The 144179-nt window shown below is 42.1% G+C and overlaps 10 protein-coding genes and 1 pseudogene across 10 annotated transcripts; all 11 read left to right on the plus strand.

Annotated features, from left to right (window-relative positions):
• Nucleotides 1-3431: 3431 nt before the first annotated feature.
• LOC120379874 (olfactory receptor 10A7-like) lies at nucleotides 3432-20148 on the plus strand. The gene is made up of 2 exons (XM_039497391.1): nucleotides 3432-3487; nucleotides 19176-20148. Exon 2 carries the CDS (start codon nucleotides 19213-19215, stop codon nucleotides 20146-20148), a length of 936 nt encoding a protein of 311 aa, XP_039353325.1. The 5' UTR covers nucleotides 3432-3487; nucleotides 19176-19212.
• On the plus strand, nucleotides 8633-9601 carry LOC120379873 (olfactory receptor 6C4-like). Its single transcript, XM_039497390.1, has one exon. The coding sequence runs from the start codon at nucleotides 8633-8635 to the stop codon at nucleotides 9599-9601; it is 969 nt and encodes a 322-aa protein (XP_039353324.1).
• Nucleotides 20149-25061: 4913 nt separating the features above from the next.
• LOC120379875 lies at nucleotides 25062-26392 on the plus strand (annotated as a pseudogene).
• A 27946-nt stretch (nucleotides 26393-54338) lies between these two features.
• On the plus strand, nucleotides 54339-55274 carry LOC120379876 (olfactory receptor 10C1-like). Its single transcript, XM_039497392.1, has one exon. The coding sequence runs from the start codon at nucleotides 54339-54341 to the stop codon at nucleotides 55272-55274; it is 936 nt and encodes a 311-aa protein (XP_039353326.1).
• Nucleotides 55275-58097: 2823 nt separating this feature from the next.
• LOC120379878 (olfactory receptor 10C1-like) lies at nucleotides 58098-64757 on the plus strand. The gene is made up of 2 exons (XM_039497393.1): nucleotides 58098-58216; nucleotides 63836-64757. Exons 1-2 carry the CDS (start codon nucleotides 58098-58100, stop codon nucleotides 64755-64757), a joined length of 1041 nt encoding a protein of 346 aa, XP_039353327.1.
• A 6932-nt stretch (nucleotides 64758-71689) lies between these two features.
• Nucleotides 71690-78465, plus strand: LOC120380980 (olfactory receptor 10C1-like). The gene is made up of 3 exons (XM_039498945.1): nucleotides 71690-71730; nucleotides 72586-72711; nucleotides 77386-78465. Exon 3 carries the CDS (start codon nucleotides 77408-77410, stop codon nucleotides 78341-78343), a length of 936 nt encoding a protein of 311 aa, XP_039354879.1. The 5' UTR covers nucleotides 71690-71730; nucleotides 72586-72711; nucleotides 77386-77407; the 3' UTR covers nucleotides 78344-78465.
• A 16078-nt stretch (nucleotides 78466-94543) lies between these two features.
• Nucleotides 94544-95479, plus strand: LOC120381107 (olfactory receptor 10C1-like). Its single transcript, XM_039499198.1, has one exon. It carries the CDS (start codon nucleotides 94544-94546, stop codon nucleotides 95477-95479), a length of 936 nt encoding a protein of 311 aa, XP_039355132.1.
• Nucleotides 95480-108537: 13058 nt separating this feature from the next.
• On the plus strand, nucleotides 108538-109365 carry LOC120380957 (olfactory receptor 10C1-like). Its single transcript, XM_039498901.1, has one exon. It carries the CDS (start codon nucleotides 108538-108540, stop codon nucleotides 109363-109365), a length of 828 nt encoding a protein of 275 aa, XP_039354835.1.
• An 8440-nt stretch (nucleotides 109366-117805) lies between these two features.
• On the plus strand, nucleotides 117806-118741 carry LOC120379879 (olfactory receptor 10C1-like). The gene has a single exon (XM_039497394.1). The coding sequence runs from the start codon at nucleotides 117806-117808 to the stop codon at nucleotides 118739-118741; it is 936 nt and encodes a 311-aa protein (XP_039353328.1).
• An 11664-nt stretch (nucleotides 118742-130405) lies between these two features.
• On the plus strand, nucleotides 130406-131341 carry LOC120380970 (olfactory receptor 10C1-like). The gene has a single exon (XM_039498923.1). The coding sequence runs from the start codon at nucleotides 130406-130408 to the stop codon at nucleotides 131339-131341; it is 936 nt and encodes a 311-aa protein (XP_039354857.1).
• Nucleotides 131342-143014: 11673 nt separating this feature from the next.
• Nucleotides 143015-144008, plus strand: LOC120379880 (olfactory receptor 10C1-like). Its single transcript, XM_039497395.1, has one exon. It carries the CDS (start codon nucleotides 143015-143017, stop codon nucleotides 143945-143947), a length of 933 nt encoding a protein of 310 aa, XP_039353329.1. The 3' UTR covers nucleotides 143948-144008.
• Nucleotides 144009-144179: the final 171 nt, after the last annotated feature.

Below are 144179 nucleotides of genomic sequence, written 5' to 3' on the forward strand. Positions count from 1 at the left end.
TGACATTCTATACCTTGGGGGAGCATACTGTAACCCCCATATTCCTCATTTTCATATAATCGGGATCTCACATATAAAGTATGTCTTGTAAGATATCAGGGCAAAGGTTATGATCTGATTAAAGTCATTTCTGTATCCATATATGTGTATTATTAATACATATGAAATTATGAGAATTGCGTTGTATGGTGGTCACTAAAACATGCTGTAAGTTGGGGAATCAGCCAGATATTAGCTCCCCAGAGGCAACAGCAAGGAAAGTAGCCAACAAACCATCAACAGCCATAGTCCAGCAAGGGAGCTACAATGCAATGACTCATCTGCATGAGGCCACACCAGGGGAATTGCTCAACCTTGCTTGGAGAGACTCAGCAATGCCCCCCAGACATGCCTGGACTTGTGCTTCCCAAACACATGAACTGAGGGTATAAAACAGACAGAGTGCACACATACGGGGCCCTTCTCCTGCCCTCACCTTTGATGCAAGCAACTAAGACACTGAGAAGAAGACAAGACTCCATCAGAGGAGATTGGCCCAGATTTAAGGAACAAACCTGTATATTAAAGACTGCAATATCCAGTGGGGTGAGAAAAACTGCTTAATATAGTTGCTGCCCAGTCTAATAGGGCTGAGAGTTTAGACTGCGTGCTTATATTTTATTTCTTTTGGTAACTAACTCTGTCTTTTTGCCTATCACTTAATATCACTTAAAATCTATCATTGTAGTTAATAAATTTGTTTATTTATTCTATCTGAAGCAGTGTTTGGTTTGAAGTGTGTCAGAGGCTCCCCTTGGGATAACAAGCCTGTTACATATCAATGTCTTTGTTAAATTGATGAACTCATACAAGGTTGCAGCATCCAACGGGCATAACTGGCCACTGCAAGATGGAGATTCCTAAGGGTTGTGTCTGGGACTGGAAATATTGCCTAGCGCCATTCAATTGCACAATCCAAGGAACAGCTTACATGCCAGAGGCTGTGCGTGAACAGCCCAGGAATGGGAGCTCTAACTGCAGAGCAGGGTAAGGCTGGCTCCCAGAGTCAAGGATTGGAGTGACCTAGCAGATCACTGGTCCAGATAACACCAGGGGAACATCACAGGAAGTATGGGGCAAGGGCTCCTTTTAGCCCTACATTTCTATGATTACATGGGTGTATGTATATATAACAGTATAAATATAGGACCATGGCACCACACATGTGCATTATGTATTTGTTGTTTGCAGTGTTGCTGTAGCTGTGTTGGACCCAGGATTTCAGAGATACAAGTTGGATGAGGTAGTATCTTTGACTGGACCATAGTCTGTTGGTGAAAGAGACAAGCTTTCGAGCCACTGTGTAAGAAGACTGGAAGGTACTATTGGAAGATGCTCATGTATTACAGTGATGAGCACAGTATAAAAACTATCTATCTATCTATCTATCTATCTATCTATCTATCTATCTATCTATCTATCTATCTATCTATCTATCTATCTATCTATCTATTTCATGTTGTAGGCACCAAAGGGATTTGGATTCTCAATTATCCCCCAGCCTTCCTCTCTAATATTTTTAACATTGGCCATTATTTTCCACCTCCCCTCCCCATTAATTATAGGGTTGTTTGGATTCAAAGACGCTTCCTTTAAAAAAGAGTCCCATGAGAAAATATATGTTTGTCTGGTGGAAATTTTCCCATGATGCTGGCAGAGGGGATGAATTTAATAACTTCAGTAAGTTCTCATTCATTTGAATCTGCAGCAAAATTGCTGAGAGACAAGGTCAGTGCTGGCATCAGGTGTTACTGGAAAAATATGTTTAAATGAGGACATAAACCAATAGACTTAAGTTTAGTAGACAGTGAAGAGGAAGAATGAGAAATAGAGGGGATAAAGAGATCAGTGGGGAGAGGGGAGGACTAATAAGAGATTAAAATAGGTCTGGTTTTAGAGAGAAGGAGGTGTTCAGAGAAAATGTTAGATAGATAGATAGATAGATAGATATTCAGTGTTGTTGTAGCTGGGCTGGTTCTAGGATATTAGAGAGACAAGGTGGGTGAGGTAATATCTCTAATTGAAACAACTACCGTTGGTGAGACAGATAAGATTTTGAGTTTACACACATCTCTTCTTCAGGTCTGGGAAAGGTATTCAGATTGTCACAGCTAAGATGGAACACATTGTTTATCATAAGTAGTTATCATATATTTCCAGGGAGCATTCGAAGTGAAATGGCTAGTTAACATCTCTTGAGTCATGGCGGGGTGGGGGGGAAGAGAGGGGGAAAAAAGCTGGGGTAATGTAAACTTTTCAGTCCATGATTTTTACTGGCTAGCAAAGTTATGAATTTAATCTACCATGCTCATCTTTTGAAGGCGTTGTCCAGCTTTCCTTTGAAGGCAAGCACTGAGAAGTAAGCTATAGAGTATTCATTCTGTGAAAAGTGTTCGCTCCTGGGTGCTATGGCGTTTTTGTCTTTTATCATTTTTCTCTGTGTGTTCATTTGAGAGCACAGTGATTCTCAGGTTTCACCCACTTAGCTGTTATTGGTGCATTTAGTGCACTGGATGAAGTTCACTACATGTTGTGATAGGCATGTGTAGGAGCTATGGATATCAAAAGATGTTTTGTGAGAGGTGTTGATCATTGAAGCAGTGGAGATATGTCTTCAGGTTTTGCATCTGTTCTGGCAGGCTTTGGGATGCTTTGAGTTGATGGGTATTCGTCTGTGGTGAGCTTTGTGTTGGTGGGTCCCGGTCTGTGTGGAGTTTGTTTCTGATGATAATCTTGGAGAGTTTGGGAGCTTGTGTGAAGGCCACAAGAGGGGGTTCAGGAAAGAATTTTTTCAGGACATGGCTGGAGGAGGTTTTATTTCTGTATTGAAGCAGATTCACTCTGGGTATTTGGGTGAACCATTTCATGGTGTTTATCTACTTCTCTGGTAAAGTGTCCTTCTTTGCTGTGTGGAAGTAGAGAAAAGGATAAAGGGAATTTGAACACAGATATCTTGGTTTCTAGGAATAGAGCAAGAGTCAGGCTAACAAAGACAGGCTGACACTGACTCTAATAATGAGAGACTTGAAGGCAGGGCCTAGGCAGGTGGAAAGCAAGAAAGCGAATAGGAAAAGACTGCAAGAGATACTGTTTTGACCTTGTGTTAGATAAGAATGGAATGTAGACTGTGGAAGAATTAATGAGAAAAGTGAGATATCAGGAAGAAAATGTATAACAAAATGCAGCTGTTGCTCATGCTTGTATGTAAAGAAAGGTTTAAAAGCTTGCCTAATTGTTTATCTAAAGGAGATCTGCCCATGTGTACTCTCCCGTGCATATTGCCATTGCTTGAAATAAAGTTGCCTCTGGCTTGTTGCTCCAAACTCAGAGTGAGGACTTTGTTTTCCTCCACAATTTGATGCCATGACTTGGATGGCAACACTCGGCTGAGACAGCAACAAACTACTCTGGACTGTTCCCCGGCAAACCCCAGGGTGCCATAATAGAGGTAAGAGAGCTTTTGAAATCTTGACTGGGGTGATGCAGGAGGACTGCCCGTGGGGCCGTCTGTCCCTTTGGGCCTTACGCCATCTATACTTATTGATTTTGCAACAAAATCAGATGCAGAGGGGTTCTGAGGAATTTGTTGCTTCCCTCAAGTAAGGTTAGTCATTGCAATTCTGAGAAATAGTTTTTGTCGCCCTCAAGCAGGCTAGTTATTGTGGTTCTGAGGTTCTGAATAATTTAATGCACAGGTGCTGAGGGGTTTTTACCACCTCAAATAAGGGAAAAGTTGTATTGAGCCCGGACATAATGAATTAAGGTTATTGTTAAATGAGATATGGGGAATGAATGTGTGTGTATGAATGAATGAAGGAGGAGTATGAGCCACTGACCAGGTCTAATACTAAGCTGACTCCAGGCACCCCAGGGCTACCCCATGTGGGAGTTTTGAAAGCAAAGGGGGTTAGCTGAACCTTGTGACCCTGCGGAGAGTTTTCCCTTACTTATGAGCTGCTGACCAGGTCCAGACTTAAGCTGCTAGTCGGTGGAACCCATGGCCCAGTGGACTCTTCCCCAGGGATACGGGAGAGTGAGAATTTTCTCTAGTTTTTGAGCTGCTGACCTAGTGGACAGGGTGCCCTCCCTGTGTGTGTGTGTGTGTGTGTGTGTGTGTGTGTGTGTGTGTGTGTGTGTGTGTGTGTGTGTGTGTGTGTAACTCTTCCCTAGTTCGTGAGCCACTAGCAGACAGGGCATTCTCCTGGTGTCTGGAAAATGGGGGTGGAACAGTCTAAGAATTCCCCCATACCATCAAATGGCACCTTGCATATTACATGTATGTGCACTATGGCCCAAGGACCCGGAGGTATTTAGAGAATTGGAATTTTTACACACGTGATAATCCATCCAAACAATTCCCACTAGAAGGTACCTTCGATCTAGATAAAATCATATACCTCAGAGAAACCCTTACATCACCAAAAGCCTCTGACAAACAGTGGGAGCAATTTGTCTAATTTGGTGGGAGGAAGCTACAAAGAAACTCCATGAGTCTTGAGTGCGGAGTCTGAAGGACTCCCAGAAAAAATTAAAGACTCAAGTGCAGGATTTAAAAACAAAATGTAAAACATCCGGATGCCTCCCGACACAAACCACTTCATCAACCCCCTTGGCTCCTTTATATCCCCAATTAGTTAAGGCTGAAGGAAAAGGAACGGGTTAATTTGAAAATTCAGCTTGGCCTAGAGATAAAGAGAAAGCTGCTCTGCCTTCAAGGTCAAGAATCAACACCATCTACCTTGCTCTGCATGCCAAGCTCCAAAAAAACCCAGCTGGCTGTGAAAAATATAAACAGAGGCGAAACAAAGGCAACACCAAGTTACAGGACTGAGATTACATTTGCAAAGTTTAGCTGTCCAGTGAGACCCAACAGTCTGCCTTTGCGACCCTGGAGCCAGTGTGGTGTGGGGATGCTGAAGAAGCCACAGGTGACCGGCCTGGACTGGAGTACTGAGCAAAGGTCTCTGAAAGGGATGCCCCAAGAGACCCCAGGGTGGAAAAACAAAACAAATGCAGAAGCAAGTTGGAGATTTTTTGCAGCGTACCTCTGTACAACCTATGCATAGGATAATCTCCTGCCCGCCCCCTCTCTCTCACTCTCTCTCTCTCTCTCTCCTACCCCCGGGCCTGGCCAGCCTGGGCAGTATGTTTGTGAGTAAAAAATAAAAGAAAGGTTGAGGTGGGTCTACCCCGAGTCGTAGCAGGACCGGGCAATAAGAGGAGTTGGGGAAAAGGGAAGAGATGTGTACCTGACAGCTAGAAAAAAAATTGAACAGTTAAAATGCCAATTGGCCATGCATTCTGTCCAGGTGGTAAGCCTCACAGGGGAGGACTCAGGTAGCCTTGTGAGTGAGAATGTTTAAGAACAGGATCAGGAGGGGTGGGGGTTAGTTGAGAAGATCACCCTCTTTGCTAAATTGGTAGTGGAACAAAGCCTGTGCCCATGGAAGGGATAGTGCAGCAAAGAAAAAAGGATTGGGCCCAGACAGGCAGGCAGAGAAGGAAAAAAATGGAAAATCGGTTGGAAGCCCTGAGGGCATGGTGGCAGGACTAAGGGAGAGCAGTAAATATAGGCCTGGGGAATTTAAACCCCTGGAACAATAATTTGAATGGTAAAATCTGAGTTGATTGGGGTGTCGTTTTGGAAAAATAAGCAAGTGATTTAAGGAAAAAAGTAAGAAGTTAACTAGGTAGTTGCTGGAGGGAATTATCAGTTGGATTTTGTAAAAAAAAATAATAACATGCCATGGAGACATACTTGGAGATTTTCAGGGTGGATGTGCAGATGCTCACAGTGCTCTTTCCAAGTATACAGACTGATTGGAGGGGTGTGGGCTCCCACATACTGAATCGTGCCGGGTCAGTGGGGAGGATGCATGTGGGACTGGATAATTCACTGAGACATTTGGAAAATTAAACCACCTGGTCTGCCTAGTCGATTTATAGTCAGTGCTCCTGGAATAACACCCGACATTTGGACAATGATAGGGAGTGAATGGACACATGGCCGTGAGAACCCCCACAGCTTCAGTGTGTACATAAACTGAAGCCCGGAGAAGTTGTCACTGTTTATGACAACATCCGTTGGGAGGGTATGGGACAAGGAACTACCCTGACAGGACACCTGCTTTTCCAAGCTAATGATAGCTGTGTGTATGTTAAGACCACCACTTTTCAGGACATACATTTTAATCTCACCACTGCTGCAGGCAATAATATCATTTGTTGGCCTGTGGATAGAATTTTACAATCAGCCCCTTAGGTTCCAGATACCCTTTAATTGAACTGCCTTAGTACCTGATTGGTTCCAAAATTTGCTTTTACTCCTACCAGAGGTCCAGAAAATCTCTGAATTACAAGGGCAATTCATATGTTCCAAAATATATATCAAATTGAAAAGTATGCTTTTAATACAGCCTATAGAGTGTCTACTTCATGTACTAATTATGATGTGTTGTGTTTTGTGACTAAGGTTATATAACAACCCCATCATATTATTATAATAGGAATGTTAATGCTTTTATTGTTGTTGTTTAGTTTAGGGTTAGGTTATTGTTGTTGTAAAGGATGTAATAATAATAATACCTTTTATGGTCATACTAACCATGCATTGTTATTGCATCCAACCAAAACCCATGAGGCTGAAATATTTGATCTAGAATCAGAAATACAAGGTTTGATGAACATGGAGGTTTAAGATTGATAGTTGTGCTGGAAGCACACAAGGGGGCAGTGTGGAAGTAGAGAAAAGGATAAAGGGCATTTAAATGCAGATATCTTAGTTTCCAGGAATAGAACAAGAGTCAGGCTAACAAAGTCAGGCTGACACTGACTCTAATAATGAGAGACTTGAAGGCAGGGCCTAGGTGGGTGGAAAGCGAGAAAGTGAATGGGAACAGACTGCAAGAGATACTGTTTTGACCTTGTGTTAGATAAGAATGGAATATAGACTGTGGCAGAAATTAATGAGAAAAGTGAGATATCAGGAAGAAAATGTATAACAAAATGCAGCTGTTGCTCATGATTGTATGTAATGAAAGGTTTAAAAGCTTGCCTAATTGTTTATCTAAAGGAGATCTGCCCATATGTACTCTCCAGTGCATATTGCAATTGCTCGAAATAAAGTTGCCTCTGGCTTGTTGCTCCAAACTCAGAGTGAGGACTTTGTTTTCCTCCACACATGAATGCAGTTTAATGTGCTAAGATTCACTCTCTCCTTGGAGTATATTCTGAGGTGTTTGGGTGCCTGTCTGTAGACAACAGATTTCTTGGTGTGTTTCAGGTATGTTCACAGATCCAGATCCAGATCCACTCCAAGCCCCCAGTAGCAGGTGTACTGCTGTAGCGTTTTAAGTGTAGTTGTACCCTCAGATACTACCATGATGGAGGCTATTCAAGTATCACTGTAGACTATTTAAGGAAATGTATGCACTGTGATTCTTCACAGTGATTTACAAATGACACTTAAATCAACCTCACATTATTTGGGCTATAAGACAAGTAAGTCAATGTTCTTATACTCAATTTTTTGGTAGCCAGAACTTCCAGTGAGGACCCTTGCTTTTGAGTATCTCAATTTCTGCATCACCAATTTGAGCCATCTTGGCTGATTTCAAAAGATCTTAGTCTTGAGATGACTTTGCTTATATGCTCAAGTGACTTTCTCTGTGTGACAGAAAATAAAGTATCTCCAAATATTGCTCCAGTCTCCAAAATCTTTCTGAGCAAGTGGCAAGCTGGCTCTTTGCTTTTATTTATCACAGAAAAGTGAAATCATTTGAACTGCTCCCCAGCTAACAGTGTGAATCAACGCAGCTAATGGAGTCAATGTACCATCTCCTTACTTGGTGTAAATAGGTGTAGCTCCATTGAAGTCAACATGACCTAGTGTATATCAGCCATAGCTCCAATGGAGTCAGTGGTCAGATCCCTGGCTGGTATATAATGACAAGGCTCCACTTATGTCAGTGTAACACTGTTTGATGATTTATCCCATTTTTTTAAATTATGGTTTTAGTTCAGAAGCAAAATTTTCCTTTGTATTACACAAGCATAGCTGAGAAACCATTTTTTTAAAGCAATGCGGACTGGAAGCAAGAGACTATAAAATATCCTATGTTCTAAAACTGAGTCTCTCTGTATCTCCGGTGATGAGATTTTTTAATCTATATTGGCCCATTGACTTCAGGAGAGTTTTGTGCAGATCTTTTACTGGTTATAAAGTATTTAATAAAGCATTAAGTGTTAGAATCTGCCATATTCTCTCCCCAGATCCATGTCAATGGATTGCTGTGGTACAATGACTGGGTAAGAAATTTTCATTATGCACTCAGTAGATACCAGCTTATAAATTAAGTGAGTTGAATTAAAAAGTTGCAAAGTGTTTCAGAAAATAAAAATTGCTGAGCTCTATAAAGTAACTGTCCATCCCCCTACCTCACCATTTGAACATTTCATCAACTGGTTGTGGAAAGGTTTTGCCTGTTGATTTAATTATCAATAGCCAGGATTAGACGTTTATAAGCTCTTTATGTGTGTGTGTATATTTGCAAAAGATTGAGAATTATTCCTCTTTTGGTTTCCAAGGGCATCAATGAGAAACCAAACCCAGGTGCCAGAGTTCGTTCTGTGGGGACTCACCAGAATCCCTGAGCTGCAACAACTCCTCTTCTGGGTGCTTTTCTTAGCCTACATGTTGACTTTAATGGGGAACATCCTCATCATCATCATCACCTGCACTGACTACCACCTCCACAGCCCTATGTACTTCTTCCTCCGGAACTTGTCCTTCTCAGAGATCTGCTTAACCACAGTTGTCGTCCCCAGGTTGCTGACAGACCTTAGGACAGAGAGGAGAACAATATCTTTTGCTGCTTGCCTCTCACAGTATTTTTTCCACTTCTTATTTGGGGGTACAGAAATTTTCCTGCTGACAGCCATGTCATTTGACCGCTATGTGGCCATATGCTGCCCCCTTCTGTATACGTCCATCATGAGCCAAAGGCTGTGCTTCCTGCTGGTTATTTTCTCCTGGCTGGGAGGTCTTCTCCTCATCCTTACACCTATTTTCCTGACCAGCCAGCTCTCATTCTGCAAATCCAACGTAATCAATCACTTCTTCTGTGACTATACCTCCCTGATGCAGATCTCCTGCGGGGACAAGAATCTCCTGGAGCTTATCCATTTCCTGCTGGCTTTCTTCATCCTGTTCAGCACCTTATTGCTAATATTAGTGTCCTATGCCTACATCCTCATCACCATTATGCAGATCCCCTCTGCCAAAGGGCGCCAACGGGCTTTCTCCACCTGCTCCTCCCATCTCATTGTCATCTCCATCTGCTTTGGCAGCTGCATTCTCATGTATGTCAGGCCCATTCAGGACGAAGACCTGGACCTGAACAAAGGCCTCGCCATCATCAACACTGTGCTTGTCCCCTTGCTGAACCCTTTTATTTACACACTACGGAACCAGCAGGTGAAGGAAGCGCTGAGAGAAGTGGCAAGAAAGACATTTTCTCCCAAGGATGTGAGAGTGTCCATGCAGTGCAGAAATAACAATTAATTAAAAGAAGCAGTGAAATGAAAATGGTCCAATTCTTTATTTTCTATCCACTGTGGTTATTCTGTCAGGAGGTGATCCAGTGTCCTTGTAGGAGACACTATGTAGCACAGCTGTCATGGCCTCTTGGAAGGGGATTTTTACCCTTGTACGTAGGGAGGGGAGGGCCAGTGGGATAATCCACTCCTGGAACTGGTGGGAAATGATTTTTTTCTGACATGAATAATTTTGATTCAAATATTCTCTGCACATGTTTGAAGGTTTTTCAGGTATCCATTGAAAAACTGAAACATGAAAGTTTGGCAGGGAGAAGAGGTTTGTTTGTTTTCAGCAGGTAAGCAAGTGAAAGAGAAATTTATTTTAACAAGTCAAAATGTAAACTGGTTTTCAGTTTGCGGCAGCCAAGAATTGGGTGTTCTTTCACAACATTTTGATGGAAATTTTTCTCCAGGCTTATTTTCTCCTCAGTCCTTCCCCTCTGACACTTCAGAGAGCTGACAGATTGTTCTTCTGCAGGAATACCCCATGTGGGGTAACTCTGTAACCAATCTGCACCCTAGAGATGAAGTTAGGGAATGAGGGGTAGCTCAGTTGTTTGAGCATTGGTCTGCTAAACCCAGGGTGGGGAGTTCAAACCTGGATTAGTACTTAGGGAGCTGGGGCAAAAACAGTACTTGGTCCTGGTAGTGAAGGCAGTGGGCTGGACTTGATGACCTTTCAGGGTCCCTTCCAGCTCTGTGAGATGGGTTAAAATCTCCATGTTCTTCCATTCCCCTCCACATTTTTCCAAAAGCTCTGCTGTAGAAATTATTTGGGGGAAGTTCTCTGGCCTGTGTTATACAGGAGGTCAGACTAGATGATCACAATGGTGTAGGCCTGTCTTGACATTGGTAACTTGCCTCATTTCTAAGTGGGTATGATTGGAGTCAGGATGTCATGCTAGCTAAGATAAGCTGCAACACCCTGATGCTAACAGACAAGACAAGACAAACCGGGAGTGTAAAGATCAGGTTCCACATGAAGAGCACATGGACAGAGCATCTTAGGGCAGGTCTACACTACGGGGGAAAATCGATATAAGATACGCAACTTCAGCTACGTGAATAATGTAGCTGAAGTCGAAATATCTTATATTGAATTACTTACCATCCTCACGGCACGGGATTGACGTCCGCGGCTCCCCATGTCGACTCCGCTACCACCGTTCGCGTTGGTGGAGTTACGGAGTCGACATGAGCGTGTTCGGGGATCGATATATCGCATCTAGATGAGACGCGATATATCGATCCCCGAGAAATCGATTGCTACCCGCCGATACGGCGGGTAGTGAAGACGTACCCTTATACAGTGAATGGTTCCAGCAAAGTAGCCAAACTGAACCAGAAATGTGTGGTGTAATGTACAGCAAATTGAATGAAACGTGTAAATTAATGTAAAGGAAGAGGTTTTCTGTGTAACTTTGGATGTGTGGTACGCCCAATACTCATCCCTACACTTGATTTTGATCACCTCAGAGTAGCTTTGCTGTATGCCAGATAAAGGAACCTGAGTGATGAAATCTGGAGTTGAACCGAGTGTTTTGGATCCCAGAGAACTGGATGAAGTGTTCTCCCAGAAGTGGACAAGGTGTTCTGGATAGGCTAAGTGGAAAAGGTCCCAGAGGGAATCCCACAAAAAGGTCCCTTTTGACTTGGAATCTATGAGTTCTTGCCTAATCAAGTTACTTAGGCTGGGTTCAAGGGGAACATGTGATGATTAAGGAGGAGATTGTCAAAGCTGAATAATTGCAGTGTTGCTGTAGCAGTGCTGAACCCCGAATATGAGAGAGACAGGGTGGGTGAGGTAATATCTTTTACTGGTGTTAATTGCCCATGTGACTTTAAGTTTCCTCCTGCAACATGAATTTACTCCTTACTGTCCCACTGTGTATTTAGCTGTAACACTGTGAGAAATTTCCCCATACCGGAAGAAGAGCTCTGTGAAGTGTGAAAGCTTGTCCCTTCTACCAACAGAAGTTGGTCCAATGAAAGATATAACCTCACCCAACTTGTCCCTCTCAAAGCGGGATAAGGTATTTGGGGAATGTGGCAGCCCATAGGTGGTTTTAAAAATCTGAGTGTGGAGGAGCAAAAGAAGTTCACATCTCCAAACTGTTTCCTGGGTAAACACCAGAGGTGGTGAAAAGTGGGTATTTTCCATGAAAAATGATGATTGGAATTAAAAAAACAAAACAAAACATTTTTTTCTAACCAAAAAACCCCAAATGCATTGTGGATTTTTTCTAATTTTGCAATGAAAAACAAAAACTAGAAAATATTTTGCTTTTTGTTTAAAAAACCCTGCACAAAACACAGCTACAAGAGGAGGTGCTGCTGCCCCACTCTACCAACCCAATCCAGTGCTTACAGCCCTCACCAAGGGTGTGTGAGACCCAAGTTTGAATCCCCACTCTTCTGGGAATTGAATCTAGATCTCCTGTCTCAGAATCCCAATCACTAAGCTATTGGGGATTCTAAGGCAGACTTTTCTCACTCTCTCCTGTCAGAGCTGTTTCATGTTGTCTAACATACTTAAACAATCATTGGAGCAGGAACTTGAGTCTTTTACACCCCAGCTGAGTGCGTGAAACACCAGGCTATATAGCCCAGCCTCACAGAGACAAATGACGCTGGCCTAGGCAGCACCAAAAGATTCTGTGGGACTTGGAGTGAGTCACCTCCCTTTCTTTGGCCAGTTTGGGACTGCGATGAGGTAATGCTCACATGACTCTGAAGTGGGGGGGGCAAAGCCAGAGGGGAAGAAGGGACATGATAAAAGGGAAGACATTTGCCCTGCTCTTCCTCTCTCTTCCACCTACATCTACAGACACCACACCAAGAGACTGCAGTGCTGATCAAAGAGGAGAGCCTGGTTGAAGGGATACCAGCCAGCCTGTGGTGAGAAGCATCTAAGTTTGTAAGGACATTGATAAGATCATCTTAGAATGTGTTTTGCTTTTATTTCATTTGAGCAAATCTGACTTGTTATGCTTTGACTTATAATTTATTAAAATGTATCTTTGTAGGTAATAAATCTGTTTGTTTATTCTACCTGAAGCAGCACATTTGATTTGAAGTGTGTCAGAGACTCCCTCTGGGATAACAAGCCTGGTACATGTCAATTTCTTTGCTAAATTGATTAACTCATATAAGCTTGCAGTGTCCAAAGGGCATAACTGGACACTGAAAGACGGAGGTTCCTAGGGTTGTGTCTGGGACCGGACATATTGGCTAGTGTAATTCAGTTGCACAATCCAAGGAGCAGTTTACATGCCAGAGGCTGTGCGTGAACAGCCCAGGGGTGAGGGTTCTCACAGCAGAGCAGAGTAAGTCTGACTCCCAGAATCAAGGATTGGAGTGACCTAGCAGATCACTGGTCCAGATAACACCAGAGGGGAACATCAGAGAGAGAGAGAGAGAGAGAGAGAGAGGAATCAGCCCCATTGATTCCAATGGAGTTTCTCCTGATTTACATCAGGGTGAAAGAGAGGGGAATCAGCTTACTTCTGATTTGCACCAGTGCAAGTGAGAACAAAGTTAAACAAATGCCATTGTATTTAATTTCTATTTTGGATCAGTCTGATTTCTTACTTTGTTTTCCAGATGAGATTCAGAAGCAACTAACCTGGAGCTTGCCAGCAGAGAAGGACTTCAGAGTCACCCCTGACATGCATTAAAATAGGCCAGACTTTAGCTGGTCCTTCTGCTGATTTTAATGGAGTTATGCCAATTTACACCAGCTAAATATGTGGTTTGTTTCTGTGACCATTGCAAATCTTAAGGATGAACCTGACTGAACTGGGTATCATCTTGTAGGAATCTTTAGCAGAGTCTGCAAACAATGAAGGAGTTTTATTCACTAGGTTTTCAAACATATCATATGCACCACACTCAGTTTCATCATTTTCGGTTCCATGAATGAGGGATTATGAAGATCAGAATTCACTCATGAGGGGTAGGAGAATTTCCATCATTTTCTGTTAATGCCATGAGCTGTTAAGCTTCCATTCCTGCATCAGTACATAATACTCATGAGGAGCTCCAGCTGGCAGCCAGATGATTATTTATAGATTCATAGATTCATATATTCTAAGGCCAGAAGGACAATTGTGATCACCTAGTCTGACCTCCTATATAACACAGGCCAGAGAACTGCCCCAAATTAATTCTTAGAGCAGATCTTTTAGTAAAAAACATCCAATCTTAATTTAAAAATTACCAGTGATGGGGAATCTGCTATGAACTTTTGTAAATTGTTCCAATGATTAAGAACATAAGAACAGCCAGATTGGGTCAGAACAATGGTCAGTAGTAATGGCCTCGATAGCATTCATCACCAGGCATTTTTGACAGGTTTCCATGCCCCTTTTAGGGCTTATGTCCCACCTTCCCATTTCTATTCACTTTTTTTTTACCCTGTTCTTACCAAACAGGCTCTACCTTAGTAAATTCCCTTTTTAAACCTAGTTTTTAATGCTTTAAAATGATTTTTTTCTTAACCTAAATTGGTATTGAATAGTTTCAATGCTTTTTTATCCTGTGCTTACCAAAAAGGTTTTGCCTTAGTAAATTCCCTTTTTAAACCTAGTTTTCAATATTATTTAACTTTTTTCTTAACCCACCCTGATATTTAATACACCTTTTACATTTATCTCAAAAATTTCTTTTCTTTAATTGCCTACCAAACTAAGCCTTTACCGTCATCTCTCCTTACTCAAACTCACTAAAAATCTCTCTTCTTTCAAACTAACTAACCAACCCTTTAAAAACAAAAATCTTTCTATTCTTTCATAAGTTGCCTTTACCAGCCTCTTTTATTCAATAACTTACCTCTCTTCTTTCAAATTTCCTTTTCTGTAAACCTTACTCAAACTTTCTTTTTTCATCTTTAAACTCTCTCGCACTCTTCTTTCAACCTTTTTCTCTCCATGTACCCAAGCACAAATATACACAACACTTCCCCTAGTCAAACACATACACACACATATTTTTTCAAAATGGCTGATGGCGCCACACTTCGGCGCCAACGGAAATGGGGTGGGAAGGCGGGACATAAGCCCTAAAACAGGTGTGGAAACCTGTCAAAAATGCATGGTGAGGAATGCTATTGAGGCCATTACTACTATGGTCCATCTACCCCAGTAACCTGGCTTCCAACAGTGGCCAGTGGCAGGTGCTTCTGAGAGAATGAACAGAACGAGTAATCATCAAGTGATTCTATCCTTTAATGGTTAATTATTCTCACCATTAAAAAAGATCCAGAGAACTCTGAATCAGTGCCTTATCCACTTCATTATTTACTAACAAAAATAAATATCACCTAAACATATCTGAAATACACCACTATTTTTAGATTTCTGTTGTCTGTGGCCACCATATGGGCAAACAGATGTAGGCCTCAGGCCTGACAAATGCAAATCAGATAGCCAAACCCCTCTCCCTTCAGTCCCTTTCCTTCTGCATAAAAAAAGGTAATAGTCCAAATTCAGCACGGTTGAATGGATACAATACCAGATAGTTCAATTTAGCCTAGTGATTATGATATTAAAAGTTTTACAACTTTTATAAGTCTTGTGTTTTTATGTTTGCTCAATCAGACACAATCTGCAGCTTGGAGAACAGCAACACAAGTGGCACAAGGCTTCACTGCTGTTGTGTCACTGTAGCGTGATCTTGCAATCGTAAACCAGATACTTTTCTCACTTCCCAGGATGAAAAATTCACGGAGCTCTGTTAGCTGGGGTCTGTTGGTATTACTGAGAGCAGATTGGAGGCCTTTCATCACAAGGCTTTCTTGTTTGGTTTTGATATGGTTGAAGAATGCTTGAGGGACTGGTTCCCTTGACTATAACTAACACCATTAAAATACCCCTGCCTGATACCTACAAAGTCCCATGGAGTCAGTGCAGTTTCCCTCATAGAAGCAGGTAAGGAATTACTGTTTTTCACAGGATCCATAGTCAATAAGGTAATTTGCTAAAGAATGGTGCACTATCAGAAACGCTATCCTGGTCATTTGTTGGCCGCCATCTGACTCTGCTGTGTTAGCGGTTCTGATACACTTATTCATGTCGAGTAGCCTCTTTACTCCTCCATCAGCTTCAGTGGAGCTTCTTGTGAAGTAAGGCACTCTTCACGAAGAATAAGGTCCAGTAGGAACAGTTCTGCTTTTCGTTTCACTGGCTTAAACCAGGATCTAACTGAAATGACATCCCCGGAGGATGAAGACACATCTTATGGGCCCATTTATAAATATTAATACATGATTAGATGTTTTAATAAAAAAGTTAATCAATTGTTTTAGATGGCTATAGAGTCCAACAAGTTGCTCAGAAGAATGAGGATAACTAGATAACTAGAGATCAATTCCATTTTGTGAAGACGTTTGAGGTTTCCCCCAAAAAAATTCATTTGGTTTTGGCACAAAACCCAAACTTTTTGAAAGATTTTATTAAACAGAATTTTGTTGAAATATCTCTTTTTGGTTCTTCCTCTCTCTCTCTCTCTGTGACATTTTTCAGTGATAAAAGTGTCATTTAAATCAATAAGTCGCAATGAAACTTTTTGGTTTCCACAAAATCATCAAGAAATGTTTAATCAAAAATGTTCCGAGCAGTGCTACTTATAAATCAGCTGCAACATTTTATTGTGTTTATAGCCACCTGTAACTCACGCTACCTAGCCGGAATATGCTTATGACAGACACCAATCATTCACAAAACCTTTACAAATAATTGCTAAATGGAAAGCTTACTGTACAGTGTAACCAAAAAAGTGTGAGATTCTTGTGCTTGTGTAACACAATATTAGTACTGGATTTAATATACAGTCTTTACAAAGAGGGAAAAGAAGGGATGGAGTGTGTTATCTTTGTCTGAATACTCATCTTGCATAAGTCTCTCTCTCCCTCTCTCCCTCTCTCTCTCTTCTTTCTTTATACTGCACCTCTCTCCATACTATGCAAGTGCTTTATAGAGATGTGTCCTAAATGGCCAAAGAATTGGTTTGCCTTTCCATCTGATGTTGGCTACTGCCACTGGGAGAGAAAAGGGAAGCTTTGTCCAACAATATGATATTATGTCTGGTTCAGCCTTTCCCAATCTGCAGTAAGGTTGCCCAGCATATCTTACTGTACAAGCAGAGAACCATGACTGCAGCCTGAAACTGAGAACAATCACCTCCCAGGAATCATTGACATATGAATCCTGTGCTCTATGATCTGCACCGGCTGCCTATTGGTTTCTAAGTTGATTTTAAAATTTTGGTCTTGACCTATAAAACCCTAAATGGCCTTGGAGCCGCTTGTGTAAGAGATGTCTTTATTCCTATGACATACGTCCAGAGTTGGAGTCATGGAAGGTTCCTGAATGAACATAAGAAAGAGAGAGGGGACGTCTAGTATAGCTGGTTAAAATGTTTTTTTGACAAAATGAAATTTCATCAAAATATGATGTTTTGTCAAAACTGAAATGTTTTACTGGGAAGTATCAGTTTCCACAAAAGGGTTTGTCCACACTGGAGCTGTAATTTCCATCTCGGGTAGACAAACTTGTGCTAGCTCTGATCAGCCTAGCATGCTAAAAATAGAAGTGTAGACACAATGGCATGAGAAAGGTGTACCTGCTTGGGAGTCTAGGTATGTACTCAGATAGCTAGTCCCTCATGCCACCACTTTAGCTTGCTAGCTTGAACAGAGTTAGCATGTGTATGTCTCCTTGAGATGAAAAAAATGCCTTCCAGCACCACTATAGACAAACTCAAAATGTTAATTGGGAAGGTTTTTATGGTCCAGAGGTCTCTGTCCCTTCAAAGAGGGATCCAGATTGATACACTCAGGTTTTCATTCTGAAAATGGACATTCTGACACAATTCTGTTTCCTGAAAACATTTCAGTGTTTTTATTTTCAGCCCAATGCAGAGAGAAAATAAATGTTGAACCCTCAAAAGTTGCCATGAAATGAAATTCTTATCTTCCAGTCTGATCTAATGGCTGGCTTGACATTCTCCATTGGAATCCCTTCCTCCCCTGGTTCATAACAATCCCAATTTATCACCCTTCAAGCCACAGGACACTGTTCACCTTTTGTCTCTTGCCCATAGAGAAATGAATGTTGGATTGGGCTGAGCTGCAGTATTGTGGGACTATGGTGAGGAGGTCTCTCGATTAACTCTTGTTATGTTTATGCTGTTGCTGGGTTGATCGAATTGATCTGGGAGACCTATTGAGTCTCTGTGTTTATTAGCAGGGCTGGCCTTTATATTTGTAAGTAGGGATTTTCAACAGAAAATCAATTTTTTGATGAATCAATGATTTTCACAGGAAGTGTCAGTTTCCCTCAAACTTTTGCAATTTTTTTTCAGAAAACCCCCAAAAATCAGCCAAAAACTGGAAAAACTGGGGTTTTCAGATGAAAGGATTTTTATTTTGTTTTTTATTTTTGGAAGTTTTCAACTAGAAATGTTTAGTTTTTGACCGTTTTGAGCTGAAAATGTGTGGACTATTATAATAATAAATATAGTGGTAATAATAGTACATAATTCCACTAGAGATGGTTGAAAAATGGAATTTCCATTACATGGGAAATTCCAACATTGCAAAATTTGTTTTCATTCTTAATTGGAATAAAGAGTCAAAATTTCACCATTTTCCATAGAATGGGAAAGTTAAATCAAACATTTTTATTTCATTGAAATGAAAGCTTTAGACATTATTGAAACAAAATCGGAAAGTCAAAATCATTCATTTAGACTTTTTACCATTAAAAACTTGTTAAAATCAATACATTTCTGTGAAATGTTTCCATGCTGATGAAAATATATCTTCCGATGGAGAGCTGCCCTATTGAAAAAAAACTCAGCCAACTAATTTTCACCGTTTAGGACGAAAGCTAAGAAATAAAAGTACATTTGTAATATAATATTGTTTTCCTGCACAAAACTGAAGTAAATGTATCATAATTTGGAGTCTTTGCATTAAAATTGAGAGTTTATCCTAAAGTTCTCCTCCAGCTGACCTGCAACTTGTTGGTGTTGATGCAGGAATCATTGGATGAAATTCTCTGTCCTGTGTTATGATCCCAGTGTTGTTTTCTAACCTTAACGTCTATCATGACGTGAATTTTTGGTAACACTTTTTTAATGTTTTCCAACATTTCTTATTACATAAGACATATGTGAATAAACATCAGGACTGTAGAAGAAATGAAAATAAGAAAAAATAATTTCTTATTTTCATATTAGGATGGAATTTTTCAAAGAAGCATAAGAGAGTCATGCACTTGAAATGCAATGGAAGTCAAGTGCCTAACTCCCTTAGGTTACTTTGAAAATCCCAGGCTTACTAGTTATTTTTATGGATCAGTTTTGTCTTCCTCAATCATCAGGATTTAAGAAGATGACATTACTCAGGCTAGTGAAACCTTTCTCCTTATGTCCTATCAATCAATACTGTAACCATAACACAGCGCCCAATTAGGAGCCCACAGATTCATTGAATTTAATGGGAACTTGAGGTAATGTTGGTTACTATCTTTGTACAGGTACAAAGCTAATGCTGAGGAGACCACAACTTAAAGGATGAGAGGGAATCACACAGATGCCTTCAGGTTCATTCTCCTAGGATTCTCTGACCATCCCCAGCTGCGCCTGCTATTCTTCTCCATGTTCCTCGTGACCTACATGGTGACCCTCACTGGGAACCTTCTTATCTTTACCATCACCATGGCAGATGCTGCTCTTCACACCCCCATGTATTTTTTTCTCAGGGTCCTGTCCGTCCTGGAGATCTGCTACACCTCAGTCACAGTCCCCAAGATGTTGGTGAACCTCCTGTCTGGGGATAAAAGCATCTCCTTCCTTGGCTGTGCCATGCAGATGTATTTCTTTGTGGCCTTAGGGGGTGTGGAATGCTTTCTACTGTCTGTCATGGCTTATGACCGATACGTGGCCATATGCCACCCTCTGCATTATCCGAGCATCATGAACCACACAAAGTGCATGGGGCTGGCCTCTGGCTCATGGCTCAGTGGTCTGGTTGGATCACTGGGCCACGTTATAATCATATTCAACTTGCATTTCTGTATCTCCCATGAAATCAACCACTTCTTCTGTGACATCACCCCAGTGCTGAAGCTGACTTGTGGCATCACCTTCCTGAATAAAGTGATTATCTTCACCATTCTCCTGATTTTCATCCCCTTGCCCTTCATCCTCATCCTGGTCTCCTACCTACTCATCATCTTCACCATCCTGAAGATACCATCAGTTCAGGGCAGGTATAAAGCTTTCTCCACCTGTTCCTCCCATCTCATTGTGGTGACTCTCTTCTATGGAACAGGAATCATTAACTATCTGCACCCTAGTTCTACTTCTGTGTCAGGGATGGGGAAAATACTTTCTCTTTCCTACTCTGTCATCACTCCCATGTTGAACCCCATTACGTATAGCCTGAGGAACAAGGAAGTGAGAGATGCTCTGAAGAGAACAATCACCAGGAAATGTTTTCTTAACTAAAGAAAATTACTTTACTATCAATATTATTCTGGAAAATGAGTAGTGTGTAAAGGGCTCAGGGACTGACCTGGTATTTATATAACAGGCCTAAGGAATTGAATTCCCAACAGAGCCTTACTTTTGTAGCTGTGTTGGGTTGTCCCAGGATATGAGAGAGACAAGGTCAGGAAGAAGGTCTTTTATTGGACCAAACTTTTGTTGGTGGAAGAAAAAAGCTTTTGAGCTTCAGATTTCCTTAGGTATGGAGAAGGTAACGCGAGTGTCCAACCTAAATACATGCTGTAGAAGACCACATAAAATGCAGTGGGCTGCAATTACAGGACAAAGGAGGGTTAGTAGGCAGCAGGGTGTGTGACAAATTGTTGTAATGGGCCATAAAATCAGTCTCTGTGAAGTCCATGTTTTCTAGTGTTCAGCAGACCTATGAATTTAAATTCATCTTGTATTTAGCTTGGACACTTGGGTTACCTTGTCTAGTCCTCAAGAAGAGCTCTGCGTAGCTCAAAAGCTTGTCTCTCTCACGAACAGAAGTTGGTCCAGTAAAAGATATTACCTCACCCATCTTGTCTTTCTGAATGATAATACGACAATAAAGATAACTTTATTATAAACATAATTCTAACAACTCTATATTGATGCAACCACACAAACTTCGGTAGCTTTTGATTTTCAGATAATCCTGTGGGAAGACTGCCACAGAGAGCAGACTGGAGAATGCTATTTATTTTTTAATGAGAAATTAAAAAAAAAGTTCCTTACAATTTACCACATGCCCCCAGCACCCAATTTTTAAGTAAAGCTGAAATTGGGAAAAATGCTTTTGAAAAATATTTTCCTTAAAAAAGTCTTTATATTGTGTTTTCACTAATTATTTTTGTTTTTAAAAATCATTTTCACTTTAAATGATTTTCAGTAAATGTTCCCATTTTTGAAAACCAAAACCTGAACTTTGTTAGTGAAAATGAAAATTTTACTGTTTTTTTTTAATTAAGCTTCCAGTTTTTCTATGGAAAACCAGAACATTTTGATCAAATGAAAATTTTCTGTGAACATTTTTGGTTCCATCAAAAATTTTCATGTGAAAAAAAAGAGCGTGATGAATAAATTTTACCACCTCTACTCCCAACACCTATAAAATGTTGTCTAGATGAAATTACTATAAGGTAGATGTAGTAGGAAGAGAGACTGAGACATAAGCCCTTATATTAGAGGCCTGGAATGAGTCAGGACCTGCTCACAGAATCTGGCAAGAACAGGGCTGATATTGCAGAAATACACATTCCTAAGAAGTGCTAGTTACAGAGTACTTACGTAAACACATCCTGATATTAAGTGGTACCAGAACATCCCGTTATCAAGGAGGGTACAAAAACATTTCCCAAGGATAACAGGAACATATTGTCTCCTTATCCACTTTCTCCACATCACTCATGATTTTATATACCTCTATCATATCCCCCCTTAGTCTCCTTTTTTCCAAGCTGAAGAGTCCTAGCCTCTTTAATCTTTCCTTGTATGAAACCCTCTCCAAACCCCTAATCATTTTAGTTGCCCTTTTCTGAACCTTTTCTAGTGCTAGAATATCTTTTTTGAGGTGAGGAGACCACATCTGTACACAGTATTCAAGATGTGGGCGAACCATGGATTTATATAAGGGCAATACTATATTCTCTGTCTTGTTCTCTATCCCCTTTTTAATGATTCCTAACATCCTGTTTGCTTTTTTGACCACCTCTGCACACTGCGTGGACATCTTCAGAGAACTATCCACAATGATTCCAAGATCTTTTTCCTGACTCGTTGTAGCTAAATTAGCCCCCATCATATTGTATGTATAGTTGGGGTTATTTTTTCCAATGTGCATTACTTTACATTTATCCAAATTAAATTTCATTTGCCATTTTGTTGCCCAGTCTCTTAGTTTTGTGAGATCTTTTTGAAGTTCTTCACAAAGATCTCACAAAACTAAGTGAATGCATCCGATGAAGTGGGTATTCACCCACGAAAGCTCATGCTCCAAAATGTCTGTTAGTCTATAAGATGCCACAGGACTCTGTTGCAGGAGCACACTGACCCTTCCTAAAAGATAACTTCAGTATGACAGTACATAATAAAGATGTTTTGACTGAACCAAGGAGGCAGTAACTAACTATGTTCAAGGGGCAGTACTAACTTGTTTCTTTTGTGATGTAAAAATGTATTTCAAATGTATTGTCTAGCCTAGGGAGGAATAGAAAGTTCCAGTGTTCACTGAGCTGGTCCATTGTTACGGGCACACATGTATTAGTGGTCTGGTAGAGTCTGCAGCATACTAATACCATGCTTCATTGACAATTAACCTGGCCGTGTGCCTTCATCCCTTAAAAGATCATGTGGTCATTGGGTGGTTTGCTCAAGTTCTGCCATGCCATCTGTCTGTGCAGGGCTGGGGTGGCACACAAAGGGAACACACACATGCAGCATAACATCTATCAACGTCTAACCACAGTGGGTACACAAATGATTGACTATACTCAAAGAGTAGTTATCAATGATTCTCTGTCCAACTGGGAGGGTATATCTAGTGGGATATGTAGGGTTCAATCCTTGGTCTGGTATAGTCAATATTTTCATTAGTGACTTGGATAGTGGAGTGGAGACTATGTTTATAAAATTTGCAGATGACATGAAGCTGCAAGGCATTGCAAGGTCTTTGGAAGACAGGATTACAATTCAAAACAACTTTGAAAAATTAAAGGACAGGTTTGAAATCAACAAGATGAAATTCAATAAAGAAAAGTGCAAAGTACTACACTTAGCAAAATGGGGAATAACTGGAGAGGTGGTAGTAGTGCTGACACAGATCTGGAGGTTCCAATGGATCACAAATTGAATATGAGCCAACAATGCAATGTAGTTATGAAAAAGTTAACTATCATTCTGGGGTGCATAATTGACAGGGGTGTACGTAAGATTTGGGAGGTAAACATCCTGCTTTCCTGGACACTGGTGAGATCTCAGCTGGAATACTGTGCCACTTTATGGTCACCACACTTTAGGAAAGATGTGGATGAATTGGAGACAGTTCCAAGGAAAGCAACAAACATGATAAAATGTTTAAAACACTTGTCCTAGGAGGAAAGGTTTAAAAAAATGGACATGTTCCGTCTTGAGAAAAGAAAACAGAGGGGGGACCTGATAACACTCTTCAAATATATTAAGGGCTGTCATAAAGCCAATGGTGATCAATTGCTTTCCGTGTCTACTAAAGGCAGGACAAGAGGTAATGGGCTTAATCTGTAGCAAGGCAGATTGAGGTTAAATATTAGGAAAAGCTTTCTAACTGTAAGGGTAGTTCAGCGCTGGAACAAGTGACCTAGGGAGGCTGTGGAATCCCCATCACTGGAGGTTTTTTCAGCACAGTTTGGACAAACACCTGTCAGGGAGGGTCTAGAGCTACTTGATCCTGTTTGTGGGGGGCGGGGGCTGGACTTGATGATCTTTCTAGGTTTCTTTCAGCCCTATATTGAGACACACAACAAAAAACAAGTGTTCTGTATTTCATCACCGATTTGGATTGCTTGTTTCAATGCTGAAAGGTCAGACCATGGTGAAAAACTCTAAATTTATGAGCTGTGTTGAGTTACTCTCTATTAAGCTGATGTACATGAAAATCATGCCACTTGGTTACATATTTAGAACACGTTTTGTTCCTTTGGTATTGGAGTGTAAAATGATCATGGTGTCATTTCCCAAGGGTACATCTAGCATGATTAAAAGACCTGTGCCTGTACACAGGGACCATGCAAAGTCAGTGAAGATTTTTCTCTGTGATCCAGAGGAAGGTAAGGAATATTGTATTTTGGGGAACCCAAGCAAATGATAGTTATGGGTAACACTTTCAAAAGCACCTGATGTAATTAAGCACCCATTTCCCATTGATTTTCAATGAAAGCCAGTGATTCAGTGATTTACAAACCACAGTCAATTTCAGGAAGACTGTCATTATGTAGATGCCGTTCCATCATCTATGTCTGAATGTCACACATTGTTATAGGGTCGCTGATGCAGAACAATCTTCATTTACTAGTAAAAAGTGAAGGTACTTATATTCTTTCTTTCTTTCTTTCTTTCTTTCTTTCTTTCTTTCTTTCTTTCTTTCTTTCTTATAAAAAAAGGAACTCATCACATAACCCTGGATCTCCTTGACATAAGTGGCTAGCAAATGCAATTTCTGATCTTTCCCCATGCTGAAGCTAGGAGGGACGATAGTTGGAGGAGGATGAAAATGACATGCAGGGAACCATATTGTGTGGAAACTAGGGACGGAACTGACAAATGGACCTGATTCCTGTGCTGAAGCCAGGAGATGGGGGAATTAACAATAGTAACTCTCTGCCTTTATATCTACCTACTCTGACAGAGTATCTCACTATCTTTTACAATATATATTTTTCTATAATATCTAGATGCCTTACAAAGAAATAACTTCCACAGTTGGAAAATGAACTAATTTCATCCCTACTCCCCAGCAGCAATTTAACTAAGAGAAGAATGTTCTTTCCTCTTCAAAAAAAAAAAAAAAACAGGAGTACTTGTGGCACCTTAAAGACTAACAAATTTATTTAAGCATGAGCTTTCGTGAGCTAAAGCTCACTTCTTCAGACAGTTGCTATTGAACAAGGTAAGGTAAGAACTGATCCAAGTAATTTATCAGGCACATTTTGTCTCTTTTTCTTCTTAAGCAGTATCTGTGAGCAGACCATGCTTTCCTGGAGTGGCTTTATGACTTAAATGTGTTAAATGAATGTGTAAATGAATTATTTTATTTGGATGACTCACTCTGACAGGGCCTGATTCCCATTTACACAATAGTTTAATAGATTCAGAGTTTAAGGCCATTATGATCCCCTACAGTTTTTGCAGGTGCCAGTATGGATGATGACTATAAGAAAGATGACCACCATTTTGCATTATTGATAATAGAAGGTAAACTGCCCTGAGTCAAGATGGCTTTAATGATCAAATGTAGCCCAGAAAGGGCACAGGGGAAGATTCAGGCTGAGGGGAGGGGAGACAAGCAAGGGGATGGGGAAAGAAAGGGACAGGATGGAGCTCCCTGCTTGTATAAGTTATCTAAGCAGCTTTGCTGTTTTTCCCTACCTGTCACTACATTCAGAAATCTGTACTATATTGGCTTCTATCTTTCCTCAGGAATAAATACTGTCCCGAGGAACTCAGAGCCCAAATGGCAGGAAGGAATCACACTGTTGTCACTCAGTTCATTCTCCTGGGGCTTTCTGACCTTCCAGAGATACAGGCTTTATTCTTCCTGGTGTTTCTAGCTACCTACGTGATCACTCTGACTGGAAATCTTCTCATATTCACCCTGACATTAGCTGATGCTGCCCTCCACACCCCCATGTATTTCTTCCTCATGAACCTGTCCTTTCTGGAGATCTGCTACACCTCGGTCACCCTGCCCAAGATGCTGGCAAACCTCCTCTTGGAAGATAAAACTATCTCCTTCACTGGCTGTGCTGTGCAGATGTATTTCTTTCTATTTCTAGGGGGCACAGAATGTTTTCTTTTGGGGGCGATGGCTTATGACCGCTATGTTGCGATATGCTACCCCTTACGCTATATGCACATTATGAACAATACCAGATGCTCAGAGATGGCTGCTGTGTCATGGATCAGTGGTCTCCTCACGTCCTTGGGACACACCTCAGTCATATTCAGCTTGCCTTTTTGTGGATCCAATGAAATTAATCATTTCTTCTGTGACATCCCCCCAGTATTGAAGCTGGCCTGTGGGGTCACTTACCTGAATGAAATCGCTGTCTTTATGGTTGCCCTGCTATTCATAACATTTCCCTTTGTGTTGATTCTGGTCTCCTACCTTCTCATCCTCCTGACCATCCTGAAGATGCCCTCGGCTCAGAGTAGGCATAAAGCCTTCTCCACCTGTTCCTCACATCTTCTGGTGGTGACATTGTTCTACGGGACAGGGATTGTCACGTATCTGCGCCCTAATTCTGCATATGCACCAGTTACCAACAAGCTGCTCTCTCTCTTCTACACAGTCATTACCCCCATGTTCAACCCCCTTATCTACAGCCTGAGAAACAAGGAGGTGAAGGAGGCTCTCAGGAGAACAATGGCCAGAAATTGCTTTCTTAAAGGAAACAAATGTATCACAATTATGGGGCCAGGTCCTCAAAGAGTACAAATAGATTTGTGTTTACAACACCTGAGGGTCTGACCCATAATTCAGAAAGGTCAGCAATGATTGAGAAATTTTCAAACGAAGGGGATTACAGAGTGTGCTTGCACAAAGCCTGTAGATGCAATGATGAAGATATAGAGATGAGGGCTATACAGTCGGTATCAGTCCTTTACATGTCTGCTTTGTCCAAGACAGGATTAAGAGACATCCCTCTTGATAAAACCAGTAGAGCTGGGGGTTAACATTTTTCTGCTAAAATGTTTCTCCCCGTGCCAATTGGAAATGGCATTTCTTTTAAAGAGAAATTTTCACTCCCACCCAAAAATATTTTTTTTTGGGGGGGGGCAGTAGGAAGTTGGTGGAAAAGCCTAAAATATGGAAATGTTTCTCTTTCCTGTAACCAAGTTGCAAAATATCAAAATCTACAATAAATAAATATATTTTTCGGTTGCCGAAAGTACAACAACAAAAAATGTATTTTAGAGTTTTCAGTTTCTCAATAAAAAAATTAAAACAATTCTTGAACAAAAAGGTTATTTTTGGTATTTCCCACAGAATCTCTCCCTCCTTCTCTGCAATAAATATATACAATTTGTGACCAACTCTTGAAAGCTGGCAACAGAGATAGGGAGCTAGAAAGCCAGCGAAAACCATAGGATATGTCTGTGTCCCGCAGTCTCAATAAAGAATCTTTTCTACTGTGGAGTTCATTATGGTGGGAGGAAGTTTTGGGCAGAAGAGGGTATGAAGGAGGTGGAAGATGCTTGTAATATGTAATGAATAAAATATGTACATCTCTGCATTAGGTTGTTATTGCATTGTTTGCTAGATAGTTATTAAGGGTTAAATCAGAAACATGCACAAGAAAGGAGGTCACAGCCCAGATAGGAATTGCTCAGCAACACTCTACATTTATTTTCTATGATATGTTATCTCTGCCTAATAGGTTGCGTAAACTGGTTTGACCATGCTAAAGAGGCACAGGGACTACTGAGACAAACCCACTTCCCAGAAGTGGGGGTGTCTGGTTAAGTCAAGTGAAGTCATGATTATTAATAGCCACTCAGCCATAGGCAAATGCACCAATAGCAAAAGATATTAAAATAAGACTTAAAACCTAACTCCAGTATTTTAAAATATTAATATATATCTAAAACCAACATAAACCATTATATTATATATTATCACCATGCTACTTGCTTTTTCTTTATTTTAGTGGCTCACCATGCAAAACAGGCAACCACTTGGATCTCAGATATATTGCCAGTTCCTAGTAAATATTCCATTTTCTGAGCAGTCGAAGAAAAAGGGACAAAAACATGGAAAGCCATTTGATCTCAAGTGGCAATACAAAGTACAATCCAAAAAAAATGCAGTAGGTCTTCCACCTGCCCAGAGCCTAATGGACAGAAGTAGTTACATTTCTCAGTGTCTGTATATCATAAGCTGATCGCATAGATTGAAAACAGAGAGCTGTAACTTGACTTTAACAAAGCTTTTGATATAGTCTCCTGCAGTATTCTTCCCAACAAGTTAAAGAAGCATGGGCTGGATGAATGGACTATAAGATGGATAGAAAGCTGGCTAGATCGTCGGGCTCAAGGGGTAGTGATCAATAGCTCCATGTCTAGCTGGCAGCCGGTATCAAGCGGAGTGCCCCAAGGGTCAGTCCTGGGGCCAGTTTTGTTCAATATCTTCATTAATGATTTGGAGGATGGCATGGATTGCACCCTCAGCAAGTTTGCAGGTGACACTAAACAGGAAAGAGTGTAGATACGCTGGAGGGTAGGGATAGATACAGCGGGACCTAGACAAATTAGAGGATTGGGCCAAAAGAAATCAGATGAGGTTCAACAAGGACAAGTGCAGAATCCTGCACTTAGGACAGAAGAATCCCATGCACTGCTACAGACTAGGGACTGAGTGGCTAGGCAGCAGTTCTGCAGAAAAGGACCTAGGGGTTACAGTGGATGAGAAGCTGCATATGAGTCAGCAGTGTGCCTTGTTGCCAAGAAGGCTAATGGCATTTTGGGCTGTATAAGTAGGAGCAATGCCAGCAGATTGAGGGACATGATCATTCCCCTCTATTTGGCATTGGTGAGGTCTCATCTGGAGTACTGTGTCCCCCACACTACAAGAAGGATGAGGAAAAATTGGAGAGTTCAGCAGAGGGCAACAAAAATGATTAGGGGGCTGGAGCACATGACTTATGAGGAGAGGCTGAGGGAACTAGGGATTGTTTAGTCTGCATAAGAGAAGAATGAGAGGGGATTTGATAGCTGCTTTCAACCACCTGAAAGGCAGTTCCAAAGAGGATGGCTCTAAACTGTTCTCAGTGGTACCAGATGACAGAACAAGGAGTAATGGTCTCAAGTTCCAGTGAAGGAGGTTTAGGTTGTATATTAGGAAAAACTTTTTCATTAGGACAGCAGTAAAGCACTGGAATGGGTTACCTAGGGAGGTGGTGAAATCTCCTTCCTTAGAGGTTTTTAAGGTCAGGCTTGACAAAGCCCTGGCTGGGATGACTTAGTTGAGGATTGTTCCTGCTTTGAGCAGGGGGTTGGACTAGATGACATTCTGTCCCTTTAAACCCTGATATTCAATGTTTCTAAGGGAATGAGGCATCTCTCATTTAATTTCATATAGTTACTGGTTATTGTTATGACTGTGAGAATTAGAAGGAAGAGAAGATGATCGTGCTACATTTTATTTTTTTCTCATCTTCATTTTGTCTCTAATCCTGATATTTATTCCCATATGTTTTGTGCAAATAAGAAATTGCCTCCTACTGGAAGGAATGAGACCTGCTCTGTGTGTGTGTGTGTGTGTGTGTGTGTGTGTGTGTGTGTGTGTGTGTGCACATGCACACACACACTGCCCCCGTCAGGGGAAAGATATTTTCTTGATGTGTCTGGATGTCTCATTTCTGTACCTGTGAGGAGTGGGGAGAGAGGTGGGATTGGGAAATCAGAGAGTTGTAAATAAGCAAAGACTCATAGCCACAAAGGGTTCACATGAGCAATTCCATCAGGGACCATAGGAATAAACACAAGCGTTTACACATGAATGTCCTGAATCTGGCTGGTGCTGGTAGCGCAATGTTCCCATTGTGGTTAGTGGGAGATGAAGGCCCTCCATCCAGCTACTCACAGGATAGGACCTTCTTATCTGTTGGGTTTATTTTTAAAGCTGAAGGATAAATGACAATTTATCTTTATAAGATACCTAATTAAACCCAAAGTATTTAAGGGAACCTGTCTCTGGAGACTCAGAAAACAGCTGAAATACCTGTAATCTACCCAGATCTCCATTCACAGCAGACGCAGGAGTGCTGCCTGGATGTAGAGGTAAATCTGTGGTGGTTTGAATTTCATCTGAGGGTTTGATATTCAGGGATCTGTTCTGCTCTGCTCCTGGTTAGACCGATTCAACCTTGCTAGGGTTGTCCTAGTCACCCGTGTAACTGGGAGGAGAACACGGGACATTTCATTGAGAATGAAACACACTGAAATCAATGACAAAGCCTCAGCCTCTGCTCTTAGTTATTCGAGGGTGTTGCGTGTTCTGAGTCAATGAACTGGGATTATTTAATCAAAGATTTATCAGTCAGAGATTAGTACAGCACAAAACAAAAGGGAAGTTACATTACCACCCTTGATGTAAGATCAAGAGCTGGATCTGTGTCTCTTCTTCACTGTAACTGGAAGGACACCCACATCCCATACCTGTGTCATTATATAGGTCATCCAAACAAAGAAAACCTCTTTGCTGAAAGAAACACACATTCTGATCTCATTTCTATACATTCTAGGTTTACCTGATTTATGTGTGAAGGCATAATTATTTACAGCTCAGAGGACTAACCCTTCTTCAAGATAATATCTTTCAATGGGTCTTTCTTCTCTCATAATCATTCTTCCCTATCTGATGTAATGATATGTTAGCATTTTATCTGTGTGTGTGTGTTTTAAGGGGATGGTTCCCATGAATATCTGGAGGTTTATAGAGATAGAGACACTATGGATTATTATATTCAGTCTAAAGCACAGAATTCCTGAACAGGGTTACATATCAGCCAGGGAGCAGTGTTCTGTGCCTTAGAATTCAACATACTCTTTGTTAATATCCCAAAAATTATAAAGAATACTTAATATACAAATGAATCAATTATAGAGAAAAAACAGGACAAAAAGGGTTAATATTTACTAACAGATACTCACAAGGGTAATCACTGAGTAACTACTCTGAATTGGTGTCAAATATCAGAGGGGTAGCCCTGCTAGCCTAGATCTGTAAAAGCGGCAAAGAGTTCTGTGGCACCTTATACATGCATCCGACGAAGTGGGTATTCACCCACGAAAGCTCATGCTCCAATATGTTTGTTAGTCTATAAGGTGCCACAGAACTCTTTGCCGCTCCCTCTCTCTGAATTGAAATGTCTGATTCCAGATTTACACTGTGGCAATGTGAGTCTCATAGCAGGGTTTGTATTTTTCTTTTAATGGCATGTTGCTAGCTAGCTAGAGGTACACGGGGCTAGCTAGCTAGCTAGCTAGCTTGATGGTGATATACATAGGCACAGCTTTGTTGAAGTCAGTGGGGCTACACCAGTGTATCCCAGTTGATGAAACTAAAAAGACTGAGGGCTAGATTTTTAAAGATATGTAGGTGCGGAGTGGGATTTTCTAAAGTGCCTAGGCACCAAACACTCTTTGATTTCAGTAGCTGTTGGGTGCCTAGCTGCTTTTGAAAATCCCACCAAGCAACTCAATAGCTTTAAAAAATCCAGCCACAAAAGACTAAGAGAGCTTGGCTTGTTTAGCTTAGTAAAATGCATGCTGAGAAGGGTTCTGATTGCCCTCTATAAATGCACTGGGAGAGTAAAAATGAGGCAGGGCAAATGCTGGCACAAGAACAAATAGAGATAAACTGTCTGTGAGTACATTTAGTCTGGAAATTAGAAGAATGTTTCTAACCATCAGAGGAGAGAGGTTCTGGAACAGCCTCCCAATAGGGCCAAACAATCTAATTAGTGTTAACATGGAGCTGGATCCTTTTATGATTGGGATTGTACAATATGGTTCCCAGTGAAAGCAGGGAACTGGACTTAATGAGCCAGGAGGTCTCTTCCAGTCCTATGTTCCTATGAGCTGGCCCATAATGACCACATGGAAATTCTTTTTTCTCCTCCTTCCACAGATGAGCTATACCGGTGAAATTGCACAGCGGAATCACAGCATGCTGACCTACTTAATTTTCTTCAGATTCTGGAGACATCCAGAGACTCGAACAATACTTTGTGTAGGTTTCTCCATTATCTATACCATCGCCCTGACAGGAAACATCCTCATCATCTTTCATTGGACCAGATTCTGTTGGGGAGAGAGGCAAGCTTTCAAGATCACACAGAGCTCTTCTTCAAACCCTAAAGAGACAGGCATAGAGCACATACAACTCTAAAGCTCTATCCACTACGCCACATTGCTTACCTAGTTGTATGCTGGCCTCCTTATCAACCTGAAGTGTCCTTCTAATGATGACTAGAGATCCAGAATAGCCCAGAGAGCAGTTCCAACAGGATCTTCTGTTAAATTTATCAGTGGGTTTGATCCCAGAACTAAATTGCTACCCTTCTCCTTTGTGAAGTCAATGGCAGATTCGCTATTGGTTTCCATGGAGCCAGCTGAGTTTACAGAGATCAAATCAAATGTCAGTTAAACTAAGTTCTTAACCAGATACTGAGAACATAGTTGGGAATTGTTCTTGCTTTGAGCAGGGGGTTGGACTAGATGATCTCCTGAGGTCCCTTCCAATCCTGATATTCTATGATTCTATGAACTCCTGTAATCACTCACCTTCCCCTAATCCTCAGAAATGTTTGTGAACACACTACAATAACCGTCCATATGTACACCTTCACACAGCTGTGGCCCCTTAATATTTTTATCATGTGTGCAAACAAAAATGTCACCACACTTCTACAAACATGTACACACACAAATTAATTGCCATATACATGTCCAGAAATGCACACACATGTATATGGCTGATTGTGCAAAAATGTAGCCAGAGTTCCCCTAAAACACAAACACACACACACACACACACACACACACATACACACACACACACACACATTATCCCTCTCCCAATTCTTCAAACACCACACCCCCTGCAACCCACGCAAGTACACCCCTGTGTGCACTCTTTCTCACACATGACTTATTAAAACAAAAAACTAGAGGAAGATGTGAGGTGCTAAATTTGCAACTAGATATCCAACAATCCAAAGGTTGTGGGGGTGTTTGCATCCCCAGGTTTAGTTTTGTATATTGTAGTGATAAGGGCCAGGTGTGAATCTCAGATCTAGTTCCAGGTGTAGGATGCAACCTCTCTAAAATTTCAGAACTGGCATTTTGGTTGATCCCCATGAATATTTATCCAAGAAAATGTGTACAGCTGTGCTAGACATGAATGTGTTTCTGTATATGGGATGGCCCTGAAATTATGGGGTCTAAATTAGCTGTTCCCACTCAAGAAAGATCTTGGAGTCATTGTGGATAGTTCTCTGAAAACATCCACTCAATGTGCAGTGGCAGTCAAAAATGGTGAACAGAATGTTGGGAATCATTTGGAAAGGGATAGATAATAAGACAGAAAATATCATATGGTTGCTATATAAATCCATGGTATGCCCATATTTTGAATACTGTGTGCAGATGTGATAGCCCCATCACAAAAAAGATATATTGGACTTGGAAAAGGTTCAGAAAAGAGCAACAAAACTGATGAGGGGGTATGGAATAGCTTCCTTATGAGGAGTGATTAATAAGATTGGGATTTTTCAGCTTGGAAAACAGAAGACTAAGGCGAGATATGATAGAAGTCTATAAAATCATGAGGAGTTTTCTTTACTCTTTCTCATAACACAAGAACTAGGGGTCACCAAATGAAATTAATAGGTGGAAGGTTTAAAACAAACAAAAGGAAATATTTCTTCACACAGCACACAATCAACCTGTGGAAATCTTTGCAAGAGGATGTTGTGAAGGCCAACTCTATAACAGGGTTCAAAAAAGAACTCCATAAATTCTTGGAAGATAGGTCCATCGATGGCTAGAAGCCAGGATGGGCAGGGAAGGTGTCCCTAGCCTCTGTTTGCTGGAAGCTGGGAATAGGCAACAAGGGATGGATCACTTGCTGATTACCAAAAACAACAAGGAGTCTTTGTGGCACCTTGGAGACTAACACATTTATTTGGACATAAGCTTTCCTGGGCTAAAACCCACTTCATCAGATGCATGGAGTGAAAAATACAGTAAGCAGTATAAATATTACAGCACATTGATGATTACCGGTTCTGTTCATTCCTTCTGGGGCACCTGGCAAAGAGAGAATCAGGGAACTGAATAATCGTAAATAATATCAATGCATTTGACATCAGGAGAAAAAAGCGTCAGCTAGTCTAGTGCAGAAGGAACTGGACTGGAACTCAGAAGAACGGGATTCAATTCCCAACTCTGCTACTGTCGTGTGACCTGGAGCAAACCTCATTCCCTTTACATGCTACTGTTTCACTTCCCATTCTCACACTTTGTCTCTTAGATTGTCAGCTTTTTGGGTCGGGGCATCTTTTTGTTCTATGTTTGTACAGCTCCTAGGACAATAGCATCCCACTCCATGGCTGGGGTTCCTAGGATCTACCACAAAACAAATACTAAATAATAACAAACAATAGTTTGATTGTAAAGCCTATCTCTCCCTATGTATTTGGAGAGTCAACTTGGTTGGGGTTAGAGCTAGAGAAAGCTTTTTGATAAAAAGAAATTCCTGAGGCTATATGGGGCTCTATGTAAATTGGTTTTTTAAATGGTGAAAGGTTGATTTCTATTAAATATTCAATTTTATTAATGGGCAAATTCATACCAAAAGGTTTCAGTTTTAATTGACTCTTTGGAAGTGCTGTCTAGTTTACATAGAAAATTTCGGAATATTCTATTGTGAGATTTCCAGATTGAATCATTTCTGAACATTTATTTCTGCAAAGCATTTTTGATATTTTGACTCTTTGGGATGAAAGCAAATGCCAGAATATTTCCCATGGGACAGAAATTTCCAGCTAGCTCCAGGTTGGGTTGCTAGGTGCTATCGTTACACAAATAAGAATAACAATAATAAAAGAGAGATGTTGGCATTATTCAAAGCATCAGAAAGATATTTGAATTTCAGTCGGTTCTGGGTGCCTTACCCCCTTTGGCCACATTGAAAATTTCAGCCTGACTCAATATAGGCAGGATTAAACCAAATACACCTGTGTATACTTATGTGCAGGAAGTTTAAACAGCCACTTAATGAGTTATTGTGCTGTCCTAATTAGTACTGGAAGGGGGCATAATGTGGGAGTTGTCCCAGTGATGTCTTGTGAGATCTTGAATAAGGCAATTAAATCTTCTCTGCACTGGAGTCAGTGAAGAACCTTTACTCACTGAGAGGTAGGTAAGGGGTTCCTGGGTTGGGCTCAGCAAAATTCTCTTCATACAGGATCAGATTGTGGTACTCTTACACAGGTGAGCAGCCCTCTTGACTTCCATGAGGATACATACATGAAAAAGTACCTCATCAATAAGAGTAAAGGTGTCACAGGTTGCCTACAGAAGATATTAAAGGTTTTCAACATTATAAGAGCCATTGGCATAATCTAGTGTTAAATCAGTGATTTACCTCATTAATCAGGAGAAATCACTCCAATTTACTGCACATTTATATTTTCCACCATCTTTAACTTAGCTCTTTATTGTTAAGACTGTTTGCAGTGATGTTGTAGCCATGGTGGTCCCAGGATATGAGAGAGACAAGATAGGTAAAGAAATATATGTTCTTAGAAAAACATCTGTTGGTGGATGGTACAGGCTTTTGAGCTACACAATGCTCTGCTTCTGGTCTGGGGAACTGCCCACTTCATTTCAAGTGCCCACTTCCAGCATGTACTACCCCTTCTGCTTAACAATCTGCCCCAACTTGTATTTAGCTCAGACACTATGCTTCCTTCCCCAGACTGGAAGAATTGTTTTGTGTAGCTCAGAAACTCATACCTTCCACCAACTGAAGTTGGTCCAATAAAAGATATTACCTTATCTATCCATTGTGATAGACCCAGGCCAGTTGAGTACAGCAGAGTAGTAGAAGGCAGATATACTGGCCACTGGATAAGCAGTTTTCTGTTCTCGAGCAGAGCGGGGCTGCTCCAGGCTAGGGTAGACACACGACTCCAATTAGCCTGCAAAGAGTCAGGTGAGGCTGGTAAGCTAATGTAAACACTTGACTCTAATTAAGGCCCCTCTGCTACTGTAAAAAGGCTCAGTCTGGTCAGGCCAGGGAGAGACAGGGAGCAAGAGGAGAGGAAGTGGGGGTGAAGGGTTGGGTAATGAAGACACCCTCAAGCCACTAGAAAGGGTCCTAAGGTAAGGGTGAAGAAGGCATTAAGAGAAAGAAGTGGGAGAGCTGTGGGGAACTGGCTCCGGGAAGTGAAACAGCTCTGCTGGTGAAAGGTCGGCTGCAAACAGCTGCTGCCACCAGAGTCCCTGGGCCGGAAACCAGAGTAGAGGGCGGGCCCGGGTTCCCCCCAACCTGCCACTACAGAAACACCTCCTGGGAGGGGAAGTCAGGCCCCTGTCAGGACAGGAGGCTAAACTGTTCTGAAACAAGCCCCCAGGGACAACAGAGACTGTGGGAGTTCTCTCACCAACCTCCTCGCTGGCCTATGATGAAAAGGGCTCAGTAGATTGTAACTTTGGCCCTAGAGAGAGAAGGGCTACATGAAGGTTCGCAGTGTGGCTAGCATAAACCACCTGGAAGCGTGGGAATCACAGGGGCAAGTTCGGAGCACTGCCACCGTATCTATCTATCTATCTATCTATCTATCTATCTATCTATCTATCTATCTATCTATCCTCCCCCTCCCCACTACTCCTGCCGCCTCCCCACCCCCTGCTTACCCCTTCTCTATATAGAGCAGGGTGGGGACAGGACAGAGAGAGCTTGCTGGCCACAGCTGCTGTCTCAACTTCCTGAATTTTTTAAAGGCAATGTACTTAGAGTGGGGTCAGCATACTTAAAGGGGCAATGCACATCTCTCTCTCTCCCTCCCACACACAGGGTGTGTGTCTCTGTCTCCGTCTGCCATGCTGTCTCCCTTCCCTCCATTTGTGCTGCCTTGTAGAGTGTGAGGCTACATTAACAACAATGTGTTAGTCCTTGAGGGCTCAGCCGAATGCTAGTTTGTCTTTTTGCAGTAAGGCATTCCCTGGGAAATATCCCACCCTCTTCCACCCTCTGACTTCACCTCAACCAAGCGTCACAATCATTATTGCTGTGTACACTATTAAATTGTATGTTTAAAACTTATACTGTGTGTGTATATATATGTATATATATATATATAAAATAGTGTGTGTGTGTATATATATATATATATATATATATATATATATATATATGTATATATAAAATAGTTTTTTTGTCTGGTGAAAAAAATTTCCCTGGAACCTACCCCACCCCCATTTACATTAATTCTTATGGGGAAATTGGATTAGCTTAACATTGTTTTGCTTAAAGTCACATTTTTCAGGAACATAACTACAACGGTAAGCAAGGAGTTACTGAATGTTGTTGCTTCGAATAACTGTAATCTACCTCTGTTTGCAATGTATTTTAAGATTGAGGCTATGGTATACCTGGTAGTGAGCACATATGTTTTGTCTTTCAGTAGATAAGTATCATAATTAAGTCTGCAGGATTTTAAATGGATTTATTATTGTTATGATTATTGTTATTATTGCATAACCGAAAACTAACAAGAAGATTGCCTATCTTTCCAAATGTCAAAATTTTGTTAGCATATAGGCCTAAACCTCCAAGATTCTAATGGAACTGTTATCATATAGGCAAGACTTCATGAAGCTTTGGAAAAGTAATATGGAGAGAAGTAATAAATACTTTACTAATAAGTAGAAAGATATTGCTTATAGAGGAAAAATATGTTTAAGAGCCAGTTTCATAACAGACTTTTAAGATTGTTTTCATGACTAGGACTGGCTAATAAAGTTGTAACTGAAACCACGATGTAAGTGATAAGTAGGTAGACACATTTTAAAAGGAGAAGCAATGGAAATTGCTAGCCAAAGAGTTTTATTATTGGGACTTGAATCGTCTTGTGGAAAATGATAAATAGAAACTGGGAATGGCTGAGCCATTACACACATTAAATCTATTTTCCGGATGTTAAGTATCCTCACAGTTTCTTGTCAAATGGTCTTAAATGGGCTATCCTGATTATCACTACAAAAGCTTTTTTCTCCTGCTGACAACAGTTCATCTTAATTAATTAGTCTCTTAGAGTTGGTTGGGCAACTCCCATCTTTTCATGTTCTCTGTATGTGTATATATCTCCTCACTATATGTTCCATTCTATGCATCCGATGAAGTGGGCTGTAGCCCATGAAAGCTTATGTTCAAATAAATTTGTTAGTCTCTAAGGTGCCACAAGTACTCCTGTTCTTTTTGTTAAATTTGAGTTTATTGCCAACCGTAAAGGGCAAAATCAAATGAGTGGTTAAGACTCTTGTTTTGAATCCATGCTAAGCTCTTGATAAATACGCCAAAGTAGTTCCGGTTCTTTGGAATTGGAAATTGAAGTCAATCCTATCTTTCAGGATGTCACAGATCAAGGCGAGATGCACCTTCGACCCCTTTCAGTCTCCCTGAATGCATTCTTCCAGGTGGCAAATCCTGATCCTTCATCTCTATGGAGCAAATCACACAATTCTTCCACTCTTTAGACTGGATCCTTGAGATGCATCCCCTGTGTACCAACCAGGATTACTCTGCAGGGCTGACTGGATTTGGTTTCCCTGCAACACTTCCCTTTGGGAGCTGTGACCATTGTGAACAGAATGACACAAAATAACTTTTTCCAAAGAGTGTACTCTTTAAACTCAACGGTAGGAAAACAGCAGTTTCAACACAACAAACGGCCTACAGGCATATGTGTGAGCTTAGGGTGTCTTTGTTTATCCAGAGGGCACCGCTCCCCCCACCTTTATGGTACTGTTGGAGTCAGATTCACTTGCTCAAAATATGGGTATAAGAAATCTTTATTAAAGAAAAACACTCAGAAAGTGATGATCAAATATTTACAAGTGGGATGCAAATCAGGGCTATCTTATTACAGTTGCCAGCAGCACCAGACAATACAGCTTCACAATCTCTCTTTGTTACACTGATGTATTTATGCTTTTTGTAATTTTTTCTTTTATGTATGTATTAGTCTCTCATTTCCATATTAACTCTTCACTCCTGTCAGGACAGGTTTAGTGTGAGTTCACACCACTCTTTTCTGGCTTTTTAGTTATTTTAACTTTTATTTTCCTCACAGTCATGATTACTGTGCCATGTCTTACACATATGGAGTTCTACTTATGGTTATACCGCTAAATATTATTAGAACAGTCTCTTAAAATTCACAGCAGGCTTCTTTCCAGGCCTATATTTGCTTTCACTCCCAACAGGTTTCAGTCTGCTGTCCCACAGTTCCTGTGTTTCCCACCTTCTGTTTTCAGGAGAAGAAATTTTATCCCCCTTCAAGTTCCTTTGTCTGTGCAGAGCCTCCTGAACTTGGTCAGATGAGTTTATTTAACCCATCAAGAGGCGGTCAGGGATAGACTAGACTTCACAGTTCTAAGCAGTGCTCCTGTTGAATTTCAATGAGAGTTGGACACCTAGCTCACCTCCTTTGAAAGCCCCAGTCTTAATCTCTCAGTGCCTTCCTCCGTTCCCCATTGATGGGGTAGACTTCTTTCTCCAGTGCTTCTGCTTGTCTTGCAGATTATCGTTTCTCAGGGACTCTCACTATCTAGATCAGGTATCATCCACATTTACCACAGTATCTGAGAACTTTATGTTCTGTAATGATTTTCAGAACATAAAAGCGGACATACTGGGCCCATACAGCCCAGTATGCTATCTTCAAACAGTGGCCACTGCCAGGTGCTCCAGAGGGAATGAACAGAACAGGCAATCGTTGAGTGGTCCATCCCATTGCCCATACCCAACTTCTGGCAAACAGACGCTAGAAGCCGTTGATGGACCTATCCGCCATGAATTTAGCTAGTTCTTTTTCAAACCCTGTTATAGTCTTGCCATCCTCTGGCAAAGAGTTCCACAGGTTAACTCTGCATTGTGTGAAGAAATATTTCCTTTTGTTTGTTTTAAAACTGCTGCCTATTAATTTCATTTGGTGGCCCCTAATTCTTGTGTTATTAGAAGGACTAGATAAAACTTTCTTATTTACTTTCTCCACATCAGTCATGCTTTTATAGACCTTTATCATATCCCCCCCTTAGTTTTCTCTTTTCCAAGCTGAGGTAAAAACTGGGGAGATAGAACATCCCTAGCCCCAGTGTGTGATCTTGGGGGGTGGGGTAGCGGGGCGGTCACTCTCCTCCGGCCCTGAAAGAGTTAAAATCCAGCCCTGTGAGAGGGCTGGGGCTGAGGGCCAATATAAAAAGTCTGAGAGGCAGCCAATCAGGGCCAGGCTGGGCCCTATAAAAGAGCTGCAGGGGTAGAAGGCAGAGGTCAGTCTCACTCCAGCCTTGGAGTGGGAAGGACCTAGGAGCACAGGGTACCTCAGGACAAGCAGTGCTGGGGAGCTCCAGCCTGGCAACTACCCAGGCTGAGGCCTTGTTAAAGGCGTAAGGAGGTACTGGGGCTGCAGAGATGCAGCCTGGGACAGGCAGAGGCAGTTGGTCCCACCCCCTTGCCAGTGATGAGTGGCCATTACAGATTCCAGTTGGCCCCAGAGAAAGAGGACTAGATGACAACTGGCAGTAGCCACTGAGGCAAGGTGGTCATAGGGGGAGGGGGTTCCCCTGAGAGAGGAGACCCAGAGAATGGAGGTACTGCAGTGGGCAAGGTAAAGGGTACTTGGAGGCAGGTAAGACACCGTCCAGCAGGAGGCTCTCCCGGGCTGGAAAATAGAGAATTCCCAGACTGACCAGCAGGACGTGCTGCAGCGGTGAGTCAGTGAACTACTACACCGATAATTCTGTTGATTACTATAATTTCTACCATTTTGCCTGGTACTGAAGTAAGGCTTACTGGTCTGTAATTGCCACGGTCACCTTCTGAGCCTTTTTAAAAATTGGTGTCACATATGCTATCCTCCAATCATCTGGTACAGAAACCGATTTAAATGATAGGTTACATAACACAGTTAGTAGTTTTGCAATTTCACATTTGAGTTCCTTCAGAATGCTTGGGTGAATCCCATCTGATCCTTGTGATTTATTACTGTTTAATTTATCAATTTGTTCCATAACCTCCTCTAACGACACCTCAGTCTTGGGCAGTTCCTCAGATTTGTCACCTAAAAAGAATGGCTCAGGTTCAGGAATCTCCCTCACATCATTTCTGAACCCAGTTATAGTGTTGGCCTTCAGAACACTGCCTGGCAATGAGCTCCACAGGTTGACTGTTGCGTGAAGTAGTACTTCTTTTTGTTTGCTTTATCCTCACAACAGGCCCATGTGCTATGGCAGTGCTGCTATTATCCCCATTGTACAATTGTGGAACTGAGCCTGAGGGCCAAATTTCTAAAGATATTTAGGTGCCTAGTAAGATTTTCAAAAGCACGTAGCTTCCCATCTGTAGACGAGCAGACTCACCCCTGCGGCACCTCCTGCAGGTGACTTCCTGGAATTAGCTCGATTCAGCTCCGGAGCACCCTCTGCAGGCCGGTGATCCACCTGTCCTCTGGCTCCCATGTCCCTCCCTGGACCCGGTGCCCTTTTACATGGGGTGCTGCCCCCTGGCAGTAACCCCTTTCTCTCAGGGTCTCCCCTCCCTGGGAAACCCCCATCCTCTATCCCCACTTCATCTCAGTATATGGCTACTGCCAGTCATTGTCTAGCCCCACACCCTGGGGCAGACTGCAGTATCAGCCACTCATCACTGGCAAGGAGGGTTTGGACCCTGCCTACCCCTGGGCTGCCCTCTGTAATCCCCCGTACCTGTTAGCCCAATGTTAGGCCGCAGCCTGGGGCTTTCCAGGCTGGAACTCCCCAGCTCCTCAGCCTGTCCCCAGCCCTGCTCCACTCAGATACTTTGTCTCTAGCTCCCTGCAGCCAGGCCCTTCTTCCTCTACAGGCAGAGGGAGACTGTTTGTGCTTCTGGCTCACAGACTCTTATAGGAGGCAGCTGGGCCTGATTGGGGCATGGCCACAGCTGAGCCTGCTTTCCCCAATCAGCCCAGGCTTCCTGCCCCAGCAACAGCCCTCTCCTGGGCTGTTTCAAGCCCTTCAGGGCAGGAGCGACCACCCTGCTACACCATCTCATTGACATTTAATGGGAATTAGAAACCTAGGTAGGTGCCATTGAAAATCCCAGTAGGCACCTGGCTGCATCTTTAGGCACCTGAATCCTTTAAAAAAAATCTGTCTCATACATAAGTTGCCCAAAGTCAGAAAGGAGCTTCTGGTAGAGCCAAGACTTGATCTGAGGTCTCCCAAATCTTAGGCAAATCCCCTAATTACTGGGCAAACCTTCCTCTCTGGGACAGACTGCCCCCAGTCTCTATTGGAGCATTTAGGCGCCACTGCACTGTGAAGGAATAATACAAAGCCTTCATCATGCAGCAAGGCAGGATGGCGTCCTTGGGACAGCAAGAGCAGAGCATAGAAGCAGTTAGCCTTTAAAGAGCTGAACCAGTTTTCTGCAGTATGAAATAAGTGCCCCACAAGAACTACACTACATCCAAGCCAAGAATCCATCCCGCAAAGGTCACCAAAAACATGAGCCTGGTTCTGCCACCAGCCCCACCAGCCAGATGTTGCCCCTTGGCAACATCACACATGGAGTAGTATCTTACTCCATTGGTAGTCCTGTTGAAATCAGCAGGACTAATCACAGAGTGAGGTGCTATTCCATGTGAGTAAGGAATGCAGAACTGGACCTTTAAATTGCTTGTGGCTGCAGTGCTAAATAAAGGCCAGATTGTGAATCCTTTGCTCAAACTGGCAAACAATTACTCTCATCATTAGCTCCCTTGATTTCAAAGGGACTATTTGTCTGAGTAACTATTCCCCAGTGTGCAGAAGGGGTTGACAATCTAACCCTCAGTTAGCACCCACAACTGGTCACTAGCATCCTAGTGGACAGATATTAACCAGTGTGACGTAGATTTGAAACACCATGTGCAACCCTTTCCCTGAGCTGTGCAGCCGCTTAGCTGTTCTGAAGGTTCTCCTGAAAGCATTACGGCCAAACTCATCTCTGATGTAATCCCACTACCTAGAATGGTGTCACTCCAGGAGTGATTTTGGCCCCCTGATGTTTATATAGATCTGTCTGGATTCCCCTTGCTGCCCTTTGGAGTAATGACTATCCATAGTTAATAACTGTTTTGGCTCTTTTGAAGACTAATTGTCCGTCTCCAAAGACAGCTCCACCACTTGCTATTCTGGGACTCGGTGAGGAGGTGCGTTGAGGATATTCCTCTTGTGAGAATGAAGTCTTCCATCAATTATACTACACTTAATGGGTCAGATCCTCAGCTGATGAAAATTAACATAGCTCCATTGACTACCATGGGGCAATACCAACACCAGCTAAGGATCTTGTCCAGACAGTTTTGTGCTTCTTGTTTCTCAGAAGGTCACTTTTAGTTGCTTAATGTTACATCAATTTTGTTTTATCATTAATTACCACTGGGAAGTCCATAAGCATCATCTGTTGCTAGCCATTTAATGTCATGGGCCAAATTCATCCTGGATGCAACTTTGTGGACTCCAGTAGTGCTACACCAATTCAGCGTGCTGAATTTTAACAATTCCCTCTGTGATCTGTTTGAAGTTGAAACTCTGTTTCAGGATCTCTGCAAAGACTTTTTAATAATGCCCAGTGGGACCCATTATAATTAACCTCCATTCATTGTTAGCTGATTAGCAGAGCTTAATTTTGAAGGGATACATTGATACAAGTTGTACAGATCAATAAAATTATTAATAAAAGTCCACATGGACATTAGATCAGGTAGCTATTAAGTTTAGATACCAAGATGATGGGCACATTATGTATATGTAAGCTGGATAGATAAGAAGCCTTTTTCCAGTACGTCAATCCCCATTTCAAATGCTGACTGCAGAGCCATTATCTCTGAGGCTATGTGGCTCAGGAGAATGCTAATTTGTCATTTGAACAGGGCACGGCAGCAGTGAAGTCTGTAGAATTGCTCATGTGAGATGAATTGCAGGGTCTCAGACTAGTTCACAGTGGAATGATGGAGTTCGTGGAGGATATGTCCATCAATGGCTATTGGCCAAGATGGTTAGGGATGCAACCCCATGTTCGGGGTGACCCTAAACTTCTGACTACCAGAAGCTGGGAGTGGAAGAGAGGGGTAATGCCCCTTTTCTGTACACTTCCTATGATTGGGGGAGACAGGATCCTGGGCAAGATGGATCATAGACTGACCCAATATAGCATCACTTATGTTCTTATAAAGATGCTGACATAAAAAAAAGAAGAGACTGGGATTTTTTCAATGGATTAAGGGAATTAAGCATCTGTTTCCCATTGACTTGCAATGATGTTAGATGCCATACTCCCTTAGGTCTCTTGGAAAAGACCAGGCTAACTTGACTGTTCAATATCTTCATCAATGACTTAGATGTTGGCATAGAAAGTACGCTTATTAAGTTTGCAGATGATACCAAACTGGGAGGGATTGCAACTGCTTTGGAGGACAGGGTCATAATTCAAAATGATCTGGACAAATTGGAGAAATGGTCTGAGGTAAACCGGATGAAATTTAATAAAGACAAATGCAAAGTGCTCCACTTAGGAAGGAACAATCAGTTTCACACATATAGAATGGGAAGAGACTGTCTAGGAAGGAGTACGGCAGAAAGGGATCTAGGGGTTATAGTGGACCACAAGCTAAATATGAGTCAACAGTGTGATGCTGTTGCAAAAAAAGCAAACCTTATTTTCTTTACATACAACAATAGTTTAGTTATATATTATAGACTTACAGAAAGAGATCTTCTAAAAATGTTAAAATGTATTACTGGCATGCAAAACCTTAAATTAGAGTGAACAAATGAAGACTTGGCACACCACTTCTGAAAGGTTGCCGACCCCTGATCTAGACAGTATTTGGTCCTGCCATGAGGGCAGGGGACTGGACTCGATGACCTCTCAAAGTCCCTTCCAGTCCTAGAGTCTATGAATTTATGACATCACAGTTAACTCTAAACAGCCTTGCATGCAGGTTTAGCTGAGAAGCCAGGAGCGCATTGACTCAGAGACACAGCTCCTCTCTCACCCTGTCCACTTCATGGTCACCATAGTCAGTTCCATCTGTCACATGATTCATTTTGTGCCCACACTTTAGCCATTTCTTGCACAGTGTGTGTATGTACTAATCCATTGTGGGAAAAATTGTGCAGCTATCCCATAATGCCTGAGATGGGGAAGGTATTCCAGAAGTATTTACATGTAGATCTGTACATGGGGTAAACCCCTATGAGATGACCTAGTGCACAGAGAGCTGGAAGGCAGGCCTGGACATATGGGTCAAGGATATGATTAGAAAATGCTTTCTCCACCGCAGAAAATCAGTGTGACAGATCACTTATGGGAAGAAAAGCACTGGCCAGCTCATGCATCAGATAGGGGTGACATAATGTTAGCAGTCATTGGCCTGGGTTTTCAGAAGTGACTAGTGATTCAGGGGGCCTCAGTAATTGGCAGCCTACACTGAGAGCCTGAAAAGGATCCTGAGCCCCAGAGGATCAGCCCCCTTTAAGGTGTCTCCATTAAGGCACTCCAAATCTCTTGTCACTTTTGAATAGATAGGGTGGGATTGTCAAAATGGCAAAGGAAGGCCAATGGGATTTGGACTCCAAAATCCCCTAGGCTCAATTGAAAATCCCAGCCTAAGCATGGAGCATACAGGCACAAACCATATTTAGAAACACCCATGTAATCAACTCTGTTAGAAATTGTATGGTGGGCAAGGACTTTGGGGATGGGGCACCTAAATAGGATAGAGGCACATTTAGGGAGTACGCCCTGAAATCAGTGGGTGTTAGGTGTCTATGCACTTTTTAAAATCTCACTAGGTGTCCAAATACTTTTAAAATCTGGCCCCAAAATACTTGCTCCAGGTTCTTCAGCAGAGCTGGGAACTCCCATCTCCTGAGTTGAATGTTTTACTAATTAGCCCAGACAACCTCTAGAAGGCAATGGAACGAAAGGGAGTTTAAGTCAAATTAATGCATTTAGGGCCAGATTTTGTAAAGGTATTTGTTGTCTGACGTGTGTGTGCTCTGCTCTGTTCAGTGTTGATATCAGTCGGCTGCGTGTGTGTGTTCCCTCTGTGCGCTGCCCTGGTTCTGCAAATCACTGGCACAGCAGACCCTGAGGGAACCCCCAATGACCACAGACTTTAATAAGTTACGAAGGCACCAGACAGGTTTATTGTCAAACGAAATAGTCTGTAGCTCCCCGGATCAGATGTCTACAGTTCTGCTAGTACATATGTGCTGCCTGACAATATGTGCTTCAGTCAGTGAAGGGACTTTCCACTGCCCCGTAGGCCAGACAAAGATGTCACTCAGGGATGCATTCTTATACACAGGTACAAACAAGTTTCACGTCATTGAACACATTGAGGTACAGCCCCTCCATGCCTTAGGGTGTTGCCTTTCTTCTGGTAGAGGTTGTTCGGACAAACAAGTCTATCCATCATATTATCTATCCATCATATTGTCCTTTTATACTGTCTTTAGGCTGGGTCTGCCTGTTCCTTGTCATCTGTGTGGGATGTGCTCGTACCAGGCTGTTCTGGTGGTCCTGGCATACTTTCATCTTATTATTGCTTACATGTGTATACTGTTTTTAGCAGCCTTCCTCTTGCCAAATTCTGTGAACAGGGCCTGCCTCTGGCTCACAGCTTAACTTTGCTTTATGTTAGCAATGTCTTGACCATTATTTCAGTTCAGGCCTTGGATACCAAGGGTTCATGTCTCAGGGCCTCATCTTACTACAGTATTTACATGCCTTGTGGAATCTTCAAAACTGCATTTAGGCAGTTAACACCCATAGAAATCAATGAGTTTGAGGCACTAGGGTATTTTTGAAAATCCAAATAGATTTCTAAATACTTCTAACATTCTCGGCTTTAATCTTAGCCATTTTAAATCCCTTCCCATCTGTGTATAGCAAAAGCACCTGGATTTTTAAATGGTATGCTTAAAATTTTCAGAACTGTCTAAGTGGCTTAGGAGCCTATGTTCTATTTTCAAAAGTAATTTAGGGCCAGATTGTTAAAGGTATTTAGGAACCATGTATTAGGCTCCTACATACATTTAAAATCAGCCCCCCTAGGAACATAGCCGTCTACATTTAATGGAAAATCAATAGATTTTAGGTTCCTAAGTGGCTACATCACTTTTGAAAATAGGATGCTAATTTCCACACATTGGGCTCAGACTTTTTAAAGTATTTGGGCACCCAAAGATACAAATAGGCACCTGGCAGGATTTTCAGGAACCTAACTTCCTTTCAAACCAATGGAAGTTGCATAGCTAGGTGTTTTTGAAAATCCCTCTAGGCATCTATCTGCTTCTTTAAGCACCTAAATACCTTTGAAAATCTGGCCCTTTGGCAATTTTGAAAATTTTGCACTGTGTCAATATCTCCATTTTATAGATTAGGGAAACATGACTTGATCTAGATCACACATAGTCACTGGCAGAGTCACGAATAAAACTCAGGGGTCTTGACTTTTAGGCCAGTTCCTGAATTATTATATGAAAGTCACTGTTGCACTTGATGCTGTGGCATGGAAAATAAGCTAACCCACATGTTTTCTGTTTGAAAACATTGGAAAGAAGAGCATGTTTAATGCCCAGTGTTTTATTCATAGAATAATAGAATATCAGGGTTGGAAGGGACCTCAGGGAGTCATCTAGTCCAACCCCCTGCTCAAAGCAGGACCAATTCCCAACTAAATCATCCCAGCCAGGGCTTTGCCAAACCTGAGCTTAAAAACCTCTAAGTAAGGAGATTCCACCCCCTGCTCCACCCCAGGTAACCCATTCCAGTGCTTCACCACCCTCCTAGTGACAAAGTTTTCCCTAATATTCAACCTAAACCTCCTTCACTGAAACTTGAGAGCATTACTCCTTGTTCTGTCATCTGGTACCACTGAGAACAGTCTAGATCCATCCTCTTTGGAACCCCCTTTCAGGTAGTTGAAAGCAGCTATCAAATCCCCCCTCATACGTCTCTTCTGCAGACAAAATAATCCCAGTTTCCTCAGCCTCTCCTCATAAATCATGTGCTCCAGGCCCCTAATCATTTTTGTTGCCCTCCATTGGACTCTTTCCAATTTTTTCCACATACTCCTTGTAGTGTGGGACCCAAAACTGGACACAGTACTACAGATGAGGCCTCACCAATGCCAAATAAAGGGGAATGATTATGTCCCTCAATCTGCTGGCAATGCTCCTACTTATACAGCCCAAAATGCCGTTAGCCTTCTTGGCAATAAGGGCACACTGTTGACTCATATCCAGCTTCTCATCCACTGTAACCCCTAGGTCCTTTTCTGCAGAACTGCTGCCTAGCCACTTGGACTCTAGTCCGTAGCGGTGCATGGGATTCTTCCATCCTAAGTGCAGGACTCTGCACTTGTCCTTGTTGAACCTCATTAGATTTCTTTTGGCCCAATCCTCTAATTTGCCTAGGTCCCTCTGTATGCTATTCCTACCCTCCAGTGTATCTACCACTCCTTTCTGTTTAGTGTCATCTGCAAATTTGTTCAGGGTGCAATCCATGCCATCGTCCAGATCATTAATGAAGATATTGAACAAAACCGGCCCCAGGACTGACCCTTGGTGCACTCCGCTTGATACCGACTGCCAACTAGACATGGAGCCATTGATCACTACCCGTTGAGCCCGATGATCTAGCCAGTTTTCTATCCACCTTATAGTCCATTCATCCAGCCCATACTTCTTTAACTTGCTGGCAAGAATACTGTGGGAGACCGTATCAAAAGCTTTCCTAAAGTCAATAAAGTCACATCCAATGCTTTCCCCTCATCCACAGACCCAGTTATCTCCTCATGGAAGGCAATTAGGTTAGTCAGGCATGATTTTCCCTTAGTGAATCCATGCTGACTGTTCCTGATCACTTTCCTCTCCTCTAAGTGATTCAGAATTGATTCCTTGGGGACTTGCTCCATGATAGTTCCAGGGACTGAGGTGAGGCTGACTGGCCTGTAGTTCCCAGAATCTTCCTCCTTCCCTTTTTTAAAGATAGGCACTACATTAGCCTTTTTCCAGTCATCCGGGACCTCCCTCGATTGCAATGAGTTTTCAAAGCTAATGGCCAATGGCTCTGCAATCACATCTGCCAATTCCCCTTGATTTGTCATACATATACATGTCTGTGTTTGTGTGTCTCTCTACAGTTGGCACAGTGTCATAGAGTCTTATGACCCAAATCCACCCACTCCCCACCAGTTGACAAAATGCCTTCCCTGTGCTGTATTTTTGTGATTCCATTACTGAACCCCATTATCTATAGCTTGTGGAATGAGGAAACTCAAGGAAAATGTTTTTTGTATGAATATCAAATAGAGTGGGACAATATTGTCAATATTTGGAGATTTTGATGATATTTTTCATTATAAATTTCTTTTTCTATGAAAATAAACTCCAAATAAATTTCAAATAAAGTTTTTATTGGAAATCAGTGGGGTTTATTTGACCACCCACAGTGCTGGTCAATTATTTTTCAATGATTGTAGTTTCATGAAATCTTTGAAATATTAATTAATACTTTTCAAAATTTTGAAAAACAGGATTTAAACAAAATCCTGTGTGTTTTTCCCCTGCTTTTTTTTTAGTTTTGATTTTTTAACAGTTCTAATGTCAAAAAGATGGTCTAATGCCTAAAGAACCAGATTGGTAATTAGATTATGTGAATTGACTTTACAATAGATTTACTCTTGGTTTGTAACTATTTGAATGGACAGGCCTAGTGGCTCCAATGAAGCTACTCCTGAGTTACTCCTCTGAATGAGAGGAGAATTAGGCCTGAATTTTCACCACCTGTAATGGATTTTACAATATTGATGGGGAAAATGAGGGCTTATGTCAATATAGCTACCATCTTCTGGGGAAATAGTGTTCCTACATTGGCAGAAAACGCTTTCTGTTGGTGTAAACTGCATCTATACAATGGTGCTAAGGAGTGAATAAAAAATAAGGGCTTGAAAGATTGTCCCTCACGCATCACTTCATTGGTACTATTGACACAGACCTTAGAACCATGAAAGAAATTGGAGAAGAAAATATTGGGCATGATTAATGAATGAAACCACTGTTTTATGTTCGTGCAACTCATAGTAGTCAATGGATTTCCAGCAGTGTAAAACTGGAATAAAGCTGTTCAGCATTAGAGCCTAATGTAAATAATCTGGCAATGCTGGCTGGTATTTGGCTCACTGACTCCAATAAAGAACTGATTTACCCCAAATGTGGATCTGCTCCAGTGACTTCAATGAAGGTACAGCAATTTGAATTAGATGGGGACATGATTATTGACTTCAGTTAATTTACTATGTTAATTTACAACATCTGTGGATCTGGTACCATTGACTTTTAGGGATGGAAACTGATTTACACCAGCTGGCATCTGGTCCAAAGACACACAAACAAGTTAAATGCCAAGTCTATTCCCACTGAAGCCAATAGATGTTTTGGCACTGATTTCAAGGGGAGAGAGAGTAGTCCCTTAACATAACTATTATGTATTCATATAATGGGGAGTCTGAGATGCCTTAAAGACCAGCTCCCAAGGGATGCTGAAGAAGCTGTTAAATACGCCAGTTCCATCCATGATTGAATTCTTTGGTAAGCAGAGAGATGAGACCAATGCAGGTTGCACAGGTAGGCGAGAAATTTCTTTATTTTAGTAGTCATGTTGAATTCCTTTGGATTATTCTGAAGGATGAATCTAGATGAGCCTTGTCATGTTCCCTTTGTCCCTTGGACTGAAACGTGCACTGTTTTTAAGTCTGAAGCCCTGATTCTTGTATCACAGTGAAGGCTTTTCCATACAAACACATAGTTCATGGCCAGCTGTGGTGTAGCTCAACCTTTCACTAGCCTGCCAAGCACTACTGCCCAGGTGGACCCAGCAGCCACACACAAAAAATTCCTTAGTACGCTTTCATCTACTCCCATTTCAAACGAGGGATGGTCAAAGTGCACTCAGGAAATTGTAGTGTTTGACACCAGGGTCCACATGGGTTGTTAGAAAAGAGCAGCTAGCACAAAATAGATTTGCACTCCAGCTTGCTGCAGACTAAGGATGTTTACATTTGAGCTAGGGGATGTGATTCCCAGCTTGCATAGATGTACCCTTGCCTGACTAGGTGCCTAAAAATACAAGTGTGTCCAGAGTGGCCCGGGCAGCTGCTCCAGCTAGCAGCCCTGTGCAAAATCCCATCTGACATCTTGGGTGCATAGCTGGAGCCGCTGCCTCTGCCACCACAGACACTTCACTAGCTCAGACAAAGCTAGCAGGAATATATCTATGTGAGGTGAGAACCACACGTCCCAGCTCAAATGTAGACGTACCCTAAATATTCTTATAGATAAATAGGACTGGAAGGGACCTTAATAGGTCATCAAATGTAGCCCAGGAAGTGAGGCAGGACCATGTTTACCTAGACCATCCCTGAGAAGTGTTTGTCTAACCTGTTCTTAAAAATCTCTAATGATGGGGATTCCACAATCCATAAAAGCCTATTTCAGAACTTAAGTACCCTTAGAGTTAGAGAGTTTCCCCCTAATATCTAACCTAAATCTCCCTTGCTGAAGATTAAGCCTATAACTTTTTGTCCTACCTTCAGTGGACAGTTGATCACCATTGATGATGATTTAGTTGGGGTTTGGTCCTGTTTTGAGCAGGGGGTTGGAGTAGATGACCTCCTGAGATCCCTTCCAACCCTGATATTCTATGATTCTCTTTGTAACAGCCCTTAACTTACTTGAAGACAGTTATCAGGACTTCCATCAGTCTACTTTGCTCAAGACTAAACATGCCTAGTTTTTTTTAACTTTTCCTCACAGATCAGGTTTTCTGACCCTTTGATCATTTTTGTTGCTCTCTTCTGGACTCTCTCCAATTTGTCCACATCTTTCTTAAGGTGTGGTGCTCAGAAATGGATACATTACTCTTACTGAGGCCTCATCTGTGCTGAACAGAGCGGGACAATTACCTCCCATGTCTGAAATACAACAATCCTGTTAATACACCACAGAATGATGTTAACCTTTTTCATAGCTGCATCGCATTATTAAGGGACAAGGTGGGTTAGTCCTATCTTTTACTGGACCAACTTCTGTTGGTGAAAGAGACAAGGTTTTGAGCTACACAGAGCTCTTCTTCAGGTTCTGGGAAAGGTACTCAGTGTCCCAGCTAAATAAAAGATTGAACAGATAGTTTAGCCTAAATAGTTAGCTCATATTTTCAAGGACCATTCAAGGTGAAGTGCCCCATTAACATCCCTGTAGTTATAGGACAAAAAGGGGGATTAGTGGGTTACTGATTGTTGTAATAAGCAATAAATCCAGTGTCCTTATTCAAACCAGGATTTTTAGTGTCTAGCAAAGTTATGAATTTAACGAGTAACTCCCCTGGAGTTAATAGTAGAATTGCTGGAAAAAATTCTAGCAGAACAGTTTTCCATCCAAAAATGCTGATTTGATGAAATCAGAACATTTTACATGGGAACATATTAATTACATCTACATTTTCAAGAGGAAATTATAAAAATGTTTTGACTATAATATAATATCAACAATAAAGTTGAAATAATAATTCAACCTTATGAAAATTAAACAAACAAGCCTCATCTAAATGCCACGAGCTAGGAATGGGCAATGGGATGGATCACTTGATGATTACCCATTCTGCTCATTGTCTCAGAAGCACCTGGCATTGGCCACTGTCAGAAAACAGGATACTGGGGTAGATGGACCTTTGCTCTGACCCAGTGTGACCATTCTTATGTTCTTATGATTTGTTCTGACTTCATCAAAACAACATGTTTTGATAAGGTTGAAATGAAATATTTTCAGATTATTTTGTTTTGCAAAAAAAATCAGATTTAGTTTTTTTGTCCTGATTTAACATGAAATGAAATTTCAAAATTTGAAAATTTACCATGGGTTGTCAATTCTGTTGTTCAACCAGATGTAGTTGATTGTATGAAACCTCACCCATCTCCGAAACACTAGAATTGCTCTATTCTGATCTCACTTACATTACTAATGTAGCCACATTTATTTAAGTGTAATGATTATTTACATCTGCTAAAGATCTGCTCTGAGAGACATAGATCCACCACACCATTACTCCTGTTTTACATGTAACTGAATTTATTTCAATGCATTGCATTAGAATCCAACTGTGGTATCAATAATTTATCATAATTCCTTTCTGTTTGAGAAAGAGGAAAATCAAGCCATAAATAATCATAGTTACACAAAGATGTGGGAGACTGTACAAATATTTTTTATATAATTATGGAGGCTGGGATTTTCATTGGACATAGGACTGAAAGGGACCTCCTGGGTCATTGAATCTGATCCCCAGCTATGGTAGGCAGCCCTGTCATATAATCCTGTTAGTAAATGTGTCAGGCTTTAACTAGTTAGGTTGTTTGTCCACATTATTCCTACCGGGAGGCTTTCCAGAACATCACTCTTCAATGGTTAGAAACATTCTTAATTTCCAGCCTAAATGTATCTGTGGCCAGTTTATTTCCATTTGTTTTCATGACAACACTGTCCTTTAGCTTCCATTGTTCTTCTCCCTCCCTGGTATTTACCCCCCTGACAAATTTGTTGAGGGCAATCAGGCCCCCTCTCTGCCTTGATTTAGGCTAAACAAGCCAAGCTCTTTTAGTCTTCTCTTGAAAGATAGGTTCTCCATTTACCTCCTCATCCTAGGAGCTCTTCTCTGCAACTTTTCCCATTTGAATGAGTCTTTCTTGAATTTGAGTGGCCAGAATTGTACACAGTATTCCAGATGAGATTTTTCCAGTATTTTGTATGATGGCATTTATAATTGTCTATATCTAGCAGAAATATGTTACCTGATGCATCTTAGAATCACATATGTTGTTTTCACACACACATCACATCGGTGGCTCATAGTCATTCTGTGTTTTACTAATACACCACAGCCTTTTTTCTCCTCTCTCACTTTCAGCTGATGAGCTCACAGTTTATATCAGAAGTTCGTGTTATGGCTCCTCAGTCTATGACCTTTCACTTTACAATATTAAATTTCATCCCATTTCCATTACTCTGGCCTTCAATGTTATCCATTTCTTTCTGTATAGTATTCTGATCTTTCTCAGTATTAACAATGCCTCCCAACTCTGTGCCACGAGGAAATTTCATGCTGAGGCCACTCATGATAATATTAAATAAGATCAATCTCAAGACTGATCCTTGAGAAAGTCCAGTAGTAACCTGATTCAAGTCCAGTGGTTCAGCTTTCATCAGAACCTGTTGTCTCCCTTTTATCCAGTTTCTTACCTATGTTAAAATTCTTATACTAAACATAGTCTTCTCCAATTTAACTAATATTTCCCATGTGCTACTCTCTCAGATGCCTTGATGAAATCCAGACATTTTAGATTTAACCCAGTCTCCTTGTCTAATAATCAGTTATTTATAAAGGAAAGATATCAGATTAGTCTGGCATGACTAAAAGATATGTAGATACAGAGGGGGTATATGGGGATAGATAGATGCCAGTTTTACTTTACATATATCAAACTTATGTGTAGCCTTTCTTTTTAATTCTTAAGACGAAATATGCTGAAGAAGAGATGAAAAATGACACCTCCATGGCCAAATTTGTCCTCTTGGGGTTCTCTAACCACGCAGATATGAATCTCATTCTCTTTGTGGTGTTTCTATGCATTTACATCATCACAGTGCTGGGAAACGTCCTCATCATCATCGTCATAAATGTCAATCCAGCCCTTCACACACCTATGTATTTCTTCCTCAGGAACCTGTCCTTCCTGGAGGTCTGCTACACCTCGGTCACTCTGCCCAAGATGCTGGCCAACCTCCTCTCAGAAGACAAAACCATCTCCTTTGCTGGCTGTGCAGTACAGATGTATTTCTTTCTATTCTTTGCTGTTACTGAGTGCTTTCTCCTTGCATCTATGGCATATGACCGCTACAGTGCCATATGCAACCCTCTGCGCTACACAGCCATCATGGACAAGAGGGTTTGCATTCAGCTGGCTATGAGCTCATGGATATGTGGCATCCTGGTGGCCCTGGGGCACACAACGTTTGTATTCACACTTCCTTTTTGTGGGTCCCACGTGATCAACCACTTCTTCTGTGAGATTCAGCCAGTGTTGAAGCTGGTGTGTAGGGACACCTACTGGAATGAGATCCAGATCATTGTGGCTGCTGCCTTTGTCCTCATGATGCCTTTCATGCTGATCCTGGTGTCCTACATCTGTATCATCTCCACCATCCTGAAAATGCAGTCCGCCGAAGGCAGGCGCAGAGCCTTCTCCACCTGCTCCTCGCACCTCATTGTGGTGACCTTGTTCTATGGGACGGCCCTTATCATGTATGTGCGCCCCAAGTCCAGCTTCTCTCCAGATGTGAACAAGTTACTCTCTCTGTTCTACTCAGTGGTGACTCCGATCTTGAACCCCATTATCTACAGTCTCAGGAACAAGGAGGTGAAAGATGCCTTGAGGAAAACAGGGATGAAGATGTTCCATCCACAAAAATAGACATTTTTCCTCCAACTGGATTATTCCCTGGGGAATATCTCCGCTCTCAAGAGACTCTACAGTGCTAAAGAGACCAAGAGATAGCTCAGCACTACATAGCAAGTTATCACATCAAACGTAGTGTTGGTCTACTTTTTCTGAAATTTGTATTTCAATGAAATTTTTTCATTAAGATTTTGAATTTCTACAAATAAATCTGTGAATCTTGTAGAAAACAAAAATAAAAAATAAAAAAATATAAAAAATGAAATTACATTGCTGCCTTCTCCCATTGTTTCACCGGTTCTAATTGATGTATATCTGCAGTTCATAGAAACTCCCCCATACAAATTTTAATTAGAGTTGGTTGAAATTTTCTGAGTTTCCCAAATATTTCTCCTCCCAAAAGTTAATGACAGAAATGGGTAGAGGAACTGGGAAATGTTTTGCAATTCTCTTTGCCCTCAGTAGATTAGTTCATATTTTTAGAACTTTGTATTAAATTTCAAAAAATGCTTACAAAGGAATTTCAGATATCGCAAAAAGAATGTCAGTAATAACGCTCTCCCATTTGTCAATCTTTTCTAATTCAGCAACATCTCAGTTCTAGACCAGAATACCCTTAATCATAAGATTGCACATGGGTCATCTGAAGTCTGAGAGGAAACCTCTATTGCTGGACAACTCATTTTTATCATTCTCTGGTCCTGGGACATGCAAAGTCATTAATCACAGCATCTTTCCCCCCCAGGAATTCATTGTGAGTGAAGGCTACATCCAGTGTGATTTTTTTTCTCCCTCTCACAAGACCTAAATTTTAGGTACATAGAAAATAATTTGTATTCACAAAACCTGGGTTAGGGGTCCAGGTTCCCTACACAATGAGTGGAGGTATATAGGTGCCAAATAATAGGATCCACAAAAGCCAGTATGGTGAGTGGGGAGCTGCCTCAACTAGCTAACAGGAGATGCTGAATAGAGCACTGTGTGCTAAGCCTTGCCCCTCAACAGAAGCCCAGCACCTAGGTACAGGCTGAAGTGAAGTGCATATATTTGGTTGGGGTCTACAGCAGGAACTGTCTCCTGGAGGTAGGTTCCTGAGAGGTTTCTTGCATGAAACAATGTAGGAGGAGTTGGTGCTGCAGCAGCCTCCTCATAACTTTTAGCTGGAGTTCCCCCTCTGTCTGATGAGGATAAGGTATTTGTAAAGGAGGTTTCCCACTTTACGAGTGAGTGCCTTAACCGTTGAGCTGTTGGATATTCTGCTGGGGGATTCCCACCGCCTTTCCTAATGAATGAAGCTCTGCTTTACTTAGATAATTAAAGAGTCGTCAGAGCAGGGCAGCTGGGTCCTGGGGCTGCCACCTTCCAGGGGTGTACACCAACCATCACACCCAAGAGTCATTTTCACATGTTCTCTGGCCCAGTTAATATGCAAGCTTTTAATTAAAAAAAGAAACAGCTGTAACAGGAGAGATTGAGGGGAACCTCTGTTGGAACATCCCATAGCCCAGTGTTTAGGGTACTGCCCCAAGAGGCAGGAGATACATGTTCAAATCCTTTCTACTTGTTGTTGGTTGTTAGCCAGTACAGTAGACGGTGATCAAATTGCCGAAGAAGTCCACCGACTCAGTTCAGTGGTGAAGGCACTCGGCTTCGTTAACAATAAACTTGGCCTGGTGCTAGTTCCCCAGCTCAATGGTTACAGTTACAGTAACACACATGTGCTCGTTACAATGGAAAAGCTCAATGAGCAGCAGGACTTCCCACTCCCACCTAGGCCAGACTAAGAGTTAAGGTGAGGCATCCCAACACGTATAGACTGAGACAAGCAATCTGGGATAAACAATTTATGTGCCACATTACATGTTTCATGACGTTTGTTACCTCCTATTGTACCTTTCTCCTGATGTTTCAGACGACACACCCCTATTCATCACTTCAGTCAAACCATTTTATCGTGTTCTAGGCTGGGATGTTCTTGTGCTGGCCTGCTGGAATATGTTTGTGTTTTAGTGATGTTAGCAATACCTGTGCCAAGTTCATGTACCGGACAGTGAACCTTCAATGAGTCATCTGTTTTGTAATGGGCCTGACTTTTGCTCATAGTCTGACTCTCGCTAACTTAGCTTTATATCAGCAGGGCCTGACTTCAGGTCAGACTTAGGCCTCATGCCAGGCCCCATGTTTCAGGCTCTCTATTTCCACCACACTTGTGAGGTAGAGGAGGACTAGAACAGCGGCTGAGCCCTATGGCAACTGGGTATCCTAACGACTGCACTAAAAGTTAAGAGGGACGTCCTCCTCCTTGGCTGTTTTGTGTGGAGCTAGGCATACAAGAAGATGCCTACTGGATCGGGACCCACAGGCCACGTTGGTGAAGCTATGCCTGTCTTTCTCAGTTAGTGGGTCACACTGGACCTTATGCACAACATAGTATTGATAGTACACAACATTTTTATTAAAAAAAAGTAGAAAGATAAACAATTAAGATGGCTGACACTAAATGCATTAAAATCTGGCCAATTGTTAGATCTCAAAATGTAACTGGGAATCATCACTGAGGGAGGGAATCATCACTGAGTGAGAATGTGTGTAGCAGGGTTCCATACTAGTCAACATTTTTATCAATGACCAGGAAAAAAAACCATAAAATCATTACTGATAATATTTGCAGATGACACAAAAAACAGGGGAGTGGAAAATAATGAATAGGATAAGTCATTGATTCTAAAAGAGCCAAATCTCTTGGTTAACTGTGCATAAGCAAACAATTTGCTTTTCAATCTAGCTAAATGTAAATATATATTTCTGGAAACAAAGAATGTTGGCCATACTTACAGGATGGGGGACTCTATTCTGGGAAACAGTGACAAAGAAAAAGTTGTGGTGGTCAAAGTAGAAAATCAGCTGAACATGAGTTCCCAGGGCAACGCTGTAGCCAAAAGAGCTAATGTGATCCTGTGATGCATAAAAAAGGGAATCTGGAATAGGAGTAGAGAGGTTATTTCACCATTGTATTTGCTACTGGGGTAACCACTGCTGAAATACTGGGACTAGTTCTTCTGCCCACAATCCCAGAAGGTTATTAATAAATTTGAGAGGTTTCATAGAAGAGCTCTGAAAAGGATTAAAGGATTAGAAAACATGCCTTACAGTGATAGACTAAAGGAGTTCAATCTATTTAGCTTTAGAAAGAGAAAATGAAGGGATGACTTGATCACAGTGTATAAGTATCCACATGGGGAACAAATATTTAATAATGGGCCCTTCAATTTAGAAGAAAAAGATATAACATGATGGAATGTCTTAAAGTTAAATCTAGACAACTTCAGACCGAAAGTAAGGCATACATTTTTAATAGAGCAATTAATGTTGGAATAATTAAGCAAGGTTTGTGAGGTATTCTGCATAAATGACTATTATAAAATCAAGATTAGGTGTTTTTCTACAAGATCTTCTCTAGGAATTATTTTGGGGAAGTTCTATGGCCTGTGCTCTAAAGGTCAGACTAGGCAATCACAACAGTCCCTTCTGCCCTTGGAATAAATTAATCCAGACATGGAAAGACACTCACATGCTCATTTCCAGAGCCAGACTGATAGACACCTAGGGAACTTTGAAACCAAAAACTGAGCTGCTGAGTAAGTTCACATGTCTGCAGGGTTACTCAGTGATGAGTGAGGGGTTTGTGAACACCTGTGGTAGATAAATTTGGGATGTAGGCACCTAATATGCACCTAAGTCTCTTTGTGAGTCTATCCCTTACTCTTCCTCACAAGGAGGATATGTGTGTTAGGGTAATATTTTCATGGTACCATTGGCTTTCAGTAACAGACAGACTTTCAAAGGTATTCAGGTGCCTAACTCTCAGTCAAGTCACTGGGAGTTAGGTACTTAAATACCTTTAAAAACCATGACCCTGGGTGCCTAAATCACTTTCACACATGACAATTAAGATGGCAAATCATTTAGATTATACAGAAAATGTCACCCCCATCATGGATAGGGGGGAAGGGTAGTAACCTTTATGTAGTATCATAAAATCCCTCCTTGGCAGCTGTACTGAATTGCCTTACCTGTAAGGTGTTAAGCAGTTCAAATAACCTAGTTGGCATCTGACCAGAAGGACCAATGAGGAAAGAAGATACTTTCAAATCTGTGGGGAAGAATTTGTTTTTTGTTGTTCTCTTTTGTTGTTCCCTCTCTGGATGGAGGGAGAAGCCAAGCAGGTATAATATCTCCTAAAAATATACCTGGAATAATCCAACTAAAACCACAGAAACTGTGAGTAGGGCAAGGAAATGCATTAGATTATCTTTTGTTTTGGCTTGTGAATTTTCCTATGCCACAGAGGTAGTTTTATTCCTGTTTTTGTAACTATGAAGCTGAGCCCAGAGGGGAATCCTCTGTGCTTTAAATCTTCTTATTATCCTGTAAAGTTACTTTCCATCCTGATTTTGCAGGTGTGATTCTTTTATTTTTTTCTTTATAAATAAAGTTCTTTTAAGAACCTGACTGATTTTTAGTGTCCTGAAGACAAAGGTCTGGTCTATGTTCACATTGTTAAGACAATTAGTTGGTATATTATTCTCAAGCCTCCCCAGGAAAGGGGGTGAAGGGGTTTAAGAGGATATTTTGGGGTGATGGGGATTCCAAGTGACCCTTCCCTGAATTTGTGTGGAAATCACTTGGTGGTGGCAGCAATACCATGTAAGGACAAGGAAAGGAATTTGTGCCTTGGGGAAGTTTTAACCTAAACTGGTAGAATACAAGTTTAGGGGGTCTTTCAAGCAGGTCCCCACATCTGTACCCCAGAGTTCAGAGTGGAGGGGGGAACCCTGACATCCCCTATTAATTAGGGTAAGGTAAGGTAATCTTATTCACATTGAAAATAATGGGGCTTCTGTCAATGAGGGAACTATTCATTGTGTTTTAGGAATCCTCCCTTTGCCCCGGTGGAGGCGTCATTTATTGAAACCATTATAAGCTCAGTCCCGTAACTATGATGTGTCACAACCATTCTGCCCTTGTCCTTGGGTGGAAATTGTATGAACTCAATAGTATTTTGCTAAAGGCAGCCTGCATTTGGGCCAAATCCTGAGGTCCTTGCTTAGTTATGAGGGGTGAAATTTGGAAGTGTCCATGGCATTTAGGAGCGTAAGTGACAGCTGGATATCTGTCCAAAGACACAGAAATTCAATGCCATACTCTATCCTTTTGAAATCATTAGATGTTTGGCATTGATTTCAATGGGAGGAAGATTATTCATTTAACAGTTATGTTATGGCTTCCTCAGAGGTATAGCAACACCACATCCCTGGGTCTTCTAAAGAAGCTGTTAAATAGTACAGTTCCATCTGTGACTGAATCCTTTGATAATCACAGAGAAGGCTACAGAGTAGGTGAGACATTTTTTGACTTGACTAGAAATATGTTAATTTCCTCCAGATTATTCTAAAAGAGCTGACTCTAGATGAGGCATTTAAATTCCTATTATTTCTTAAATGGAAATGTACTCTGTTTTAAAGTTTAAAGCCCTCATAATTATATCGCACTGTCTCTAAAGTCACAAGCGAGTCCACTGGTGCTAACAGCAGAACGGGTGGTAAATATTCCAGCAGAACAATTTGCCATTAGAAAATGCTGATTGGATTAAATCAAAACATTTTACATGGGAATATATTGCTTAGGTCTAAATGTTGATAGGATGTTATCAGAAAGTTTTGGCTATTCTATTCTAGTCAAAATGATACCATTGAAAGATACTATTTGAACATTCCAAAATGATATTTTGCTACCTTTTTTAAATGAAACATTCCATGTGTTGATAAGGTTCCAACAAACTATTTTTGGAATAGTTAATTTTTTGAAAAAAACCTGTTGGTTCATCCTAATTTATAATCAAATGAAATTTTGAAGTTGTACATTTCCCTTGGGATATAAATTTTGTTTTTTGAGCAAATGTAGTTAATAATATGAAAAAGGCAAATGGATTGCTCAACTCTGATCTCATTTTCCTGAGTTTACACCAATGAAACTACATTGATTTCAATGAAATGACTGTGCACATGAGAAGATGGTATAGCTGTTTAGTCACCATAGCATTCCTTCTGTTTTTTAACAGTATAGCCTTTCTTTTTAATTCTTAAGATGAAATATGCTGAAGAAGATATGAAAAATGACATAATTTATACAAGGATAAACTGGGATTTCTGTGGTTATTCAAGATTTACTTCCATGTTAGAGAGAGGAGAATCATGCTCTAAATAATTGTAATTTGGGAAAGAGATTTCAGAGACTGTCAGCATATTTATTCTATAAAAAAATCATGCTTGCATAAGGCTGATAGACACCAGTTGTCAGCAGGCAGGATTGAACCTGGGACCTCTGAAGCTCAGTGCATGAGTCTCTAGTACATGAGCCTCTATTGCAGGACCTAAAAGCCAAATGGCTTTTAGCTAGGGCTCTAGAGCAAACATTAATTTTCGCTCTCACCCTCTAAGTGGTCTCGGTGCCACTAGATGGGACAGAACACCATACCTAGGAGGTGTGTGGCTTAGAATTGGACTTTCAGTGGAGCCTATGGGTGTTAGGCACCCATCTCAACTTCAGCGGGGAACAGACCTCATATGATTTTATAAATAACATAAAATAAAATAAAAACTGCACTCAATTATACTTATTCCTTTGTGATGTTCAAATTCAGGATGACAATAATCATTTACTAGCATCATCTAGATGTTTTACATAGGCACAGACATGTGTTCTGATCTTCCTTACTGTAGCACAACATTGGTGCTACTCACTTGGCTCCAGTGAAGCTGCTCCTGGTATATCCTAGTGTAAGTAAGCTCAGCTTAAAAAAACACAAGTGAGGGGGCAATGATAGAGGTCTACACAATCATGAATGGTGTGCATTAAGCGAAAAGGGAAGCAATATTTACCCCTTCGCATAACACAAGAACCAGGGGCCACCTAATGAAATTAATAGGCAGTGGGTTTAAAACAAACAAAAGGAAATTCTTCACACAATGGACAGTCAACCTGTGGAACTCATTGTCATGGAATGTTGTGAAGGTCAAAAGTATATCTGGGTTAAAAAAAGAATTAGTTAAGTTCATGGAGGATAGGTCCATCGGTGGCTATTAGTCAAAATGCTGAAGGATACAGCCCCATGCTTGGAATGTCCCAAAGCCAAATTTGGGACTAGAATATAGGGCAGTGGTGGGCAACCTGTGGCCCGTGGGCCACACACAGCCCTTCAGGGTAATCTGCTATCAGGCTGCAAGACAATTTATTTACATTGACCGTCCTCAGGCATGGCTGATCGCAGCTCCCAGTGGCCACGGTTCACCATTCCCAGCCAATGGGAGCTGCAGGAAGTGGCGCGGGCCACAGGGACATGCTGGTCACTGCTTTCCACAGCTCCCATTGGCCAGGAATGGCAAACTGTGGCCACTAGGATAGCTCCGGAGGACTGCTCCAAAGTACACTATTATCTAGACTTTTTATAACTAACTTCTACAAAACGCATACGTCATAATGACCATTACTGGATCATCACTTTTCCTAACTTTCAATAAACTTCTAATATCAGAGGCACCTAGACTCAAGGCTTTCCATCTACTTATCTTCTTTCAATCTATTTACTTTTCTATCCCCTCCTCCCATTCTGATTAGCAGTAACTGTAGCAAGTTTTGACCTTCCTCTAAAAGCCTGTTTTTAAATTAACTCTTAACTATGTGGTGTTCTATTTCAGTAATTCATGCTAGCTGAATGCCCATAATATGGTTGCAGTTAGCTTGATCAGATTCTGGAGTATACACACCTCTCAAATCCAGGGTAACACAAACAGAGGTGGAGGCATGAAGAAAGAGCAGACAGAGTAAATGAGATGAGGATTATGTGCAATGAAGTCAATGGACTGTTGTCGGTCTTGTGGAAAAGAAAGGAGAATCAGGCCATCTCTGCAGCACAGTGCATAACATAGCTCCCCACATGTGTTTTCCATGTAGTTAGTTGGAATTGCCATGCAGTGAAATTATGATAAGTGAGTCTATATTCTCAGATTATCTATATCAGTCTAACTTCAATGATTGTACCACACACCAGCCAAGAATAATACAAATGGTAGTATATTAATTTTATGTTTCTTTATTTTAGCATAAGGCTCCAAGAAACTAGAAGGCAGATTTTGATGTCTGTTCCATCAGTGCAAATCGATTGAAACTGATTCTGATCACACCAGTGTTTTATCCAATTATAAATTCATTGTTCTCAGTTACCCTCTTTCTGATGATGGTATGAAAGAGATAATTTCCACTGAGGTGAGGACCATACACCAATACAAAAATGGTGTAACTGAGAGGAGAATGAGAGCCGTTGACTTTAGTAAACTTACTCAGGATTTATAGATTTGTGACAGGAGAATCTGACCAAAATTGTATTGGGCCTGAGCAGAGCTAGATAGATAGATTATGCCAATTTGTCTTGATTTAAAGTATCAAACTAACATGTCATTTTTTCTTTTTAATTCTCAAGATGAAACATGCTGAGGAAGAAAATGAGAAAAAAACAGCTCTGTGACTGAGTTTGTCATACTGGGATTCTCTAATCGCCCAGACACGAGTTCCATTTATTTTGTGTTATTTCTGTGCATTTACATCATCACAGTGCTGGGCAACATCCTTATCATTATCATCATCAATGTTGATCCATCCCTTCACACCCCCATGTATTTCTTCCTCAGGAACTTGTCCTTCCTGGAGATCTGCTACACCTCAGTCACCCTGCCCAAGGTACTGTCCAACCTCCTCTCAGAGAATAAAGCCATTTCCCTTGCTGGTTGTGCAGTACAGATGTATTTATTTCTATTCTTTGGTGTTACTGAATGCTGCCTACTTGCATCTATGGCGTATGACCGCTACAGTGCTATATGCAAACCACTGCAATACATGACCATCATGAATAAGAGGGTTTGCATCCAGCTGACAGGTGGCTCGTGTATCTGTGGCACCCTGGTGGCTGTGGGGCACACAACCTTCGTCTTCACACTTCCTTTCTGTGGGTCCAATGTGATCAACCACTTCTTCTGTGAGATCCAGCCAGTGCTGAAGCTGGTGTGCGGGCACACCTACTGGATTGAGATCCAGATATCTGTGGGTGCTGCCTTTGTCCTCATGATGCCTTTCATGCTGATCCTGGTGTCCTACATCTGTATCATTTCCACCATCCTTAAAATTACGTCCATCGAAGGCAGGCGCAAAGCCTTCTCCACCTGCTCCTCACACCTCATTGTGGTCACGTTGCTCTACGGGACGGCCCTTATCATGTATGTGCGCCCCAAGTCCAGCTTCTCTCCAGATGTGAACAAGTTACTCTCTTTGTTCTACTCAGTGGTGACTCTGATCTTGAACCCCATTATCTACAGCCTCAGGAACAAGGAGGTGAAAGATGCCATGAGGGAAACAGGGATGAAGGTATTTCATCCACAAAAATAGATATTTTTTTCTCCAGCTAGATTATTCCCTGGGAAATATCCCAGCTCTCAAGAGATTCTATATTGCTAAAGAGACCAAGAGATAGTTCAGCATTACAAAGAAATTTCTCTAATCAAATATAGTGCTGGTCAACTTTTTCTGAAATTTGTATTAAATGACATTTTTTCATTACAATTTTGAATTTGAACAAATAAATGAGGATTTTATTCTATTCCCTTCTGGCCTAAAAATGTGTGAATCTTCTAGAAAAGAAAAGAAAAGAATATGAAAGTACATTGCTTCCTCTTCCCATAGTTTGATGAGTTCTAATTCATATATTTCTGCCTTTTATATAAAAATCTCCCATATTTCAATTAGAGTTGATTGAAATTTTCTAAGTTTCCCAAATATTTCTCTTCCCAAATGTTAAAGACAAAAACATGCATTGGGTAGAATAGTTTGAAAATGTTTTGGTATTATTTTTTCACCCTTGGTAGAGGCAAGTACATTTTGTAGAACTTTTGTAATTAATTTAAAAAAATGCTTTCAATGGAATTTCAGATATCTCAAAAACCATGTTATTAATCATTCTCTCCAAATTTTCAATACATTCTAATTCAGAAACATTTCAGTTCTAGACTAGAATGCCATTTATAATAGTATCATACATGGGATATCTGAAGTCTAAGAGGAAATCTGCATTGCTGGTTATAGCATATTTGTTGTTCTTTCATCCTGGAACATGGAAAACCATTAACCACAGCATCTTTTTTTCACCACGAACTCACTGTTCATCAAAGGTACATCCAGTGTGAAGTATCTGTCTCTTTCTCACAACACCTAATTTTTAGGTCCATAGAAAATCATTAGCATTCACAAAGCATGGGTTAGGGGTTCAAGTTCCCTACACAATGAGGGGAGGGAGACTGGCACAAATGAATGGGATCTGCAAAAGCCAGGAGGTTGGATGGGGAGCTGACTAAACTAGCTACAGGAACTCCTCACTTAAAGTCGGCCTGGTTAACATTGTTTTGATGTTAAGTTGCTGATCAATTAGGGAACATGCTCCTTTATAGCTGTGCAATGCTTCCTCCGAAAATCGTTTGGCAGCCACCAGTTTTGTCCACTGCTTGCAAGGAACACCAGTCCGTTGCAGCTAGCTGGTGGGTGGGTGGAGCCAGGGTGGACCAACAGCTCCCCTATCAGCTCCCCCTATCAGCTCTCCACTTCCCTAAGTTCCCTGTGCAGCAGCTCTCCCTCCCTCCACTGCCATGTGCTGCTCCTGCCCTCTGCCTAAGAGCTGTTCCCAGAGACTCCTGCTTGCTGTACGGGGGATGCAGGAAGAGTGGGGCTAATGTCAGGGTATCTTCCCCTCCCCCCTGCTCCTGCACCCCACTTACCCCATCTCTATAGAGCAGGGGAGGGAGCTTCTAGGCAGTAGCTGCAGGTCTCAGGTCTCAGCAAGCTGATTTAATTAACAAGGCAGTGTACTTAAGGGGAAATACATATTTTTTCTCTCACACAAAGGGTGTGTGTCTCTGTCTTCCCTCCCTCCTTTCCTGCACCTTGTAGAGTGTTGTGAGAGTTAATCCTTTAGGGCTCAGTCAATTGCTGTCAATATGATGGGGGCTAATTCAGCTACAATGAGTCAGGAAAAAGATCTTGGAGTCATCATGGATAGTTCTCTGAAGAAGTCCACGCAGTGTGTAGAGGCAGTAAAAAAAAAGCAAACAGAATGTTAGGAATTATTAAAAAGGGGATAGAGAATAAGACTGAGAAGATAGTATTGCCCTAATATAAATCCATGGTACGCCCACATCTCGAATACTGTATACAGATGTGGTCTCCTCATCTCAAAAAAGATATACTGGCACTTGAAAGGTTCAGAAAAGGGCAACTAAAATGATTAGGGGTTTGGAGAGGGTCCCATATGAGTCGAGATTAAAGAGGCTAGGACTCTTCAGCTTGGAAAAGAGGAGACTAAGGGGGGATATGATAGAGGTATATAAAATCATGAGTGATGTGGAGAAAGTGGATAAGTAAAAGTTCTTTTCTTATTCCCATAAAACAAGAACTAGGGATCACCAAATGAAATTAATGGGCAGCAGGTTTAAAACAAATAAAAGGAAGTTCTTCTTCATGCAGCGCACAGTCAACTTGTGGGACTCCTTACCTGAGGAGGTTGTGAAGGCTAGAACTATAACAGCGTTTAAAAGAGAACTGGATAAATTCATGGTGTTTAAGCCCATAAATGGCTATTAGCCAGGATGGGTAAGGAATGGTGTCCCTAGCCTCTGTTTGTCAGAGGATGGAGATGGATGGCAGGAGAGAGATCACTTGATTGTTGCCTGTTAGGTTCACTTCCTCTGGGGCACCTGGCATTGGTCACTGTCGGTAGACAGGATACTGAACTAGATGGACCTTTGTTCTGACCTGGTACAGCCGCTCTTATGTTCTTATGTTCATTTAGCAGTAAGGCATTCCCTGGGAAATATCCCACCCTCTGACTCCTCCACCTCAACCAGGCTTCACAATCATCATCACTGTCTACCAGTATTAAATTGTTTGTTTAAAACTTATACTGTGTGTGTCTTTTGTCTGGTGAAAAAAATTTCCCTGGAACTTAACCACCCCATTTACATTAATTCTATGGGGAAATTGGATTTGCTTAACATCATTTTGCTTAAAGTTGCATTTTTCAGGAACATAACTACAACGTTAAGTGCGGAGTTCCTGTACTAAACTAGCAGATGCTAAGTTGAGGCATGTGTGCTAAGCCCTGTCCCTCATCAGGAGCCCTGTACCTAGGTCCAGGCTGAAGTGAAATGCCTATCTCTGCTTCTGATGTACAGCCAGGAACTGTCTCCTGGAGGTAGGTTTGGGGAGTGTTTTCTGGCAAGAAACAAGGAGGAGGAGTTGGATGCAGTAGCAGCTGCCCCATACCTTTTAGCTTAGAGGCTAGAGTACTAAAGTCAGAGATGGGAGACCCCCACACACAGTTCAGTTCCCCATGTGTGTGAAGAGAAGGGATTTGTAGAGGGGGTTTCCACCTCCCAGTTGAGTGCCTTAACCACTGAGCTCTGGGATATTCTGTTGTGGGGTTCCCTCAGCCTCACCTGTTGAATGGAATTCCAATTTACATAAATAATTAAACAGTCATCAGAGGTGGACAACTGGGTCTGGGAGCTGCCACCTTCCAGGGGAGAAACCCAACCACCACTCTAGGTAGAGTTTCTCATACACTCTCTGACCCAATGAATATACAAATATTTATCAAAAAAGGACTGAGAGGTCGGAAATGACTGCTCAAATTATTTGCCCTGGTCAAGGGGAAGGAGACTTGAACAGGGGCTGTCCCATACCCCAGGTGGGTATCCTAGCTGTAGGCACCCTCTACTAGTGAGGACTCTGAAGTGACTTGGGATTGTTCCAGTTGGGAAAATCCTGAATGCTGCAATCCAGCCTTGGAGACCACAAGTCCCGTGATGCTTTGGGAAAGAGAGAGAAACCTCTGCTTCCAGGGGATGCAGGGGAACATGTGGTGGGCTCCATCTTGGTGAGGAGGCTAGATCCTGGTTGGGGGTGGGGCAATGAGATTTCTTTGGTGGTGCTCCTTCCCATCCAGGAGCTGCTGCTATTAAGCCAGAGGCTGCTATTGAGACTCTACTGGGACTTTAACCTATCAAAGAGCCATGGGAGCTATTCCTGGGCTTCATCGGAGCCAGAGAAGACTGTTGCTGTGCCAAGAATTGACTGAAGTTGCCCTGCCATGAAGGCAGCTTTGCTGTTTGGGAAAGTGCTCGCAAGAGAAGAGGACCGTAAAGCAGCAAAGGGACTGTAAAGCATTTCCCAAGTCTGAGAAGAGACTAAGGGGTCTTATCATCCAACTAGGTCCTAGGGTTAATGACCTCTGGTTATACCAATGCGCACCTTCAGAGGGCTTCTGTAGCTTGTAATGATCCCAAGTTAGCATCTGTTTTCCCCTTGTTGCCTGGGCTGGATGGCTTTATTGGACCAGCAGAGTGTTGTCCCCAGCTTCAACATCTTCTAGCACACCCACACAGGCAAGTGTCTAGAACTCTGAAGTTGAGAGGAGTGCACATTTGGGATGGGGGGGGGAGTGTGGGACTGGTGCCAATGCAAATGTAAGCTGGTTAAGTTTCATGTACTGCTGTAAACTGTATGTATCAATTGATTTATTGAAGCGACCTTTGCTGATTTTTATTGCTTGTGATATTTTAATTAAACTCAGCCCATTATATAACATTTTCTTAAGTTGTTAAGTAAAGGTGTGTTTATTCTAAGACCCATTGCACAGATTAGCTCAAGTTTCTTCCTCGAGGTTCCTAAGGTATGCCGTTGAGTGGGTACAGGGCCCAGCCATGTTGGGGAACCACCAAGATTCTTTCTTTGACGGTTTGTGGGACGCACTGAGACTTGTACACAGCATTGTGTTCGTACTGCACAACATTTTTATTTAAAAAAATCGAACAACATAAAATTAAGACAGCTCACATTAAATGCATTAAAACCGGGCTAACGGTTATATGTCAAAATGTACCTTTAAACTAGGAATCATCATTGAGTGTGTGTGCGGGGGTCAGTACTTAGCCCTACACTAAACAAAATGTTCCTCAATGACCTGGATAATATTTGCAGGTGAATGAAGAGGAGAGGTCACTGATTCTGAGGGATCTGAATCTGTTGGTTAACTGTGCACAAACAACAATTTGCTTTTCAATATGGCTAAATGTAAATGCATACTTCTAGGAGCAAAGAATGCTGGCCATACTTACAGGATGGGGGACTCTATCTGAGGAGACAGTGACTGTGGAAAAGATTTGGGGGTAACAGTGGGAAATCAGCTGAACATAGAATCATAGAATCATAGAACTGGAACGGACCTCGAGAGGTCATCTAGTCTGATCCCCACCCCTCAAGGCAGGACTAAATGTTCTAGGGCATCCTTGACTCTTGTTTGTCCAACCTGCTCTTAAAAATCCCCAATGATGGAGATTCCACAAACTCCCTAGGCAATTAATTCCAGTGCTTAATCACTCTGACACTTAGGAAGTTTTTCCTAATGTCCAACCTAAACTGCCCTTGCTGCAATTTAAGTCCATTGCTTCTTGTCCTATCCTCAGAGGTTAAGAAGAACAATTTCCCCCCTTGAAACAACCTTTTATGTACTTGAAAACTGTTATCATATCCCCTCTCAGTCTTCTCTTCTCCAGACTAAACAAACCTATTTTTTGTTCAATCTTCCCTCATAGGTCATGTTTCCTAGACCTTTAATTACTTTTGTTGCGCTTCTCTGGACTTTCTCCAATTTGTTCACATCTTTCCTGAAATGTGGCACCCAGAACTGGACACAATACTCCAGTTGATCAAGGAGTAGAGCAGAAAGATTACTTCTCATGTCTTGCTTACAGTACTCCTGTTAATACATCCGAGAATGATGTTTTTGTTTTTTCAAAAGCATTATACTGTTGACTCATATTTAGCTTGTGATCCACTATGAACTACAGATCCCTTTCAAGAGTACTTCTTCCTAGGCAGTCATTTCCCATTTTGTATGTGTGCAACTGACTGTTCCTTCCTACGTGGAGTACTTTGCATTTGTTCTTATTGAATTTCATCCTATTTACTTCAGACCATTTCACCAGTTTTTCCAAATCATTTTGAATTTTCATCCTATCCTCCGAAGTACTTGCAATCCTTCCCAGCTTGGTATCGTCCGCAGACTTTATAACTGTACTCTCTATGCCATTACCCAAATCATTGATGAAGATATTAAACAGAATTGGACCCATAACCAATCGCTGCGGGACCCCACTCATTATACACATCCAGCATGACTGTGAACCACTGATAACTACTCTCTGAGAACGATTTTCCAACCAGTTATGCACTCAGCTTATAGTAGCTCCATCTAGGTTGTATTTCCTTAGTTTGTTTATGAGAACATCTTGTGAGACAGTATCAGAAGTCTTACTAAAGTCAAGATATACCACATCTACCACTTCCCCCACATCCACAGGGCTTGTTACCCTGTCAAAGAAAGCTATCAGATTGGTTTGACAGGATCTGTTCTTGAGAAATCCATGCTGACAGTTATTTATCACCTTATTATCTTCTAGGTGTTTGCAAATTGATTGCTTAATTATTTGCTCCATTATCTTTGCGGGTACAGAATGAGCTCCCAGTACGATGCTTTGGAAAAAAGAACTAATTCAATCTTGTGATGTATAAACAATGGAATCTTGAGTAGGAGTAGAGAGGTTATTGCACCACAGTATTTGCTTCTGTTGTGACCACTGCTGAAATACTGTGTCTAGTTCTTCTGTCCACAATTCCATAAAGCTACTGATAAGTTTGAGAGGTTTCAGAGAAGAGCCATGAAAATGATTAAAGGGTTAGAAAACCTACCTTATAGTGATAGACTATATGAGCTCAATCTGCTTAGCTTTAGAAAGAGAAAATTTATGGGTGACTTGATTACAATGTACAAGTATCTACATGGGGAAAAAGTATATAATGATGGGCTCTTCAAACGAGAACCAAAAGTTCTCACATGATCCAATAACTAGAATTTGCAATAAGACAAATTCAGACCAGAAATAATGTGTAACATTTTTAACGGAGGAGGTAATTAAACATTGGAACAATTATACAAGAGTCATGGTGGATTATCCCTCACTTACAATTTTTAAATCAAGGTTGGATGTGTCTGAAAAAAGATCTGTTCTATGAATTATTTTGGGGAAGTTCTGTGGACTGTGTCATAGAATCATATCATAGAATCTCAGGGTTGGAAGGGACCTCAGGAGTTCATCTAGTCCAACCCCCTTCTCAAACTAAATAATTGTGTCATACAAGAGGTCAGACTGTGATCATCACAGATCATCACAATGGTCCATTATGTTCTTGGAATCTTTGAATCCAGAGGCCTAGAGAGAGGCTGCTCTGCTCACGCCCAGAGCCTTATAACCAGGTACCTAGGGAATGTTGACACCAAGAAACTGAGGTTCCTCCAGGATTTTGTGAATATCAGTGGTAGCTGAATCTGGGACTTAGGCCCCTAAAGTGTCAGTTAGGATACGTCCAGATTACCTTTGTGAATCTAACCCTAACTCTCCCTCACAATGAGAATAAGAGTTGTGGGGTAAAGTTTCCATTGACTTGCATTAAAGGCCAGATTTTCAAAGGTATTCAGGTCATTCAGCTGCCTAATTCTGAGTCAAGTCAATGGGAATTAGGAATGTACATATCTTGATAAACATGGGCGCAGCTGCCTAAGTCACTTTCAAAACTGGTACTTAAGCTTGTAAATCAAAGAGATGTTTAGAAAATTATTTAGATTAGATTGGTTATCAGATTTCACCCTTGATTAATTAGGAGCAGTTTCTGGCAATCTTATTCACACTGAAAATAATGGGGCTTCTGTAGATGAAGGAACAATGTATTGTTTTTAAGAATCTTCCCTTTGCCCTTGTGAAGTTGTCATTTCTTGAAAGCAGCATTGGCTCGGTCCATTAATTGTGTTGTGATGTGAGCATTGTGCCATTGTCCGTGGGTGGGAATTGCAAGTACTCAGCGGCATTTTGCTGGAGGCGTCCTGCACTTGAACCAAACCCTGAGGTCCTTGTTTGGGTATGAGAGGTGGAATTTGGAAACGTGTCCATGGGATTTAGGAGCCTAAGTGCCAGCTGGATATCTGTCCCAAAAATGTGAAATATTCAGTGCCGTATTCTACTCTGTTGAAATCATTAGATGTTTAGCACTAATTTCAAGAGGAGAAAGAGTACAGTATTCCCATTATAATGATGTTATTACTTCATTTATTGAGACATCCGAGGTGTACCAAACCCCAGGTCCCTGGGGCTTATAAAGAAGCTGTTAAATATTGCAGTTCCATCCGTGACTGAATTCTTTGGTAACCACAGAGAGGAGATGAATGAGGGAAACAGAGCTGGTGAGAAATTCCTTGATTTGTCTAGAGTTATGTATATTTCCTTTGAATTCTTCTAAGTGATCTCAATCTAGATGAGTCTTGTGAAATCCCTATTATTTCTTCAGTTGAAATGTGCTCTGTTTAAAAGCCCTGAGTTCAATCTCACTTGGCGTAAATGCTGGGTAAGTCTACTGCAGTTAATTGTAGAACTGTTTGAAAATATTCCAACACAACTATTATACATCAGAAAATGCTGGTTGGATGGAACGAAAGCCTTTTACATGGGAATATACTGATTTTGTCTACATTTTGAAATAACATTATCAAAATATTTTGTCTATTCTGTTCCTTTCTATTCTGTTCCAGTTAATATGATAACACTGAGAGATATTATTTGACCTTATTAAAATGAAACATTTTTACATTACTGAAATGAAACATTCTAACATTCTTATAAGGTTCAAAGAATTTTTTTTTTACTATATCATTCTTCATAAAAAAAAACCCTGAGCATTTTCCTTTCATCCTGATATGCGATTTAGTGAAATTTTGAAAACTTATCATTTATCATGGGTCATAAATTCAATTTTTTTACTAAATATACTTAATACTATGAAACAGGCAGGTGAATTGCTTGATTCTGATCTCATTTACATTGGGTTTGCACTGATGGAACCACATGACATCAGAAGAAGATCTGATGGGATAGATGTAAAGCTACCACATCTTCACTCCTGTTTTTCGCTGGTGTAACTGCATCAATTTGAGTGAGCACCTTAGGAGAAACTGTGATCTCACTAGTTATTCATGATTAACTTCCATTTATAGACAGGAGAAACGTGCCCTAAATAATTGTAGACTGGCAAAGACATTTGAGAAACTGTCAAAATATTTATTCAGTTAAATTTGAGACTTCCAAACAAGCATAAGGAAATTAAATTTCAGTGACAAGTAGGTCTCATACAGATGATAAAATAAAATAAAAATAAAAACTGCACTCAATAATACTGATTCTTTTTTAAAGTACACATTCAAGAGAACAGTAACCTTTTCCAAGCATGATGAACATGTCTTTCATCAAGCCTTTGTCTTCACTGGTGGCACTGGGTAGGGTACAGGACTATGTCTATATCTATATGCCACAGTGAAAGAAAATTCATGATCACAGTTCAGTGCGTAGTTATTAGGACTGTTGATTAATTGCAGTTAACTCACATGATTAACTCAAAAAAATGAAGTGTGATTAAAAATAATTGTGATTAATTGCATTGTTAAACAAAAGAATACCAATTGAAATGTATTAAATATTTTGCATGTTTTTTGCATTTTCAAATATATAGATTTCTATTACAACACAGAATACAAAGTCTACGGTGCTCACTTTATATTATTGTTTTTTATTACAAATAGATGCACTGTAAAATGATCAACAATAAATAATATTTTTCAATTCATCTCATACAAGTATTGCAGTGCAATCTCTTTATCATGAAAGTGTAACTTACAAATGTAGATTTTTTTGTTCCATAACTGCATTCAAAAAAAAAACAATGTAAAACTTTAGAGCCCACATGTCTACTCAGTCCTACTTGTTCAGCCAATTGCTAAAACAAACAAGCTTTTTTTACATTTATGGGAGATACTGCTCACTGCATCTTATTTACAATGTCACCTGAAAGTGAGAACAGGTGTTTGCATGACAATTTTGTAGCTGGCATTGCAAAGTATTTACGTGCCAGATATGCTAAACATTCATATGCCCCTTCATGCTTCGGCTACCATTCCAGAGGACATTCTTCCATGCTGATGATGCTTGTTAAAAAAAATATGCATTAATTAAATTTGTGACTGAACTCCTTCAGGGAGAACTGCATGTCTCCTCTTTTGTTTTACCTCCATTCTGCCATATAATTCATATTCTACCCATCTCAGATGATGACCCAGCACGTGTTTCTTTTAAGAACACTTTCACAGCAGATTTGACAAAACACAAAGAAGGTACCAATGTGTGATTTCTAAGAATAGATACAGCACTTGACCCAAGGTTTAAGAATCTGAAGTGCCTTCCAAAATCTCAGAGGGACGAGGTGTGTTTTCAGATGTCTTAAAAGAGCAACACTCTAATGAGGAAACTACAGAACCCAAACCACCAAAAAAGAAAATCAACCTTCTGCTGGTGGCATCTGACTCAGATGATGAAAATGAACATGTGTTGGTCTGCTCTGTTTTGGATTGTTATTGAGTAGAACCCGTCATTTGTATGGACTCATGTCCCCTGGAGTGGTGGTTGCAGCATGAAGGGGCATATGAAGTACATCTACACGTAAATATTGTGACAGACCGAGACCAGTGGGGTACAGGAGACTGGTAGAGGGCAAATATACTGGTCACTGGATGAGTAGTTTTCTGTTCCCTGAGTGACCAGAGCAGGGGCTGCACTAGAGTAATCAGGAACCTGCTAGAACCAATTAAGGCAGGCAGGCTGATTAGATCACCTGCAGCCAGTCAAGGCAGGCTAATCCGGGAACCTGGGTTTAAAAAGGAGCTCACTCCAGTCAGGCGGGGGGGAGGGGAGCCAGAGGAGAGGAAGTGCGTGTGAGGAGCTGGGAGCAAGAGGCACCAGGAGCTGAGAGTGAGAGGGTGTGCTGCTGGAGGACTAAGGAGTACAAGCGTTATCAGACACCCGGAGGAAGGTCCTGTGGTCAGGATAAACAAGATGTTTGGAGGAGGCCATGGGGAAGTAGCCCAGGGAGTTGTAGCTGTCATGCAGCTGTTACAGGAGGCACTCTAGACAGCTGCAATCCACAGGGCCCTGGGCTGGAACCTGGAGAAGAGGGTGGGCCCGGGTTCCTCCCAAACCTCCCAACTCCTGATCAGACACAGGAGGAGTTGACCCAGACTGTGGGGAAGATCACTGAGGTGAGCAAATCTGCCAATAAGTGCAGAACCCACCAAGGTAGAGGAGGAACTTTGTCACAATATCTTGCGATGCTGGCTACAACAGAGCCATGCAAATTCCTGTTCTAACTTTCAGGTGACATTGTAAACAAGACGTGGGCAGCATTCTCTCCTGCAAATTGTAACCAAATTTGTTTGTCTGAGCGATTGGATGAAGTAGGACTGAGTGGACTTGTAGGCTCTAAAGTTTTATGTTGTTTTATTTTAGAATGCAGTTATTTTGTACATGATTCTACATTTATAAGTTCAACTTTCATGACAAAGAGATTGCACTACAGTACTTGTATTAGGTGAATTGAAATATACTATTTCTTTTGTTTTTTACAGTGCATATATTTGTAATAAAAATAAATATGAAGTGAGCACTGTATGCTTTGTATTGAGTGTTGTAATTGAAATCAGTATATTTGAAAATGTAGAAAACATCCAAAATTATTTAAATAAATTGTATTGTATTGTTGTTTAACAGTGCAATTAATAGCAATTAATTTTTTTAATCTTGATTTTTTTAATTGCTTGACAGCCCTAGTAGTTATATGTGGCAGTGAAAGGCTCCAGCAGTGGGAGACTGTGAGGAGATGCAGGATTTTTCCCCATTTCCACACTCATTCTCTGTATTGGGAAAGGCTCCAGCAGCGGGGAGTTCGCAGGACACCACACTGCCAAAATAGAAGTATAGATGGGGGAGGGATTGCTAAGGTATGTAGAGAGCCATGTAGGGTACATACCCTAAGGATCATGCATGTCTTTACTCACCTAAGTCATGCTTCACCATCTACACTGCTAAGCTAGAGGGTCATGCCATGTATGCAGTATTGATGTACCCATATAGAGAAACATGGACCCTAATCTTCCTTACCATACTGTAATATTCATGCAACCCAGTTGGGTCCAGTGAAGCTACTCCTAATTTATCGTAGTGTCAGTAAATGGACAATTGGTGGAAAAGAAATGGATTACAAAAGGTTTAGAATGTGGGAAATATGGAAAGATTAATGGGTAGATAAAGAGAGGCACAAACAAAGGTGCAGGCATGAATGAAGAGGAGACAAAGTGAATAAAATCAGAATATAGGGCACTGAAGTCAATGGACTGTTGCCAATGTCGTGGAAAGGAGAGGAGAAACAAGCCATCTCTGTAGCACAATGCATAACATAACTCCCACATGTATTCCCATGTATTCTGTTGGAATTGTCATACAGTGAATATATGATAAACAAGTCTATGTTCTCAGCTGATATATATTGGCCTAACTTTTCTGATTGTGCCACACACCAGGCAAAAATCTGCTATATATAATCTTAACATACATGCCCCAAAAGACTTGGAGGCAGATTTTGACGTTTAATTCCATCAGTGTAAATCCATTGAAGCTGTTTCTGATCACACTCATGGTTTAAACAAGTACAGTTTCATCGGTCAAAGTTTTTTTTCCCTTTTGATGCTAGTAAAAAATGGTATATTTACACTGAGGTTAGGAACATACCCCAGTATAAACCTGTTGTGACTGAGAGGAGAATGCAAACCATCAACCTTATTGAAGTTACTGTGGATTGACAGTGTTCTGACAGAAGAACTGGAGCAAAATAGTGTTGGTCCTGATTCATATCAGACAGACAGAGGGATGTATGTGTGGAGAGATAGTGGACAAGTCGTGATAGATAGATAGATTAGATGTCAGTTTGACTTGATTTAATGTATCAAACTAATATGCAGTTTTTCTTTTTAATTCTCAAGTTGAATTATACTGAAGAAGAAAATGAGAAAAAACACCTCTGTGATTGAGTTTGTCATACTGGGCTTCTCTAATTACCCAGACATGAATCCTGGTTTGTTCATGGTTTTTCTATGTATTTACATCATCACAGTGCTGGGCAACATCCTCATCATTATCATCATAAGTGTGGATCCTGTTCTGCACACTCCTATGTATTTCTTCCTCAGGACCTTGTCTTTCCTGGAGATCTGTTACACATCAGTGACTCTACCCAAGATACTAGCCAACTTGGTCTCAGAGAGTAAAACCATGTCCTTTGCCAGTTGTGCTGTACAGATGTATTTCTCTCTATTCTTCGGTGTTACTGAATGCTTCCTGCTTGCTTGTATGGCCTATGACCGCTACAGTGCCATATGCAATCCATTGCACTACACTGCCATCATGAATAAGAGGGTTTGCATCCAGCTGACAGGTGGCTCATCTATCTGTGGCACCTTGGCAGCCATGGGGCACACAACTTCTGTCTTCACACTTCCTTTTTGTGGATCCAATGTAATCAATCACTTATTTTGTGAAATCCAGCCAGTGCTGAAGCTGGTGTGTGGGGACACCTCTTGGATTGAGATCCTGGTAATTTTGGGTGCTGCCTTCATCCTCATACTGCCTTTCATGCTGATCCTGGTGTCCTACATCTGTATCATCTCCACCATCCTGAAAATTAGGTCCGCCGAAGGCAGGCGCAGAGCCTTCTCCACCTGCTCCTCACACCTCATTGTGGTCACGTTGCTCTACGGGACGGCCATTATCATGTATGTGCGCCCCAAGTCCAGCTTCTCTCCAGATGTGGACAAGTTACTCTCTCTGTTCTACACAGTGGTGACTCCGATCTTGAACCCCATTATCTACAGCCTCAGGAACAAGGAGGTGAAAGATGCCTTGAGGAAAACAGGGATGAAGGTATTTCATCCGCAAAAATAGATATTTTTTTCTCCAGCTAGATTATTCCCTGGGAAATATCCCAGCTCTCAAGAGATTCTATATTGCTAAAGAGACCAAGAGATAGTTCAGCATTACAAAGAAATTTCTCCAATCAAATATAGTGCTGGTCAACTTTTTCTGAAATTTGTATTAAATGACATTTTTTCATTACAATTTTGAATTTGAACAAAATAAATGAGAATTTTATTCTATTCCCTTCTGGCCTAAAAATGTGTGAATCTTCTAGAAAAGAAAAGAAAAGAATATGAAAGTACATTGCTTCCTCTTCCCATAGTTTGATGAGTTCTAATTCAAATATTTCTGCCTTTTATATAAAAATCTCCCATATTTCAATTAGAGTTGATTGAAATTTTCTAAGTTTCCCAAATATTTCTCTTCCCAAATGTTAAAGACAAAAACATGCATTGGGTAGAATAGTTTAAAAATGTTTTGCTATTATTTTTTCACCCTCAGTAGAGGCAAGTACATTTTGTAGAACTTTTGTAATTAATTTAAAAAAATGCTTTCAAAGGAATTTCAGATATCTCAAAAACCATGTTATTAATCATTACCTCCAAATTTTCAATACATTCTAATTCAGAAACATTTCAGTTCTAGACTAGAATGCCATTTATAATAGTATCATACATGGGATATCTGAAGTCTAAGAGGAAATCTGCATTGCTGGTTATAGCATATTCGTTGTTCTTTCATCCTGGAACATGGAAAACCATTAACCACAGCCTCTTTTTTTCACCACGAACTCACTGTTCATCAAAGTATCAGAGGGGTAGCCGTGTTAGTCTGGTTCTGTAGAAGCAGCAAAGAATCCTGTGGCACCTTATAGACTAACAGACGTTTTGCAGCATGAGCTTTCGTGGGTGAATACCCACTTCTTCGGATGCAAGCAGTGGAAATTTCCAGGGGCAGGTGTATATATAAGCAAGCAAGAAGCAAGCTAGAGATAACGAGGTTAGATCAATCAGGGAGGATGAGGCCCTGTTCCAGCAGCTGAGGTGTGAAAACCAAGGGAGGAGAAACTGGTTCTGTAATTGGCAAGCCATTCACAGTCTTTGTTGAGTCCTGAGCTGATGGTGTTAAATTTGCAGATGAACTGGAGCTCAACAGTTTCTCTTTGAAGTCTAGTCCTAAAGTTTTTTTGCTGTAGGATGGCCACCTTAAAATCTGCTATTTTGTGGCCAGGGAGGTTGAAGTGTTCTCCTACAGGTTTTTGTATATTGCCATTCCTAATGTCTGATTTGTGTCCATTTATCCTTTTCCTTAGAGACTGTCCAGTTTGGCCGATGTACATAGCAGAGGGGCATTGCTGGCATATGATGGCATATTTTACATTGGTGGACGTGCAGGTGAATGAACCGGTGATGGTGTGGCTGATCTGGTTAGGTGTTCATCAAAGGTACATCCAGTGTGAAGTATCTGTCTCTTTCTCACAACACCTAATTTTTAGGTCCATAGAAAATCATTAGAATTCACAAAGCATGGGTTTAGGGTTCAAGTTCCCTACACAATGAGGGGAGGGAGATTGGCACAAATGAATGGGATCCGCAAAAGCCAGGAGGTTGGATGGGGAGCTGACTAAACTAGCTACAGGAACTCCTCACTTAAAGTCGGCCTGGTTAATGGTGTTTTGATGTTAAGTTGCTGATCAATTAGGGAACATGCTCGTTTATAGCTGTGCAATGCTTCCTCCAAAAATCGTTTGGCAGCTACCTGTTTTGTCCACTGCTTGCAGGAAGAGCAGTCCGTTGCAGCTAGCTGGTGGGTGGTTGGAGCCAGGGTGGACCAACAGCTCCCCTATCAGCTCCCCCTATCAGCTCTCCACTTCCCTAAGTTCCCTGTGCAGCAGCTGTCCCTCCCCCCACTGCCATGTGCTGCTTCTGCCCTCTACCTAAGAGCTGATCCCAGAGACTCCTGCTTGCTGTACGGGGGAGGGAGGAAAAGGGGGGCTAATGTCAGGGTGTCTTCCCCTCCCCCCTGCTCCTGCACCCCACTTACCCCATCTTCCATAGAGCAGGGGAGGGAGCTTCTAGGCAGTAGCTGCAGGTCTCAGGTCTCAGCAAGCTGATTTAATTAACAAGGCAGTGTACTTAAGCCTGGGGTCATCTACTTAAAGGGGAAATACACATTTTTTCTCTCACACAAAGGGTGTGTGTCTCTGTCTGCCCTCCCTCCTTTCTTGCACCTTGTAGAGTGTTGTGAGAGTTAACACTTTAGGGCTCAGTCAATTGCTGTCAATATGATGGGGGCTAATTTAGCTAAACGAGTCAGGAAAACGATCTTGGAATCATCATGGATAGTTCTCTGAAGAAGTCCACGCAGTGTGTAGAGGCAGTAAAAAAAAAAAGCAAACAGAATGTTAGGAATTATTAAAAAGGGGATAGAGAATAAGACTGAGAAGATAGTATTGCCCTAATATAAATCCATGGTACGCCCACATCTCGAATATTGTGTACAGATGTGGTCTCCTCATCTCAAAAAAGATATACTGGCACTAGAAAAGGTTGAGAAAAGGGCAACTAAAATGATTAGGGGTTTGGAGAGGGTCCCATATGAGGAGAGATTAAAGAGGCTAGGACTCTTCAGCTTGGAAAAGAGGAGACTAAGGGGGGATATGATAGAGGTATATAAAATCATGAGTGATGTGGAGAAAGTGGATAAGGAAAAGTTCTTTTCTTATTCCCATAAAACAAGAACTAGGGATCACCAAATGAAATTAATGGGCAGCAGGTTTAAAACAAATAAAAGGAAGTTCTTCTTCATGCAGTGCACAGTCAACTCGTGGAACTCCTTACCTGAGGAGGTTGTGAAGGTTACAACTATAACAGCGTTTAAAAGAGAGCTGGATAAATTCATGGTGTTTAAGCCCATAAATGGCTATTATCCAGGATGGGTAAGGAATGGTGTCCCTAGCCTCTGTTTGTCAGAGGATGGAGATGGATGGCAGGAAAGAGATCACTTGATCGTTGCCTGTTAGGTTCACTTTCTCTGGGGCACCTGGCATTGGTCACTGTCGGTAGACAGGATACTGAGCTAGATGGACCTTTGTTCTGACCTGGTACAGCCGTTTTTATGTTCTTATGTTCATTTAGCAGTAAGGCATTCCCTGGGAAATATCCCACCCTCTGACTCCTCCACCTCAACCAGGCTTTACAATCATCATCACTGTCTACCAGAATTAAATTGTTTGTTTAAAACGTATACTGTGTGTGTGTGTGTGTGTGTGTGTGTGTGTGTGTCTTTTGTCTGGTGAAAAACATTTCCCTGGAACTTAACCCCCCCATTTACATTAATTCTATGGGGAAATTGGATTTGCTTAACATCATTTCGCTTAAAGTTGCATTTTTCAGGAACATAACTACAACGTTAAGTGCGGAGTTCCTGTACTAAACTAGCAGATGCTAAGTTGAGGCATGTGTGCTAAGCCCTGCCCCTCATCAGGAGCCCTGTACCTAGGTTCAGGCTGAAGTGAAATACCTATCTCTGCTTCTGATGTACAGCCAGGAACTGTCTCCTGGAGGTAGGTTTGGGGAGTGTTTTCTGGCAAGAAACAAGGAGGAGGAGTTGGATGCAGTAGCAGCTGCCCCATAACTTTTAGCTTAGAGGCTAGAGTACTAAAGTCAGAGATGGGAGACCCCCCACACACAGTTCAGTTCCCCATGTGTGTGAAGAGAAGGGATTTGTAGAGGGGGTTTCCACCTCCCAGTTGAGTGCCTTAACCACTGAGCTCAGGGATATTCTGTTGTGGGGTTCCCTCAGCCTCACCTGTTGAATGGAATTCCAATTTACATAAATAATTAAACAGTCATCAGAGGAGGACAACTGGGTCTGGGAGCTGCCACCTTCCAGGGGAGAAACCCAATCACCACTCTAGGTAGAGTTTCTCATACACTCTCTGACCCAATGAATATACAAATATTTATCAAAAAAGGACTGAGAGGTCGGAAATGACTGCTCAAATTATTTGCCCTGGTCAAGGTGGGTATCCTAGCTGTAGGGACCCTCTACTAGTGAGGACTCTGAAGTGACTTGGGATTGTTCCAGTTGGGAAAATCCTGAATGCTGCAATCCAGCCTTGGAGACCACAAGTCCCGTGATGCTTTGGGAAAGAGAGAGAAACCTCTGCTTCCAGGGGATGCAGGGGAGCATGTGGTGGGCTCCATCTTGGTGGGGAGGCTAGACCCTGGTTGGGGGTGTGGAGATGAGATTTCTTTGGTGGTGCTCCTTCCCATCCAGGAGCTGCTGCTTGAAAGCCAGAGGCTGCTACTGAGACTCTGCTGGGACTTTGACCTATCAAAGAGCCATGGGAGCTATTCCTGGGCTTCATCGGAGCCAGAGAAGACTGTTGCTGTGCCAAGAATTGACTGAGGTTGCCCTGCCATGAAGGCAGTTTTTCTGTTTGGGAAAGTGCTTGCAAGAGAAGAGGACTGTAAAGCAGCAAAGAGACTGTAAAGCATTTCCCAAGTCTGAGAAGAGACTAAGGGGTCTTATCATCCTACTAGGTCCTAGGGTTACTGACCTCTGGTTATACCAATGTGCACCTTCAGAGGGCTTCTGCAGCTTTTAATGATCCCAAGTTAGCATCTGTCTGCCCCTTGTTGCCTGGGCTGGATGGCTTTATTGGACCAGCAGAGTGTTGTTCCCAGCTTCAACATCTTCCAGCACACCCACACAAGCAAGTGTCTAGAACTCTGAAGTTGAGAGGAGCGCACACTCGGGATTGGGGGGGGGGAGTGTGGGACTGGTGCCAATGCACATTTGAGCTGGTTACGTTTCATGTACTGCTGTAAAATGTATGTATCAATTGATTTATTGAAGCAACCCTTGCTGATTTTAATTGGTTGTGATATTTTAATTAATCTCAGCCCATTATATAACATTTTCTTAAGTTGTTAAGTAAAGGTGTGTTTATTCTAATCTAAGTATATATTGTTTATAATTGGAAACGTTGAGTAAAACCCATATCATAGATAAGACCCATATCATAGATAAGCTCAGGTTTCTTCCTGGAGGTTCCCAAGGTATGCCGTTGAGTGGGTACAGGGCCCAGCCATGTTGGGGAACCACCAAGATTCTTTCTTTGCCGGTTTGTGGGACGCAGTGAGACTTGTGCACAACATTGTCTTCGTACTGCACAACATTTTTATTTAAAAAAATCGAACAACATAAAATTAAGACAGCTCACATTAAATGCATTAAAACCAGGCTAATGGTTATATGTCAAAATGTACCTTTAAACTAGGAATCATCATTGAGTGTGTGTGCGGGGGTCAGTACTTAGCCCTACACTAAACAAAATGTTCCTCAATGACCTGGATAATATTTGCAGGTGAATGAAGAGGAGAGGTCACTGATTCTGAGGGATCTGAATCTCTTGGTTAACTGTGCTCAAACAAACAATTTGCTTTTCAATATGGTTATATGTAAATGCATACTTCTAGGAGCAAAGAATGCTGGCCATACTTACAGGATGGGGGACTCTATCTGAGGAGACAGTGACTGTGGAAAAGATTTCGGAGTCATAGTGGGAAATCAGCTGAACATAGAATCATAGAATCTTAGAACTGGAACGGACCTCGAGAGGTCATCTAGTCTGATCCCCACCACTCAAGGCAGGACTAAATGTTCTAGAGCACCCCTGACTGGTGTTTGTCCAACCTGCTCTTAAAAATCCCCAGTGATGGAGATTCCACAAACTCCCTAGGCAAGTAATTCCAGTGCTTAATCACTCTGATAGTTAGGAAGTTTTTCCTAATGACCAACCTAAACTGCCCTTGCTGCAATTTAAGTCCATTGCTTCTTGTCCTATCCTCAGAGGTCAAGATATACCACATCTACCGCTTCCCCCACATGCACAGGGCTTGTTACCCTGTCAAAGAAAGGTATCAGATTGGTTTGACACGATCTGTTCTTGAGAAATCCATGCTGACAGTTATTTATCTCCTTATTATCTTCTAGGTGTTTGCAAAGTGATTGCTTAATTATTTGCTCCATTATCTTTTTTTCCCCCTTCATAGAATCATAGAATCTCAGGGTTTGAAGGGACCTCAGGAGGTCATCTAGTCCAACCCCCTGCTCAAAGCAGGACCAAACCCAGCTAAATCATCCCAGCCAGGGCTTTGTCAAGCCTGACCTTAAAAACCTCTAAGGAAGGAGATTCCACCACCTCCCTAGGTAACCCATTCCAGTTCTTCACCACCCTACTAGTGAAAAAGTTTTTCCTAATGTCCAACCTAAACCTCCCCCTCTGCAACTTGAGACCATTACTCCTTGTTCTGTCATCTTCTACCACTGAGAACAGCCTAGATCCATCCTCTTTGGAACCCCCCCTTTCAGGTAGTTGAAAGCAGCTATCAAATGCCCCCTCATTCTTCTCTTCTGCAGACTAAACAATCTCAGTTCCCTCAGCCTCTCCTCATAAGTCATGTGCTCCAGCCCCCTAATCATTTTTGTTGCCCTCCGCTGGACTCTCTCCAATTTATCCACATCCTTCTTGTAGTGTGGGGCCCAAAAATGGACACAGTACTCCAAATGAGGCCTCACCAGTGCTGAATAGAGGGGAATGATCACATCCCTCGATCTGCTGGAAATGCCCCTACTTATACAACCCAAAATGCCATTAGCCTTCTTGGCACCAAGGGCACACTGTTGACTCATATTCAGCTTTTCATCCACCATAACCCCTAGGTCCTTTTCTGCAGAACTGCTGCCCAGCCATTCTGTAGCTGTGCATGGGATTCTTCCTTCCTAAGTGCAGGACTATGCACTTGTCCTTGTTGAACCTCATCATATTTCTTTTGGCCCAAACCTCTAATTTGTCTAGGTCCCTCTGTATCCTATCCCTACCCTCCAGCGTACCTTGAAACAACCTTTTATGTACCTGAAAACTGTTATCATGTCCTCTCTCAGTCTTCTATTCTCCAGATTAAACAAACTAATTTTTTGTTCAATCTTCCCTCATAGGTCATTTTTCCTAGACCTTTAATTATTTTTGTTGCTCTTCTCTGGACTTTCTCCAATTTGTTCACATCTTTCCTGAAATGTGGCACCCAGAACTGGACACAATACTCCAGTTGAGCAAGGAGTAGAGCAGAAGGACTACTTCTCGAGTCTTGCTTACAGTACTCCTGCTAATACATACCAGAATGATGGGTTGTTTTTTTTTCAACAGCATTATACTGTTGACTCATATTTAGCTTGTGATCCACTATGAACTCCAGATCCCTTTCCACAGTACTTCTTCCTAAGCAGTCATTTCCCATTTTGTATGTGTGCAACTGCTTGTTCCTTCCTACGTGGAGTACTTTGCATTTGTTCTTATTGAATTTCATCCTATTTACTTCCGACCATTTCTCCAGTTTTTCCAAGTCATTTTGAATTTTTATCCTATCCTCCAAAGTACTTGCAATACCTCCCAGCTTGGTATCATCCACAAACTTTATAAATGTACTCTCTATGCCATTATCCAAATCATTGATGAAGATATTAAACAGAACCGGACCCAGAACCAATCTTTGTGGGACCCCCCTCATTATGCACATCCAGCATGACTGTGAAACACTGATAACTACTCTCTGGGAACGATTTTCCAACCAGTTATGCACTCACCTTATAGTTGTATTTCCTTAGTTCTTTTATGAGAACATCTTGTGAGACAGTATCAGAAGTCTTACTAAAGTCAAGATATATCACATCTACCGCTTCTCCCACATGCACAGGGCTTGTTACCCTGTCAAAGAAAGCTATCAGATTGGTTTGACAGGATCTGTTCTTGAGAAATCCATGCTGACAGTTATTTATCACCTTATTATCTTCTAGGTGTTTGCAAATTGATTGCTTAATTATTTGCTCCATTATCTTTGCGGGTACATAATGAGCTCCCAGTACGATGCTTTGGACAAAAGAACTAATTCCATCTTGTGATGTATAAACAATGGAATCTTGAGTAGGAGTAGAGAGGTTATTTCACCACAGCATTTGCTTCTGTTGTGACCACTGCTGAAATACTGTGTCTAGTTCTTCTGTCCACAGTCCCATAAGGCTATTGATAAATTTGAGAGGTTTCAGAGAAGAGCCATGAAAATATTTAAAGGGTTAGAAAACCTGCCTTATAGTGATAGACTATATGACCTCAATCTGTTTAGCTTTGAAAAGAGAAAATTTATGGGTGACTTGATTACAATGTACAAGTATCTACATGGGGAACAAGTATATAATGATGGGCTCTTCACACTAGAACCAAAAGTTCTCACATGATCCAATAACTAGAATTTGCAATAAGACAAATTCAGACCAGAAATAATGTGTAACATTTTAAACAGAGGAGGTAATTAACCATTGGAACAATTAAACAAGAGTCATGGTGGATTGTCCCTCACTGACAATTTTTAAATCAAGTTTGGATGTGTCTGAAAAAAGATCTGTTCTATGAATTATTTTGGGGAAGTTCTGTGGACTGTGTCATAGAATCATATCATAGAATCTCAGGGTTGGAAGGGACCTCAGGAGTTCATCTAGTCCAACCCCCTTCTCAAACTAAATAATTGTGTCATACAAGAGGTCAGACTGTGATCATCACGGATCATCACAATGGTCCCTTATGTTCTTGAAATCTTTGAATCCAGAGGCCTAGAGAGAGGCTGCTCTGCTCACGCCCAGAGCCTTATAACCAGGTACCTAGGGAATGTTGACACCAAGAAACTGAGGTTCCTCCAGGATTTTGTGAATATCAGTGGTAGCTGAATCTGGGACTTAGGCCTCTAAAGTGTCAGTTAGGATACATCCAGGCTACCTTTGTGAATATATGAGTTGTGGGGTAATGTTTCCATTGACTTGCATTAAAGGCCAGATTTTCAAAGGTATTCAGGTCATTCAGGTGCCTAATTCTGAGTCACTTTGCCCTTGTGAAGTTGTCATTTGTTGAAAGCAGCATTGGCTCAGTCCATTAATTGTGATGTGATGTGAGCATTGTGCCATTGTCCTTGGGTGGGAATTGCAAGTACTCAGCGGCATTTTGCTGGAGCCGTCCTGCACTTGAACCAAACCCTGAGGTCCTTGTTTGGGTATGAGAGGTGGAATTTGGAAATGTGTCCATGGGATTTAGGAGCCTAAGTGCCAGCTGGATATGTGTCCTAAAAATGCAAAATATTCAATGCCGTATTCTACTCTGTTGAAATCATTAGATGTTTAGCACTAATTTCAAGAGGAGAAAGAGTACAGTATTCCCATTATAATGATGTTATTACTTCATTTATTGAGACATCCGAGGTGTACCGAACCCCAGGTCCCTGGGGCTTATAAAGAAGCTGTTAAATATTGCAGTTCCATCCGTGACTGAATTCTTTGGTAACCACAGAGAGGAGATGAATGTGGGACACAGAGCAGGTGAGAAATTCGTTGATTTGTCTAGAGTTATATATATTTCCTTTGGAATCTTCTAAGTGATCTCAATGTAGATGAGTTTTGTGAAATCCCTATTATTTCTTCAGTGGTAATGTGGTCTGTTTAAACGCCCTGAGTTCAATCTCACTTGGCGTAAATGCTGGGTAAGTCTACTGCAGTTAATTGTAGAACTGTTTGAAAATATTCCAACACAACTATTATACATCAGAAAATGCTGGTTGGATGGAACGAAAGCCTTTTACATGGGAATATACTGATTTTGTCTACATTTTGAAATAACATTATCAAAATGTTTTGTCTATTCTGTTCCTTTCTATTCTGTTCCAGTTAGAATGATAACACTGGGAGATATTATTTGACCTTATTAAAATGAAACATTTTTACACTACTGAAATGAAACATTCTAACATGCTTATAAGGTTCAAAGACATTTTTTACTATGTCATTCTTCATAAAAAAACCCTGAGCATTTGCCTTTCATCCTGATATGTGATTTAGTGAAATTTTGAAAAGTTAGCATTTACCATGGGTCATAAATTCAATTTTTTTACTAAATATACTTAATACTATGAAACAGGCAGATGAATTGCTTCATTCTGATCTCATTTACATTGGGTTTGCACTGATGGAACCACATGACATCAGAAGAAGATCTGATGGGATAGATGTAAAGCTACCACATCTTCACTCCTGTTTTTCACTCGTGTAACTGCATCAATTTGAGTGAGCACCTTAGGAGAAACTGTGATCTCACTAGTTATTCATGATTTACTTCCATTTATAGACAGGAGAAACATGCCTTAAATAATTGTAGACTGGCAAAGACATTTGAGAAACTGTCAAAATATTTATTCAGTTAAATTTGAGACTTCCAAACGAGCATAAGGAAATTAAATTTCAGTGAAGAGTAGGTCTCATACAGATGATAAAATAAAATAAAATAAAAATAAAAAACTGCACTCAATAATATTGATTGTTTTTTAAAGTACACATTCAAGAGAACAGTAACCTTTTCCAAGCATGATGTACATGTCTTTCATCAAGCCTTTGTCTTCACTGGTGGCACTGGGTAGGGTACAGGACTATGTCTATATCTATATGCCACAATGAAAGGAAGTTCATGATCACAGTTCAGTGTGTAGTTATTAGGACTGTTGATTAATTGCAGTTAACTCACATGATTAACTCAAAAAAATGAAGTGTGATTAAAAATAATTGTGATTAATTGCATTGTTAAACAAAAGAATACCAATTGAAATTTATTAAATATTTTGCATGTTTTTTGCATTTTCAAATATATTGATTTCTATTACAACACAGAATACAAAGTCTACAGTGCTCACTTTATATTACTATTTTTTATTACAAATAGTTGCACTGTAAAATGATAAAATAAATAATATTTTTCAACTCAGCTGATACAAGTACTGTAGTGCAATCTCTTTATCATGAAAGTGTAACTTACAAATGTAGATTTTTTTTGTTCCATAACTCAAAGCCAAAACAATGTAAAACTTTAGAGCCCTCAAGTCTACTCAGTCCTACTTGTTCAGCCAATTGCTAAAACAAACAAGCTTTTTTTTACATTTACGGGAGATACTGCTCACTGCATCTTATTTACAATGTCACCAGAAAGTGAGAACAGGTGTTTGCATGGCAATTTTGTAGCTGGCATTGCAAAGTATCAAGTATCAGAGAGGTAGCCGTGTTAGTCTGGTTCTGTAAAAGCAGCAAAGAATCCTGTGGCACCTTATAGACTAACAGACGTTTTGCAGCATGAGCTTTCGTGGGTGAATACCCACTTTGTCGGATGCAAGAGTGGAAATTTCCAGGGACAGGTAAATATAAGCAAGCAAGAAGCAAGCTAGAGATAACGAGGTTAGATCAATCAGGGAGGATGAGGCCCTGTTCTAGCAGTTGAGGTGTGAAAACCAAAGAAGGAGAAACTGGTTCTGTAGTTGGCAAGCCATTCACAGTCTTTGTTTAATCCTAAACTGATGGTGTCAAATTTGCAAATGAACTGAAGCTCAGCAGTTTCTCTTAGAAGTCTGGTCCTAAAGTTTTTTTTGCTGGAGGATGGCCATCTTAAGATCTGCTATTGTGTGGCCAGGGAGGTTGAAGTGTTCTCCTACAGGTTTTTGTATATTGCCATTCCTAATATCTGATTTGTGACCATTTATCCTTTTCCTTAGAGACTGTCCAGTTTGGCCGATGTACATAGCAGAAGGGCATTGCTGGCATATGATGGCATATATTACATTGGTGGATGTGCAGGTGAATGAACCGGTGATGGTGTGGCTGATCTGGTTAGGTCCTGTGATGGTGTTGCTGGTGTAGATATGTGGGCAGAGTTGGCATCGAGGTTTGTTGCATGAATTGGTTCCTGAGCTAGAGTTATTATGGTGCGGTGTGCAGTTACTGGTGAGAATATGCTTCAGGTTGGCAGGTTGTCTGTGGGCCAGGACTGGCCTGCCATCCAAGGCCTGTGAAAGTGTGGGATCATTGTCCAGGATGGGTTGTAGATCCCTGATGATGCGTTGGAGGGGCTTTAGCTGGGGACTGTATGTGATGGCCAGTGGAGTCCTGTTGGTTTCTTTCTTGGGTTTGTCTTGCAGTAGGAGGCTTCCGGGTACACGTCTGGCTCTGTTGATCTGTTTCCTTATTTCTTCGTGCGGGTACTGTAGTTTTGAGAATGCTTGGTGGAGATTTTCTAGGTGTTGGTCTCTGTCTGCGGGGTTAGAGCAGATACGGTTGTACCTCAGTGCTTGGCTGTAGACAATGGATCTTGTGGTGTGTCCAGGATGGAAGCTGGAGGCATGAAGGTAGGCATAGCGGTCAGTAGGTTTTTGGTATAGGGTGGTGTTAATGTGACCATCACTTATTAGCACCGTGGTGTCTAGGAAGTGGACCTCCCGTGTAGATTGGTCCAGGCTGAGGTTGATGGAGGGGTGGAAGCTGTTGAAATCGTGGTGGAATTTTTCAGACTCTCCTTCCCATGGGTCCAGATGATGAAGATGTCATCAATGTAGTGTAGGTAGAGAAGGGGTGTGAGTGGACGGGAGCTGAGGAAGCGTTGTTCCAGGTCGGCCATAAAAATATTGGCATATTGTGGGGCCATGCGGGTGCCCATAGTGGTGCCACTGATCTGGAGATATATATTGTCATCAAATTTGAAATAGTTGTGTGTGAGGATAAAGGCACAGAGCTCAGCAACCAGTTGTGCTGTGGCATCATCAGGGATACTGTTCCTGACAGCTTGTATTCCATCAGTGTGTGGGATGTTTGTGTAGAGAGCCTCTACATCCATGGTGGCTAGGATGGTGTTTTCTGGAAGGTCACCAATGCATTGTAGTTTCCTCAGGAAATCAGTGGTGTCACGGTAGCATAGGGTCTGAGCAGAGAGTCTACATATCCAGACAGTCCTTCAGTGAGAGTTCCAATGCCCGAGATGATGGGGCGTCCAGGATTTCCGGGTTTGTGGATCTTGGGTAGTAGATAGAATAACCCTGGTCGGGGCTCTAAGGGTATGTTGATTTGTTCTGGTGTTAGTGTGGGGAGTGTCCTGAGTAGATGGTGCAGTTTCTTAGTGTATTCCTCAGTGGGATCTGAGGGAAGCAGCCTGTAAAATTTGGTATTGGAGAGTTGTCTGGTGGCCTCCTTTTGGTAGTCAGACCTGTTCATGATGACAACAGCACCTCCTTTATCAGCCTCTTTGATTATAATGTCAGGATGGTTTCTGAGGCTGTGGATGGCATTGCGTTCTGCATGACTTAGGTTGTGAGGCAAGCGATGTTGTTTTTCCACAATTTCTGCCTGTGCACGTCGGTGGAAGCAATCAATGTATAGGTCCAGACTGTCATTTCGACCCTCAGGAGGAGTCCATGTGGAGTTCTTCTTCTTGTGCTGTTGGTGGGAGGGTGACTGTGTATCAGTGCGCTGTTCAGTGTTGTCCTGAAAGTATTCTTTGAGTCGGAGACGGCGAAAGTAGGCTTCCAGATCGCCGCAGAACTGTATCATGTTGGTGGGGGTGGCAGGGCAGAAGGAGAGTCCCCGAGATAGGACAGACTGTTCTTCTGGGCTGAGTGTGTGGGGTTGGATAGATTGACGATATTGCTGGGTGGGTTAGGGGTACCACGGTTGTGGCCTCATGTGGCAGGTAGGAGTTTAGACGGCTTACAGTCCTTTTTCCTTTGTAGAGAGGTGAAGTGAGTGATGTAGATCTCCTGTCTTATTTTAGTGAAGTCCGTTTGTATGGAAGTTTGGTTATTGATGAGAGTCTCCAGGTTGGAGAGCTCTTTTTTGATGTTTTCCTGTTTCTGTATAGGATGCCGATCAGGTGGTTCCTCAGTTTCTTTGATAGAGTATGGCATAATCTCTCACTGTGGTCTGTGTGGTATGTAGATAGCAGTGGATTTTTTACCTTTAGTCCATTAGGTATGATGTCCATCCGTTTGCATTTGGAAAGGAAGATGATATCCGTCTGTATTTGTGCAAGTTTCTTCATGAGGTTGATGGATTTCCACTCCATACGGCTAAATGCAGTGCCTTGCATGGTGTCAAGTATCAGAGAGGTAGCCGTGTTAGTCTGGTTCTGTAAAAGCAGCAAAGAATCCTGTGGCACCTTATAGACTAACAGAGGTTTTGCAGCATGAGCTTTCGTGGGTGAATACCCACTTCGTCGGATGCAAGAGTGGAAATTTCCAGGGGCAGGTAAATATAAGCAAGCAAGAGATAACAAGGTTAGATCAATCAGGGAGGATGAGGCCCTGTTCTAGCAGTTGAGGTGTATTTGTGCAAGAAACTGAGGCATCCTATACAGCAAACAGGTGGTGCCTCAGTTTCTTGCTGCTATTGCAAAGTATTTACTTGCCAGATATGCTAAACATTCATATGCCCCTTCATGCTTCAGCTACCATTCCAGAGGACATGCTTCCATGCTGATGATGCTCATTAAAAAAAATAATGCATTAATTAAATTTGTGACTGAACTCCTTCAGAGAGAATAGTATGTCTCCTCTTTTGTTTTACCTGCATTCTGCCATATATTTCATATTCTACCAATCTCAGATGATGACCCAGCACATGTTTCTTTTAAGAACACTTTCACAGCAGATTTGACAAAACACAAAGAAGGTACCAATGTGTGATTTTAAAGAATAGATACAGCACTTGACCCAAGGTTTAAGAATCTGAAGTGCCTTCCAAAATCTCAGAGGGACGAGGTGTGGGGAATGTTTTCAGATGTCTTAAGAGAGCAACACTTTAATGAGGAAACTACAGAATCCAAACCACCAAAAAAGAAAATCAACCTTCTGCTGGTGCCATCTGAGTCAGATGATGAAAATGAACATGTGTTGGTATGCTCTGCTTTGGATCGTTATTGAGTAGAACCCGTCATCAGCATGGACGCACATCCCCTGGAATGGTGGTTGCCGCATGAAGGGGCATATGAAGTACATCTGCACGTAAATATTGTGACAGACCGAGACCAGTGGGGTACAGGAGTCTGGTAGAGGGCAAATATACTGGTCACTGGATGAGTAGTTTTCTGTTCCCTGAGTGACCAGAGCAGAGGCTGCACTAGAGTAATCAGGAACCTGCTAGAGCCAATTAAGGCAGGCAGGCTGATTACAGCACCTACAGCCAATCCAGGCAGGCTAATCCGGGAACCTGGGTTTAAAAAGGAGCTCACTCCAGTCAGGTGGGGAGGAACCAGAGGAGAGGAAGTGCGTGTGAGGAGCTGGAAGCAAGAGGCACCAGGAGCTCAGAGTGAGAGGGTGCTGCTGCTGGAGGACTAAGGAGTACAAGTGTTATCAGACACCAGGAGGAAGGTCCTGTGGTGAGGATAAAGAAGGTGTTTGGAGGAGGCCATGGGGAAGTAGCCCAGGGAGTTGTAGCTGTCATGCAGCTGTTACAGGAGGCACTATAGACAGCTGCAATCCACAGGGCCCTGGGCTGGAATCAGGAGTAGAGGGCGGGCCCGGGTTCCCCCCAAACCTCCCAACTCCTGATCAGACACAGGAGGAGTTGACCCAGACTGTGGGGGAAGATCACTGAGGTGAGCAAATCTGCCAACAAGCGCAGGACCCACCAAGGTAGAGGAGGAACTTTGTCACAATATCTTGCGATGCTGGCTACAACAGAGCCATGCAAATGCCTGTTCTCACTTTCAGGTGACATTATAAACAAGACGTGGGCAGCATTATCTCCTGCAAATTGTAACCAAATTTGTTTGTCTGAGCGATTGGCTGAAGTAGGACTGAGTGGATTTGTAGGTTCTAAAGTTTTATATTGTTTTATTGTGCCACACACCAGGCAAAAATCTGCTATACATTATCTTAACATTCATGCCCCAAAAGACTTGGAGGCAGATTTTGACGTTTAATTCCATCAGTGTAAATCCATTGAAGCTGTTTCTGATCACACTCATGGTTTACACAAGTACAATTTCATCGGTCAAAGATTTTTTTTCCCTTTTGATGCTAGTAAAAAGGTATATTTAAACTGAGGTTAGGAACATACCCCAGTATAAACCTGTTGGGACTGAGAGGAGAATGCAAACCATCAACCTTATTGAAGTTACTCTGGATTGACAGTGTTCTGACAGGAGAACTGGAGCAAAATAATGTCAGTCCTGATTCATGTGTGGAGAGATAGTGGACAAGTCATGATAGATAGATGGATAGATAGATTAGATGTCTGTTTGACTTGATTTAAAGTATCAAACTAATATGCAGTTTTTCTTTTTAATTCTCAAGTTGAATTATACTGAAGAAGAAAATGAGAAAAAACACCTCTGTGATTGAGTTTGTCATACTGGGCTTCTCTGATTACCCAGACATGAATCCTGGTTTGTTCATGGTTTTTCTATGTATTTACATCATCACAGTGCTGGGCAACATCCTCATTATTATCATCATAAGTGTGGATCCTGTTCTGCACACTCCTATGTATTTCTTCCTCAGGACCTTGTCTTTCCTGGAGATCTGTTACACATCAGTGACTCTACCCAAGATACTAGCCAACTTGGTCTCAGAGAGTAAAACCATGTCCTTTGCCAGTTGTGCTGTACAGATGTATTTCCATCTATTCTTCGGTGTTACTGAATGCTTTCTGCTTGCTTGTATGGCCTATGACCGCTATAGTGCCATATGCAAACCATTGCACTACACTGCCATCATGAATAATAGGGTTTGCATCCAGCTGACAGGTGCTTCAACTATCTGTGGCACCTTGGCGGCCATGGGGCACACTACTTTTGTCTTCACACTTCCTTTTTGTGGATCCAATGTAATCAATCATTTATTTTGTGAAATCCAACCAGTGCTGAAACTGGTGTGTGGGGACACCTTTTGGATTGAGATCCTGATAATTTTGGGTGCTGCCTTCATCCTCATACTGCCTTTCATGCTGATCCTGGTGTCCTACATCTATATCATCTCCACCATCCTGAAAATTAGGTCCACTGAAGGCAGGCGCAGAGCCTTCTCCACCTGCTCCTCACACCTCATCGTGGTAACATTGTTCTATGGGCCGGGCCTTATCATGTATCTGCATCCCAAGTCCAGTTTCTCTCCAGATGTGAACAAGTTACTCTCTCTGTTCTACTCAGTGGTGACTCCGATTTTGAACCCCATTATCTACAGCTTCAGGAATAAGGAGATGAAAAGTGCTTTGAGGAAAATAGGGATGAAGATATTTCATTCAGAAATATAGATAATTTCCCTTCAGCTGGGTTATGCCCTCTCAAGAGACTCTACAGCATGGAAGACACATCTCAACATTATGAGGAAATTTATCTAATCAAATGTAGTGCTAGAAAACTTTTTTTGAAGTTTGTATTTCAATTAGTTTTTATAATTAAAATTATGAATTTTCAGCAAAAGAAATGAGGATTTTTTTCAATCCTCTTCTGTCCTAAAAATCTGTGACTATTTAGAAAAGAAAAGAAAAGAAAAGAAAATTACACTGCCCCCTCTTTGCATTTTTTGACCAGTTCTTATTCTAGTGTGTCTATATTTCGTAGAAAAATCTCTCATATTTAAATTAGAGTTGGCTGAAAATGCTTTGCTATTATTTTTTCAGCTTCAATAGAAGTATTTAAGTATTTAAAACATTGCTACCCCTCTGATATTTATAATTAGATTGCACATGGTATATCTGAGGTCTAGGAGGAAATGTGCATTGCTGGTGAACTCCTATATATCATTCTTTGGTCCTGGGACACGTAAAACCATTAATCACAACATCTATTTTTCACCAGGAATTCATTGCTTATCAGGGGTACATCCAGTGTGATTAATATGTCTCCTTCTCACCAGGCCTAAATTTTAGGCATATTGAAAACCACTGTGATTCACAAAGCCTGGGTTTGGGGCGTAGCTTGCTTGTAGAATGAGAGGAGGGAGATAGACTCCAAACAATGGGCTCCACAAAAGCCAGGATCTAGTGGGAGATGCTGAATTGAGGCATGTGTGCTAAGCCCTGCCCCTCCACAGGAGTCCAGTGCCTAGGTCCAGACTGAAGTGAAGTGCTTATCTCTGCTTGTGATGTCCAGAAAGGAACTGTCTTCTGGAGGTAGGTTCCTGAGGGGTTTCTTGCAAGAAACAATGGAGGAGGAGTTGGGTGCAATAGCAGCTTCCCTATAACTTTTAGCTTAGAGGCTTTGGTACACACCTGGGAGGTGGGAGACCCACATTCACTTCCCCATCTATCCGATGAGGAGAAGGGATTTGTAGAGGGGGTTTCCACCTCCCAGATGAGTGCCTTAACAACTGAGCTCTGGGATATTCTGTTGTGGGGTTCCCTCAGCCTCACCTGTTGAATAGAGTACCAATTTACATAAATAATTAAAGAGTCGTCAGAGCAGTGCACCTGGTTCCTGGGGCTGCCACCTTCCAGGGGAGAACCTCAACCACCAAACTAGAGGGTGATTCTCACATGCTCTTTGTCCTAATGAATATGCAAGTATTTATCAAAAAAAGCCATGAGAGGCAAGAAATGTCTGTTCAAATTCTTGGTCCTTTTCAGGGGAGGGGAACTTGAACAGGGGATGTCCCATACCCCATCTGGGTGTCCTAACTGTAGGTACCCTCTACTAAAGGGGTGTCTTAACTGGTTTGGGATTGTTACAGTTGGGAAAATCCTGAGTGCTGCAATCCAGCCTTGGAGACTACAACTCCCAAGATGCCTAGGGAAAAAAAGACACTTCTGCATCAAAGGGATGCAGGGAGACCATGCAGTGAGCGCCATCTTGGTGGGGAGCTGAGATCCTGCCAGGGGTGTGTGTGTGGAGATTTCTTTGTGAAGCTCTTTGCAAGCCAGGACTGCTGCTAGAAAGCCAGCAGCTGCTATTGAGAGTCTGCTGGGACTTTGGCCTAGCCAGGAGCCAGGGCAGCTAGTGTTGGGCTTCGCTGGAGCCAGTGCAGAGAATGTTGCTGTACCCAGAACTGACTGAAGTGGGTCTGCAGTGAAGAGCATGTGAGCAGGGTTGTAAACATCTGGTTTTGGACCAGAACTCGTGGTAGAAAAGGGACACTGGCGGCTCCAGTAACCAGTGCTGACCATGCCACTGAAAGTCCAGTCGGCAGCGCAGCAGGATAAGGCGGGCTCCCTGCATGCCCTGGCTCCACGTGGGTCCCTGGAAGCAGCGGCATGTCCCCCCTCTGGCTCCTAGGCTATGGGGTAGCCAGGGAGCTCTGTGAGCTGCCCCTGCTCTGAGCTCCGGCTCCCCAGCTCCCATTGTCCAGGAACCACAGCCAATGGGAGATGTGGGGGTGGTGCCTGCAGATGGTGCATCACGTTGAGCCGCCTGGCTGCGTATCCTCCTAGGAGATGGTAGGAGGACATGCCACTGCTTCCGGGAGACATTTGAGGTAAGTCTTCACCTCCAACTGCACCCCAACCCCCTACCTCATCCCTGAGCCACCTCTTGCACCTCAAACCCCTCATCACCAGCCCCACTCCAGAGCCTGCATCCCCAGCTGGAGACCTAATCCCATCCTGCACTCTCACCCCCAGGCATAGCGCAGAGCTCCCTCCCACACTCAGAACCCCTCATTTCAGGCCACACCCCAAAGCCTGTACCCCCAGCCGTAACCCTCCCTCCCTCCCACACTCTGAATCACTTGGGTCCAGCCCATACCCCCCTCCTGCACCCCAATCCCCTCATCCTCAGCCCCACCGCAGAGCCTGCACTCCCATCCAGAGCCCTCATTGCCTGCCTCAACCGAACCCTGTGCCCCAGCCCGGTGAAATTGAGTGAGTCAGGGAAAGTGCGGGAGATGGAGTGAGTGGGGTGGGACCTCAGAGAAGGGTGGGGCTGGGATTGGGCCAAAACTGTTTGGTTTTCTGTAATCAGAAATTTGGCAACCCTAAATTTGAGTTACCACCACCTTTGTTGTTTGGGAAAGTTCTTGCAAGGGATTTGGGGACATCAATGAGACTGTAAGGGGTTGCCTGAGTCTGGAAAGAGATGAAGAGGTCTTATCATCCATCCAGGATCCAGGGTTATTGATCTCTGGTTGTAAACATTCCCACCTTCAGAGGGCTTATGAAGCATTTAATGACCTAAAGTTAGCAGCTCTCTGCCCCTTGTCAACTGGGCTGGATGGCTTTATTGGACCAGCAAAATGTTGTCTCCAGGTTCGACATCTTCTAGCAGGCCCATGCAAGTGTCTTCAACTCTGACATTGAGAGGAGGGCACATTCCGGGGTGGGGTAACTGGTGCTGGTGCAAATGTAAGCTGGTTAAATTTCATTCACGGCTGTACACTGTATTTATTAATTGATTTATTGAAGTGCCACCCGCTGATTTAAATTGGTTGTGACATTTTTAATTATTCTCAATCTGTTATATCGCATTTTCTTAAATTGTTAAATAAAGGTGTGTTTGTTCTAATCTAAGTGTCTATCGGGTGTTTATAATCAGTGCCTTGAGTAAGACCCATTGCATAGATTAGCTCAGGCTTATTCCTGGAGATTCCCAAGGTATGTCATTGAGTGGATGCAGGACCCAGTCCTGTGGAGGAACCACCAAGATTCCATCTTTGCTGGTTTGTGGGTTTCACTGAGCCTTATATACAACATTGTCTTGGAACTAAACAACATTTTTATTTAAAAATAGAGCAACATAAAATTAAGACAGCTCACATTAAATCCATTAAAACTAGCTAATTGTTAGATCTCAAAATGTAACTGTAAACAGGGAATCATCACTGAGTGGGAATGTGTCTAGCGAGGTCCTATAGGTATCAGTACTTAGCCTTTCACTAGTCAACATTTTCATCAATTATCTGGATTCCATTTGTAGGTGACACAAAAGTTAGGGCTGTAGAAAATAACGGAGCAGTTAGGTCCAGGGGCGGCTCTACAAAGTAGGCTGCCCCAAGCAGCGTGGAGCGCTGCGCCGCCCTTCCCCGGTCCCGCGGCGGGTCCCCTCTTCCCGCGGCTCCGGCTTCCTGGGGAGGGCGGCATTTGGCTCCGGTGGAGCTCCCGCCGGCATGCCTGCAGCAGGTCCACCGGAGCCCGGGACGAGCGGACCTCCCGCAGTCATGCCTGCGGGAGCTCAACCGGAGCCGCGGGACGACGGGACCCGCCGCAGTCATGCCTGCGGCAGGTCCGCTCGTCCCGGGCTCCGGTGGACCTGCCGCAGGCATGCCGGCGGGAGCTCCACCGGAGCCAAATGACGCCCTCCCCAGGATGCCGCCCCAAGCGGGCGCTTGGCCCGCTGGTGCCTAGAGCCGCCCCTGGTTAGGTCACTGATTCTGCGTGATCTGAATCCCTTGGTTAACTGTGAACAAGCATACTATTGGCTTTTTAATCCAGCTACATGTAAGTGTATGCATCTAGGAAGAATGAATGCAGGCCATACGTACAGCATGGGAGACTCTATCCTGGGAAACAGTGACTCTGGAAAACATTTGAGGGTTGTAGTAGAAAACCAGGTGAACATGAGCTCTCAGTGCAATGCTCTGGGCTAATTCCATCCTGTGATGCATAAACAGGGGAATCTCGAGCAGGAGTAGAGGGTTTATTTCACCACTATATTTGCTACTGGTGTAACCACTGCTGAAATGCTGTCTACTTCTTCTGTCCACAATTCAAGAAGGTTACTGATAAATTTGAGAGGTTTCAGAGAAGAGCCATGAAAATGATTAAAGGATTAGAAAACCTGCCTTACAGTGATGGACTAAAGGAGCTCAATCGATTTTGCTTTAGAAAAGGAAAATTGAGAGGTGACTTGATTACAGTGTATAAGTATCTACAGAGAGAACACATATTTTAATAATGGGCTCTTCAATTTAGGAGAAAAAGATATAACATGATGGAATGGCTGAAAGTTAAAGCTAGACAAATTCAGACCAGTAGTAGGGCATACACTACACATTGGAACAATTAACCAAGGGTCATGGTGGATTCTCCCTCACTGACAATTTTTAAATCAAGATTGGATGTTTTTCAAAAAGATCTGTTCTAAGAATTATTTTGGGGAAGTTCTGTGGACTGTGGTATACAGGAAGTCAGATGAGGTGATCACAACAGTCCCTTCTGTCCTTGGAATCTATGAATCCAGATGCCTAGAGAGAGGCCACAGTGCTCATGCCGAGAGCCTTACAAGCAGGTATCAAGGATATATTGACATCAAGAAACAGAGCTGCCTATAAGGCTTTGTGAACACCAGTGGTAGCTAAATCTGGGATTTGGGCACCTAAAGTGGCATTTAGGCACCAACCTCTCTTTGTGAATTTAACCCTAACCCTTCCTCACAATGGGAGTCGTGGGGTAATGTTTCTATTGACGTGCATTAAAGGACATATTTTCAAAGGATTCTGCTCATTCAAGTGCCTAACTGTGAGTCAAGTCAATAGGAATTAAGAATGTATATATCTTGATAAACATGGGCCTGGCTGCTTAAGTCACTTTCAGAAATGGTACTTAAGCTTGTAAATCACTTAGGCCTGGTCTACACTAGGAGTTTATGTCAAATTTATTAGCGTTAATTCGATTTAACCGTGCAACCGTCCACACCAGGATGCTAATTAGTTCGACATAGAGGGCTCTTTAGTTCGAATTCGGTACTCCACCCCGACGAGGGGAGTAGCGCTAAATTCGACATGGCTATGTCGAATTAGGCTAGGTGTGGATGCAAATCGAACTTAGTAGCTCCGGGAGCTATCCCACAGTGCACCACTCTGTTGACGCTCTGGACAGCAGTCCGAGCTCAGATGTTCTGATCAGCCATACAGGAAAAGCCCCGGGAAAATTTGAATTCCTTTTCCTGTCTGGCCAGTTCGAATCTCATTTCCTGTGTTGATATCGTGGCGAGCTCAGCAGCACGATGCAGAGCTCTCCAGCAGAGGAGTCTAGGGAATCTCAGAGTAGAAAGAGGGCCCCAGCATGGACTGACCGGGAAGTCTTGGATCTGATCGCTGTGTGGGGCGATGAGTCTGTGCTTTCGGAGCTGCGCTCCAAAAAACGGAATGCAAAGACCTACGAGAAGGTCTCCAAAGCCATGGCACTCAGCGGATACAGCCGGGATGCAACGAAGTGCCGCATGAAAATCAAGGACCTGAGACAAGGCTACCAAAAAATCAAAGCGGCAAACGGACGCTCTGGAGCCCAGCCCCAGACATGCCGCTTCTAGGAGGCACTGCATGCCATTCTCGGTGGGTCTGCCACCACTGCCCCACCAGTGACCGTGGACTCTGAGGATGGGATAGTGTCGACGGGCAGTTTCTCGGCGATGTTTGCCGATGGGGAAGATGAGGAAGGGTTTGTGGAGGACGAGGTAGGCGACAGCGCTTACAATACTGCTTTCCCCGACAGCCAGGATCTCTTCATCACCCTCACAGAGATCCCCTACCAACCCTACCCGGCCGTTAACCCAGACTCTGAATCAGGGGAAGGATCAGTCAGTAAGTGCTATAAACATGTAAACATTTATTTTTTAAAAAACAGGAATAAAAACTATATGAAAAGAAGGTAAATACATATAGGGATCGAACAGAAATCCTCTTGGGACAGTTCCACGAAGCTCTCGGAGAGGTACTCGAAAAGCCTCCGCAGGAGGTTCCTGGGGAGAGGTGCCTTATTGGGTGCTCCGTGGAAGCACACTGTTCCGCGCCGGGCCATCCTGAGGTACAATGGGAGCATTGCCTCGACCAGCATGGCAGCATAGGGCCCTGGTCTGTGCAGGGATTCACGCAGCATGAGCTCTCTGTCTCTCCTAGTGACCCGCCTCAGGGTGATCTCGCTCGGCGACTGCTGCATCTAATTAGGGGAATTACTGTAATGTTACTATTGTGAATGCTTGACTTTTCCTTTGCATAACAATGGCCGTCGTTTAACAGCCACGTGTTGGAGGCTGCAGAGGAAAAGCATACAGGGATCTTTCCTGGGGACAGCCGTGAGGGGCTGGAACAGGGTCAGACTTTGTGCTTTCCAGATTGCCTGTAGCAGGAGGGCACTGCTATCCATTAACTGTTAAGCAGCCTAAAGTTTACGGCTTACCAGGCCTGGCTGCTACACGGATTCTGCTGTCCTGCCCCGCTTGTCCGATCTCCAGTGCAAGACCCCAGGCAATGAAAGCGAATGCTGAAAATTCGAACTTGTCCTGAGAGCACATGAGATAGGTGCCCTGTATGGTCTTGTTCACAGAAACTGAGTAGACTGTGTTCAGTGTTCGCAAACATGTATCTTTGCAAGGAAATCACTTCCTTTTACCCATCACATAGCTGCTGCTCTTTCCTGAACTGCCCCGGCATCCCCCTCACAGAGGCTGGCGCACATTAGGCGGTGAAAGAAAAAGACTCGGGACGAGATGTTCGCTGAACTGATGGCCTGCTCCAGAGCCGAGGCGGCCCAGCAGAGCCAGTGGAGGGAGACCCTCTCTCAGCAGCAGCGCTCACACAGTGAACGGGAGGACAGGTGGCGGCAGGAAGACCAGCAGGCGACTCAAACGCTGCTTGGACTAATGAGGGAGCAAACGGACACGCTCCGGCGCCTTGTGGATGTTCTGCAGGACCGCAGGCAGGAGCAGAGAGCCCCCCTGAACTGTATCTGCAACTGCCCTCCCCCGCCACAAAGTCCTGTCCCCCCCTCACCCAAAATCACAAGAAGGAGGGGTGCTAGGGGCCGTGAAAACTGTCACTCCACCCCAGCAGAGCGCTCATGTACCAAACAGCTCTCATTCCCTAAAGTATGAGAATTGCTTCCCTTCCTGGCTCACCCGATCCAAAATCCCAGTATCATCCCCAAACTGTGTAGTTGAGTATTAAAAATAGTTTGCTGTTCATTAGTGTTTCCATCATGTTTCTTTGCAGAAGACTTTGTGTGAAGGGGAGATAGGGGTTTGTTAATTGCATAGGACAGCCACCATTACCAGGGTACAGACATGGGGGCAGGATCAACAGCAGGTCACACACAGAGTGCAGTCACTAGGCACCCGGGTCACTGTGGGAGGTGTCTGCTGCCCCAGGTCAGTCTGGGAGGTGTATGCCGCCCCAGGGTCCGAGCGCCTGGCATCCACAAATGGCAAGGCAGGCTGCCCTTACCATGCCCTTCCACCCTAGCCATGAACCTCTCTGATGCCCTGAGCCCCAGCCAGAGCCATCATACCCCTACACCTACTCACCCTTCCCACACACCCCTCACCCCTTCCTGCAAACCCACCCCTTCCTGCACACCCTCCTGTAACCGTCCTCCCCCCAGAGACCGCTGTAGGAGCAGGAGCCTGTCAGTCCTCGAGTGCAGAAGCGGTCTGTACATCACTGCACACCGTACCCACCACACTCTCCATCCCTGTTTGAACCCTTTAACGCGAATTCGTTAGTAAAGAAAACTTTGTGAATTAAAAATGACCAATAACTTTATTTTTAAACGTCTGTTGGAAGGGGGGAAACCTGGTGAATGGGGTATGTAACCCCTGAAAAAAGTCAATAGTAACTGAAACAGGGGCAGGTTCAGCTTCTCTGTAAAGAGACTGGACAGTCATAAGTTACCCTGCTCTCTGAGAACCTAGCTTTCAAAGCCTCCCGGATGCACAGCGCTTCCCGCTGGGCTCTTCTAATCGCACGGCTGTCTGGCTGAGCGTAATCAGCAGCCAGGCGATTTGCCTCAACCTCCCATCCCGCCATAAAGGTCTCCCCCTTGCTCTCACAGAGATTGTGGAGCACACAGCAAGCTGCAATAACAATGGGGATATTGGTTTCGCTGAGATCCGAGCGAGTCAGTAAGCTCCTCCATCTCCCCTTGAGATGTCCGAAAGCAAACTCCACCACCATTCTGCACTTGCTCAGCCGGTAGTTGAAGAGCTCCTTGTCACTGTCCAGGGCACCTGTATAGGGCTTCATGAGCCAGGGTATTAGCGGGTAGGCTGGGTCCCCGAGGATCACTGTAGGCATCTCCACATCCCCAACACTTATATGGTGGTCCGGGAAGAAACTACCTTCCTGCAGGCGTCTAAACAGACCAGAGTTCCTGAAAACACGCGCATCATGAACCTTGCCCGGCCACCCGACGTAGATGTTGGTAAAACGTCCCCTATGGTCCACCAGTGCTTGCAGCACCATTGAAAAGTAGCCCTTTCGGTTAATATACTGGCTGGCCTGGTTGGCCGGTCCCAGGATAGGGATGTGAGTGCCATCTATAGCCCCACCGCAGTTTGGGAATCCCATCGCGGCGAAGCCATCTATGACGACCTGGAAGTTTCCCAGGGTCACTACCTTTGAGAGCAGTAGCTCAATGATTGCGTGGGCTACTTGCATCACAGCAACCCCCACGGTAGATTTGCCCACGCCAAAGTGGTTCACTACTGACCGGTAGCTGTCTGGCGTGGCAAGTTTCCAGAGGGCTATGGCCACTCGCTTCTGCACAGTCAGGGCTGCTCGCATCCGGGTGTCCTGGCGCTTCAGGGCAGGGGACAGCAAGTCACACAGTTCAAGGAAAGTGCCCTTACGCATCCTGAAGTTTCGCAGCCACTGTGATTCATCCCAGACCTGCAGCACTATGCGGTCCCACCAGTCCGTGCTTGTTTCCCGGGCCCAGACTCGCCATCCCATAGCATGAACGTGACCCATTGCCACCATGATCTCCGCGGCGTGGGATCCCGTGCTTTGTGAGAGGTCTGTGCCACTCTGACACTTCATGTCCTCACCGTGCTGCTGGAGCCTCCTCGCCCGATTTCTCAGCAGCTGACTGTGGAAGAGGTGGACGATAAGGTGCGAGGAGTTGACAACGGCCATAAGTGCAGCGATGATCGCAGCGGGCTCCATGTTCGCAGTGCTGTGGCGTCCGCGCTGTCACTGACCAGAAAAGTGCAGTAACAGATTTCCCGCCGGCGCTTTCAGGGAGAGAGGGCGGGAGTGACGTTTGAATGACGACAGTTACCCAAAACCACCCTAGACACATTTTTCCCCCAGCAGGCATTGGGGGCTCTACCCAGCATTCCAATGGGAAGCGGGGACTGCGGGAACTGTGGGATAGCTGCCCAGAATGCACCGCTTCCAATGTCGACGCTTGCCCTGTTAGTGTGGACTCACAAAATTGAATTAGTGTCCTTAGTGTGGATACACAAATTCGAATTCATAAGGTCGAATCCACAAATTCGACCTAAGTTAAATCGAACTACTCTTGTAGTGTAGACATACCCTTAGATGTTTAGAAAATTATTTAGATTAGATTGATTAGAAAATTTTACCCTTGATTAATTAGGAACAGGTTCTGGCAATCTTTTCACACTGAAAATAATGGGGCTTTTGTAGATGAAGGTGCTATTAATTGTTTTTAAGAATCTTCCCTTTGACTTTGTGAAGTTATCATTTGTCAAAGGTAGCCTGGACTTAGTCCTGTAGCTGTGATGTGATGCAACGATCCTGCCATTTCCCTTGGGTGGGAATTGTTTGCACTCAATGGCATTTGGCTGGAGGCATCCTGCATTTGGACCAAACTATGAGGCCCTTGCTTGGTTATGAGAGGTGGAATTTCGAAAGGTGCCCACAGGACTTAGAACTTTAACACACAACCAAAGATGCAAATATTCTGTGCCAAAGTGTACTCCTATTGAAGTCAACTATTTGATATTGATTTTAATGGGAGGAAGACACTGCCTGAATAGCTATGATACATCTTCATACAATGGGGATTTGAGGTGAATCAAAGACCAGGTCCCCAGGGTTTCCAAAGAAGCTGTTAAATTTTCCCATTTCTTCTGATACTGAATTTGCTGTTGATCACAGAAAGGAGATGAACATGGCCTACGGAGGAGGTGAGAAATTTTTTGTTTTAACTATATTTCCTTTGGATTCTTCTAAATGTGCTGAATCTAGATGAGTCTCCTTAAATTCCCATTATTTCTTGAACTGAAATGTGCTCTGTTTTAAAGTTCCAAGCACATTCAACTGAGTGCAGAAAATGCTGATTTGATTAAATCAATACCTTTTACATTGCAACATATTGATTCTGTCTAAATTTGGATCGGACATTATCAGAAAGTTTTGTCTATTTTATTCAATTCAAAATGATTACATGGAAGATATCATTCAAACATACAAAAATGAAATATTGTTAGACTATTGAAATGAAACATTTCATCATGTATTCATAAGATTCCAACAAAGAACTTTTGGAATATATAATTTTGTAAAATAAAATCAGATATTTTGCCTTTTCATCCTGGTTTGTGATTAAATGAAATTTTGAAATCTTTGTATTTACCATGGGGCATATACATTTTGGTTTTTGATCAAACATAGTTAATAAAACGAAAAAGGAAATTAATTCCTCAGCTCTGATCTCACTTAATTGAGTTTACACTGATGGAACCATGTGGACTTCCATGAACTGACTGTGTACGTCAGATAGGGTAGATGTTTAGCTACCATAGCTTTCCTCCTGTTTTTTACTGGCATGACTCCATTAATTGCAATGAGTTTCACAGGGATGCCCTAAATAACTGTAATTTGACAGGTGTAGGAGCCGTGTTAGTCTGTATCCGCAAAAACAACAGGAGTACTTGTGGCACCTTAGAGACTAACACATTAATTTGAGCATAAGCTTTCGTGGGCTACAGCTCACTTCTTTGGATGCAATTTGACAAAGAGACTTAGGAGACTGTCAATATATTTATTCAATAATAATTCATTGTTGGACTTTTGGTGAAGACTCAGGGTGCAATTTTAGTGAGGAGCAGGTCTCAAATATAAATGAAATGAAAAATTGCACTCAATAAAAACTGATTCCCATATATATACACATTCAAGAGGACAATAATTTTTACACTCATGATCTAGATGGTTTACACAGGGAGAGACACGTGTTCTCATCTTTCTTACCATTTGGCTCCAGTGAAGCTACTCCTGATTTATCAGAGTATAATTAAGCTTAGAAAAGGGACAACTAATGGGGGAAATGTTAGACTTCTTTCAAATCATGAATGGTGTGGAGAAAATGAAAAGGGAAGTCTTATTTACTCATTTGCATAACACACAAACCAGGGATAACTTAATTAAATCAATAAGCAGCATGTTTAAGACAAGCATAAGGAATTATTTCTTCATATGTACACAGTGATCGCATGGAACTTATTGCCAGGGATGTTGTGAAGACCAAAAGTATAACTGGGTTAAAAAAAGAACTAGATAAGTTCATGGAGGATACGTCCATCAATAGCTATTATCAAAGATAGCCAAGGACACAACCCCATACTCTGGGTGTCCCTAAGTTTCTAACTATCAGAAGCTGGGACTGATTGAGAGGGGATGGATCACTCATTAAAGGCTCTGTACTTGTTAATCTCCTTTGAATCATCTAACACCTTCCACTGTCAGAAGACAAGATACTGGGCTAGATGGACCATTGATTTGACTCTGGTTGAGCACCCTTACTTTCTGAAGTAAAAATAGAATTGGTGAAATGAAGAGGATTATCAAGTTTTATGATATGAGGAAAAAGGGAAAGTTAATGGGTAGATAAAGTGAGGCACAAACAGAGGTGGAGGGATGAAGAAAGAGAGGACAAAGTAAATCAGATCAGGATTAGTGACACTGAAGTCAATGGACTGTTATCAGTTTCGTGGAGAAGAGAGGAGAAACAGGCCATTAGATTATGTGTGTGTGTGTGTGTGTGTGTGTGTGTGTGTGTGTGCGCGCGCTACTGAGTAGCACAGTGAATAGCATAACCTCCACATGTGCTTTTCATATAGAGAGATGGAATTGCCATGCAGTGAAATTACAATAAACCTGTCCATATGCTCAGTTGAAGTATATTGGTGTAGCTTCCCAGATTGTGCCACATTCCTGTTGAGAATCAAATAAATGGTAATATATTATTTTAACATACATGTTCCAAGAAACTTGAGTGCAGATTTTGAAATTACTTACACCAGTGTAACTCTATTGAACCTGATTCTGGTTGCACCTGTTTTATATAAGCATAAGGTAATTGATCCAAGTATTTTTTTCTTCCGATGCTAGTATAGAACACGTGCATTTCATTGCGTTTATTAACATACACTAATATAAAGCCAGTGATACTGAGGAAAGAATGGAAACCATTGACTTCAGTGAAGTTACTCTGGATTTACTGTGTTGTGATAAGAGAATTGGTCCAAAATGGTGTCAGTCCTGATTCATATCAGACAAGCAGAGGTATGGTTCCATGGAGAGAAAGGAGAAAGAAAATATATTAATAGATAAATAAATTTAATTCACTATACCAAACTAATATGTAGTTTTTCTTTTTATTTCTCAAGATGACGTATGTTGATCGAGGAAAAAATGGGAAATAAGACCTCCGTGACTGAGTTTGTCATACTTGGCCTCTCTAACCACACAGACGGGAATATCGTTCTGTTTGTGGTGTTTCTATGCATATACATCTTCACAATGCTGGGAAACATCCTCATAATCATTGCCATAAGTGTCGATCCAGACCTTCACACCCCCATGTATTTCTTTCTCAGGAACTTGTCCTTTCTGGAGATCTGCTACACCTCGGTCACTCTGCCCAAGATGCTGGCCAACCTCCTCTCAGAAGACAAAACCATCTCCTTTGCTGGTTGTGCTGTACAAATGTATTTCTTTCTATTCTTTGGTGGAACAGAGTGCTTCCTCCTAGCTGCTATGGCCTATGACCGCTACTGTGCCATATGCAACCCACTGCGCTACACCGCCATCATGAATAAGAGGGTTTGCATCCAGCTGTCTAGTGGCTCATGGATCTGTGGCATGCTGGTGGCCCTGGAGCACACAATCTTTATTTTCACACTTCCTTTTTGTGGACCCAATGTTATCAACCACTTCTTGTGTGAGATGCAGCCGCTGCTGAAGCTGGTGTGCGGGGACACCTACTGGAATGAGATCCAGATCATCGTGGGTGCTGCTATCATCCTCATTCTGCCATTGTTGCTGATCCTGGTCTTCTTCACCTTTGTCATCTCCACCATTCTTAAAATTAGCTCTGCCGAAGGCAGGTGCAAAATATTTTCCACCTGCTCCTCACACCTCATTGTGGTGACCTTGTTCTATGGGATGGCCCTTATCATGTATGTGCGCCCCAAGTCCAGCTTTTCTCCAGATGTGAACAAGTTACTCTCTCTGTTCTAATCAGTGGTGACTCCGATCTTGAACCCCATTATCTACAGCCTCAGGAACAAGGAGGTGAAAGATGCCTTGAGGAAAACAGGGATGAAGATGTTCCATCCACAAAAATAGACATTTTCCTCCAACTGGATTATTCCCTGGGGAACATCTCTGCTCTCAAGAGACTCTACAATGCTAAAGAGACCAAGAGATAGCTCAGCACTTCATAGCAAGTTATCAGATCGAACGTAGTGTTGGTCTACTTTTTCTGAAATTTGTATTTCAATGAAATTTTTTCATTAAGATTTTGAATTTCAACAAGTGAATCTTGTAGAAAACAAAAATAAAAAAATAAAAAATATAAAAAATGAAATTACATTGCTGCCTTCTCCCATTGTTTCACTAGTTCTAATTGATGTATATCTGCAGTTCATAGACACTCCCCCATACAAATTTTAATTAGAGTTTGTTGAAATTTTCTGAGTTTCCCAAATATTTCTCCTCCCAAAAATTAATGACAGAAATAGGTAGAGGAACTGGGAAATGTTTTGCAATTCTCTTTGCCCTTAGTAGATTAGTTCATATTTTTAGAACTTTCTATTAAATTTCAAAAATGCTTACCAAGGAATTTCAGATATCTCAAAAAGAATGTCAGTAATAACGTTCTCCCATTTGTCAATCTTTTCTAATTCAGCAACATCTCAGTTCTAGAGCAGAATATCCTTAATCATAAGATTGCACATGGGTCATCTGAAGTCTAAGAGGAAACCTCTATTGCTGGACAACTCATTTTTATTATTCTCTAGTCCTGGGACTTGCAAAGTCATTAATCACAGCATCTTTCCCCCCAGGAATTCATTGTGAGTGAAGGGTACATCCAGTGTGATTTGTTTTCTAACTCTCACAAGACCTAACTTCTAGGTATATAGAAAATAATTTGTATTCACAAAGCCTGGGTTAGGGGTCCAGGTTTTCTTCACGAGTGGAGGTATATAGGTGCCAAATAATAGGATCCTGAAACGCCAGGATGGCGAATGGGGAGCTGCCTTAACTAGCTAACAGGAGATGCTGAATAGAGTACTGTGTGCTAAGCCTTGCCCCTCAACAGAAGCCCGGCACCTAGGTCCAGGCTGAAGTGAAGGTCATATATTTGGTTGGGGTCTAAAGCAGGAACTATCTCCTGGAGGTAGGTTCCTGAGAGGTTTCTTGCATGAAACAATGTAGGAGGAGTTGGTGCTGCAGCAGCCTCCTCATAACTTTTAGCTGGAGTCCCTCCTCTGTCTGATGAGGATAAGGTATTTGTAAAGGATGTTTCCCACCTTACGGGTGAATGCCTTAACCATTGAGGTGTTGGATATTCTGCTGGAGGATTCCCTCCTCCTTTCCTAATGAATGAAGCTCTGCTTTACATAGATAATTAAAGAGTCGTCAGAGCAGGGCAGCTGGGTCCTGGGGCTGCCACCTTCCAGGGGTGTACCCCAACCATCACACTAGAGAGTCATTTTCACATGCTCTCTGGCCCAGTTAATATGCAAGCTTTTAATTAAAAAATGAAACAGCTGTAACAGGAGAGATTGAGGGGAACCTCTGTTGGAACATCCCATAGCCCAGTGTTTAGGGAGGAGATACAAGTCCAAATCCTTTCTAATTGCTGTTGGTTGTTAGCCAGTACAATAGATGGTGATCAAATTGCCCAAGAAGTCCACAGACTCAGTTCAGAGGTGAAGGCACTCGGCTTCGTTAACAATAAACTTGGGCTGGTGCTAGTTCCCCGGCTCAATGGTTACAGTTACAGTAACACACATATGCTCGTTACAATGGAAAAGCTCAGTTAGCAGCAGGACTTCCCACTCCCACCTAGGCCAGACTAAGAGTTAAGGTGAGGCATCCCAACACGTATAGACTGAGACAGGCAATCTGGGATAAACAATTTAGTTGCCACATTATGTGTTTCATGACATTTGTTACATCCTATTGTACCTTTCTCCTGATGTTTCAGACAACACACCCCTATTCATCACTTCAGTCAAACCATTTTATCGTGTTCTAGGTGGGGGTGTTCTTGTGCTGGCCTGCTGGAATGTGTTTGTGTTTTAGTGATGTTAGCAATACCTGTGCCAAGTTCATGTACTGGACAGTGAATTTCAATGAGACATCTGTTTTGTAATGGGCCTGACTTTCGCTCATAGTCTAACTCTCGCTAACTTAGCTTTATATCAGCTGGGCCTGATTTCAGGTCAGACTTAGGCCTCATGCCAGGCTCCATGTTTCAGGCTCTCTATTTCCACCACGCTTGTGAGGTAGAGGAGGACTAGAACAGCGGCTAAGCCCTATGGCAACTGGGTATCCTAACGACTGCACTAAAAGTTATGAGGGACGTCCTCCTCCTTGGTTGTTTTGTGTGGAGCTAGGCAGCCAATGAGATGCCTACTGGATCGGGACCCACAGGCACCTTGATGAAGCTTTGCCTGTCTTTCCCAGTTAGTGGGTCATACTGGACATTATGCACAACGTAGTATTGATAGTACACACATTTTTATTAAAAAAAAGTAGAAAGATAAACAATTAAGATGGCTGACACTAAATGCATTAAAATCTGGTCAATTGTTAGATCTCAAAATGTAACTGGGAATTATCACTGAGGGAGGGAATCATCACTGAGGGAGAATGTGTGTAGCAGGGTTCCATACTAGTCAACATTTTTATCAATGACCTGGAAAAAACCCATAAAATCATTACTGATAATATTTGAAGATGACACAAAAAATAGGGGAGTGGAAAATAATGAAGAGGATAAGTCATTGATTCTAAGAGAGCCAAATCTTTTGGTTAACTGTGCATAAGCAAACAATTTGCTTTTCAGTATAGCTAAATGTAAATATATATTTCTGGAAACAAAGAATGTTGGCCATACTTCCAGGATGGGGGACTCTATTCTGGGAAACAGTGACAAAGAAAAGGTTGTGGTGGTCAAAGTAGAAAATCAGCTGAACATGAGCTCCCAGGGCAACGCTGTAGCCAAAAGAGCTAATGTGATCCTGTGATGCATAAAAAAGGGAATCTGGAATAGGAGTAGAGAGGTTATTTCACCACTGTATTTGCTACTGGAGTGTCTTCTGCCCACAATCCCAGAAGGTTATTAATAAATTCGAGAGGTTTCATAGAAGAGCTCTGAAAAGGATTAAAGGATTAGAAAAGATGCCTTACAGTGATAGATTAAAGGATTTCAATCTATTTAGCTTTAGAAAGAGAAAATGAAGGGATGACTTGATCACAGTGTGTAAGTATCCACATGGGGAACAAATATTTAATAATGGGCCCTTCAATTTAGAAGAAAAAGATAGAACAAGATGGAATGTCTTAAAGTTAAATCTAGACAACTTCAGACCAAAAGTAAGGCATACATTTTTTAATAGAGCAATTAATGTTGGAATAATTAAGCAAGGTTTGTGAGGTATTCTTCATAACTGACTATTATAAAATCAAGATTAGGTGTTTTTCTACAAGATCTTCTCTAGGAATTATTTTGGGGAAGTTCTATGGCCTGTGCTCTAAAGGTCAGACTAGGCAATCGCAACACTCCCTTCTGCCCTTGGAATATATTAATCCAGACATGGAAAGACACTCACATGCTCATTTCCAGAGCCAGACTGATAGACACCTAGGGAACTTTGAAACCAAAAACTGAGCTGCTGAGTAAGTTCACATGCCTGCAGGGTTACTCAGTGATGAGTGAGGGGTTTGTGAACACCTGTGGTAGATAAATTTGGGATGTAAGGACCTAATATGCATCTAAGTCTATCCCTTACTCTTCCTCCCAAGGAGGATATGTGTGTTAGGGTAATATTTTCACGGTACCATTGGCTTTCAGTAACAGACAGACTTTCAAAGGTATTCAGGTGCCTAACTCTCAGTCAAGTCACTGGGAGTTAGGCACTTAAATACCTTTAAAAACCATGGCCCTGGGTGCCTAAATCACTTTCACACATGACACTTAAGCTGGCAAATCACTTAGATTATACAGAAAATGTTACCCCCATCATGGATAGGGGGGAAGGGTAGTAACCTTTATGTAGTATCATAAAATCCCTCCTTGGCAGCTGTACTGAATTGCCTTACCTATAAGGTGTTAAGCAGTTCAAATAATCTAGTTGGCATCTGACCAGAAGGACCAATGAGGAAAGAAGATACTTTCAAATCTGTGGGGAAGAATTTGTTTTTTGTTGTTCTCTTTTGTTGTTCCCTCTCTGGACGGAGGGAGAAGCCAAGCAGGTATAATATCTCCTAAAAATATACCTGGAATAATCCAACTAAAACCACAGAAACTGTGAGTAGGGCAAGGAAATGCATTAGTTTAGGTATATTATTCTCAAGCCTCCCCAGGAAAGGGGGTGAAGGGCTTTGAGAGGATATTTTGGGGTGATAGAGATTAAAAGTGACCCTTCCCTGAATTTGTGTGTAAATCACTTGGTGGTGGTAGCAATACCATGCAAGGACAAGGAAAGGAATTTGTGCCTTGGGGAAGTTTTAACCTAAGCTGGTAGAATACAAGTTTAGTGGGTTTTTCAAGCAGGTCCCCACATCTGTACCCCAGAGTTCAGAGTGGAGGGGGGAACCCTGACATCCCCTATTAATTAGGGTCAGGTAAGGGTAATCTTATTCACATTGAAAATAATGGGGCTTCTGTCAATGAAGGAACTATTCATTGTGTTTTAGGAATCCTCCCTTTGCCCCGGTGGAGGCGTCATTTATTGAAACCATTATGAGCTCAGTCCTGTAACTATCATGTGTCACAACCATTCTGCCCTTGTACTTGGGTGGGAATTGTATGCACTCAATGGTATTTTGCTAAAGGCAGCCTGCATTTGGACCAAATCCTGAGGTCCTTGCTTAGTTATGAGGGGTGAAATTTGGAAGTGTCCATGGCATTTAGGAGCTTAAGTGACAGCTGGATATCTGTCCAAAGTCACAGAAATTCAATGCCATAGTCTATCCTTTTGAAATCATTAGATGTTTGGCCTTGATTTCAATGGGAGGAAGATTATTCATTTAACAGTTATGTTATGGTTTCATATAATGGGTCCTCAGAGGTAAAGCAACACCACATCCCTGGGGCTTCTAAAGAAGCTGTTAAATAGTACAGTTCCATCTGTGACTGAATTCTTTGATAATCACAGAGAAGGCTACAGAGTAGGTGAGACATTTTTTGACTTGACTAGAAATATGTTAATTTCCTCCGGATTATTCTAAAAGAGCTGACTCTAGATGAGGCATGTTAAATTCCTATTATTTCTTAAATGGAAATGTACTCTGTTTTAAAGTTTAAAGCCCTGATAATTATATCCCACTGTCTCTAAAGTCACAAGCGACTCCACTGCTGCTAACAGCAGAATGGGTGGAAAATATTCCAGCAGAACAATTTGCCATTAGAAAATGCTGATTGGATTAAATGAAAACATTTTACATGGCAATATATTGCTTAGGTCTAAATGTTGATAGGATGTTATCAGAAAGTTTTGGCTATTCTATTCTAGTCAAAATGATACCATTGAAAGATACTATTTGAACATTCCAAAATGATATTTTGCTACCTTTTTTAAATGAAACATTCCATGTGTTGATAAGGTTCCAACAAACTATTTTTGGAATAGTTAATTTTTTGAAAAAAACCTGTTGGTTCATCCTAATTTATAATCAAATGAAATTTTGAAATTGTACATTTCCCCTGGGATATAAATTTTGTTTTTTGAGTAAATGTAGTTAATAATATGAAAAAGGCAAATGGATTGCTCAACTCTGATCTCATTTTCCTGAGTTTACACCGATGAAACTACATTGATTTCAATGAAATGACTGTGCACATGAGAAGATGGTATAGCTGTTTAGTCACCATAGATTTCCTTCTGTTTTTTAACAGTATAGCCTTTCTTTTTAATTCTTAAAATGAAATATGCTGAAGAAGAGATGAAAAATGACATAATTTATGCAAGGATAAACTGGGATATCTGTGGTTATTCAAGATTTACTTCCATGTTAGAGAGAGGAGAATCATGCTCTAAATAATTGTAATTTGGGAAAGAGATTTCAGAGACTGTCAGCATATTTATTCTATAAAAAAATCATGCTTGCATAAGGCTGATAGACACCAGTTGTCAGCAGGCAGGATTGAACCTGGAACCTCTGAAGCTCAGTGCATGAGTCTCTAGTACGTGAACCTCTATTACAGGAACTAAAAGCCAAATGGCTTTTAGCTAGGGCTGTAGAGCAAACTTATTAATTTCGCTCTCACCCTCTAAGTGGTCTCGGTGCCACTAGATAGGACAGAACACCATACCTAGGAGGTGTGTGGCTTAGAATTGGACTTTCAGTGGAGCCTAAGGGCTTTAGGCACCCATCTCAACTTCAGCGAGGAACAGACCTCATATGATTTTATAAATAACATAAAATAAAATAAAATAAAAACTGCACTCAATTATACTTTTCCTTTGTGATGTTCAAATTCAGGATGACAATAATCATTTACTAGCATCATCTAGATGTTTTACATAGGCACAAACACGTGTTCTGATCTTCCTTACTGTAGCACAACATTGGTGCTACTCACTTGGCTCCAGTGAAGCTGCTCCTGGTATATCCTAGTGTAAGTAAGCTCAGCTTAAAAAAACACAAGTGAGGGGGCAATGATAGAGGTCTACACAATCATGAATGGTGTGCATTAAGCGAAAAGGGAAGCAATATTTACCCCTTCGCATAACACAAGAACCAGGGGCCACCTAATGAAATTAATAGACAGTGGGTTTAAAACAAACAAAAGGAAATGCTTCACACAATGGACAGTCAACCTGTGGAACTCATTGTCATGGAATGTTGTGAAGGTCAAAAGTATCACTGGGTTAAAAAAAGAATTAGTTAAGTTCATGGAGGATAGGTCCATCGGTGGCTATTAGTCAAAATCCTGAAGGATACATCCCCATGCTTAGAATGTCCCAAAGCCAAATTTGGGTCTAGAATATAGGGCAGTGGTGGGCAACCTGTGGCCCGTGGGCCACACAAAGCCCTTCAGGGTAATCTGCTATCAGGCTGTGAGACAATTTATTTACATTGACCGTCCTCAGGCATGGCTACCCGCAGCTCCCAGTGGCCACGGTTCACCATTCCCAGCCAATGGGAGCTGCAGGAAGTGGCGTGGGCCACAGGGACATGCTGGCCACTGCTTTCCACAGCTCCCATTGGCCAGGAATGGCAAACTGTGGCCACTGGGATAGCTCTGGAGGACTGTTCCAATGTACACTATTATCTAGACTTTTTATAACTAACTTCTACAAAACGCATACGTCATAATGACCATTACTGGATCATCACTTTTCCTAACTTTCAATAAACTTCTAATATCAGAGGCACCTAGAGTCAAGCTTTCCATCTACTTATCTTCTTTCAATCTATTTACTTTTCTATCCCCTCCTCCCATTCTGCTTAGCAGTAACTGTAGCAAGTTTTGACCTTCCTCTAAAAGCCTGTTTTTAAATTAACCCTTAACTATGTGGTGTTCTATTTCAGTAATTCATGGCAGCTGAATGCCCATAATATGGTTGCAGTTAGCTTGATCAGATTCTGGAGTATACACACCTCTCAAATCCAAGGTAACACAAACAGAGGTGGAGGCATGAAGAAAGAGCAGACAGAGTAAATGAGATGAGGATTATGGGCAATGAAGTCAATGGAGTGTTGTCGGTCTTGTGGAAAAGAAAGGAGAAGCAGGCCATCTCAGCAGCACAGTACATAACATAGCTCCCCACATGTGTTTTCCATGTAGTTAGTTGGAATTGCCATGCAGTGAAATTATGATAAGTGAGTCTATATTCTCAGATTATCTATATCAGTCTAACTTCAATGATTGTACCACACACCAGCCAAGAATAATACAAATGGTAGTATATTAATTTTATGTTTCTTTATTTTATCATAAGGCTCCAAGAAACTAGAAGGCAGATTTTGATGTCTGTTCCATCATTGCAAATCGATTGAAACTGATTCTGATCACACCAGTGTTTTATCCAATTATAAATTCATTGTTCTCAGTTACCCTCTTTCCGATGCTGGTATGAAAGAGATCATTTCCACTGAGGTGAGGCCCATACACCAATATAAAGATGGTGTAACTGAGAGGAGAATGAGAGCTGTTGACTTTAGTAAACTTACTCAGGATTTATAGATTTGTGACAGGAGAATCTGACCAAAATTGTATTGGGCCTGAGCCATATAATATGGACAGAGTGATGGATGCATGGAGAAAAAGGTGCAATAGAGATAGATAGATAGATAGATAGATAGATAGATAGATAGATAGATAGATAGATAGATAGATAGATAGATAGATTATGCCAATTTGTCTTGATTTAAAGTATCAAACTAACATGTCATTTTTTCTTTTTAATTCTCAAGATGAAATATGCTGAGGAAGAAAATGAGAAAAAACAGCTCTGTGATTGAGTTTGTCATACTGGGATTCTCTAATCGCCCAGACACGAGTTCCATTTATTTTGTGTTATTTCTGTGCATTTACATCATCACAGTGCTGGGCAACATCCTCATCATTATCATCATCAATGTTGATCCGTCCCTTCACACCCCCATGTATTTCTTCCTCAGGAACTTGTCCTTCCTGGAGATCTGCTACACCTCAGTCACCCTTCCCAAGGTAATGTCCAACCTCCTCTCAGAGAATAAAGCTATTTCCCTTGCTGGTTGTGCAGTACAGATGTATTTCTTTCTATTCTTTGGTGTTACTGAATGCTGCCTCCTTGCATCTATGGCGTATGACCGCTACAGTGCTATATGCAAACCACTGCAATACATGACCATCATGAATAAGAGGGTTTGCATCCAGCTGACAGGTGGCTCATGTATCTGTGGCACCCTGGTGGCTGTGGGGCACACAACCTTCATCTTCACACTTCCTTTCTGTGGGTCCAATGTGATCAACCACTTCTTCTGTGAGATCCAGCCAGTGCTGAAGCTGGTGTGCGGGGATACCTACTGGATTGAGATCCAGATCTCTGTGGGTGCTGCCTTTGTCCTCATGATGCCTTTCATGCTGATCCTGGTGTCCTACATCTGTATCATTTCCACCATCCTTAAAATTACGTCCATCCAAGGCAGGCGCAAAGCCTTCTCCACCTGCTCCTCACACCTCATTGTGGTCACGTTGCTCTACGGGACGGCCCTTATCATGTATGTGCGCCCCAAGTCCAGCTTCTCTCCAGATGTGAACAAGTTACTCTCTCTGTTCTACTCAGTGGGGACTCCAATCTTGAACCCCATTATCTACAGCCTCAGGAACAAGGAGGTGAAAGATGCCTTGAGAAAAACAGGGATGAATTTATGTCATCCACAAAAATAGATTTTTTTTCTCCAGCTAGATTATTCCCAGGGAAATATCCCAGCTCTCAGGAGATTCTATATTGCTAAAGAGACCAAGAGATAGTTCAGCATTACAAAGAAATTTATCTAATCAAATATAGTGCTGGTCACCTTTTTCTGAAATTTGTATTAAATGACATTTTTTCATTACAATTTTGAATTTGAACAAAATAAATGAGGATTTTATTCTATTCCCTTCTGGCCTAATAATGTGTGAATCTTCTAGAAAAGAAAAGAAAAGAAAAGAAAAGAAAAGAAACAAAAATAATATGAAAGTACATTGCTTCCTCTTCCGATAGTTTGATGAGTTCTAATTGAAATATTTCTGCCTTTTATATAAAAATCTCCCATATTTCAATTAGAGTTGATTGAAATTTTCCAAGTTTCCCAAATATTTCTCTTCCCAAATGTTAAAGACAAAAACATGCATTGGGTAGAATAGTTTGAAAATGTTTTGCTATTATTTTTTCACCCTCGGTAGAGGCAAGTATATTTTGTAGAACTTTTTTAATTAATTGCAAAAAATGCTTTCAAAGAAATTTCAGATATCTCAAACACCATGTTATTAATTATTCTCTCCAAATTTTCAATACATTCTAATTCAGATGCATTTCAGTTCTAGACTAGAATGCCATTTATAATAGTATCATACATGGGATATCTGAAGTCTAAGAGAAATCTGCATTGCTGGTTATAGCATATTTGTTGATATTTTATCCTGGAACATGGAAAACCATTAACCACAGCATCTTTTTTTCACCACAAACTTACTGTTCATCAAGGGTACATCCAGTGTGAAGTATCTGTCTCTTTCTCACAACATTTAATTTTTAAGTCCATAGAAAATCATTAGAATTCACAAAGCGTGGGTTAGGGGTTCAAGTTCCCTACACAATGAGGGGAGGGAGATTGGCAGAAATGAATGGGATCCGCAAAAGCCAGGAGGTTGGATGAGGAGCTGACTAAACTAGCTACAGGAACTCCTCACTTAAAGTCAGCCTGGTTAACGGTGTTTTGATGTTAAGTTGCTGATCAATTAGGGAACATGCTCGTTTATAGCTGTGCAATGCTTCCTCCTAAAATCGTTTGGCAGCCACCTGTTTTGTCCACTGCTTGCAGGAAGTGCAGTCCGTTGCAGCTAGCTGGTGGGTGGCTGGAGCCAAGGGGGACCAGCAGCTCCCCGTATCAGCTCTCCACTTCCCTAAGTTCCCTGTGCAGCAGCTGTCCCTCCCGCCACTACCATGTGCTGCTCCTGCCCTCTGCCTAGGAGCTGCTCCCAGAGACTCCTGCTTGCTGTACCGGGGGAGGGAGGAAAAGAGGAGCTAATGTCAGGGTGTCTTCCCCTCCCCCCTGCTTCTGCATCCCACTTACCTCATCTTCCATAGGGCAGGGGAGGGAGCTTCTAGGCAGTAGCTGCAGGTCTCAGGTCTCAGCAAGCTGATTTAATTAACAAGGCATTGTACATAAGCCTGGGGTCATCTACTTAAAGGGGAAATGCACCTTTTTTCTCTCACACCCAGGGTGTGTGTCTCTGTCTGCCCTCCCTCCTTTCCTGCACCTTGTAGAGTGTTGTGAGAGTTAACCGTTTAGGGCTCAGTCAATTGCTGTCAATATGATGGGGGCTAATTTAGCTACAACGAGTCAGGAAAAAGATCTTGGAGTCATCAAGGATAGTTCTCTGAAGAAGTCCACGCAGTGTGTAGAGGCGGTAAAAAAAAAGCAAACAGAATGTTAGGAATTATTAAAAAGGGGATAGAGAATAAGACTGAGAATATATTATTGCCCTTATATAAATCCATGGTACACCCACATCTCGAATACTGTGTACAAATGTGGTCTCCTCATCTAAAAAAAGATATACTGGCACTAGAAAAGGTTGAGAAAAGGGCAACTAAAATGATTAGGGGTTTGGAGAGGGTCCCATATGAGGAGAGATTAAAGAGGCTAGGACTCTTCAGCTTGGAAAAGAGAAGACTAAGGGGGGATATGATAGAGGTATATAAAATCATGAGTGATGTGGAGAAAGTGGATAAGGAAAAGTTCATTTCTTATTCCCATAAAACAAGAACTAGGGATCACCAAATGAAATGAATGCGCAGCAGGTTTAAAACAAATAAAAGGAAGTTCTTCTTCATGCAGCGCACAGTCAACTTGTGGGACTCCTTACCTGAGGAGGTTGTGAAGGCTAGGACTAGAACAGCGTTTAAAAGAGAACTGGATAAATTCATGGTGGTTAAGTCCATAAATGGCTATCAGCCAGGATGGGTAAGGAATGGTGTCCCTAGCCTCTGTTTGTCAGAGGATGGAGATGGATGGCAGGAGAGAGATCACTTGATCATTGCCTGTTAGGTTCACTTCCTCTGGGGCACCTGGCATTGGTCACTGTCGGTAGACAGGATACTGAGTTAGATGGACCTTTGTTCTTAACATCATTTCGCTTCAAGTTGCATTTTTCAGGAACATAACTACAACGTTAACTGAGGGGTTCCTGTACTAAACTAGCAGATGCTGAGTTGAGGCATGAGTGCTAAGCCCTGCCCCTCATCAGGAGCCCTGTACCTAGGTCCAGGCTGAAGTGAAATGCCTATCTCTGCTTCTGACGTTCAGCTAGGAACTGTCTCCTGGAGGTAGGTTTGGGGAGTGTTTTCTTGCAAGAAACAAGGAGGAGGAGTTGGATGCAGTAGCAGCTGCCCCATACCTTTTAGCTTAGAGGCTAGAGTACTAAACTCAGAGATGGGAGACCCCCCCACACAGTTCAGTTCCCCATGTGTGTGAAGAGAAGGGATTTGTAGAGGGGGTTTCCACCTCCCAGTTGAGTGCCTTAACCACTGAGCTCTGGGATATTCTGTTGTGGGGTTCCCTCAGCCTCACCTGTTGAATGGAGTTCCAATTTACATAAATAATTAAACAGTCATCAGAGGAGAACAACTGGGTCTGGGAGCTGCCACCTTCCAGGGGAGAAGCCCAACCACCACTCTAGGTAGAGTTTCTCATACACTCTCTGACCCAATGAATATACAAATATTTATCAAAAAAGGACTGAGAGGTTGGAAATGACTGCTCAAATTATTTGCCCTGGTCAAGGGGAAGGGGACTTGAATAGGGGCTGTCCCATACCCCAGGTGGGTATCCTATCTGTAGGCACACTCTACTAGTGAGGACTCTGAAGTGATTTGGGATTGTTCCAGTTGGGAAAATCCTGAATGCTGCAATCCAGCCTTGCAGACCACAAGTCCCGTGATGCTTTGGGAAAGAGACAGAAACCTCTGCTCCCAGGGGATGCAGGGGAGCATTTGGTGGGGCGGCTAGATCCTGGTTGGGGGTGGGGAGATGAGATTTCTTTGGTGGTGCTCCTTCCCATCCAGGAGCTGCTGCTAGAAAGCCAGAAGCTGCTATTGAGACTCTGCTGGGACTTTGACCTATCAGAGAGCCATGGGAGCTATTGCTGGGCTTCATCGGAGCCAGAGAAGACTGTTGCTGTGCCAAGAATTGACTGAAGTTGCCCTGCCATTAAGGCATCTTTGCTGTTTGGGAAAGTGCTCCCAAGAGAAGAGGACTGTAAAGCATTTCCAAAGTCTGAGAAGTGGTCTTATCATCCAACTAGGTCCTAGGGTTAATGACCTCTGGTTATACCAACTCGCACCTTCAGAGGGCTTCTGCAGCTTGTAATGATCCCAAGTTAGCATCTGTCTGCCCCTTGTTGCCTGGGCTGGATAGCTTTATTGGGCCAGCAGAGTGTTGTCCACAGCTTCTACATCTTCTAGCACACCCACACAAGCAAGTGTCTACAACTCTGAAGTTGAGAGAAGTGCACACTCAGGATGGGGGGGGGAGTGCGGGACTGGTGCCAATGCAAATGTAAGCTCGTTAAGTTTCATGTACTGCTGTAAACCGTATGTATCAATTGATTTATTGAAGCAACCCTTGCTGATTTTAATTGGTTGTGATATTTTAATTAATCTCATCCTGTTATATAACATTTACTTAAGTTTTTAAGTAAAGGTGTGTTTATTCTAATCTAAGTATATATTGTTGATAATTGGAAACTTTGAGTAAGACCCATTGCACAGATTAGCTCAGGTTTCTTCCTGGAGGTTCCCAAGGTATGCCATTGAGTGAGTACAGGGCCCAGCCAGGTTGGGGAACCACCAAGATTCTTTCTATGCTGGTTTGTGGGATGCAGTGAGACTTGTGCACAACATTGTCTTCGTACTGCACAACATTTTTATATAAAAAAATCGAACAACATAAAATTAAGACAGCTCACGTTAAATGCATTAAAAACAGGCTAACGGTTATGTGTCAAAATGTACCTGTAAACTAGGAATCATCATAAAGTGGAACCGTGTCTGCGGGGCTCAGTACTTAGCCCTGCACTAAAGAAAATGTTCCTCATTGATCTGGATAATATTTGCAGGTGAATGAAGAGGATAGGTCACTGATTCTGAGAGATCTGAATCTCTTGGTCAACTGCGCACAAACAAACAATTTGCTTTTCAATATGGCTAAATGTAAATGCATACTTCTAGGAGCAAAGAATGCTGGCCATACTTACAGGATGGGGGACTCTATCTGAGGAGACAGTGACTGTGGAAAACATTTGGGGGTCATAGTGGGAAATCAGCTGAACATATAATGATAGAATCATAGAACTGGAACCGACCACGAGAGGTCATCTAGTCTTATCCCTACCACTCAAGGCAGGACTAAATGTTCTAGGGCATCCCTGACAGGTGTTTGTCCAACCTGCTCTTAAAAATCCCCAATGATGGAGATTCCACAAACTCCCTAGGCAATTAATTCCAGTGCTTAATCACTCTGACACTTAGGAAGTTTTTCCTAATGTCCAACCTAAATTGCTCTTGCTGCAATTTAAGTCCATTGATTCTTGTCCTATCCTCAGAGGTTAAGAAGAACAATTTCCCCCCTTGAAACAACCTTTTATGTACTTGAAAACTGTTATCATGTCCTCTCTCAGTCTTCTCTTCTCCAGACTAAACAAACCTATTTTTTGTTCAATCTTCCCTCATAGGTCATGTTTCCTAGACCTTTAATTATTTTTGTTGCGCTTCTCTGGACTTTCTCCAATTTGTTCACATCTTTCCTGAAATGTGGCACCCAGAACTGGACACAATACTACAGTTGAGCAAGGAGTAGAGCAGGAGGATTACTTCTCGTGTCTTGCTTACAGTACTCCTGTTCATACATCCGAGAATGATGTTTTTGTTTTTTCAACATAATTATACTGTTGACTCATATTTAGCTTGTGATCCACTATGAACTCCAGATCCCTTTCCACAGTACTTCTTCCTAGGCAGTCATTTCCCATTTTGTATGTGTGCAACTGATTGTTCCTTCCTACGTGGAGTACTTTGCATTTGTTCTTATTGAATTTCATCCTATTTACTTCAGACCATTTCTCAAGTTTTTCCAAATCATTTTGAATTTTCATCCTATCCTCCAAAGTACTTGCAATCCCTCCCAGCTTGGTATCATCCACAAACTTTATAAGTGTACACTCTATGCCATTACCCAAATCATTGATGAAGATATTAAACAGAATTGGACGCAGAACCAATCGCTGTGGGACCCCACTCACTATGCACATCCAGCATGACTGTGAACCACTGATAACTACTCTCTGAGAACGATTTTCCAACCAGTTATGCACTCACCTTATAGTAGCTCCATCTAGGTTGTATTTCCTTAGTTTGTTTATGAGAACATCTTGTGAGACAGTATCAGAAGTCTTACTAAAGTCAAGATATACCACATCTACTGCTTCCCTCACATCCACAGGGCTTGTTACCCTGTCAAAGAAAGCTATCAGATTGGTTTGACAGGATCTGTTCTTGAGAAATCCATGCTGACAGTTATTTATCACCTTATTATCTTCTAGGTGTTTGCAAATTGATTGCTTAATTATTTGCTCCATTATCTTTGTGGGTACAGAATGAGCTCCCAGTATGATGCTTTGGACAAAAGAACTAATTCCATCTTGTGATGTATAAACAATGGAATCTTGATTAGGAGTAGAGAGGTTATTTCACCACAGCATTTGCTTCTGTTGTGACCACTGCTGAAATACTGTGTCTAGTTCTTCTGTCCACAATTCCATAAGGCTACTGATAAATTTGAGAGGTTTCAGAGAAGAGCCATGAAAGTGATTAAAGGGTTAGAAAACCTGCCTTATAGTGATAGACTATATGACCTCCATCTGTTTAGCTTTAGAAAAAGAAAATTTATGGGTGACTTGATTACAATGTACAAGTATCTACATGAGGAACAAGTATATAATGATGGGCTCTTCAAAGTAGAACCAAAAGTTCTCACATGATCCAATAACTAGAATTTGCAATAAGACAAATTCAGACCAGAAATAATGTGTAACATTTTTAATGGAGGAGGTAATTAACCATTGGAACCATTATACAAGAGTCATGGTGGATTATCCCTCACTAACAATTTTTAAATCAAGATTGGATGTGTCTGAAAAAAGATCTGTTCTATGAATTATTTTGGGGAAGTTCTGTGGACTGTGTCATACAAGAGGTCAGACTGTGATCATCACAGATCATCACAATGGTCTCTTATGTTTTTGGAATCTTTGAATCCAGAGGCCTAGAGGGAGGCTGCTCTGCTAATGCCCAGAGCCTTATAACCAGGTACCTAGGGAATGTTGACACCAAGAAACTGAGGTTCCTCCAGGATTTTGTGAATATCAGTGGTAGCTGAATCTGGGACTTAGGCTCCTAAAGTGTCAGTTAGGATACATCCAGACTACGTTTGTGAATATATGAGTTGTGGGGTAATGTTTCCATTGTCTTGCATTAAAGGCCAGATTTTCAAAGGTATTCAGGTCATTCAGGTGCCTAATTCTGAGTCAAGACAATGGGAGTTAGGAATGTACATACCTTGATAAACATGGGCCCAGCTGCCTCAGTCACTTTCAAAACTGATACTTAAGCTTGTAAATCGAAAAGATGTTTTGAAAATTGTTTAGATTAGATTGGTTATTAAATTTCACCCTTGATTAATTAGGAGCAGGTTCTGGCAATCTTCTTCACACTGAAAATAATGGGGCTTCTGTAGATGAAGGAACAATGTATTGTTTTTAAGAATCTTCCCTTTGCCCTTGTGAAGTTGTCATTTGTTGAAAGCAGCATTGGCTCAGTCCATTAATTGTGATGTGATGTGAGCATTGTGCCATTGTCCTTGGGTGGGAATTGCAAGTACTCAGTGGCATTTTGCTGGAGGTGTCCTGCACTTGAACCAAACCCGGAGGTCCTTTTTTGGGTATGAGAGGTGGAATTTGGAAATGTGTCCATGGGATTTAGGATCCTAAGTGCCGGCTGGATATCTGTCCCAAAAATGCAAAGTATTCAATGCCGTATTCTACTCTGTTGAAATCATTAGATGTTTAGCACTAATTTCAAGAGGAGAAAGATTACAGTATTCCCATTATAATGATGTTATTACTTCATTTAATGAGACATCCGAGGTGTACCAAACCCCAGGTCCCTGGGGCTTATAAAGAAGCTGTTAAATAGTGCAGTTCCATCCATGACTGAATTCTTTGGTAACCACAGAGAGGACATGAATGTGGGACACAGAGCAGGTGAGAAATTCCTTGATTTATCTAGAGTTATGTATATTTCCTTTGGATTCTTCTAAGTGATCTCAATCTAGATGAGTCTTATGAAATCCCTATTATTTCTTCAGTTGAAATGTGCTCTGTTTAAAAGCCCTGAGTTCAATCTCACTTGGCGTAAATGCTGGGTAACTCTACTGCAGTTAATTGTAGAACTGTTTGAAAATATTCCAACACAACAATTTTCCATCAGAAAATGCTGGTTGGATGGAACGAAAGCCTTTTACATGGGAATATACTGATTTTGTCTACATTTTGAAATAACATTATCAAAATATTTTGTCTATTCTATTCCTTTCTATTCTGTTCCAGTTAAAATGAAAACACTGAGAGATATTATTTGACCTTATTAAAATGAAACATTTTTACATTACTGAAATGAATCATTCTATCACGCTTATAAGGTTCAAAGAATTTTTTTTCGACTATATCATTATTCATAAAAAAAACCTGAGCATTTGCCTTTCATCCTGATATGTGATTTAGTGAAATTTTGAAAACTTAGTATTTACCATGGGTCATAAATTCAATTTTTTTACTAAATATACTTAATACTATGAAACAGGCAGATGAATTGCTTGATTCTGATCTCATTTACATTGGGTTTGCACTGATGGAACCACATGACATCAGAAGAAGATCTGATGGGATAGATGTAAAGCTACCACATCTTCACTCCTGTTTTTCACTGGTGTAACTGCACCAATTTGAGTGAGTCACCTTAGGAGAAACTGTGATCTCACTAGTTATTCATGATTTACTTCCATTTATAGACAGGAAAAACATGCTGTAAATAACTGTAGACTGGCAAAGACATTTGAGAAACTGTCAAAATATTTATTCAGTTAAATTTGAGACTTCCAAACGAGCATAAGGAAATTAAATTTCAGTGAAGAGTAGGTCTCATACAGATGACAAAAAAAATAAAATAAAAATAAAAACTGCAGTCAGTAATACTGATTCCTTTTTAAAGTACACATTCAAGAGAACAGTAACCTTTTCTAAGCATGACGTACATGTCTTTCATTAAGCCTTAGTCTTCACTGGCGGCACTGGGTAGGGTACAGGACTATGTCTATATCTATATGCCACAGTGAAAGGAAGTTCATGATCACAGTTCAGTGTGTAGTTATTAGGACTGTTGATTAATTGCAGTTAACTCGCATGATTAACTCAAAAAATGAAGTGTGATTAAAAAAATAATTGTGATTAATTTCATTGTTAAACAAGAGTATACCAATTGAAATTTATTAAATATGTTGCATGTTTTATGTATTTTCAAGTAAATTGATTTCTATTACAACACAGAATACAAAGTCTAAAGTGCTCACTTTATATTATTATTTTTTATTACAAATAGTTGCACTGTAAAATGGTAAACAAAATAAATAATATTTTTCAATTCACCTCATACAAGTACTGTAGTGCAATCTCTTTATCACGAAAGTGTAACTTACAAATGTAGATTTTTTTTGTTCCATAACTGCACTCAAAAACAAAACTATGTAAAACTTTAGAGGCCACAAGTCTACTCAGTCCTACTTGTTCAGCCAATTGCTAAAACAAACAAGCTTTTTTTTACATTTATGGGAGATACTGCTCACTGCATCTTATTTACAATGTGACCTGAAAGTGAGAACAGGAGTTTGCATGGCAATTTTGTAGCTGGCATTGCAAAGTATTTAAGTGCCAGATATGCTAAACATTCATATGCCCCTTCATGCTTCAGCTACCATTCCAGAGGACATGCTTCCATGCTGATGATGCTCGTTAAAAAAAATAATGTATTAATTAAATTTGTGGCTGAACTCCTTCAGGGAGAACTGCATGTCTCCTCTTTTGTTTTACCTGCATTCTGCCATATATTTCATATTCTACCCATCTCAGATGATGACCCAGCACATGTTTCTTTTAAGAACACTTTCAGAGCACATTTGTCAAATCACAGAGAAGGTATCAATTTGAGATTTCTAAGAATAGATACAGCACTTGACCCAAGGTTTAAGAATCTGAAGTGCCTTCCAAAATCGCAGAGGGATGAGGTACGGGAATGTTTTCAGATGTCTTAAAAGAGCAACACTCTAATGAGGAAACTACAGAACCCAAACCACCAAAAAAGAAAATCAACCTTCTGCTGGTGGCATCTGACTCAGATGATGAAAATGAACATGTGTTGGTATGCTCTGCTTTGGATCGTTATTGAGTAGAACCCGTCATTAGCATGGACGCACGTCCCCTGGAATGGCGGTTGCAGCATGAAGGGGCATATGAAATACATCTGCACGTAAATATTGTGACAGACCGAGACCAGTGGGGTACCAGAGTCTGGTAGAGGGCAAATATACTGGTCACTGGATGAGTAGTTTTCTGTTCCCTGAGTGACCAGAGCAGGGGCTGCACTAGAGTAATCAGGAACCTGCTAGAACCAATTCAGGCAGACAGGCTGATTAGAACACGTGCAGCCAATCAAGGCAGGCTAATCCGGGCACCTGGGTTTAAAAAGGAGCTCACTCCAGTCAGGCCGGGGGGAGCCAGAGGAGAGGAAGTGCGTGTGAGGAGCTGGGAGCAAGAGGCACCAGGAGCTGAGAGTGAGAGGGTGTGCTGCTGGAGGACTAAGGAGTACAAGCGTTATCAGACACCAGGAGGAAGGTCCGGTGATGAGGATAAAGAAGGTGTTTGGAGGAGCCATGGGGAAGTAGCCCAGGGAGTTGTAGCTGTCATGCAGCTGTTACAAGAGACACTCTAGACAGCTGCAATCCACAGGGCCCTGGGTTGGAACCCGGAATAGAGGGTGGGCCCGGGTTCCCCCCAAACCTCCCAATTCCTGATCAGACACAGGAGGAGTTGACCCAGACTGTGGGGAAGATCACTGAGGTGAGCAAATCTGCCAATAAGCGCAGGACCCACCAAGGTAGAGGAGGAACTTTGTCACAATATCTTGCGATGCCGGCTACAACAGAGCCATGCAAATTCCTGTTCTCACTTTCAGGTGACATTGTAAACAAGACGTGGGCAGCATTCTCTCCTGCAAATTGTAACCAAATTTGTTTGTCTGAGCGATTGGATGAAGTAGGACTGAGTGGACTTGTAGGCTCTAAAGTTTTATGTTGTTTTATTTTAGAATGCAGTTATTTTGTACATGATTCTACATTTATAAGTTCAACTTTCATTATAAAGAGATTGCACCACAGTACTTGTATTAGGTGAATTGAAATATACTATTTCTTTTGTTTTTTACAGTGCATATATTTGTAATAAAAATAAATATAAAGTGAGCACTGTATGCTTTGCATTGTGTTGTAATTGAAATCAGTATATTTGAAAATGTAGAAAACATCCAAAATTATTTAAGTAAATGGTATTCTATCATTGTTTAACAGTGCAATTAATTGCAATTAATTTTTTTGATCGTGATTAATTTTTTTAATTGCTTGACAGCCCTAGAAGATATGTGTGGCAGTGAAAGGCTCCAGCAGTGGGAGACTAACTTTTCTGATTGTGCAACACAGCAGGCAAAAATCTGTTATATATTATCTTAACATACATGCCCCAAAAGACTTGGAGGCAGATTTTGACGTTTAATTCCATCAGTGTAAATCCATTGAAGCTGTTTCTGATCCCACTCAAGGTTTACACAAGTACAATTTCATTGGTCAAAGTTTTTTTTTTCCTTTTGATGCTAGTAAAAAAGGTATATTTACACTGAGGTTAGGAACATACCCCAGTATAAACCTGTTGTGACTGAGAGGAGAATGCAAACCATCAACCTTATTGAAGTTACTGTGGATTGACAGTGTTCTGACAGGAGAATTGGAGCAAAATAGTGTCGGTCCTGATTCATATCAGACAGACAGAGGGATGTATGTGTGGAGAGATAGTGGACAAGTCGTGATAGACAGATAGATTAGATGTCAGTTTGACTTGATTTAACGTATCAAACTAATATGCAGTTTTTCTTTTTAATTCTCAAGTTGAATTATACTGAAGAAGAAAATGAGAAAAAACACCTCTGTGATTGAGTTTGTCATATTGGGCTTCTCTAATCACCCAGACATGAATCCTGGTTTGTTCATGGTTTTTCTATGTATTTACATCATCACAGTGCTGGGCAACATCCTCATCATTATCATCATAAGTGTGGATCCTGTTCTGCACACTCCTATGTATTTCTTCCTCAGGACCTTGTCTTTCCTGGAGATCTGTTACACATCAGTGACTCTACCCAAGATACTAGCCAACTTGGTCTCAGAGAGTAAAACCATGTCCTTTGCCAGTTGTGCTGTACAGATGTATTTCTCTCTATTCTTCGGTGTTACTGAATGCTTCCTGCTTGCTTGTATGGCCTATGACCGCTACAGTGCCATATGCAATCCATTGCACTACACTGCCATCATGAATAAGAGGGTTTGCATCCGGCTGACAGCTGCCTCATCTATCTGTGGCACCTTGGCGGCCATGGGGCACACAACTTTTGTCTTCACACTTCCTTTTTGTGGATCCAATGTAATCAATCACTTATTTTGTGAAATCCAGCCAGTGCTGAAGCTGGTGTGTGGGGACACCTCTTGGATTGAGATCCTGATAATTTTGGGTGCTGCCTTCGTCCTCATACTGCCTTTCATGCTGATCCTGGTGTCCTACACCTGTATCATCTCCACCATCCTGAAAATTAGGTCCACTGAAGGCAGGCGCAGAGCCTTCTCCACCTGCTCCTCACACCTTGTCGTGGTAACATTGTTCTATGGGACGGCCCTTATCATGTATCTGCGTCCCAAGTCCAGCTTCTCTCCAGATGTGAACAAGTTACTCTCTCTGGTCTACTCAGTGGTGACTCCGATTTTGAACCCCATTATCTACAGCCTCAGGAACAAGGAGATGAAAAGTGCTTTGAGGAAAATAGGGATGAAGATATTTCATTCAGAAATATAGATAATTTCCCTTCAGCTGGGTTATGTGCTCTCAAGAGACTCTACAGCATGGAAGAAACATCTCAACATTATGAAGAAATTTATCTAATCAAATGTAGTGCTGGAAAACTTTTTTTGAAATTTGTATTTCAATTAGTTTTTGTAATTAAAATTATGAATTTTCAGCAAAAGAAATGAGGATTTTTTTTCAATCCCCTTCTGTCCTAAAAATCTGTGACTATTTAGAAAAGAAAAGAAAAGAAAAGAAAATTACACTGCCCCCTCTTTGCATTTTTTGACCAGTTCTTATTCTAGTGTATCTATATTTTGTAGAAAAATCTCTCATATTTAAATTAGAGTTGGTTGAAATTTCTAAATTCCTCAAAAATTTCTCCTCACTAGAATGAAAGAAAAAAACATGTATTGGATGGAGGAGCTTGAAAATGTTTTGCTATTGTTGGTGTCACTAGGCATAAATCTAGGTAACACGGGAGGATGGCTCTGGGCCTATGTGAACCAAAGTACCTCTATGTGAAGCGCTTCTGTTAGCCTTACTAAACTTTTGTAGCCTCTTGTGCTATGTGCTGACTACTGGCAGCTGCAAGTCCGGTTGGTACTAGATGCAGCCAATATTAGATAAAATAGGTGGAAAGCAGATGCTGTAATCAAGGTTATATGCATGAGAAAATACTCCCCACAGTGGGAAAAGTACAGATAAAGAAAAACAAGGGGGGTATAAATGCTGGGACCCTGCCTGCGTGCGGGTGTGCAGGATTTGAGATTGCTGTTTCTCCCTTGCACCTTATTTGGGCTCAAATAAACTTGGTTTGCTTCTCCAGCCTGGTGTGTTAATTAGTGCAATGCACACCGGGCAACGAACCCCACTGTTGCCCCCTCGGGCCCTCTGGGCCGGCAACAGTTTTGGCATCCCTGGGTGGGCTCAAGGCAAAATTGTGCCTTGCCCGGACTCCTCCGATGGCCGGCGGATGACGGTCACAGCCAATGCCCAGCGCGCACCGGTGCCTTTACCGGCGGCTTCGGCAGAGACGCGTCAGGCCAATCTTGGAGGACACAACGGTGCAACGCGCTTGAGTAGTGGAGAAGCAGTTGCGGGCAACAGTGAGGACCAGTCTTGTGGATAAAGTAGGAACAGTCCAGTGGTGTGGACTTTTGGCCGAGGCTGGGGATGCCTAGCCGTTGTAATTCCCGTTAGATGATAGAGCGTCCTATAATGGGTCAAGGGCATGCCCATAGTATGGGGCAGGGACAGAGTATGGCCGGCAGGGCAAGGTGTATGCCCTTAGAATGCATTCTAGTTTGTATGGAGAGCTCTTGTAAAAATCCCCCATCATATGCCCCAGAGCTGCACTGGGAGGAGAACTGTCCGTGGGGACTTCTGTCTCTGTTGGGCACACGCAATCTGAACTTATTGACTGTGCAGCAAGATAAAATGCATCGTGGTAATAAGAAATAATGCCCTTGGTGTGTGTGTGTGTGTGTATACCAGTGTGAGTGACTGTTACCGGAAGACGCCCAATGTACCCTGTGAAGTGAAAGCTCGTGACCAGGACTACTCTAATGCAAGCCCGGTAACTAGTGATTCTTTAGGAGATCCGACCCACGGTGGGCTGACTCGGCCTGGCATCGTCCGGCGAGGAAGCTACCTGGGTCTAGGAGTGTGTGAACCCATCTTCCCTCCCCTTTCCTTTCCGTGTGAGCTACTGACAGTCTGATCATCTCACTGGATGCAATCAGAGTAAGCGGCGCCGTCTCCCAGAGACTAGCCGACGCTTTTTGCTGAAGGGAGGTGTAGAGAGCCTCTACATCCATGGTGGCTAGGATGGTGTTTTCTGGAAGGTCACCAATGCATTGTAGTTTCCTCAGGAAATCAGTAGTGTCACGGAGATAGCTGGGAGTACTGGTAGCATAGAGTCTGTGCAGAGAGTCTACATATCCAGACAGTCCTTCAGTGAGAGTTCCAATGCCCGAGATGATGGGGCATCAGGGAGGATGAGGCCCTGTTCTGCTATTGTGTGGCCAGGGAGGTTGAAGTGTTCTCCTACAGGACAGTCTCTAAGGAAAAGGATAAATGGACACAAATCAGATATTAGGAATGGCAATATACAAAAACCTGTAGGAGAACACTTCAACCTCCCTGGCCACACAATAGCAGATCTTAAGGTGGCCATCCTCCAGCAAAAAAACTTTAGGACCAGACTTCTAAGAGAAACTGTTGAGCTTCAGTTCATTTGCAAATTAGACACCATCAGTTTAGGATTAAACAAAGACTGTGAATGGCTTTCCAACTACAGAACCAGTTTCTCCTCCCTTGGTTTTCACACCTCAACTGCTAGAACAGGGCCTCATCCTCCCTGATTGATCTAACCTCGTTATCTCTTGCTTGCTTATATTTACCTGTCCCTGGAAATTTCCACTCTTGCATCCGACAAAGTGGGTATTCACCCACGAAAGCTCATGCTGCAAAACGTCTGTTAGTTTATAAGGTGCCACAGGATTCTTTGCTGCTTTTACAGAACCAGACTAACACGGCTACCTCTCTGATACTTTTAGCTTAGAGGCTTTGGTACACACCTGGGACGTGGGAGACCCCCATTCAGTTTGTATAGGGGGTTTCCACCTCCCAGATGAGTGCCTTAACATCTGAGCTCTGGGATATTCTGTTGTGGAGTTCCCTCAGCCTCACCTGTTGAATAGAGTTCCAATCTACATAAATAATTAAAGAGTCATCAGAGCAGTGCACCTGGTTCCTGGGGCTGCCACCTTCCAGATGAGAACCCCAACCACCAAACTAGAGGGTGATTCTCACATGCTCTTTGGCCTAATGAATATGCAAGTATTTATCAAAAAAAGCCATGAAAGGCAGGAAATGTCTGTTCAAATTCTTGGTCCTTTTCAGGGGGAGGGGAACTTGACAGGGGATGTCCCATACCCCAGCTGGGTGTCCTAACTGTAGGTACCCTCTACTAGAGGGGTGTCTGAACTGGTTTGGGATTGTTACAGTTGGGAAAACCCTGAGTGCTGCAATCCAGCCTTGGAGACTACAACTCGCAAGATGCCTTGGGAAAAAGAGAGACGCTTCTGCTTCAAAGGAATGCAGGGAGACCATGCAGTGGGATCCATCTTGCTGAGGAGCAGAGATATTGCCAGGGGTGTGTGTGTGGAGATTTCTTTGTGAAGGTCTTTGCAAGCCAGGACTGCTGCTAGAAAGCCAGCAGCTGGTATTGAGAGTCTGCTGGGACTCTGGCCTAGCCAGGAGCCAGGGGCACCTAGTGTTGGGCTTTGCTGGATCTAGTGCAGAGAATGTTGTTGTACCCAGAACTGACTGAAGTGGGTCTGCAGTGAAGAGCGTGTGAGCAGGGTTGTAAACATCTGGTTTTGGACCAGAACTCGTGGTAGAAAAGGGACACTTGGTGGCTCCAGTAACCAGTGCTGACCAGGCCACTGAAAGTCCAGTCGGCAGCGCAGCAGGATAAGGTGGGGTCCCTGCATGCCCTGGCTCCACGTGGTCCCTGGAAGCAGCGGCATGTCCCCCCTCTGGCTATGGGGTAGCCAGGGAGCTCTGTGAACTGCCCCTGCTCCGAGCTCCGGCTCCCCAGCTCCCATTGTCCAGGAACCACAGCCAATGGGAGATGTGGGGGTGGTGCCTGCAGATGGTGCATCACGATCTTCACTCGTTTGTGGGTTTCACTGAGCCTTATATACAACATTGTCTTGGTACTTAAAAACTTGGCCTTAAAAACAACATTTTTATTAAAAAAAATAGAACAACATAAAATTAAGACAGCTCACATTAAATGCATTAAAACTAGCTAATTGTTAGATCTCAAAATGTAACTGTAAACAGGGAATCATCACTTAGGGTATGTCTACACTACAAGACTATTTCGAATCAACTTAAGTCGAATTTGTGGAATCGACCTCAGAGAGCAGGGTAACCTATGACTGTCCAGTTGCTTTACAGAGAAGCTGAACCTGCCCCTGTTTCTTTACCCATTTACTGTTGACTCTCCTCTGCAGTCTCATACCCCATTCACCCCGTTTGCCCCCTTCCAACACACGTGTAAAAATAAAGGTAATGGAGCATTGTTATTTAAAAAACCTTTTCTTTAATAATCATTTCACGTCAAAGGGTTGAAACAGTGACGCGGACTGTGGTGGGTAGGGTGTGCAGTGATGTAGAGACCGCTTCTAGACTCTAGGAATGATAGGCTACTGCTCCTACAGCAGTCTCTGCGGGGAGGACGGTTACAGGTGGGTGTGCAGGAAGGGGTGAGGGGTGTAGGCTTTGGGACGGAGTTTGGGTGCAGCCTCTGGGCTGGGGGTGGGGGCGTAGGAAGGGATGAGGGGTGTGTGGGAAGGGGGAGGAGGCGTAGGGGGTTGCGGGCTATGGCTGGGGCTGAGGGTTTGGGGCATTGTAGAGGCTCAGGGCAACGGTAGAAGGGCAGGGTGATGGCAACCTGCCTTGCCATTTGTGGATGGCAGGCGCTAGTACCCTGGGGCAGCCGACAGCATTTGTGCCGGTAGCCGCTCTACTGTCAGGTACGGACGCAGCGCGGGGGTGGGGGAGACGACATGCTGGGGGAGGGGTGGCAGGTGGGCGCTGGGACCTGCTCCAGGCAGGGAATTGACGGGGCGGGGGGAGACCCGCGTGGGCCAGGGCCCGATCCAGGCTGGGCTGGGGGAGAGACCCACCTCCAAGTATACCTGGAGCAGGGCACCTGCTGCCTATGAACAGAACATTAAAAACACCTCACAGACTGACCAGGGTGCCTAGTGACTGCACTCAGTGAGTAACCTGCTGTTGATCCTGCCCCCATGTCTGTACCCTGTTCATGGTGACTGTCCTATGCAATTACCAAACCCCTCTCCCCGCTTCACAGAAAGTCTTCAGCAAACAAACATGACAGAAACAGAAATTAACAGCAAACTACTTTTAATACTCGACAACACAGTAAAGGTGAGAACTTTTCAAAATCTAGGGACTGAGAACTTTTGGGTAATTTAGCAGTCCACTGTGGTGCAGTGACAGTTTTCACGGCCCTTGATACCCCTCCTTCTTGTTATTCTGGGAGAGGTGGGTATTGGAGTGTGTGGCGGGGGAGGGCGGTTGCAGACACAGTGCAGGGGGGCTCTGTCCTCCTGCCTGCGATCCTGCAGAACATTGACAAGGCACCTGAGCGTGTCCGTTTGCTCCCTCAGTAGTCCAAGCAGCGTTTGAGTCACCTGCTGGTCCTCCTGACGCCATCTGTCCTCCCGTTCGCTGTGTGAGCACTGCTGCTGTGTGAGGTTCTCCCTCCACTGGCTCTGCTGGTCCGCTTCTGCTCTGGAGCAGCCCATAAGTTCAGCAAACATCTCGTCCCGGGTCCTTTTCTTACGACGTCTAATCTGCGCCAGCCTCTGTGAGGGGCATGGTGGAGAAGGTCGGGATACCGTTGCAGCTGTGTGAGGGGGAAAAGGGAGTGAATTGCTTACAAAGATGCCTTTTCTTAAAAATGAAACATAGTCTACTCATTGCCTGTGAACCAGACCATGGACGGCACCTATCTCCTGAGCACTCACTCAGGGAAAGTTCGATTTCTCTGCATTCGCTTTCATTGCCTGGGGTATTGCACTGCAGACTAGACAAGCGGGGCAGGAAAGCTGAATCCGTGGAGCAGCCAGGCATGGTAAGCCAAAGGCTTTTGGCTGCTTAAAAGTCAATGTCCAGCTCTGTCCTCTTGCTGCAGGCAATCCTGAAAGCATAATCTCTGCCCCTGTTCCACCCCCTCGTGGTTTTCCCTTGGAAAAGATCCCTGTATGGTGCCACTCTGTAGCCTCCAGCACGTGGCTCTAAAGTGATGCTTCTTGTTGTTCTAAGGAACAGTGAAGCACTACCAATAGTAATAGTACACAAATCACTCTACTTCCATGCAGGAGGGTGTCACGGAGAAACAGGGAGCGCATGCTGAATGAAAGCCAGCATAAGCCAGGGCACTATGCTGCGATGCTCGTCAAGGCACTGGTCCCAGAGTACCAGCTGAGAGTGTGGCGCGGAAAAGTGTGATACCTCGGAGCACCCAATAAGCCAGCTCTCCCCAGGAACCTCCTCCATAGGCTTTTCGACTACCTCCAGGAGAGCTTCGTGGAGATCTCCATGGAAGATTCCTGTACCATTCCCCTGCATGTAGACCTTCTGTTCGCCTAGTCTATTTTCCTGTTCCATTAATAATAAAAGTTTACATGTTTAAAGCACTTACCGACTGATCCTTCTCCTGATTCAGGGTCCTTCTCCTGATTCAGGATGGTAACGGCTGCAGAGGGTTGGTAGGGGATCTCAGTGAGGGTGATGAAGAGATCTTGGCTGTCGGGGAAATCAGCGTTGTAAGCGCTGTCGACTGCCTCCCCCTCCTCATCTCCTTCCTCATCTTCCCCATCTGCGAACGTCGACGAGGAACTGGCCGTCGACACTATCCCTTCGTCAGAGTCCACGCACACTGGTGGGGCAGTGGTGGCAGACCCACCGAGAATGGCATGCAGTGCCTTGTAGAAGCGGCATGTCTGGGGCTGGGCTCCGGAGCGTCCGTTTGCCGCTTTGATTTTATGCTAGCCTTGTCTCAGCTCCTTGACTTTCACGCGGCACTGCATTGCATCCCGGCTGTATCCTCTGTCTGTCATGGCTTTGGAGACCTTCTCGTAGGTCTTCGCATTCCGTTTGTTGGAGCACAGCTCTGAAAGCATAGACTCATCGCTCCACACACCGATCAGATCCAAGACTTCCCGGTCAGTCCATGCTGGGGACCTCTTTCTATTCTGGGATTGCCTGGACTCCTCTGCTGGAGAGCTCTGCATCGTTGCCGGTGCTGCTGAGCTCGCCCCGATGTCCAACCAGGACATGAGATTCAAACTGGCCAGACAGGAAAAGGAATTCAAATTTTCCCGGGTCGTTTCCTGTGTGGCTGGTCAGAGCATCCAAGCTCGGACTGCTGTCCAGAGCGTCAACAGAGTGGTGCAGTGTGAGATAGCTCCCGGAGCTACTAAGTTCGATTTGCATCCACATCTAGCCTAATTTGACATGGCCATGTCGAATTTAGCGCTACTCCCCTCGTCGGGGAGGAGTACAGAATTTTAACTAAAGGGCCCTCTATGTCGAATTAAATGGCTTCCTGGTGTGGACGGATGCGCGGTTAATTCGAATTAACACTGCTAAATTCGAATTAAAGTCCTAGCGTAGACCAGGCCTTAGTGGGAATGTGTCTAGTGGGGTCCTGTAGGGATCGGTACTTAGCCTTTCACTAGTCAAGATTTTTATCAATTTACCTGGATTGTATTTGTAGGTGACAAAAAAGTTAGGGCTGTAGAAAATAATGAAATGGCTAGGTCACTGATTCTGAGAGATCTGAATTGCTTGGTTAACTGTGAACAAGCATACAATTGGCTTTTTAATCCAGCTACATGTAAGTGTATGCATCTAGGAAGAATGAATGCAGCCCATATTTACAGCATGGGAGACTCTATCCTGGGAAACAGTGACTCTGGAAAACATTTGAGGGTTGTAGTAGAAAATCAGGTGAACATGAGCTCTCAGTGCAATGCTTTGGGCCAAACAGCTAATTCCATCCTGTGATGCATAAAGAGGGGAATCTCGAGGAGGATTAGAGGGGTTATTTCACCACTGTATTCGCTACCGGTGTAACCACTGCTGAAATGCTGTCTACTTCTTCTGTTCACAATTCAAGAAGGTTACTGATAAATTTGAGAAGTTTCAGAGAAGAGCCATGAAAATCATTAAAGGATTAGAAAACCTGCCTTATAGTGATGGACTAAAGGAGCTCAATCTATTTTGCTTTCGAAAGACAAAATTAAGAGGTGACTTGATTACAGTGCATATGTATCTACAGAGAGAACAAATATTTTAATAATGGGATCTTCAATTTAGAAGAAAAAAATATAACATGATGGAATGTCTGAAAGTTAAAGCTAGACAAATTCAGACCAGAAGTAGGGCATACACTCTCCATTGGAACAATTAACCAAGGGTCATGGTGGATTCTCCCTCACTGACAATTTTTAAATCAAGATTAGCTGTTTTACGAAAAGATCTGTTCTAAGAATTATTTTGGGGACGTTCTGTGGACTGTGGTATACAGGAGGTCAAATGAGGTGATCACAACAGTCCCTTCTGTCCTTGGAATCTGTAAATCCAGATGGCTAGAGAGAGGCCACAGTGCTCATGTCGAGAGCCTTACAAGCAGGTATCAAGGATACATTGACATCAAGAAACTAAGCTGCCTATAAGGCTTTGCGAACACCAGTGGTAGCTAAATCTAGGATTTGGGCACCTAAAGTGGCATTTAGGCACCAAATGCTCTTTGTGAATCTAACCCTTCCTCACAATGAGGATATGAGTCGTGGGGTAATGTTTCCACTGACGTGCATTAAAGGACATATTTTCAAAGGATTCTGGTCATTCAGGTGCCTAACTCTGAGTCAAGTCAATAGGAATTAGAAATGTACATACCTTGATAAACATGGGCCTGGCTGCCTAAGTCACTTTCAGAAATGGTACTTAAGCTTGTAAATCACTTAGATGTTTAGAAAATTATTTAGATTAGATTGATTAGAAAATTTTACCCTTGATTAATTAGGAACAGGTTCTGGCAATCTTTTCACACTGAAAATAATGGGGCTTTTGTAGATGAAGGTGCTATTAATTGTTTTTAAGAATCTTCCCTTTGACTTTGTGAAGTTATCATTTTTCAAAGGTAGCCTGGGCTCAGTCCTGTAGCTGTGATGTGATGCAACGATCCTGCCATTTCCCTTGGGTGGGAATTGTTTGCAGTCAATGGCATTTGGCTGGAGGCATCCTGCATTTGGACCAAACTATGAGGCCCTTGCTTGGTTATGAGAGGTGGAATTTCGAAAGGTGCCCACAGGACTTAGAACTTTAACACACAACCAAAGATGCAAATATTCTGTGCCAAAGTGTACTCCTATTGAAGTCAACTATTTGGTATTGATTTTAATGGGAGGAAGACTGCCTGAATAGCTATGATACGGCTTCATACAATGGGGATTTGAACTGAATCAAAGACCAGGTCCCCAGGGTTTCCAAAGAAGCTGTTAAATTTTCCCATTTCTTCTGATACTGAATTTGTTGTTGATCACAGAAAGGAGATGAACATGGCCTACGGAGGAGGTGAGAAATTTTTTGTTTTGACTATATTTCCTTTGGATTCTTCTAAATGTGCTGAATCTAGATGAGTCTCCTTAAATTCCCATTATTTCTTGAACTGAAATGTGCTCTGCTTTAAAGTTCCAAGCACAGATATTCAACTGAGTGCAGAAAATGCTGATTTGATTAAATCAAAACCTTTTACATTGCAACATATTGATTCTGTCTAAATTTGGATAGGACATTATCAGAAAGTTTTGTCTATTTTATTCAATTCAAAATGATTACATGGAAGATATCATTCAAATGTACAAAAATGAAATATTGTTAGATGATTGAAATGAAACATTTCTTCATGTATTCATAAGATTCCAACAAAATACTTTTGGAATATATAATTTTGTATTATAAAATCAGATATTTTGCCTTTTCATCCTGGTTTGTGATTAAATGAAATTTTGAAATCTTTGTATTTACCATGGGGCATATACATTCTGGTTTTTGATCAAATATAGTTAATACTATGAAAAAGGAAATTAATTCCTCAGCTCTGATCTCACTTAATTGAGTTTACACTGATGGAACCATGTGGACTTCAATGAACTGAGTGTGTACATCAGATAGGGTAGATGTTTAGCTACCATAGCTTTCCTCCTGTTTTTTACTGGCATGACTCCATTAATTGCAATGAGTTTCACAGGGATGCCCTAAATAACTGTAATTTGACAGGTTTCAGAGTAGCAGCCGTGTTAGTCTGTATTCGCAAAAAGAACTGGAGTACTTGTGGGACGTTAGAGACTAACACATTTATTTCAGCATAAGCTTTTGTGGGCTACAGCTCACTTCTTCGGATGCAATTTGACAAAGAGACATAGGAGACTGTCAATATATTTATTCAGTAATAATTCATTGTTGGACTTTTGGTGAAGACTCAGGGTGCAATTTTAGTGAGGAGCAGGTCTCAAATATAAATGAAATGAAAAATTGCGCTCAATAAAAACTGATTCCCATATATATACACATTCAAGAGGACAATAATTTTTACACTCATGATCTAGATGGTTTACACCAGGAGAGACACGTCTTCTCATCTTCCTTACCATAATATAATGTTACTGCAACTCATTTGGCTTCAGTGAAGCTACTCCTGATTTATCAGAGTATAATTAAGCTTAGAAAAGGGACAACTAATGGGGGAAATGTTAGACTTCTATCAAATCATGAATGGTGTGGAGAAAATAAAAAGGGAAGTCTTATTTACTCATTTGCATAACACATAAACCAGGGGTAACTCAAAGAAATCAATAAGCAGCATGTTTAAGAAAAGCATAAGGAATTATTTCTTCATATGTACACAGTGATCGCGTGGAACTTATTGCCAGGGATGTTGTGAAGACCAAAAGTATAACTGGGTTAAAAAAAGAACTAGATAAGTTCATGGAGGATACGTCCATCAATAGCTATTATCAAAGATAGCCAAGGACACAACCCCATGCTCTGGGTGTCCCTAATTTTCTAACTATCGGAAGCTGGGACTGGTTGAGAGGGGATGGATCACTCATTAATGGCTCTGTACTTGTTAATCTCCTTTGAATCATCTTACACCTTCCACTGTCAGAAGACAAGATACTGGGCTAGATGGACCATTGATTTGACTCTGGTTGAGCACCCTTACTTTCTGAAGTAAAAATAGAATTGGTGAAATGAAGAGGATTATCAAGTTTTATGATATGAGGAAAAAGGGAAAGTTAATGGGTAGATAAAGTGAGGCACAAACAGAGGTGGAGGGATGAAGAAAGAGAGGACAAAGTAAATCAGATCAGGATTAGTGACACTGAAGTCAATGGACTGTTATCAGTTTCGTGGAGAAGAGAGGAGAAACAGGCCATTAGATTATGTGTGTGTGTGTGTGTGTGTGTGTGTGTGTGTGTGTGTGCGCGCGCTACTGAGTAGCACAGTGAATAGCATAACCTCCACATGTGCTTTTCATATAGAGAGATGGAATTGCCATGCAGTGAAATTACAATAAACCTGTCCATATGCTCAGTTGAAATATATTGGTGTAGCTTCCCAGATTGTGCCACATTCCTGTTGAGAATCAAATAAACGGTAATATATTATTTTAACATACATGTTCCAAGAAACTTGAGTGCAGATTTTGAAATTACTTACACCAGTGTAACTCTATTGAACCTGATTCTGGTTGCACCTGTTTTATATAAGCATAAGGTAATTGATCCAAGTATTTTTTTCTTCCGATGCTAGTATAGAACACGTGCATTTCATTGCGTTTATTAACATACACTAATATAAAGCCATTGACTTCAGTGAAGTTACTCTGGATTTACTGTGTTGTGATAAGAGAATTGGTCCAAAATGGTGTCAGTCCTGATTCATATCAGACAAGCAGAGGTATGGTTCCATGGATAGAAAGGTGAAAGAACATAGATTAATAGATAAATAAATTTAATTCACTATACCAAACTAATATGTAGTTTTTCTTTTTATTTCTCAAGATGACGTATGTTGATTGAGGAAAAAGTGGGAAATAAGACCTCCGTGACTGAGTTTGTCATACTTGGCTTCTCTAACCACACAGACGGGAATATAATTCTGATTGTGGTGTTTCTATGCATATACATCATCACAATGCTGGGCAACATCCTCATAATTATTGCCATAAGTGTTGATCCAGCCCTTCATACCCCCATGTATTTCTTTCTCAGGAACTTGTCCTTCCTGGAGATCTGCTACACCTCGGTCAACCTCCTCTCAGAAGACAAAACCATCTCCTTTGCTGGTTGTGCTGTACAAATGTATTTCTTTCTATTCTTTGGTGGAACAGAGTGCTTCCTCCTAGCTGCTATGGCCTATGACCGCTACTGTGCCATATGCAACCCACTGCGCTACACAGCCATCATGAATAAGAGGGTTTGCATCCAGCTGTCTAGTGGCTCATGGATCTGTGGCATGCTGGTGGCCCTGGAGCACACAATCTTTATTTTCACACTTCCTTTTTGTGGACCCAATGTTATCAACCACTTCTTGTGTGAGATCCAGCCGCTGCTGAAGCTGGTGTGCGGGGACACCTACTGGAATGAGATCCAGATCATCGTGGGTGCTGCTATCATCCTCATTCTGCCATTGTTGCTGATCCTGGTCTCCTACACCTTTGTCATCTCCACCATCCTTAAAATTAGCTCTGCCGAAGGCAGGTGCAAAATATTTTCCACCTGCTCCTCACACCTCATTGTGGTGACCTTGTTCTATGGGATGGCCCTTATCATGTATGTGCGCCCCAAGTCCAGCTTTTCTCCAGATGTGAAAAAGTTACTCTCTCTGTTCTACTCAGTGGTGACTCCGATCTTGAACCCCATTATCTACAGCCTCAGGAACAAGGAGGTGAAAGATGCCTTGAGGAAAACAGGGATGAAGATGTTCCATCCACAAAAATAGACATTTTTCCTCCAACTGGATTATTCCCTGGGGAACATCTCTGCTCTCAAGAGACTCTACAATGCTAAAGAGCCCAAGAGACAGCTCAGTACTTCAGAGCAAGTTATCATATCGAACGTAGTGTTGGTCTACTTTTTCTGAAATTTGTATTTCAATGAAATTTTTTCATTAAGATTTTGAATTTCAAGAAATAAATCTGTGAATCTTGTAGAAAACAAAAATAAAAAAATAA

This window comes from Mauremys reevesii, linkage group 13 (genome assembly GCF_016161935.1).
Source record: "Mauremys reevesii isolate NIE-2019 linkage group 13, ASM1616193v1, whole genome shotgun sequence".
NCBI lineage: Eukaryota > Metazoa > Chordata > Testudines > Geoemydidae > Mauremys > Mauremys reevesii.

Coding starts and splice junctions, on each gene's coding strand:
- LOC120379873 (XM_039497390.1), top strand. CDS start 8,633: ATGAGAAACCAAACCCAGGTGCCAGAGTTCGTTCTGTGGGGACTCACC.
- LOC120379874 (XM_039497391.1), top strand. CDS start 19,213: ATGAGAGGGAATCACACAGATGCCTTCAGGTTCATTCTCCTAGGATTC.
- LOC120379876 (XM_039497392.1), top strand. CDS start 54,339: ATGAAAAATGACACCTCCATGGCCAAATTTGTCCTCTTGGGGTTCTCT.
- LOC120379878 (XM_039497393.1), top strand. CDS start 58,098: ATGGGGGACTCTATTCTGGGAAACAGTGACAAAGAAAAAGTTGTGGTG. Junction 58,217..63,835: donor AAAAGAGCTAATGTGATCCT/GTGATGCATAAA, acceptor AGAAAAAAACAG/CTCTGTGACTGAGTTTGTCA.
- LOC120380980 (XM_039498945.1), top strand. CDS start 77,408: ATGAGAAAAAACACCTCTGTGATTGAGTTTGTCATACTGGGCTTCTCT.
- LOC120381107 (XM_039499198.1), top strand. CDS start 94,544: ATGAGAAAAAACACCTCTGTGATTGAGTTTGTCATACTGGGCTTCTCT.
- LOC120380957 (XM_039498901.1), top strand. CDS start 108,538: ATGGGAAATAAGACCTCCGTGACTGAGTTTGTCATACTTGGCCTCTCT.
- LOC120379879 (XM_039497394.1), top strand. CDS start 117,806: ATGAGAAAAAACAGCTCTGTGATTGAGTTTGTCATACTGGGATTCTCT.
- LOC120380970 (XM_039498923.1), top strand. CDS start 130,406: ATGAGAAAAAACACCTCTGTGATTGAGTTTGTCATATTGGGCTTCTCT.
- LOC120379880 (XM_039497395.1), top strand. CDS start 143,015: ATGTTGATTGAGGAAAAAGTGGGAAATAAGACCTCCGTGACTGAGTTT.